A 142,122-nucleotide genomic window follows, 5' to 3' on the forward strand; every position below is an offset into this window, starting at 1 on the left:
CATACGCATGATTTTCGATCTGAATCGACCGACGAACGGCGAGTCTGATTGTGACTCCAACGATTCCCAAGGGTCTACTACAACCAAGCCAGCTGCGGGAGTTTCGTCCCTCAATGAAATCGAGATTCTCCCTTATTCTTGACATTTCTCGATCAAAGCAAAAAACCTAGTTGGATTAAGGGTTTTCTGCAATGGAAAATCAGCAGCAGATTGCAATGAAATTGAGATTCAACCATATCTGCGTTTTCTGTGGCAGCAGTGCTGAAGACAATCTCTTAGCCACGACCCAGCACGGAGCGCACCACTGCCTATTTTTTCTCTACATCTTCGACATCTGCACCCCACCCCACACTACAGAAGAAGCTCCAACCACCGCCCATGGCTACCAGTGCGATTAGGGAAATGGATGCTTCTGACACTGTGGAAGAAAGCAATGATCTCAAGATTGTTGGCGAAGATGTCCAAGATTTTGGAGATAGAAGTTTTAACCTAGCTCCCGGAGTTGATACAATATGTGTCTTCCCCAAAAACATCACTAAAACGGTGGCGGCAGGGAAAGAGACTGAAATACTGGTTGGTCTGAAAAATGATGGAAAGTCAAGCTTGAATATGATTGCAATCAAAGCCAGCGTTCACCTTCATTTCGATAACAATCTGCTGGTTCAGAATCTTACTGCCCAAGGAAGAAGTTGAGAGGTTCAAGAGAACCCCTTTTGCACAGAAGGCGGAGATGGACCAAAATGCCAGAAGCTTGCCATCAATGTCACCTCCAGCAGTACCACCATCATGGCCTCTGAGAATAATAGAGAAACAACTTTTTTGGAAAATGCCAAGTGGAAAAGCAACGAAGAAGATAAGTTTTCTTCAAATTCATATCATGTTACTGGAAACCACATCATCACATTATCACATGCATCCTATGATATTTTATTCCTATCTTTAATAATTCTAACCCAAAACTATATTGTATATAAATAAAAGGGGGACAGGGTATCGTGGTTCTGGTACAAAGTAAGAGATCTTAAAGTTTGTTACAGCAAGAAAAACCTGTGCTTTCTCAAAGCAGGGATACTGCCTTGCAGAATGCCCATCCTCTTCACCGACAGACAAAAAAGTTTATACTTTGGGTCTCTGCTCACAGTTTCACTACTAGAGCAATGATAGACGAACAAAATAATAAAAGCAGAAAGCATGTCTACCCACTACTCGATCAATCTCGGAGATAATTGCAGAAAGCGAAGAAAACAAGAAAAGAAAAAGATCTTCCTATTATTATGATTCCTTCTATCTGCCAGATGAAGAGACAGAGAGAGTGTAGCAGAAAAACACAAGCAAAAGCAAGGAATAAACACCCACCCCACCAGAGTGATGTGGTTTACTTTCCTTATTCTTGAATGATGTAATTTATCTTTCTTATCTCTCGGAGACATCTGTATAAACCCCATCAGAGGGTAATAATACCAAAAAAAAAAAACAAAAGGCAAAGCCCAAAGCAAATGGGCTGGAATGTTGTGTGGAATGCGAAGGCCCATAAACCCAAAATAGCACCAACCAGATGATCAAAAGTACGCCCAGCACTACAAAAAAATTATTCGGCACCCCGCCGCTATTACCACCAACCAGGTGACCAAAAGTACGCCCAGTACTCCAAAATTATTCGGCAACCTGCCTCAGGTGACCAAAAGTACGCCCAATACTCCAAAATTATTCAGCAACATGCTGCTATTACCACCGACCAGGTGATGAAATGTACAACCCGTACTCTAATATCATTTAGAAACTAGCCATTCATGCCACCAACCAAGTGATGAAATGTACAACCCGTACTCTAATATCATTTGGCAACTAGCCATTCATGCCACCAACCAGGTGATGAAATGTACAACCCGTACTCTCCTTCATGCCACCAACCAGGTGATCAAAAGTACGCCTAGTACTCCAAATTATACATGAGCATTACTCATGTCATTCATACATAAACATTCATGAGCATCACTCATGACAATCATACATAAACATTCATGACCATCATTCATGTCAACATTCATGACCATCATTCATGTCAACATTCATGAGCATCACTCATGACAACATCCATGAGCATCACTCATGTCAATCAACATAAACATTCATGAGCATCACTCATGTCAATCAGCTTCAAAAGCTTCATTTACAAAGTTCTAGCTTCAAAAGCTTCATTTATAAAAGCTCCAGCTTCGACAGCTTCATTTACATTGTACCAAAGTCCTCACTGATTTGTGCATCAACATTCCCACAAAACCGGAGGTCTTGGAACAACGTAAATTCGACAATGAATTTGCAAGAAATGTAAATAACACAAGATGTATCGTGGTTCACCCCAAGGTTTAGGCTACGTCCACAATTATTATGTATTTCTCTGTTTGTGAGAGAGAGAGATTCAGAGCCTCTGAGGGAGAGAGTGAGGTCTCTGATGGCCTAGGAATTGGCCTCTGCTAATTATGAGGGTGATGAGTCCTTTTATAGAATAAGGGATCCTCACTTATTACGTATTTACCCCTTTCTTTATTACATAATTACATTTGAGGCCCCCGAGTATTTATACGAGGTCTAAATATGGAGGCCCTAAGTATGGTATAAACAATATCAATCGCCCGGACGATTCTTCGTGCCATCTTTTTCCGCTGAAAGATTCAGATTGGACATCTTGCTTAGAGAGCTTCGATCTGGGTTTCTCGACTCGGATTGGGTTTCTTAGGTTACATTCTTGAAACTTTATGCACAGTTGGTGTTTGATAAATTGCCACTGTGAGAATTTTGTTCTGTTTGTAGTCATTGTGTTGAAATTCGAAGATGTTTGATGAAGTTTGTGATTGACTGTGATTAATGTTATACGTAATAAGCATGTTCATGAAGAGAGAATTGTTAAAAGTATGAAAGATTGTGAATCCAAGATTGTGAAGTGAGAAGATAGTAAATGAAAGATTGTGAATTGAAGAATATGAATTGAAGATAGTGAATTAAAGACTGTGAATTAAAGATTGTGGATTCAAAGGCTATTTGATACAAAGATTGTTACTGTTGAAGTTTATATTGAAGATTGTTGCTGAGGTTCTTGAGTTGATATGGCGTCTAATACTGTCAAGATCAAAAGTTTGCTAGCAATGATAACTATTAAACTTCAAGATGACAATTTTGTTAAGTGGAATTATCAATTCCTCTCGGTTCTCAGAGGGTATGATTTGTTTGAGTTTTTTAGTGGAGAATCTCAGTGTCCACTGAAGTTTTGCATCACTCCTAAATGTGGTGTTACTAAGAAACTTACCACTGCCTATAAATAGTAGGTTAAAACGGATTTTGCTTTGTTAAGCCTACTAATTGCAACACTCTTTGATGATACTATGGATCATGTAATTGGTTGTAAAACATAACATGAAGCATGGGAGTGCCTTCAAGAAAGGTTTGTTTCTGTCTCGATGGTGTGAGTGAATCAATTAAAGACAGAGTTTCATGCTGCACAGAAAGGGACTGACTCTGTGGATAAGTTCTTATTGCGATTGAAAAGGATCAGAAACCAGTTAGTGTTAGCCGGAGAAAAGATCACAAATAATGATTTTATGATTGCTGTGCTATCTGGTTTACCACCAGAGTTTGAGGTTATTAAAACCGTGTTGCTAGCACGTGATACATCAATTTCTCTCAAAGATTTTCGAGCACAACTTCTTGGTACTGAAGCTTATATTGACTCCAAGATTACAAGTTTGTCAACCACAATGTCAGCTATGTGTGTTCAAGGTGAGTCAAGCAATTCACAAAGATACCACGGAGATCATCAAGGGTATGAGAAAGGGGAAAGTTCCAATACTAATAGATCTTAGGGAGATAAACTTTTTGATAAAGGATCTAGTTATGTTGGAAATGGGCGAAGGTCTTTTCAGCCACAACAGAGGAATAATTACAACAATTATAATAATAGGAGATATACTGGACAAAATAAGCAATAATTTCAAGAACTTTAATTTTGACAGAAGTGATGGCTTGAATACTAAGGGCAATCAAAACAGTTTTGGTGGAAATGGTTCAAATGGATTCTTTTATGGAAATGGTTCAAGACAAGGAAGTGGTTGGCAGGGTAATACAAGCTATATATTATCAGTGTCACCAGAATGTCAAATATGCTTTAGGAGAGTGCACACTGCGTCCAATTGTTACTACATGAGTACTCAGCATCAGAATCAATCTTTTGGGAATAATAATGTGTGTCAAATTTGTGGAAAATGGGGCATATAGCACTGAACTGTTACCACAAGAACAATTATTCATATCAAGGCAATCTTTCTCCACCTCCATCACTTGCTGGTATGACTACTCAATGGGCAAATGGTATTGGTTCCAATCCAAATGTGCATGAATTCTATGCACCTGATACATGAGTAGTGGACACAGGTGCCACTCATCACATGACAGCTAATCTTGATATCATCAATCAGGCCACTCCTTACAATGGTAATGTTAAGATCACTATTGGTAATGGTGAAGGTTTGCAAATTCAACATATTGGATCTTCAATTATCCAAACATCATCTAATAATCTTATTCTGCATAATGTTTTACATGTTCCCAAAATAACTATGAATCTGTTGTCAGTAAAAAAGTTATGCAGAGATAATGCTTGCTGGTTTGTGTGTGATGATTTGGTTTTCTTTATACAGGACAAGCCAACAAGAATGATTTTGTACTAGGGAAAAAGTGACGATGGTGAGCTGTTCGAGATACCAGTTAGTGTATTTTCTCATTCATTTGTTGCAAAGTTGGGAAAATGTGTTGCATTCCTAGGGAAGAAAGTGAAGGTATCAGTATGGCATAAGAGATTGGGACACCCTTCAGAAGAAGTCATAAGTTCAAGTTGCAGAGTGCACAGTTACCAGTTAGTAGTGATTCATCTCTTTCCATATGTTCTGCTTGTATTCAAGGCAAGATGAGTAAATTGCCTTTTCATGTCAAATAAGAGAGATTAAAATTTGTATTTGAGAAAATCCATTTGGATGTCTGGGGTCCTTCACCTCATAAATCTGTAGAGGGTTATAGATATTACATCAGTTTTATAGATGATTTCTCTAGGTTTGTATGGATTTACCCTATGATGAATAAATCAGATACTTTTTCTGTATTTGTCAAGTTTCACAATTTTGTGCTTAATCAGTTCAATGTTAATATGAAATGTCTTCAATCTGATAGTGGAGGGGAATATATGAGTAAAAGGTTTCAAAATGTTTTGGCTGATAAAGGAATCATTCATCAAGTGTCTTGTCCTCATACCCCTCAGCAAAATGGAATTGCTGAGATGAAACATAGGCACTTGGTTAAAACAGCCTTGACTTTGATGACTGAAGCACATATTCCTACATCTTTCTGGTATCACTCATGTTCCTATGTACCTTTCTTGATTAACAGAATGCCCTCAAGAACTTTGGAGATGAAATCTCCTTATTAGATTTAGTTTGGTCAAAACTCAGAAGTGCATAATCTTAAGATCATTGGAATTACTGTCTATCCATTACTTAGGCCCTTTAATGCAAACAAACTGCAACCTAGAGCTGTTCAATGTGTGTTTATGGGATTTGCTATAAGATATAAGGGTGTTATATGTTATGAGATTAAATCCAGGAAGTTTATTGTGTCTAGACATGTGATACATGATGAGGATGTATATCCATTTCAACTCATATGTTAGTCTGGTTCCACAAGCATTTCAAACTCTAAACCAGAAACACAGTTTCCTGTTATAATTCACTTAACTGATACACTTCAAAGTTCAACGGGTATTGGACATAATCTACAAAAAGTTTATACAATGGTCAATAGTAATTCAACCAATACGTTAGTGCACAATGATCATATCTCTGTTTTAAATGATACTGAGGGGACATAAGACTCATAACAAGGTAATTCCAGTGTTCTTGCAGAATCTTCAGGACTACAACAACATCATCACTCACCCTATCATTACTTTGGTACATCATCAATGTTGCATGTCCATTCATCCACACAACTAGAGGTAATTCTTCATGTTTCTCCTAAATATGACTCATCTGCACATGATGACTTAACTACATACTCAATGATTACTAGATTGAAGAGTGGAACTATACCTAGAAAGAATTATGCAACATTACTGGCATTATGTCCTGAATTGCATTCTCTTCAAATAACTGAGGATGAACCATTTGTTGGAGGTTATTCCTTCTTGTCTGAGATTGTTGATGCTTCAGAACCTTCATCATTTAGAAAAGCTATTATATTGCCTCAATGGCAGGCAGCAATGCAAGAGGAATATGATTCCCTTATAGCACAAGGCACTTGGATCTTAGTACCACCTCCAGAAAATAGAGCTGTTGTTCGGAGTAAATGGGTATACAAGGTTAAAAGGAATCCATATGAGAGTGTAGCCAGGTATAAAGCAGGACTTGTAGCTTATGGGTTTTCACAGGAGCATGGTATTGACTATTTAGATACTTTTAGCCATGTGGTGAGGCATACTACAGTTCGAATGATTCTAGCTTTGGCTGAAATAAAGCATTGGGATCTTCGACAACTTGATATCAAAAATGCATTTCTACATGATGATCTATAAGAAGAGGTGTTTATGAAACAACCTCAGTGTTTTGTGGATACATCTCATCCCACATATGTGTGCAAATTAATCAAATCTTTATATGGCTTAAAGCAAGCACCACATGCATGGAATTCCAAGTTCACTAGCTATTTGGAAACTTTACAATTTATTGCTCACCATCTGATACAAGCTTATTTGTCAAAATAGATGGCTCAGATATGATAATCCTCTTGCTTTATGTAGATGACATCATTCTTACATGATCAAATTTGTCAAAAGTTCAAGAAGTTATTCAAGAGTTGTCTTATGTGTTTAAGCTCAAAGATACGGATAAACTGACCTATTTCTTAGGACTGCAAGTTCATTACAAAAACAATGGAGACTTATTTGTGAACCAGTCTAAAAATATGAAAGACTTGATTCACAAAGCAGGTATAGATTCCTGTAAACCTGCTACAACTCCATGTAAGCCACATCAGCAATTACTTGATAAAGAAGGCACTGTTTTGACAGATCCCACACTATATAGAAGTCTTGTTGATTCATTGAAGTATTTGACATTTACAAGGCCAGATATTGCATATGCAGTTAATTCAGCATGCCAATTTATATCTTCACCTAGAGAACTACACTTTGCATTTGTCAAGAGAATAATCAGATATCTTCAGGGCACAATTCAACATGGGATTCTGTATTCTTCAGACACTGTGCTTGATCTTAATGCCTTCTCAGATTCCGATTGGGCTGCTGATCTTAATACTAAAAGATCAGTCACTGGTTATGTTGTGTTTTTAGGTAACAATCACATATCTTGGCAATCAAAACGGCAGAATTCAGTTTCCAGAAGCTCTACTGAAGTTGAGTACAAAGCATTAGCACATATTGCAAATGATGTTGCTTGGGTGAGAAATATTTTGAAAGATATAGGTGTTGGTTTGTTCACACATCCAGTGATTCACTGTGATAACATGACAGCTATAGCTTTAAGTGCCAATCCTGTCTTTCATTCCAGAATTAAACATTTAGATATGGATTATCACTTGGTTCGAGAAAGGGTTCAAAAAGGTGATTTGGAAGTGAGATATATACCTATAGATGAGCAAACTCCTGATATTTTAACAAAAGGCCTTCACAGTCCTGCATTTGTTCAACATTGTTACAATCTCAAGCTTGGAAATCCCAGTTGAGATTGAAGGGGATGTTAGAATGACATGTCAGAACTGCCACATCAGTGTAGCCATATCAGCAGAGTCTGTTAGGGTTGTTAAAATCTGTTGGTTGTTAGATGTTGAGAGTTAGTTAGCACTGTAGCTGACTAACTTGAGATATAAAAAGGACAAATTGTAATTCATTTGTGTGTGAAATACAAGATCAGATTCTTCTCTCTCTCTCTCTCTCTCTCTCTCTCTCTCTCTCTCTCTCTCTCTCTCTCTCTCTCTCTCTCTCTCTCTCTAAGTTTTCATCTCTCTTTCTCTTCTCTTTTACATTTCTGTAGTCTTAGTTTTTCATTTCGATTCTCTGGTTTTGTTATCATGCTCAACACCTTTCACCACTGTGGTAAAGGGCCACTTGCAAAAAATGAGTTTAATTGCATAATTTTTCTTTTATTAATGGTCAAAGTGCTATTATAAAGGGTCAACTGCTTTTTTATAATTTGGATAAATAATCTGTAGTTAAAATTGGAGCATTGTTCTCTATATTCTGACTCAATTAGAATTTTGGTTTTTAAACTAAAATCTGTGGGCATTGGTCATTAATTGTCGAAATGTGTAATTAGCATTGGTTTTTAAACAAAATACAGAATTTAAAGGGTAAATAAGAGACGAAAAGCTAATAGAGTTATGCAAAAGATTTAGTTATCCGCATTGTTACAAGTTTAATCAAGATCAAAGCTTCAATTTGACTGAAATGTAAAGGCCAATGCTCGAATTTTATTTAATCTATAACACCAATATATAATAGCACTTGACAGTTCATGCTTTTCATATTCATTAAACTTTCGGTGACTCTGTTAACTAGCTAGCAATATTGAAATTTTGTTTAACCCACCCTCGGACTATATTGTGCTAAGTGGAACCTGCTGAGCACACATATATTAGGAGAGGATTTGTGCTTATCTGAATCCTAAATCTACATTACCTTAGTCCCGATAATAATGTTGATATTTAATATTGACTTTGGGAAAGTATAGTATTATATTCAAGTAAAACTTATCTATATATATGCTATACAAAGTGAAAGTGGCCAACATAGTTTAGTGCATCACTTACAAAACAGGTGTGGATTATGTGCATTATTTAACACATTTAGGTTGACTCCATTACCCACCGGAAATGCATATGTGGATATGTAATATGCATTGATGCTTGGTAGCTATCACTTGTGAATCCGGATATCTTTCCACCCAATGGAATTTCAGATTTTACATTAGGTATTTTCAAATTGGTTACAATATTTTAAAAGATTCTAAATAATTAGTTAATGTTTTAAAAAAAACAGTGTCACGTAAACTGATGATTCTTTTGTATTTATTTTATATATATATTGTTTATATTATAATTTATCTTATATATATTAATATACATTCTTTTTATTACATATTAATTGTTGCAGTTATATTTAGAATAGGAATGTGATTGTGTAAATCCTAGGGAATCTGGGAATGTATCTTATATTCCTATTAGGAGTTGATTACCTATTAAATGTTGTAATCTTAAAGGGAAAGGTTTTTACCTATCCTACTACTATAAATAAAGGCACATTGGGGTGAATCAAACACACCTCACAATTAAATCAATCTCTCTTCTCTCTAAGTGTAGCCGAGCCTCTCTCTCTAAACCCTAGATCATTCAATCAAATAGGCCTACAACACGTTATCAGCACGCTCTTGCCAGAAGCTGCGGAATTGACGCATCATAGGAGGAGGCTATCATCCACCAAATTCAAAGGCTTATTCGTTTTCTCCTAATCATGTATGCTTAAAATAAAAGAAGATATTTGAAACGTCCACGAAGCATGAAAACATTCCCCATGATGCATGAACCCCTATATCTTTATATTTTCCTTCGATATATATATATATATATATATATATTTGTTTCATGCATCACACAATTAAATTGTTATGTGGAATATGTGAGTCAAAGTATCAAATCAAATTAGAAGCAATTCTAGGGTTTCCTAAACCCTACATATGTCGAAAAAAAAATTGGGAATGGTATGGCACCACCCCTTGCGGCACAAACTGGGCAGCAGCCCTCTGGGCTTTGCTGCACCCTCATGGACCTTGACTGCAGCTTTGCTGCATATGCACACCCCAGGTCTTTTGGCCTGGTTGGGTTGTCTAAGGCTCATAGTCCCCAATCATCAAGAAAGCCTACAACTTTCCTTTTTAGACCTCCATCTGCTCTCGGCCCATGCCAGCAAGCTGTCATGCTTGCTGGGCTACTGTCTCGCGTGCACCAAGGCTTATAGCCTACTCCGGTATCAACCTATATACATGGGTTTGGTCCCTGCATAACGCCAACTCACTGTGGTTGGGCTCCCGTGCATTAATAGGCCAGCAAATCTGCTGGGCTTTGTCCCGTGCCATCCCCTCGGCCCAACCCAGCTAGGGTTTCTCCCTCACCCAGTGACCTGAAGTTCACACCCGAGGCACTTTTTAGGCCTTGCCTTTTACTCAAGGCACCCAACCCAAGCCCAATTATTTTTGGGGCTATATTTTCAACCCTATAATATTATTTTCATATTATTTAGCTTCTACAATCGACCCCGTATGGCTCGATTTATTGAATTAATTAAAAGTGATATGCAATCCATTAATCTGATAATGAATCAAAATTATTGACCTGAAGATCACTTTTGGACATTAACGATTCAATAATTTATTTTTATACTTTGAACTGTCACATATTTTCGTAGTAACGAAGCTCTCACACTTGAGTTCCTGAAGAACCTCAAATCCACTATATTCAAATTAGTATATTGCATTCTGTGTTTCTTGCATAAACCTCTCATTATGAACTAATTGTTCATAAAACTAAATTGAACATGTAGTTTCAAATTTAGTGACTTTGAAACCTGAAGTTTTCATTCAAAACATACCACATGAAACCTGTAGTTTTCATGCATAAATTAAACCAATACATGTCTATAGAACCTGTATGTTCTACGATATATGTCTATGGCTTACCATATGACTACTAACGTTTTTCCCTCTATTTTAAGGACATATCAAACTTAAACAAGCTCGATTTCTCCGCTCTAGAAGTCTCTGGAAGAAACTATCTAAAGTGGGTTCAAGACATGAAGCTTCATCTGACCGCAAAGGGCATTAGAGCCACCATCAAGACACATATTGCCGACACCTGTTGACGAAGCTCAGAAGGCTATTGCAATGATCTTCATACGAAGACACATCCATGATGCACTGCAGACTGAGTATCTCGCTAAGGAAGACCCACACACCTTCTAGCTTGCTCTGGCTAACCGTTTCGCTCACCAGAAAGACATATTTGCCTAAAACAAAACACGACTAACAACATCTTCGCTTCCAGGACTTTAAGTCTGTGAATGAATATAACTCTAAAGTTTGCAGAATCCGTTCACTGTTGAAATTCTGCAAAGTGGAATTAACCGAATCAGATCTCCTGGAGAAGACCTATTCGACCTTCCATGCCACCAATATTGTCATACAACAACAATATAGGGCACATAAATTCACCAAGTTTTCGGATTTGATCTCTATTTTACTTTTCACTAATAAGCAGAACCAGCTTTTAATGAAGAATCATCAAGCTCGACCCACTGGCTCGGACGCCGTGCCTGAAGTGTATGCGACCTATTCTAGCTGCCATAAACGATGAAAGCATCGTCGTGGCTTTGGCAATGGGCGGCAAGCCCAACCACAGTCCCCAGGTCAACAGAATGCTGCACCTAAAGGAAGAAATGTGACCCAACAGCATCCACCACTCGCCCCTAAGGCCCCAAACTTTAAGAACAAGGGCAAAGCTCCCGTTCAACCCGCTTCTACTGAACTAGACATGTGTTATCATTGTGGATCAAGGGATCATTGGTCACGCGTATGTCGAGCTTCCCCTGAGGCTATTGCTAAGTATCATTCCCGTCGTGAGTCTAACTTTGCACATATGGATCATTCGGAAAATCCAACTACATCAATGGAGATATCGGATTTTCAGGAGGCGTCAGCGCCTATAGATGAATAATTAGACATGTTTTTAGGGTGTTTACCCCTAGTGGCTGAACCCACTATGAGTGGTCGGCCTTACCCCCCCTATTTTTCTTGGTTTATGGTTTAATTTTGAACAATTTTTCTAAGTATTTGGAATAATTTGTTTGGTTTTGGTTTGTTTTGAATTATGAATTGTTATTTGAATGGATATTATTTTCTCGAATTGCTTACTTGAATGAATGGACTTATATTTATACATGTGACCAATTCAATCAATTTATTTCTAGGTATGTCTAGTGGGGAAGTTAGTTGTCTGGCAGATAGTGCAACCACGCACACCATCTTGCGTGAATAACACTATTTGACTAACTTAATACCTAAGAAAGCTCATTTGACAACCCTCTCAGGCTCATCCAACCTGATTGAAGGATACGGAAAGACACGTATCATGTTGTCTAATGGTACAATTTTGAGCATTAAAGAGGCACTATATTCTCCACGTTCCGGAAAAACGTTGCTAAGTTTTATAGATATTCGAGATAATCAATATCATATTGAAATTACTGAAGATAATGATTCTGAATTTCTTTGTATCACTTTATACGAATATAGCAAGAAGCGTATTCACGAGAAGTTAGAACGTCTACCGAGTGGGTTATACATCACAACCATTCGCGACATAGAAGCCCATAATGTGGCCGGCCCTATGCCTGAGTTCCAGGACACTTTGTTGCTTTGGCATGACCGTTTGGGACATCCTGGATGTGACATGATGCGTCGTATCCTCAACTTTTCATACGGGCATAAGTTACATCCCTATGTTGGACTCCCGCCATGCAAAGTGTGTTCTTTTGGGAAGTTGAATACCCAACCCTCATATATAAAGATTATTCATAACCCCCTTAAGTTTCTTCAGATGATTCAAGGGGACATTTGTGAACCTATCCAACCAACATGCGGACCATTTAGATACTTTCTGGTGTTGGTTGATGCATCGACAAGATGGTCACATGTTTTCTTGTTGTCCACACGCAACACCGCGTTTGCTAAACTCCTGCTCAAATATTAAGCTAAAGGCTCACCACCCTGATTATCTGATTAAGTCGATTCGACTGGATAACGCTGGAAAGTTTACGTCACAGACTTTTGACGATTATTACATGTCAGTAAGGATTGATGTGGAACATCATGTACCCCATGTTCACACCCAAAATGGCCTGGCATAAGCTTTCATAAAGTGCCTCCAATTGATAGCTCGGACTTTGGTTATCAAAACCAAACTGCCGGTATCTGCCTAGCGCTATGCAATATTGCACGCAGCTATGTTGGTCCGCCTGAGGTCCACCGCTACTCAACCACATTCACCGTTGCAGTTAGTCACTGGATTTGAGCCTGACGTCTCACATTTACGAGTGTTTAGAACCCTTGACAGTAGATCTATTTACCGCACGTTTTGCAGATTGTCACTTTGATGAGACAGTCTTCCCGTCATTAGGGGAGATAAGCATGCTAACGCTTCTGTAGAACACCGTGAATTGTCGTAGTATGCTCCCACTATGTCTCATTTAGATCCATGCACTACCCAATTTGAAACTAAGGTGCGACGAATTATAGATCTTCAGAGCATTGCTCAAAGCATGCAGGATGCTTTTAATGATCTAGCAAAGGTGACAATATCACATATACCCGTTGCAAACATACCTACAAGGATAAATGTACCCTGTGTACGTTAACAACCCACCTGGGAAGGCCGGACAGTCCCTAAAGATGGGGAAGCCACACCTTCCACGTGGCAAGGTACATTGGCGGCTAGCCAATCATCTGCTCTGACCCTGAAGCGTGGCAGACCCCTTGGTTCAAATGATTCATAACCCCGGAAGAGGAAAATGGCACCAACTAATGACCCTACTTTGAATCCAACCATCGCTCACTCATCCGTTCCAACGCATGAGGTTATTCTAGATTACGGTGATGCCTCAGACGAAACATGTCGGCCTCCCTAGAATCGCAAGATTTTGGTCCACTACACAATATTGGATGAGGTTTGGAATAAGAATGAGATGATCGTCAACGATACATTTGCGTGCTCAGTAGCTACTGACATCATGCTTAGCAATGACATTAAACCATATTTCGTCGATGAATACCGACGTAGACCCGATTGGTCAAACTGGAAACAAGTAATCCAGGTCAAACTCGATTCGCTCATGAAACGTAAAGTGTTTGGACCTATCGTTCCTACACCACCACGCGTAAAGCTTGTTGGCTACAAGTGGGTTTTCGTGAGGAAGCGTAATGAGAAGAATGAAATAGTGTGATACAAAGCACGCCTCGTAACGCAAGGCTTCTCTCAGCGCCCTGGGATTGATTACGAGGAGATGTATTCCCCCTAAATGGACGTTATAATGCTTCGCTACCTAATCAGTTTGGTAGTTTCCGAAAAACTGAATATGCAGCTTATGGACATGGTAACCGCGTATCTCTATGGGGATCTAGATACGGAAATTCACATGAAAGTTCCAGAAGGACTTCCATTGACTAGTTCAAGTAGTTTTAAACCACGGAACACTCTCTCAATTAGGCTGAGAATGTTACTTTACGGATTGAAACAATCCGGGCGGATGTGGTATAACCGTCATTTTCGTCCAAATGAGGATGAGGAAGAGATTTTGGAACCCGAAGTTCCTTATCTAAGTGCAATTGGGGCTTTATTGTACTTGGCTCAGTGCACTAGACCTGACATCTCATTTGCTGTGAATCTTTTGGCAAGATACAGTAATGCGCCCACATGCAGGCACTGAAATGGTGTTAAAGACATTTTCCGCTACCTCAAAGGTACTACGGATTTGGGCTTGTTTTATACCCATGAATCTTTGAGTGTTACGGCCCCCTATGGTCCTCAGATTGATTCTCGCCTTATTGGTTACGCAGATGCTGGATATATATCTAACCCACATAGGGCACGTTTTTAAACGAGTTATGTCTTTACCGTTAGAGACACCGCTATATCTTGGAGGTTGACCAAGCAAACGCTAGTGGCGACTTCGTCGAACCATGCTGAAATTCTCGCCCTACATGAAGCATCGCGTGAGTGCTTTTCCCCTTGTTGGCTACGCAGATGCTAGATATTTGTCTGACCCACATAGGGCACATTCTCAAATGGGTTATGTCTTTACCATTGGAGACACTGTTATATCTTGGAGGTCGACCAAGCAAACGCTAGTGGTGACTTCGTCGAACCATGCTCGTCCAACATGAAGCATAGCATAAGTGCTTTTAGTTGAGAGAAGTTATGGGACACATTCGAAGCACTAATGGTCTTACATTAGTCGTTGACCTTCCTACGACGATCTTTGAAGACAATGCAACATGTATTGAGCAGTTGAAGAAGGGATACATCAAGGGAGACAACACCAAGCACATAGTGCTGAAGTTCTTTTACTCACACTAGTAGTAACAGCATCAGAACATTGAAGTCAAGCAAATTCGTTCCCAGGACAACCTGGCCAATCTCTTCACCAAGTCATTACCCAAGTCTACATTTCAGAAGCTCATCCAAGGAATCAGTATGCGTAAATTATCTGAGCTGAATCGCTTGTAGTTATCTTATTTAGAAGTTATGTTTAACTTAAGGGAAGTATCTAGAAGCATGCTCACATGATCTCTATGTACTATTTTTCCTATGATAGGAGCATTTTCCCACTGGGTTTTTGCTACCTAACAAGGTTTTAATGAGGCACCCATCCTAGGATGATCATACTCCGTTGAGTTCACTACCTTCGTCCTGTTTGACGTTTGTTTAAAGTCATTATGCATACTTCTCACTTTTCTCCTTAGTCTATGGGTTTTCCCCATGCCTTGGGTTTTACCATAGCGAGGTTTTTGTGAGTTTTACTACAAATGCATACTTTACTTAAATTTGAGACTCGCGATCACCCATTGTGCCGATGACTTCATCAACTACTCTACCTTATCTGCTGAAGATCTGATGCAATGGTTTGTTGAGTATTTACACACTCAATGGGGAGTGTTGCAGTCATATTTAGAATATGAATGTGATTGTGTAAATCGTAAGGAATCTGGGAATGTATCTTATATTCCTATTAGGAGTTGATTACCTATTAAATGTTGTAATCCTAAAAGGAAAGGTTTTTACCTATCCTACTACTATAAATAAAGGCACAATGGGGTGAATCAAACACATTTCACAATTAAATCAATCTCTCTTCTTTCTAAATGTAGTCAGCCCCCTCTCTCTCTCTCTAAACCCTAGATCGTTCAATCAAATAGGCCTACAACATTAATATATATATTGTTTGTTATATATTAACATTTATTCTTTTTCTATTATAATGTTAATCTAATTTGGGAAACGGATAATCAATTTAAAATGAGTAAACAGAATTCAATACTCGATCTTGGAGATACATATAGAATTATATGAAAAGAAGTATTCGATCAAAGTCGTATGTATGGCTTGTAGGAGATCTTTCATATCTTTTGAGATCCACCCAACAATATGGGGTCAAAAAGCCAAAATAATTTAGTTTATACCTTAAAGCAACTCCACCGTTGTTTATTGCCTTAGGGATAGGCAACCCAATCCAGTCCCCCCGCCTCTTCAAAACACTCAAGCCCACTCGGGCAATTGGGCTCAAGGCGAGCATGATGGAGAAGTCAGGCAACAATCTCCTTGCACAGCGCCCTACCTATTTGACTCAAGGCTGACATCAGCCATAATTTAAATTATTCAAAATTCATAAAAAAAATTATAAAAATTGCAAAAAAATTATATAAAAAAATATTTAAAATGTAAAAAATTATATTTTTTTCTATAAATACTTAATCATGTTCTTCCACTTTACACTACATTTCAATATTTTCAAATACCTTTACCAAGCCTTTATTATTGTTCGAAATTAAAAATAAAGTTATCTTTTATTATTTATAAAATAAATAATATTTTAATACGAATTGTTTGGGTTATTCAGTTTAGGGGTGAATATGCACTTGGGTAGTTACTGTTCATTACAGGCAGTTGTTGTTCATTTAAGGGATTGAGTTGCCTATTGCCCAGAGGGCCTTACTACACTGGAAATGCTCTTACAAAAAGAAAATTGATTCTTGAACCCCTTCACGTGCATGTCACGTCAAGGTACTGCAGAAGAAAAAACTGCAAAATCTGATCGAACTTATCGTAATTGATTAGTTAACATGTTGGTTAACCGTATCCTGAAACACGAAAAAAAAAATCATTGGCTCATCAAATTAGGTCGATACCATTAATTGATGATGTCATTAATGTTAAGTATTGTGTGAACAAACACTAAAGTTGTTTTCTACTAACACATCATTTATAGAGTTCTAAATCACCAAATTGACCCCTCTTAGCCAAGTTAACGCTAACTTTGTCTAGTAAAAAGGGATCAACTTAAAGATTTAGAGCTCCATAAATGATGTGGCAGTGAAAGCTCACTTCAATACTTGTCTAAGTCATTACTTAACACTGGTGATCTAACGAGTGTCTATTTTTCATAATGTTATATAGTTATTAGAAATGTTTTAAAAGAATGAGACAACTTGGAATCACCTCTAAAGATTGGTGCTATGATTAAATTATACAGAGGGCTCTAATTTACGAGTTCTAAACAAACGAACGATACGGCTACTGAAATTCCATTGTGAAATGAGTCGCAGATCTTTATATTAGGTACTCGTGTGCGTTTGATACTTCCTCACAAAATTTCTTATTATGATTTGTACTCTTTCCCAAACTAGCTAAGACTCACTAACTCCAAAAGTAATATAGACCAAGTAAAAAACACAAATTTATATAAAATTAAATGGAAACTTAAACCTACTTCAAGAGTATTCTACACATGCACTCATACACATCAATAGTCAACTCTTAAACGGACTAGAAATTTTGGGGTGACTAGAAAAGTGATTTCCACACGTCTATTTGTTCTTGAGTCACATGTTATTTAGTTTCTGTCATTAAATTAAATAAATCAATCAATCAAGAAAAATAAATAAACAAAAATGCACAACAAAATCAAAAGGGTATGAATAAATCAATTTAAATATTTAAAGTATTCTTCAAATGGACAAGTTAAAATTGTGCACGGATTCCTGCACAATTCCGAGCCTGAGCGCCCCCGCCCACAAAAAAAAGTATCATTAAACTAGGGAATTACTCAATTGTAGCCCAACACTTTTTGCAAAGGTTAACTGGGATTCTAAATCTCTATAGCTCAATCGAATTGAAGCACACACCCGGCGACAGGACAACAATAAGAGTTAAGAAGCAGAAAGAAAAGGCGAAGTGAAAAAGTATTTCAACTTTCCTAGCTAGCTACCAAAGAAACAAAATATATATTTCAACTTGGATTATTGAAAGAGATAGTGAAAGGTGAAGCATATTTTCTTATACTACGAAGTTTGACGTCTTTCAAGGCTTTCCCATGAAAGTCATGCATGCTGCGTAAGGCCAAGCTCAAATGACTTGGCACCAACTTTCAAAGTTAAAATTTAGACAAGGAATTCAGGAATGAAGAGAGAGAGAGAGAGAGAGAGAGAGCCCAATCCTAGCAAGCTAGTTGAAACATTGCAATATTATCTACTTAAATTTGAAAGAAACTGGCAGCAAAGTCCGCGTACGTGCTGCGAAGCTTTAAATGAATTGATGAATGAATATTTAATTGTGATGAAAAATTAGAAGAAAAAAAAACCAAAATTTGCATCTCATATAAAATTATGGCCACCTTTTAAATGCATGATAGTTGTAGTCAAAAGTTGATATGAAAGTGGCAAGCAAGATGTTGTTTGTTGGGGAAAGAACAGCTCTTCATCGACGCTGGCGTCTTTATCGTCCTCAGCCTCTTTCAGCAATATTCCGGTGCCGTCTCCGGCAGTGAAGATTTTCTTTGTGACATTTTAGCGACCCAGGTACTAATCTTGTTCCTCCCGTATTCAAGTCCACTGCTTACTCCCATATTGCTTCTGGGAAGAGCCATATATGTGCTATTAGAGGGTTGTATGATTCTGATCACGAATTTGGAACAATAGATTGTTAGGAAATTTTTGAAACTTTGAATAAAAGTTTGAGTTCAAAATAGAGCAATCTGTTTTATGACCAGGCAATTGCCAATCTTTTGTCCAAAAGGGTTGTTTATGGTGAAGGTTTAGCTGTGGGGGTGTTAGAGATGTAACTATAATTCTATACGGAGTACAAATTTTGGTTATTTTTCTAAATTTCTTAATTGTAACGTGTTAAGAGGATGAATCACACATTGTGAAGTTAAATAAGCTTATAAATAGGCTTATAAATAGAAATTGTACTTATGCTCCAAATTTCTTATTATGCACTTCAAACTTTTTATATTTGTGGACCCTAAAAATTACACAGACTAGGTCGAAGTAATCTAAGAGCTAACTACATTCTTCTATAAATGATTGCTGATGCAGGCGTGCCAATTTGCTACCGACCTTGGTCGGGCAAATAAGATGGATGTGATAGTGTGATGATGAAACACGTTGCCGACTTCTACACTGAGTGACTTCGGTCGAGGAAGGAACACTCTCATCCTTGAGTTCTAAAACATGAAGACAAGGTTATACCTTTTGTTATAAAGTTTAATCTTCTACACCAGGTTCGGCCGCCTCAACTATATTTGTGAGAATATAGGTGCACCAAATCGGTATTAGGTTGTAGGGGCAAATATATTCAAAAGAAATGAGCGTCTTTATGATTAAAGTTGTTCGACCGTCAAAATGCTAAACTTTGAACAATACTTTTGAATAACTTATCATAGAACACCTCATTTCGCCAAGGGAGCTAATGAAGTGACCTCTTTCGACGGGAGAATTAAAGACTCTTCGCCGACTGAAACTTGGTGTAGATAGTCAATCAAACGAGGAGTAAGTGATGTTTAACCAAACTAAAGAAACACCTAGACCAAGCTGATAATACGAGTCTGCTGATGTTTAACCAAACTAAAATTGGTGCCAGTTTGTCAACCCAGTGATACTTAACTAAACTGAATATGTGATGATGCGTTAGTGGATCAGTTAGTCTTTCTCAAGGTATGAGAAGGTATCACTAAGCCAAAGATTTCGCGTATAACATTTGATTTGTATGTTGAGTAAAATGTCCTCTACATTACAAAACACTTATAGTAGTTATATATTTGCTTGGCATGGCCTGATACTTGTGCAGTATCTAATTCAATTTTTAACTGGAGAACAACATGCTGATGACTCACCCTCTGCTAGAGTGACTTGAATGTGATCCATCACTTTGTGTGCCATATCCTTTAGCCACCTACCTAGGAATTTTTTCAAGATAGGACAAAGCCTATCACTCCGCATATTCTTTGGGTTGAAGCCTATATATTACTTTCTGTAGCTAATGTCAGGACAAAGCCTATCATATCGCCGCCATCTGCCGACTCCAAAATCAATTTGAACTATACTGCTTACTGCCAGTCAACATCTCATTTAATTTTCGTAAGAGAATGTCAATATAATTTCAATAAATTCTCACTGATACTATCTGTTAACAATAATTGAAAGTTATCATAATACTTAATAACTATCCACCGGTCTAGAACACAAAAATTGATAGTGCAAAAACAGGTCCAAACAATATTTAAAAGAAAATAAAATTATGAAGAGTGCACAATGAGATTTTTAAAGAGCCAATGACACTTTTCTTATAAATAATTAGTTCACTCTCTCATGGTATCAGAGCATTCATTCAGCTTAACAGTTCACGTGCTTCCATTGTCAACATGTTAGTCTTCAGAAACCTTACACTTGAGATGACGTGTTGAGAAAAATAAATCACATAGAGAAAATAAAAAAAATCATGCATAGACTTATAAGAAGTTGAGTTGCTCTCTTGTTGTCATTTAATTTTAGAGTGCGACTTCAAATTCCTTAGCAATGCACCTTGAAACTTCATTTGTAGGGTATCCTATCCAAATTTAACAACTTTGATTTTTAATTTTTAAGAAGTATGATGCCCCAAGCTTTCGTAGAAAACAACATGCAGAATCATGTAAACCTCACAAAAACTCCAGGACATGGTTTACTCCTAGCAACCCATATGTATTCAACTGAAAATGGATGTGATTGATAGTTGTTGATCTATGAATCGGATTGATGATGATTTGCTTCATGTTAAATCATGAGCATCGCAATACAATTCAGCCAATTCATCAAAAACCAAGCCTTATATTTATATAAGTGAATGGAAACCGTGAATAAATAGATGAGAAAATTAAGACATAATACAAAGATGGATTGTTATTGATTCTAAAAATTCATCTTACATTCTTTCAAGTGAATCCTCATACTTGTACATAAAATGAGTTAAAAGTAATTATTTAGAGTGTCAAGACACTACAAAAAAATATGGCCTAAGAACACAATTGATTTGTGCCCTTTTAAATTTCATTGAGCACAAATATATATTGGTGCTCTTAGATGTCAATGAACACAAAACTATCACAAATGTGCTTTCTGAACAAAAAGGCACATTAGTTAGTGTCTAAACAAAAGTGTATTTGTGCCTATTAAAATTTGAACACAAAGTTTGTGTCACTATTTATGGATATCTGTATACTAATTTTTTTTTTATTAATTTACAAAAAACACAAAAAACATTTTTATGTGCCCTCTAATTTTATATATTTAAACCATTTGATTTTATAGGCACAATGTTCATGTCTTCCTTCACCAGTCTGGACACAAATCATATTTTAGTATTAGTTTTTATTGATCAAGGTGCCCCACACACACGTTTCATCATCATCACCTGGCAAATCCATTGTTGACACACCCCGACCTAAATCAGGGCGTGCTGGCCGTCACGTGAGAGTGACGTAACCATATGCACAGTGCGGAAGCAATAATGATATGGAGAAATACGAGCGAATAAAAAACCAAACTTCTAAAAGTACTAGCTAAAATAAGATGCTAGTGCGAGATTAAGTGTGAAATACACAATCAGAGCATAAATAGCCTAAGTGCAGTCCGACTGGACAAGTACTAATTATACAACACCCAAAGGTGATCCTACATTTGTGATGTTCTGTCAGAACCACTGTCGAAATCCCCGTGAGCCACCAAAGCACTTCTACCTAAAACCTAAAGAGGCGCAAAACAGAAAGTGTGAGTTGGCAAAAACAAAGCTTTTCAAATACATTTCATTTATCAAAAGCGCTAACCCCCCCCCCCCGCCGTAAAACCCGTATAATTTCCCATAAAAATAATATATGTTATATCAGAAATCATGATCAGGATGAAAATCCATAGAAATATACCATGCCAAAGTATCTCAATGAAATGCTATAAGTAATCCAGTTAAAATATATCAATGTCAGATATCATATCAGCCGGATCCACCTAACGTGACCTGCACGGCTGAGTCTATAGCTCATAACCAATCTCAATTATATCAAATCCTGCACACGAGTCGGAACCACTAAAGTGGTCTGTACAACAAGACTAGGTGTAAAATAAATATGCTCTAGTGCCACGATCACGTAAAGACTGTGCGAATGATCACGGATCACCTACGAGTCGGAACCACTTATAATGGTCTATACAACAAGCATGTGCACCTAACTTGGATCCAAGGTGAGCATATGGTGCAGGAGGTGAACATCACGTGAAGGACCGTGCCCTAACTCTGGGCGGGAGCACTAACACTGGATGCATGTTTATGAGCTCTCAATGCATCACATCATATCTCGCATAACTAAAGCAATCTCATATCTTTAATTTATGAACTTACCTAGCACTTACCTGTGCGTCCGCAACACTAATCATAAATATATGCAACTACTAATGCATAAATAAAATAGGCAGATACTTTGCATGGCATTTCAAAACGTATAATCATTCAAATTCATTTTCTGGGAAAAAAATCTCAAGTATATAGGTATATACGGAAAACCAAAAGCCCACTCACTGGTATGTCGAAGGGTCGTAGTCCCCGAGCCTCGATTGATGGCACTCGTCCTCTGGATAGGTCTCATATATACGCGAAATAACTAAATAAACGTTAATTAAAGCACACAACAAAAATTAACTAATAATTTCTCATACATTGCTCAAATGGGGTATTTGAATATACCACCAAGACCTACTCAACCTCAGGAATATCCCCATATTTTTAGAAAAAATTTCCGAGCACCTATGCGCCCTCATGCGCCAGCCAATGCACGGCCAGACGTGCGGTTCACGCGCAGGCACGTGTTTGGCACACCAAACGGATTCCCTAATGGCGTTAGGGAATATTCTGTTAAAAATCAGCATATACCGTTATAATTACTTGACGGCATTAGCATATTCCGTCAACTTTGACGGAATATTCTCCTCATTCTTCCTTGGTTCGCCAAAGTCCAGCGTCGGTGCCGCTGTTATCGCCGAAAACTGGAAAAATCTTTAAAACTTCATATCTTCTTCGATTCTTAACCAAAATTCATGAATTATATACCAAAATGAAGCTTAGGGCTAGAAGAACAAGACCTTACCACTTTTAGGACCTAAAACCTGCAAAATCTCGCTGGGAAAACCTCGATACTTCGGCCACCTCTGCAATTCCGCGAACTGGGACTTCCCGATGTCCAAATCACTTCAAAATTCTTCCCCAAGCTTCGTGAAGATGTTCTAAAGCTTCCTAAGGTCTTAAAACTCACTGAAAAGTCCACGATCGAATGAACAGTGCTCCAAAACTGGGTTATCTGGTTCTCGAGAAAACAAGGTATTCACGTCCAACCAACGCTAAAGATCAACTCCTAAGGTTGCAAGGAGCATGAAAACAACTTCCAAACCCCGATCAATGAATGGATAGCTAAGGTGGGAGTTGTTTGTACGATCGTACAGAAAATGGAGAAAAATCGAGAGGGAATGAGAAAGAGAAAGTCAGCGAGAGAGCATGTGGGAGAGTGTGTGTGTGGTCCAGCTTTAGGTTACTAACAACAACAAAACCATTAACTTTAAGTTCCAAAAACTTAGGAACTAACTAGATTAGTCTAAAACCCAAACTCAAACCACACCACTACATAATGTGCTCAACGTCCAAGGGTGTAAAAGGAATTAGCACGCTATCGAGGATAAAATAATATATACATTCGGGACGGGTTGTCACAACTGTTTAGATCAAGCGGATGTTTTCTAAATTTATTTTCTTATTCGATACTTTCTGCTGTCAAATTACAGGGCTTTACCCACTGGATCAGTTCTTGAAAAAATTACGGAGTCAAAATTTATTCAAATAAGAGTCTACAAACCAACAAAAATTTGTTTGTCAGCACCACTTTATGTGTTTTTTTTTCCTTTACATTTAGCACACACAAAACATTAGATTATAAAATCAATTATAAAATTGTGGTAAATAATGGTATGGGTCTTCACATAGACAAATGACACAATTTGAAAATAAATGCCCATTGAATATTATAATTATAAATTTCCTTTTTGTGACACAAATTTTAAAAATTGTGTCCAGTAAATAGTAATAAAAAATAAATCATTCCACTTCCCATACAACAAAAGAATATATTGGCATAATTATGGATTTTTGCATTTGAATTATTTTAATATTGTTTATGTTTGAGTGGTGTGCCGTGGGACCTACCCACGTGTGAGTCTCTCTTCCCCGTGCAAACCCCTCATTTTCCCCTCACTTCTTTCTACCATCCCTACACCTATCTCTCTTCCTCCCGCGGTTCATCTTCTTTCTTCTCCCTCTGTCCCTCATCCTTCTCTTCTCTCTCTTGGCTCGCTTCTCCCCAAGCAACATAGCCACCACGTTCTCCGGCAACTTCAAACACCAAATCACCACCATCCTCTTCCCAACCTCACACCAACACAGAACTAGAACCCAGAGTCCCAGAACTTAGACTCAAACCTCAAATCAAATAACCATAGCTCCGTCTCGAATCCGAGAGAGTTCCGGCGAGCTCATTGCTTTCCCTACCAAGGTAAGGTCTGTAACTACCTCCGTTTAATTCCTTTCGATGTTCTAAGTTGGTTTCTATCCTTGCATGTGAAATTTCCTTAGCTAAAATCTCCACTGTTCCGGCGAGTTGCAGGTTTCCTGAGATTTTTTGACCAAATCTCATCGTCTTGGACGAGATTGACACCACAAATGAACTCCCTATAATCCCATGGAACATATTCGAGCTTTACATGCTCAAAATTGTCAGGGATTCGTAGAGACCTAAGCTAGGCTTTTAGGCCAATTTTCGACCACCTCTAGCCATCCTTTGGCCTCGATTTTGGTAAAATCAAACTCCTCTTAATCCCAACTTCATTTTGACATACTGTGTATTACAAATGGTTGAGATTTATTGCAGATCTGCTTCTATTTCGAATCCAAATAGGTATTGATTTTAATTTTTTTATTTGTTTGTGTGTAATTTGAGATGGAATGTGGAAGTGGTTTGAATTTACGGTGTATTTATTCTGGTGTCTAACAACTATACTTAAATCACGTGACTCTAGATTTAACATTCTACCTACTGATATCATGAATACAATTGTTAAGAATGAGTTTTCAAAATTGCTGGTGATATTGTGAACTTATTCAAATCATTTTAGAGAAAATACATCTATTTTGATATTCATGTATTTTCCCTTCATTTTCGTTCTTCTTGTAAGTTGTGTGGTTTCTTTATCTTTGAGGTTTTTATTCATAACCTTCGCAGGAAGAGGCCTAGATTCTGTATAGACCGGATGATTAATTTATTTGTGGAACAAGAAGATGGGATGAAGTAAAAGCTTTCTGGGAAAGATTCAAGTGTTCATAAATGCTTGTTTTCATTATTCGTATGAATTGATTGTTTGTAGAACTAAATTGTAAAAACTTGTTTGTAATATTTGAATTTGTATTGTTTTTAAATATTTTACCGATTGGGCACAAAAACAAAATTGTGCTAACATGGCTTGGAAAGAGTCAGAACTGTCAGAACTGAGAAACAAAAGAAACCCTATTTGTGCTGAGCTTTTTGGGCATCAAAGACCATATTGTGCCCAATGATCAAAGGTGACGCCCATAGAGGGCACATATATAAATATAGTTGCTGCATTGTTGCTATTGGTTTATGGGCACAATTGTTGGTGCTTTTTGGCCTCAAATGGCACAAATAATTTATTGTGTGCAGTGCTTGTAGTGAGAACATATCTCTAGAAAATCATTTTTATAACCTAATGACATAAAGCATACTAGAAAATCAATTTGTAGACAACGCAAAATCGTGTACGGTGGCACTATAGGATTCATACAACCAACCCGACCTAATGGAATAAGGAGTGATTGTTGTTGTTATACTAATCCTCCACATCCAATCACATTTGTTTAGATTATTAAAGACGTAATTGAGACAATTAGCACATCGAACAAAATTTCACGTGTGCAACGGTCCATGGATGCCAGCAAACAAAATTGTGAATGATTTTGTTTTACCTTGGTAGCTAGTGGAATGCATGGACTAGACTACAAGGTTTTGTCTCATTTATCAGTGCTTGCACACATCATTATAATGTGAAGGTAATAGGGGTGTGCTATTCACACATCCTTTTTTACTTCTCATACATCCCTTGTTAATTTCTGTCCGTTGATCTTCTTCAATTCATCCGATCCGACGGCCGAAAATAAAAAAAGTGTGGGAGAAGTAAAAATAGATGTGTGGATATCACACCCCAAGGTAATATTGAGGCCTATATATATAGAAATCTATACGTTCAATCATTCCCGGCTCATAGGATCTCAACTCTCTACAGATTGAGCAATTTTGAAGACACATTGCCTCCACAATGGTTGCTAGTGCTAGCCTCAAATACTCCTTCTGCCTTTTCCTGGTGTTGCTTACATTTTCCAACTCTGAGTCTCGTTCTCCTCCTCTTCCATTATTAAACAAGATTACCACAGAGCGGCCATTGATGCAGGATGCCAAACAGGTCTTGAAGGCTAGTATTGCAAGACAAGCTGCAGCTGCTGGAAGTCGATTACCAAAGTCCAAGCGAGTCAGCCCGGGTGGACCTGACGGCCAGCATCATTAACGTGTCATTGGGCAATATTCCTGCAACAGTAATGCTAGAGAGACTAAATTTAGAGACAAAATTTGCAAATTAAATGATGTGTCACCAATAAAAATGAGCACGTTTATCAACACTGTAATAAATCAATCATCAACTTCTATGTTTTTAGTTTCTAAAATTTTGTCTACAAAGTTAATATTTCTAGCGTCTTTTTTGCAAGAAGGGTGGCTTGAATAGAGGTTTTTTCCTTGATTTTGTTTCGTATTATGATTCAACAAGTCTCGTACGTCTGTCAGACAGAGTGGATGTTGACCGAATAGTGATTGCCTACTTTCAAACCTTTTGTGACCACTAAATTTCGTACCTAAAACTTTTATCCAGTTGAGTTATTTCTTGTTCGCATGAGAAGCACAAACTTTTAACTTTAGTCACTTATTGAATTCTTTCTCCGAATTAAAATATTGAAACTTGTAATCCTAACATGAATATTCATTCATGGAGTAGATAAAAGTTAATAAAAGTAGGAGGAAAATTAATATAAAATGGCTGTTATATGAAATTGTACGGCTGATGTACTTATATATAACCAACTATTATATAGATATATAGTTTATCCATCAATCATAAGCAAGCCCCTAGACCATTCAGAATTTTAATTAGTTGTGCGGCTAGTGCTACGGATAGGATTAATCTATTGTTTACAAAAGGGGATCATTATTGGACTCCAATTAATCAATCTTTAAAAGTGATTAATTAATTAAACTACCATAAATCCTGACAGGTAATTAACACTAGTGCCTTGTCAACATATCAAGGTGATTATATATCCTATTATGTGGGTTTTTAATCACAAATCACTCCTGAAATTTACATAAATCATTATTTTTGTTTTCAAGTTGAAGGCCGATTAATGTAATCCTTGAACTTACTGTCGCACATCAATGTCATCGATACCATCCAATTTTGTTAATTTTTCTTGTTTGTTTGATGAAGTAACACACGATTGGACTCACATCCAAATACCGTACCGTCCAATTTCATTAATTTTTTTTGTTAGTTTGACGACATGACCCACAATTGGGCTTATACATATAAGGTGCGACATGAGTCAGACCTTTTTTAATCATAATAAGTGGTGGATTGGTTTGGTTGATAGAGTCTTCTCATCCAACTCATTATGTATAGTGTTCAAACCATCTCTTTTCCCTTAGTATAATTTAAATTCGTAATATTGGTTGTAATGAAAAAAACATGGTCGCACGTAATAAATTTATATGTAGATTGGCAGGTATAGACTATGTCAGCTAACCAAGAAAGTGTGTCCATAATAGTTTAGATTATATATATCCTCTTTCAAAATTGCCTAAAACTTGGTAAAAATCATTTCAAGGATGAAAAAACGAAATATAGATTGGCATTGATGGAAATCATTAATTTAATGGGTAACTGAACTTAAAACCTTAAAGTTAAGACATGAATAGATAACCTCCTTGACTGAGATGGATGGAATCATATTAACTTATATTTAAGCTTTTTTTTTTAAAAAATCGAAATTATTATTATTAAGAGATGGGAGAATTTAAAACTATTACAATAATTTAGAAGATAAGAAATTTTTAAATCTATAAAAACTCAACACTTTATCCACTAAAATATTAGACAACATGCATTAAACAATAAATCATTGATGTTTCAATGTATTATTCATGCATGGTGCTCTAGCACTTATCCAATACCCATATCCAAATTGGACGGGAACTTAATTTGGTGAATGCATGAGTCCCTTGATTGTCATATCAAAGTTGGTAACTTAGCTGTATTATCCATTTTCTAGACAAAAGTGTGTGATATCCACACACCCTTTTTACTTTTCATACATCCTTCTAATTTTTGGCCGTCGGATCGGATGAAATGAAGAAGATCAACGGACAAAATTAACAAAGGGTGTGTAAGAAATAAAAATGGGTGTGTAAATAGCACACCTCCTAGACAAAATGTGATTATCTCAACTCCTGAAATGACGTGACCTTTCTGCCTTCTTGTGTCATCCTTTTATATCTTGTTTGCCAACCATTTAAAGAACGTTTTTTTTTTAAACGAAGTTGGCTCTTTGTATTTTTAGTTTGTTTACTTTTTGTTAAAGATAACTTCATTAAAAAGATAGCAATTAGAGAGAAAAGATTCATCTAGGAACAAAAATATTAATGCAATTGGATTATAGAATATAGGTTCACATGACACATTGGATATGTGCGTAAAACTCTAATTAACATACATAAGCAAGACCTAAGAATCTATATGTACACTAAGATAAGCAATATGCGAGGCAGCCTTGGCATAATTAGAGTTGTAATTAAGCGATATCTGAACATCCAAAACCATAGACTATATAACTACAAGTAGGTGAAATTTATCATATTCTCTTTGAATAAAAAAAGATAGATAATTATGACTTATCATCAGTTATTTTCTTTCTTCTATAAGGGGAAAAACAAAAGTCATAGACTACGTGGCCCTCAAACGATATTCCTCAAAATGCAGTGTCAGCAAGATCCACTTGCTTGTGGCTATCCGGATGTGCGAAAAGCCGAAGGGGTTGTCTTTGTGAATTTTCTAGGGTCATTCTTGTGATGACTTGGGAGATAAGGGAAAAGAGTAGATGTGACGAAAAAACGAAGTGCTGACTGCAGTCGGTGAGAGGAGAGAGACTGATCTGTGGGATTTATAAAATTTTATATCAGACAAGACATCCATTTCTTGCAGTATTCAATTACACATGAGTGCTTTAAATAAACTAATCAAACAACTATAAGAAAGATTCTCCGACTTTTTCTAATTGCTTCAATCTATATCTTTTATATATAAAGCCAATAGAAAAGGTAAATAGTGATTTTGATATCATCACATTTTAATAAAAATATTTGGATAAAAATACTTCAAAGATAAAAAAAAACTTTAAAGATATCTCAAAATAATGCATCAAATAAGGCAAAAGTATTTTCATCATTGTAATAGTATTTTTTTAATAATTAATTTTTTTATACTTTTTTAATTAGTACCTCACAATATGCTAGTAATAATGTGATTTAATTTCTCTATTTTTAAACAAGTTCAAAATATCTTAAGAGGTGTGCAATGCTAATTATAAAAAAGATCATTCATACACGGATAATAATGTGGTTAAATTAGTTGTCAAATGATTGTTTTTTTTTAACAAACGATATTATTTACACTAAGAGAGAAAGGGTGGGCTTAACATCATAATGGGCTAGCAATAATGTGATTCAATCAGTTGTTTATTAAATATTATTTTCTCTATTGTAAACACTTTCAAAACATCTTAAGAGGCGTATAATGCCGGTTATAAAAAGTTTTTCGCACGCGGATAATAATATGATTAAATTAGTTGTCAAATGATTTTTTATTTTTAACAAACGATATTATTTATACTAAGGGGGAGGGATGCGCTTAGCCTCACAATGGGATATCAATAATGTGATTCAATCAATTGTTTATTAAATATTATTTTATTTATTCTTAATGTAAATTCTATAGAAACCGATTTTATTATGTGAATTCAACTGCTTTAATTGATTTATAAAGGGTTTCTTCTAGCATGATCTAAGATTATTCATTTACTTCAAATATTTGACTTCCCTTTTGTCAATTTAAACATATAACTATATTTAAAACGTGCAATTCACGCGTAGCATGCCGTGATTCAAAAAATGTCTTCATCATTTTAATTAGTTTTTTTGTGCTGTTTTTTATGTATTGTTTTTTTAAATTAATACCTTACAATATGCTAGCAATAATGTGATTGAATTTCTCTATTTTAAAACACGTTCAAAATATCTTAAGAGGCGTGTAATGCCGGTTATAAAAAAAGTCTTTCGCACGCGGATAATAATGTAATTAAATTAGTTGTCAAATGGTTTTTTTTTTTAACAAACCACATTATTTACACTAAAGGGATGGGGGGCTTAGCCTCACAATGGGCAAACAATAATGTGATTCAATCAGTTATTTATTAAATATTATTTTCTCTATTTTTAAACACGTTCAAAACATCTTAAGAGGCATGTAATGCTGGTTATAAAAAAAAGTATTTCGCACGTGGATAATAATGTGATTAAATCAGTTGTTAAATGATTGTTTTTTTAATAAACGATATTATCTACACTAAGGGGGAGATGATGAGTTTAGCCTCACAACGGGCTAACAATAATGTGATTCAATCAATTGTTTATTAAATATTATTTTCTCTATTCTTAATGTAAATTTTGTAGAGACCGATTTTATTATTTGAATTCAATTGCTTTAATTGGTTTATGAGGGGTTTCTTCTATGATGATCTAAGATTATTCATTTACTTCAAATATTTGACTTTCCTTTTGTCAACTTACACATTACATTTAAAACGTGTAAGTTGCTTGTAACACGCCATGATTCAAAAAATATCTTCTACACGCTCGTAAGCACGTGTAAGGCTAGTCTATTTATAAGGGGAAACTTGTTATGCTCAAAGCTACTTACCCTTCTTTGCTTTAATAGCAGTTGTCATACAATTTTAAACCTTTCACTGATCAGCATGCCTAGTGTTCTAAGGGCAAGCTGCTTGTTGCTACCATTCTTGGTCATTCTTTCGATGCTTGTAGTGAGCTCAGAGGCGCGTCTTTCTCTCGTTTTCTCAACTCTTCCAAATATTACTGATGGCCATCTCTTTTTTCGTAAACTTGGGTTTCTTGTACCGAAAAATGAGTTTTATCGGAGAAGGTTTCTTATTGACGTGAACAGAACTGCACCCGGAGGACCAGATCCCCAACATCATTAGCAACTTAGGATTTTTTATTGCCAGAAATAACACTTGAGTTGCCAAAAATTTTCTCAAAGTTTAGTCGCCAAATTATGTAGCAGATGACATGGTTGTGTAGTTACGACTTGGGATGCAAAGTTTTGGGATTTGTTTTGCGAAGTTCTGGCAAAACTCTTTGTTCGTTTGAGCATTCAAAGATATGATCATCCCTAGTACTATTCTTGTTTCAAAAATCTGAATTCGCCGTGCCACGACCTTGCTGCCAGTGATCTGATCTCACTCCAAGCATCCAATTGTCTTTTTGTTTTGTTTTGATTTTGATTTTGATTTTTAACCCAGGAAGGATTTACTTAATGAATTCTGTTCATCGGCTAGGAAATGTTGTATTTGTTATAAGTAACTAATGCAATCACTTCTTTCTTAAGCTTCTGCTTTACCAGAAACCCAACCTGATAAACTCTTTGAGCGCAACACGACACACCGCTAACATTACCAATATTATTCTTTAACTTACCACTTGTTAAGTGTGAAATTTTATCATGAAAGACCTCCGTGATATTATTAGTGAACTTCATATTTTGTTACATCTCTGATGTGGGACATTACTCTCCATATTCTTTACCAGTTTGTAAGTGTTTTATCATTAACCATCAGTACGAAGGTAAGAGCATGATGGGTACTTCAAACATCCTGAAATATGACATTTAACAGCGTGTAAGACATCAACTGGAAATGGTTTTTCAATTCGTTATTTTCGTTAAAAATTAGACCTGGCAAATTAACCAATTGAATTCTTAAAACCCAATGGGTTGATTTGCAAGATCTGATGCAAATATAATCTGCCTAAGCAGCATGCTGAAAATAACATTATGTACCTAGCCTAGGTTGCACTCTCTATCGGAGATATTAATCAAGTAATAATCAGAAACCGAAAAATTAGTATTCTAGTTGCGATTTATATGAAGTAAAGACAGTATGATTTAAAGACCATTGAAACAAGAAAAATGTTAGAAAGACCACAATCTCTCTGCCATTACTTTTGCAAAAGGGCTAAAAAAACTTCATTTGGTCAGATATGTACATCGGATTACTGAGTTTTTTTTTTTTTTTTTTTTTTGACTTGGTTTTATAGTGAAATCTTAATTTTTTATGGTATCAAAGTATGTTGGCTCACGTGTGAAGTCAAACAACCACACATGCTCCACATCATCCGTTTGTGTCGTCCACTTGTTATGCTTGAAAATTTACCACACCTGAGAGGACGTGTGAGAATGTGAGGACGAAGTCCTACATCGGTGAGGGACATAAAATGGCTTTGTAATTGGGCATTACATATAAAATGGCTTTGTAATTGGGCATTTCATGCGTTCTTCCATATAAAATGGTTTTCTAATTGGGCACTTTATACATTCTTCCTTACAAAATGGCCAAATGGTGCAGATCGAACATGAGGTTGCTTCGGCTGAGGTGATGAATAAGTACTTCATGGGTAAGCATCACTATTCTTTTTATCTTCTATGTGAAGAAAATATATATACATGAAAATGTAGAAAAGATGGAATGTGTCATATCTGTATCTGTGCGGAGATAAGTTGGAATTAAGGGAAGAAGGCTTTTTTTTATGGACAGGGAGTATATTTAGCGGGGGTGGGCGGTCTCCAGCACGATCGAAAGGCTTCTGCAGAAACTTGGATTAGCATGGTGACTGATTTTCAGAAGGGTTCTTTATCGACCCGGGTCGGAACTCCATTAATTTAGGGTAGTGATGATGTTCATGGCCAGTCTTCAATGCAACAATATTTCCTCACAGTGTCGGTCTTGGAGCTACCAGGCAAGTAGATCAATAGGCCTTCAACACTAACATTTCGATTAAATCGTCATCATCCTAGTCTCAGTGTCTTGATTATTGATTGAATTCAGATTAAAAAAATGCTTTGCACACGCTGCAACCTGTTTACCACGTACCAACAGAAATCACTAACAGTATGAACACAGCATCGTGGTAAAAGGATCGCAATATTATTTGTTAATTTGGAATCCGACAATGATTAATGATCTTTCAGTAAACTAATATGCTGTCCATTTAACTAGTATCTGTTCGAAAGCTAAAAGCATTTCGTTAAACCTTTGTCATCTCAGATTGGCAGCGCATAGACAAGCTCACCTCTCCACCTCATGCCAACTGATCGTATTCGATTCTCGTCAAAGGCAAGTTTGAACCATATTATTGCTAGCTTATTGTGAAGCTAAACTCATCTTCTCCTCCTTAATGTAGATAATATCGCTTGTTTCCAAAAACAAACAAAAAAACATAAACTACTCGATAACGTTTTTCATCCTCTGACCCCTATTTAACTGCATGTTATTTACAGGTCATGGTTCCATTCGACTATAGCATCACATTAGGTTTTTAGCTTGTTTTAGTTGGTTTAGAATTCAAGCATGGAGACCACATTTTCTATTCCGCATGTAAACCATCTCCCTATAATCGAAGCAAGGTCCAAAGTACAAGTGGGTCCCACCTCTATTAGAGCTATGGTTTAGATGCGATCTACAAAATGTGGTCTCTCTAACATTTTTCATAAAAGGAATAAATCAGTCAAGGATGTTAGGACCGTTTAGTGATATCAGATTGGAGTACACCAATAATAAAGTAAATAATGGAGACAATTTACATGGTTCGGCAATGTGTGTGTATGTTCATGGGGGTAACGAGACAAGTAAGAGCCTAACGAATAGATCAAATAGCCTGAGATATGAAATTCAAGAAAACTAAAGCAAAAGATTATTTTCTGGACAAATACATCATATATGTAAGTAAATATCAGATTCAAAAGGGTGCAAGTATTCATACACCAAAAATTTTCTTCAACTATTGGACTCCGATGAACTTCTAACAATCTGTGGGAAGAGGGTACTGGCAATACCTTTCGTTCTTCATGCAGAGAAAGAAGCGTTCGTAAGCTGATGCCATTTTCGTTGCAGTGAACATCGAAACCACGTATTTCTTGCAAGCCAGGCCTTTCCTCTTTAGCACACTAGATCCGTCTCTAATCGCCAACTCCAATGCCTCTATGAAAGACCTGACATTGGGCGAAAATGTGTATCCGAATTCTTCATCCACAACCACTGTCCCAACAATGCTTGGATAATTCGGTGTCAAAACTGGCTTCCCAGTATGCATTGCTTCGATCAATGTAAGATCAAGCCCTTGAGGCCTCAATGTCGGATTCACAAACACATCAAGCGCATTGTAAAACTGAGACAGCTCCAACGGCTCCAATGCTCCTAAAACCTTCACATTTGGGCCTAATTCGGTGTACCTTCTTCCCCAAGGACCTGCCCCTGCTACAAGTAAATAAACATTGGGGTGGCGCCTCACAATCGAAGAAAAGGCCTCATAGAGAAGCGGATGCCCTTTGTCCCTCACCAACCGCCCTGCAACTCCCATCACAACGCTCGCATTGGAAGGCACTCCATGTCTTTCGCGAAACTTTGCACCGGCTTCTTGGTCCGGGGTAAATTCTGTTTCGTCAACCCCGTTGAGTATGACATGTACATTTCTTTTGGGGAGTTGATAGATGTTCACTAGAACCTCACCGGCACTAGTGCTTATGCAGATGTGTTGCGTGTAGCTTCTAAAGAATCGAATTTCCTCTACGAGCCTCGGCATTGCTTCGTGAAGCTCTGCCAGCTGCCCCCCTTTCAGATTCGAAAGAAGTTCTTGCAGCAACTTGGAGTGCATAATTTCGTACCATATCCCATGCCAAGTGACAGCCACATTCGTCACCGTTTTCGCACGCCAATGCGGCAGCGAAACGCTCTCGGTGTGCACATAATCAAACTCTGTATTTGCATTGGCTTTATTGAAAATTTCAAATGCTAAAGATACGTTGACAGAGCCATGATCGTTGGCAGCAAAATACACATGAAGGTTACCTTCATGTATGTCCCACCGTGCCCTCCTATCAGAAGGCACGGTGAAGACATGAATTTCGTGGCCCCGGGCAGCAAGCTCATGGTACAAAGTCGAAGCATGGCGCTCCATGCCGCCTGGGGCAGCGCCAACTGGCCACGTCTTGGAGAAGACGGCAAGCTTGAGCTTTTCGGATGTTGGTCCAAAACAAAGCTTGTTCCATGGGAACTTAGCATCTCTAAGATCACCATTGAACTGGGGAAAATCGGCCCGAAAAAACGGTTCTTGAACATTCCGAAGGGATGCAAGGAAGAGGAAGAAGGATGTAAAAAGTAGGATTAATGTGAAAATTGTTGAATATCTGAAGGAGAAGAATTTGGAGGAAGAGGTTTTGGGAGTCTGGTGCTTCAATCCCATTGCTACGAATCTCTCAAAGAAAGTTTGGTTTGTTTTTTTTGTTGATCAAGATTTGAGAATATGGTTTAATTATTGATTAATATTATATTAAGTAGGTATTGCAAGTTGTACGAAGACTTTTTGATAATATGGGATTTAATACAAAGTTTCAGCCATTGATGCCGTCCACGAACTAGTTCCATTTGTATATAGTAACTGCTGCACATGATCCTTGCTGCGGAGATCTTGTCAACTCTTCACTCTCTAAGTTTTTGGACCGTTTGGAAGTGCTTTTAAAATAACTGAAAATGCTTTTAGAGAAAAATACTTTTGAGTTTCAAAAGCACTTGAAGTATTTCGTGCAAAAAACATCAGTTACTTGTTTCTTGTAAGAAGCACTTTCATTGCTTTTTCAAGATTCACTTGCATTTTTACTAAGAATTTGTTCCAAAAACACTTTTAGTCATTTAAGAAGCACTTTCAACCAAGCCATTTTTTCTTATACAAAGATATATATTTACACTGAGAGGTGGAGAGGAATAAATTAGTTTTGAACTCATTATTTACAATATTCGAATCTAAGATCTCTCACTTACAAAAGATTCGAATCTAAGATCTCTCATTTACAAATAAAGAAAAATTCTACCCCAACTATTGTACTAAGTTGCATTTCACTTACAACTTACAAGTTTCAAGTTGGCAAGTAATTGGCCCCCAGTTGTCCCCTCGATTCTGTTTGACTACCGAGAAAAAAAAATGCATCAAGAAGAAAGGGGAGTGATTTCTACTCCCATATATTTTAGGGGCATTTAGGTTCTAAAGTCCAAAGAGACAGGTTTTTATGTTTTCCATATTTGTTAGTGTCCGTTTTACCCCTTGATGTACATAAAGATTTTAATTAAAATCCCCTAATTTCATGCATGAATAACTTTCCTCTTATTTCATGCATGAATAACTTTCTCCTGATTCAAAATTTGAACATTCAAATATCTCAAATCTACCTAATATTTAATTTGGAAAATGATCATAAACAATTGGGTTTTTATATTAACACCCCACAAAATGTTGAATGCACCCTACATTAAAATTTAATATTAAATGACTTATTTACTCCACTATGCAATGACAATTTTGACCTTATTAGGTTTTAAAAAAAAGTAAAGATTTATAAATACACCCCAAATCACTTTTAGCGTATTATTTATCTTCTCAACTATCAAACATGTTGATTAAGAAAAATTGTTTTTGACAAATGGAACATGAAATCGATGTTTCAGGAGCTTCACATGAGGTAAGACTTCATAGTTTTCATTGTTTTAGTGATTTCGATGACATCGATAATTATTTAATCTTGTGTTTGCTGCATTATTTAAACTTCTATATTCATATTCATCTTTTAGTGTTCATATGGTTAGATTCAATCCCTGAAAATTAAAAATGAGTGTTATAAGATTTGAAAAATGTGGGGTGTAAAGAAAATGTGGGGTGTATGTACAAAATATAAGATGTATATTGAGAGTGTGAGGTGTGGGGGTATTATGGGAAAGTAAGTGGGGTGTATTAAGATAAAACATTAAGTGAAAAAGCAAATGTGGGATGTATTAAGTTTGTGGGGTTTATTCAACAATATGTGAGGTGTTGTATATTACAAACTAGAGAATACAATTCTAACTACGTGGTAATTTATCAAAAAGAAAATCAATCTACGTAACAGGTAGTCTAAAAAAACATATGTTATCTAATGGTATAAAATTAAAATTTAGGAATTAATTACGTTGATTAATTTATTTGTTACTTTAGGGGTAATTTTGAGTATCAATAAGCTGATGTAGAATCCCAATCATTGAATATATTTCAATAAGTGGACTATTCCTGATAGTGGTTAACAAAATTAGATTTGAATCAAGTTTTCTCAATATTTTGCGTACCAAATTTTTTGTTCTTTCACTTGAGGATATACATGATTGCGACAAAGTGACATGATGAAAACAATTCTATTTTATTTTATTTTTGAGAAACCTCAATGGTAGTCAAACAAGTCAACATAGTTTGAAAACACAATAGCATGAACCGTCTTCAGAGGAGAATCATGTTATATTAAAGATGGAGAAGACAAGCCCATATTAGCAAAATTGTCCGTAAAAAGATTTCATTTGCGATATATGCGAAATGCATAGAAAGTTATTTTCCGAATGCGATCCAAACAAATAGAAGAGCAGAAATCAGACAATTGAAGAGCATGAATAATTCTAGAACTCTCACTTTCTAACCAAAAATAATGACAACCAAGCTGATATGCAAACTCTACACCAATAATAATTGCAGATAACTCTGCAAAAAAAAAAAAAAAAAAAAAAAGTTGTGATGGCCAATCTATTGATAGAAACCTCCAAGAAAATGACCATGGCAATTCCTAAAAGCTCCTCCACAAGCAGTAGGACCGAAATTTCTTTTAGACAAACCATTTGTATTAAGCTTAACCAAAGAAAACCAATGAGGAGACCAAAAGAGACATGATGAAAACAATGATTGAGTTAAAGCCCATAACTTCTTTTGTTGCTAATATCCCTTAAGCTACCCTCCATGTAGCGTATTAAAATGAATTAAAACATCCCTTGGCTAGTATTTTAAAAGATAAATATTTTGTTACGATAAAACTCTATGAATTTTTTGTTCCATAAGTATTGTAATTATACATAAATGAGATTTCATATTCTCCCAAGAAAATCTTAATTCTTAAATCCCAAAACTTGTGATGTATATATAAAGCGGTTTACCCTACGAATGAAATCAACCAATTCAATTCAATATTTCTACCTGCTATAAGTTTATTTTAAGTTTCTTCTCGCGTCTCACAATGAATGTTCTCCAATTTTACTTAATCTCTCCTTATGGCTTCCGCTTCTTCCTCTTCCCTTTCGCCCCTAGTGTTGCCCACTTTCTCAAAATTTCTAAGACGAATTATCTTTTTTGGGAGAGCCAAATGCATCTTTTTCTTGTTGAACACAACATTCAGAATTATGTTCGTGACACCTCCGAGTCCCCCATCAAGATTATTGCAGCTTCTGACCATCAACCCGAAAAAGCTAATCATGAGTAAGCTAACTTGTTAACCTAGTTTATACATTTTTCATTTTTAGTTGAGCGATAGCATTAGCATGTTAGAATTTAATTATTAGGGGAAAGGGAGTCGGTGAAGATTAAACTCCCACTAAAATGCATAAGCCTAAATACTTTCCATCATTACGGTAAAACCTCATCTACAGATTATACATTCTGATTAGCCATTTATTCAATTCATTTTTTTAGTGCACATTTTAGTGATGACTAATTAATAATCTTCTGCCGCTACCACTACCACTAGTAGTTTTTAACTAGTTCAGTAGGAACAAATAATAATCTCAAAACGACAACGATTACGAAATACGACACACATTGGGAACGCACTAGCTCGCACTAGCATCGGTACTACTGCAGAGAGCCACTGTCTAGTTCCAACGTCCGATAACCTGCCCTGCCTATGATCCCCAATTTCACCAAACCCAAATAGGAAACCCTAAAAGTAGGAATCTTTGTCCCAAATTCCCAGCACAAATCGAGTTCTATTTCTGGGTTTTTCAGCAAATTTAGAAATTCTGGGTTTTTCAGTAAAAAAAATTTGGAAACTTAGGGTTTTTTTCATGTATTAACTTTTAGGGTTTTCGGGCAAATTTAGAAATTCTGGGTTTTTCAGCAAAAAAAATTTGGAAACTTAGGGTTTTTTTCATGTATTAACTTTTAGGGTTTTCTCCCGAAAACCCTAGCTTTTATTCAATTCCCATTAGTGCAGGCCAATCTTGAAGAAATCAAATTTAGGGCTTTTGGGAGCATTTCCTATTATTATGGTTTCAGGACCATTGGTGGGCGACGAAGCGAGCAACAAGGCCTATTCCAGAACGACCCAGAACAAGTCCAAGAATCCCAACCATGTCCTCCACCACTCATCGCCGCCGCCTCAGGACCTGACGCAACTCCGCGGCGCGCTGGCATCCAACGATTCGACGAGCCACAATGGCCTGCTACCGGGCTTTGCCGAACCGGTCGACGGTCCACGTGGGTACGCCAAGTTCGGGAACATGGTTCGGATTCGGTTGGGTTCTCAGTCCAAGGACGATAGGAGACAGATCAAGGGGAAGCTGACGGGCGAGCTCGAGCAAGTTAGGTGCTTGATGAAGAATCTTGAAGCTAAGGAGATTGAGCTTGGTGAAAGGTATGGTCAATCACTTTCGTCTAATCATGCAGTAGATAATGTTAAACCTACAATGAGAGCCAATTTGGAGGCGGGTTCTGTAGGACTCCGTGATTCTGGGAAGTATCGGGGTTTGAGTGTTTCGGTTGCGGAGAATAAGAATGGGGTTGGTCAGTTTGTGGAGAAGGAGAATGTGAAGAAGAGGCCAAAGACAAACCAACGTTCGGAGTTTCTGATTGGGAAGGAAAAGTTACCGCCTTCAGAGAGTAGCAAGAAGTTGAAACCCACTCAAGGGGGGAGAGATGGGGGTGGGGGAGAGCCCTGGTTCAGGTCAGGTAAGAACCGGAGCAAAATGTTTCAGAATTGTAGTGCTTTGCTTGAAAAGTTGATGAAGCATAAGTTTGGCTGGGTGTTTAATAAGCCTGTGGATGTGAAGATGCTTGGTCTTCATGATTACAATACGATTGTTAAGAAACCAATGGATTTGGGCACGGTGAGGACGAGGCTGAACGAGAATTGGTATAAGACGCCAGCGGAATTTGCAGAGGATGTGAGACTTACATTTAACAATGCAATGTTGTATAACCCGAAAGAGCAGGATGCTCATCTTATGGCGGACCAGTTGTTGAAGTTGTTTGAAGTGAAATGGACGGATGTAGAGGCTGAGTATAATCTCAATCTGAGAAATGAATTGGGTAATAATTCAAATTTCACAACACCTGTTTCAAGAAAAGATGAAGCTCCCGCTCCACCCCCTCCTCTGGCATCGAATATGAGGACTCTGGATAGAGCAGAATCTATTACAAAGCCTGTTGACCGCAAGTTGAAACCTGTGAGTTCTGGTCATCCAGGTAGGGTATCAGTTCCAAAGAAACCAAAAGCCAGGGACCCCGACAAAAGGGATATGAGTTATGAGGAGAAGCAGAGGCTCAGTGCAGACCTCATGACTTTGCCTTCTGAGAAACTGGATAACGTTGTGAAGATTATTAGGAAAAGGAACCCAGGGCCTTTTCAGCAAGAGGATGAGATTGAAGTGGACATTGGTAGTGTTGATCCTGAAACGCTTTGGGAACTGGATAGGTTTGTGACTAATTACAAAAAAAGTTTGAGCAAAGTTAACAGAAACGTGGAGCTTGGTTCTCAATCAATAGCAGAGCCCTGCGATACCATCCAGGAGATGGTAAGACAATAAATTTGTTCCCTACCCTGCTTCTCACTTTTAAGTTTTTCTGGCTAATACATGATTAACTTATCATCTTTGCAGACTGTAGCACCAGCCACTACAATGGCGGCAAAAGAAGCCAACGCAGGTAATAAATTTTAACTCTTAAGCATCAGTGGCACTTTGGTTAAGGTCACTCTTGAATCCTATGGCGTTCTACTTGTTTAACACTTCCTGTTTCATTTGTAGAAGTGGAAAACAACAGTAATGCATTTTCCCCAGTTCGAATAGAAGAGCAAGGTGATAATGTGAGTGGATCAAGTAGTTCTAGCAGTGAATCTGAATCCTCTTCAAGTGGTAATTATCGGTGTTTTTCCATTACTATTTATGTAACATCCTAGTTCTGTTTGATGTTGTTATGAGTTTTTTTTATTGTGTTATATTCTATGCAGATTCTGACAATGAAAGTTCCTGCGGTGTTGAATCAGATTCAAATCATTGACCTAGGACTTGAATTGATTTAGTTGAGGTAGGTGGCATTATCTTTCTCTTGGTTAACGATTTATTGTTATTTTTATTCAAAGCCAGCTTGTCGACTACTGTATTAATTTTGAATCATACATAGATAATAACAAGGCAATTGTAATATTCAATCTTTGGGGTTCCATGATTGTTTATAATCGAGTTTCTTTAATCTTGGCAACCCTAAAAAAGAAAATAGAATGGTAAACCATAATTGTTGAAATGACAATGTATTATGCCAGTTGTCATTTCAACAATTATGGTTGTTTTTATTCTCCCCGTCCAAATGGCTATTTGTCAATAAATAAATGCTGAGATATCTGTCAGAAGTGTTAGACCGTTGTATTGTTTTCCATTATAAGTTTTTCATTTTATTTGGATCATAGTAATTACCAGGAGACCAGTTTATAAAAATTTGGGGTGCCCTGACAGTAGTTTACTCTAACTTTCGGTTAGACTTAGACCTGTAGGAAACTGTTTGTTTCTTCAAATTTTACAATTCCAAATTGTTCCATAATATGTTGAATATCTTTGTTCTGTGTTTCATACCATTTCCTGTTTGAGAAAACTTTCATCACTCTAGCACCAGTGAGGCTTTCGCCTTGAATTTTTGTTTTGCAGTGGCTGTCCACTGGATTCATGAATTTTCTCCAAATACCATGAAATTTTTCGAACCGTGAATGTCTGATGGGTTTTTAAATCTTACTTGCCTTCCTTTGTAAACCATGAAAAGATATCGTGGTCATTTTTTTATTTACAATGCTTTTGCATATGGACATGCATGTGTGAATCCAGTGTTTGTGTGTGCACGTGGGTGGTGAAGTGTGTATGTGTGTGCGTGTGTGCACTGATGTGTCAAGAAAACTCTTGCTGGTTTGAGAGCAAGACTTACGAGTTGCCTCTATAATATTCATTTTAAAAGATGGCCACAACCTCTAAATGTTAGTGCATGTGCATGTACTAGGATTCTGAGTTTGTATTACATGAATCCCTCGTAAGCTTGTCTCGCACTATACGTAGATAGCTTGCGTGCTAGGTACATCTTTAAATGCATATCCAGTTGAGGTATTCGATTTTAGTGGACAGAGACGCATTTGCATTCTCCTTATCTGTTGTGTTATCAATAAATTTGGATGATGTTAAATCCCGATTCACAAGCGTACTGAGTTTGCAGCAGTTTTCTAAAACTCAGGTTAAGTGATTCTGTACATGCATGAGATATTCAGTCATTCGCTACTTACTTTGCTTCATTTATGATGAAGACGTCTCACACAAGTTTTCTCCTATTTCTTGACATCTCAGATCTTTTGAGAAGTTTTTGTTCGGCCCGGGATATAGTTGGTGTAGATCAAAGCGTCCAAAGCGGGTCATCTTAACTGCTGCTCCTGATCAGAGTTCGTCAGAGGTGTATATCAACGTAGGAAAGTTAATTAATTAGTAGTTGTCGCATATGGAAGAATATGAAAATAGTAGAACGAACTATTCTGAAGGCAGGAAAAAGTTTGTATAAAAAATATTTACAAATGCAAACTGCAAGCTACTTGCTTATCATTTCCTCTTAAAAAGTGATATGTTAGAAGTTGTTTTTATGGTTGGGCTTCCGACTTTGTCTTCCACCTCAGAACCTTCCTGCACTAGTTTTCGGCATCTTCGTGCACACCCTTCTGGTTTCTCTGGTTTTGGGGTTACTCTAGTTTTGTGTTCCCCAAGAACCAATTTTCTAGTAGCGGAGCATAGTAAAATTTTCGTCGATTTTGGGTTACAATTGTGAAAGCTTTTCGTCGATTTTGGGTTACAATTGTGAAAGCTTGTGCGCCAACGAAACTGATATGAGATTTTTTGAATGATCGAAAGCATGGAGAGATTCTAAAACTTAACATTCAACCTTGTGCGCATGGAGTTTCTCTCTTGAGATCAAAATATAGACGGGTGGTGTCACTTGTTCAATAAACGCCTGTCAGGTGTGTTGTAAAGTGGATTACTCGTTCAATAGACGCTTACCACATGGTGAATTACAAACAAGATGTCTACATTTAGGTGAAGTTGTGTTTTGTAGCTTGGAGGTCACGCCGGCCTGGATGGAATCCACATTGAAATGAGCAAATGGCGAGTCCAAGTGGGATCCTTATTCCTTAGCACACAGCTTTGTCCATTTGCACCCAAAACTGAAAACTACGAAAGCTTACCACACGATTTTTAATCCTCCAGGTTACCATGAACAATCAGTTTCGAGAACGGAGGTTATCGAGAAGAGATTCTCTCTTGCAACCAATTCATAGCCCCAGACAACACTTTGGCACGTTCAAATAGCAAACCACTCGTCCAATAGGGACTTGCAACGTGGTGATCACTGATCACAACGTGGGAATAAGAAATGTTCAAACAACATTACGATGATTCAAAGTTCAAACAACATAACCCCTCCCATAACATGTCATTGGGAATTATTTATAGAAACCTTTGTCTATTAGAGCTGCTTACTCCAATGAAAAAAGCAAAGCCGGTGCCCGTGCCGGTGCCGCTGGCAGCACTAAAAATACATCACTACTTGGATAAATGCAAAATTTGGATGGGTTACTATCGGGACGGGTAGATAACCCCCATTCCCCAACTCATTGATACTACATTACACTAACTCTGGTTGGCAAACTTGATACCCTTCTCGATGGATGATTTGAGCTCAGGGATCAAGCTTTGCAGTCCTTCCTGTTCAAAGTCCGAGAGATTACCCAACCCCAAAACTTCCTCGACTCCATTCTTTCCAAGCCTCACCTGAAAAGCAATGCAGAGGATGCTTAATTGCTTATGACAAGAAGGTAAAGAAAAAAATAGCAGCATCAACAATTTCAACCAACTAGACAAACAAGAGATGCAAGATTAGAACTGGCAAGCATATGGATGAACCATTACGGAGATATACAATGCAGCGACCAACATATGCTATATCTATTGAGTGCTACCCTCCAATAGCATGTGTTACAGTTCGAGCTTCTAACTCATGTAACATGCAAACAAGTACGCAACCGCAATGGTTGAGACACATCGAAGGCCACTATTAACTAATATATTTCAACCACCATATAGTGAAATCAGAACAGCCATCAATAGCCAAAACGGGAAGTGCACCGTCTAGCAAAAAGATACACACAAAACTGTTTCTCGGCGGTAGACACTAGGAATCACAATCAAGGCATAGACTAGTAGGCATGACCACAAACATAATCACATTGGGAGACATGTTAAGTAGCAGGCTGCAATACTCAAGCTGAATAGCACCCATCCGTATAGGCAATTACCAGTATATTAAAAAACAAAAAATAGCTTGAGGAAAAATAGAAAGTTGTGAACTAAATGTTTCCCAAAAAAAATAAAAAATTCAAAGGTGAGGATATGAATCCCTAATTTGTTGATCTCACTAACCTTAGAAGCAAAGAAAGGAAGTTCAGTGATGCTTGATTGCACAAACGAACATTCCACAACATCGGGCACTCCATTAAGTCCCTTAAGACAAGCATCAGCGAAAATAGCGCCAGCATAGCTGCAAGATAAACAGTAAGTTAGTCCAGGAAAAAACATAAATTCCTTCTTTGTTTCCTGATGAAAATAGAAAATTCAAACAAAGAAATCAATGGAGGAATAAGAAAAGGGAAACAACATTACGGAAGAAGCATGTAACACCTTGGAATAGCTATGGATCCATAATGTTTTAACACAGATAAGAGGGTATTACGAAACATTCGCCACATACATTTTTACATTTAACTTTGTACATTACATGAAATATAAATTTCAATTTGAAAACAGGCACATATAATGATGATATATAAAGTCGAAGCATCTGTGCAAACAAAGTGTGCACGCAATGGTTTTATCCTAACACTTACGCCATTGACAATGTTGCAGATCCCTTTCCAGCCTTTGCTTCCACAACTTCCGTTCCTCCATCTTGTGTTCTCTTTGTCAAAGCCTTGATAACATCATGAGGCAAATTGGCTGTCGGGGTAGCCTAGAACATTACAAGACAAAACAGTATAAAATAGCCAACTCTGAGTCAAGACCAACCAAAGCAAATACCACACAAAGAACAATACATTAATCTCATACAATCAAACCGAAGGGATTAAACAATTTGAGTGATACCTGAGAAAAAAGCGGCAGAATGGTGATGCCAGCATGGCCACCAACAACTGGTATATTAACCTCTGCAAACACAAACCCATTTTCTTTATTTGGTACTGAAGAAAACACACCTTACAAAAAAAATCAGCTACTAAAACCCCTCAAATAGTACAATATATATGCTTTAATTACATCTAGCTAAGTTGGGATTCGAGAACATCAATCTTTTGCTAAAATCCGGAACAGAAGCACAAAAATAGCAGACAAACATAGCTTAAAGGAAAGAGCTTTTAGAAGGCGGGTCAATAATGTATATACCAGCAACATTAGCATTGGCCTTTCCAGCATAGAAAGTCTTAGCCCTGACCACATCAAGAGTAGTGACACCAAACAACCTCTTCTCGTCGTACTTCCCGGCCTTCTTCAACACCTCGGCCGCAATCGGGACCGTAGAGTTGACTGGGTTGCTAATCATGTTGATCAGTGCCTGCCCAAAACAATCACCCAACAACCCAATTCGATCCAAAATTCAAGATTTGGGAAAAAAAATCACAGAAATGAAGGGCACGGAAGGGATACTCACATTGGGGCAGTACTTAGCGATGGCGGTAGTGAGACCCTTGACGATACCGGCATTAATGTTAAAGAGATCGTCTCGGGTCATCCCGGGCTTTCGGGGCACACCGGCGGGGATAATTACGACGTCGGCTCCCTCCAAGGCTTGTGCAAGCTGCTCTTCGCCGGCATAACCCTTGACCTAATCATCGCAATCAATCAAATCCCCAAAATGAGTATAAAAAAAAAAGTTCAAAACTTAAGACCAAATCGGAGGCAATCCGATCGACGAAGAAAAAGCATTAGAGAGGGTTCGGAGAGTACCTCAGATCTGGTGTTGATGTGGCTGACGTCAGCGGCGACGCCGGGGGTTCCGGCGATATCGTAGAGGGAGAGGTGGGAGACGAGAGGGTTGAGCTTCATGAGGAGGGCGAGGGGCTGGCCGATGCCGCCGGCGGCGCCGAGGACGGCGACCTTCCGCTCGGGGACGGAGGCGGAGGAGTAGCTCCGGCGAGCGACTCGGTGTACGGATCTGGCGATGGAGATTGAAGGCCTCATTTTTGCTTCGGGAGTGTCGAAAGCTCGCTGCTTTGAATTGCTAACACTGATACAACAACAACAACTAATCTACAGAGTGAGAGATGCGTACTGTATATATTTATGGTTGGCTCATAAGGAAGCGTGCTATTGAATATTACTTTTTATTTAATTTTTAAGGGCTTTTTAGAAAGTAAATGCATTTTTTTCAGGCATGAAAAGCAAAAGTTTGTAGCATATTCTATTAATATTCCCTTTTTTTTTTATTTGCCTTTTGATCTGCAAAATAAAATAACATTTTTATGACAGTATTTTCATTTTTCAATTTTACTTTGGTTGGAAAATATTCAGGGAAGTGTTATTAGCACTCACAAAATTTCATTTAACACTTCTCACATGTGTATTTTTATTTCCTAATATAGAAAGTTTGGAGTATAGAATGAAATTTTTGGAGTGCTAATAACAGTTCCCAATATTCATAGCTTCACATGATCTTTTACCAATTTTAATCTTTAAATTTTGAATTTATTACATTTTTGCTTACCAACCGTAACTATATTGTACGCTTTACACTTAATCATCTGTCCAGAGCCGTTTCTGAGATTTCAGAAGCCCGGTGTGAAATTTATATAATGGACCCTCCTTAAGATAGTATTAAAAAAAGTAAAACAATGTATTGATGTAGAAAACAATCACTTAAATCAAAATAAACTTTAGCACTCGTTGATTGCAAATTTACAAATGTCATTAATTATAAGCAAGGAAGAAAATATCGGTAATATCGGAAATATCGGTAGTCCGAAAACACAGAAATATCGATGGAAATATCGGGATAATATCGATATCGATAAAAATTACATGGAAACCACGGAAATTGTAAGAAAAACTTGGAAATTTTTATTGAAACTTTGTAGGATGTTTATTTAGTCAATTATCTATTAGTTTATCACCAAAAATTGGAAAGAAATGCATTGCATGATGGATTTAACATTATCAAGTTGATTATATAGCGAGCTGACAAACATTGTGAGTGTAGAAAATATGTAGTAATTAATGAAAGTAATCTAAACACACCATAATCATTTATATATAATGAATTAGTACAATATTTTACACTTTATATTTTAGTACAATATTTGGATCATTGGATCAGAGAGCTAAAGACAGGTTTTGAATTATTTGGATCATTGGATCAGTGAGCTAGAGACAGGTTTTGAATTATTTGGATCATTGGATTCTTTTTTTCTCACACGCCACCACACCACACACGCACACAGAGACTGAGCTCAGTCTCTCGATCATTCCTTCTCTTTTCTGAGTCTTCTCCCTTCCCTTCTCCCTTCTCCAGTTCTCCCACACACACACAGAGACATCATCTCTCGATCCATCGGCGCGATCCTCCTCGTCCGCATCTCCCTCTGCTCATCCCGCGACCTCTACCTCTCCCGCGACCTCTACGTCCTGGTGTTTCGCGACCCAAAAGCTTAGGCAAACGCGTACAGAGCCTGCGAGTCCAAGATCGTCGAGCAGTGCGAGGCCGGTGCCAGGATCGCGTGAACCATTAGCGCATCGGAAAAGTGTAAGCCCCCGTGGTGGCGAGCTCTGATTGGCCAGAAAGTCACAGACTTGAATGACTTGAAACAGAGGGAACAGTGCGAGGAGAGAGAAATTGAGGGGTGTTTGACGGCGGCGAAAGAGAAGTGCGGCGGGTTCGCGAAGGAGAAGTGCTTGAAACCCTTCAGAGAAGCGAGGATTGCAGGGGTGAATGTGAAGCAGGCTGAGAGATTGGTCTGCTGGGGAACTCTGGCGGATCCAACTTCGTGGCTCAACTTGATTGGATTGGAAAAGTTGGGGGTTTTGGGTTCAGTGATGAATTATAGGGCTGGTGAATTGTTTGGTTCGGATAGTGAGTCCTGCGACCTCTACCTCTCCTCCGTCGGCGTCGCCGTCTACTCCATCGGCATCGGTGTCGGTGTCGACTTTCAAGCAATGTCGCGATAAAATCTCTAATATCGCGATATTAGCGATAATATCGATATTATCTCGATTTTTTGACGAAAACCTATTGGATGTGTGTAAATATCGGATTCCGAAAAAAACGATAATATCAGCGAAATATCGCCGATATTATTGATTTTTTATACCCTAATTATAAGTAAAAAAAGCTACAAATATAATTTTCACTAGATATTCAAAAGCAGTTCAATCTTAAACTACCAAACATGAAAAAAACAAACGTCAAAACTCTAAACAAACTTCAAAACTGTAACTTTAAAGTTCACTTGAATATATAACTTTATTATATAATAAAATTGGAAAACTATCGTTTTTTAGAGTGTTATTATATTGACAATCAGAATATCTCATTGGACTAAAAAAATTTATATTGAGTGATGCTAGGACTTTGCAGAGAGGGGAGAAGAATTTTAGGTGGTTGCCAAAGTTCCATGAAGCTGTGTGCAAACGAATAATCTCATTAACCATCACTTCATTTGAACGGTTGGTAAACGAAATTACAATCCACAAACTCAAATCACTTCATTTGAAGTATGAATTCTCACAATATGATTTCCGATACGGTCTTCGGGCAGCTGCAGTGATTCATCGGTGAACGCCTTCTTGGCACAAACAACAGGTTTAAGCCACCTTTCCGGCGTTGTTTGGTGAGATTTCTGATCACGTATACACAAACTGAACACCACTCCGGTGGAATAGCGGATGACCATGTAACATTGATTGGTTTGGCAAACATCAAGCTTCAATGAAGCGAATGATCAAGTTCCGATTTGCTGTTGGAGCATTGTGTTTCCCTTATCCAGTCTAGAATGTCTGAACAATCTTCGCGTCTGATAAAATGCCTTCGTGCATAAACAAAACCATTTAGTATTTAGTTCTCTGTGTCAACAATTCACTTAACCGCAAAACTTCAGTGTTCGTAAATCATACCTATTTTTAGGTCGATAAGCCTTCAATTCGGCAACTTCTCGATGGCTTGTTAGCTCTTTCTTCATTCTCAGCGATTCAGGCACGACCAGAAGTTCACTGTTTTCATGGTATGCATCATAAATGAAGTCGAGCACCGTTTCCTGCAGGAATTATCCGTTATGCTAATAAGCACAAGGTTAAGCATCACATTTATAAAATTAAGCATTCACTAATTCATTGGGTTCGGGTAAATAAAAAGCCTTGCACAAAGCCAAATCTTTAATTGACAAATTAGGCGAAAAATAATATACGAATAAGACCCAGGAGGGCGGAAAGCTACATCTTTCTCTTTCTGACAAAGAATGAAAACAAGATTGGAAGACATACCAAGGGTTGGGAAGCATCAAGCCAGTGATAGATATGCTCGTTGCGAAACCATGTTAACTGCCGTTTTGCAAAATTTCTGCACAAGAATTTTTTAAAATTCTGTGACTGAATGTAATGTGTGAGAATCTTGTAAACTCTACAAAGCCACAAGGAGTATTAAGCTCTCAATGTAACACCAGGTATTCCACACAAACACGCACGGAAAGTTGGAAGTTCATTTTGGAAATGAATAGACCGTAAAATAATTCAATAATCATAACACAAAATTAGAATCTAATCCGAAACTTCCTACTGAGATATAAAGAAAGATCAAGCAATGAATACCAGTACTGAGGATAGTTGTGCCGGTGATTTTCCTCCTTGTATCACCTAACCTTTTATTACGCAATTCCCATTTTACCACTCCTCTCTCTGAAAGTATTTACTAACTGAAATTTAGTTTCAATATATCCCGCCAACACGATTTGTTACAATGTACACTGAAAATGTCTCTGAGTTGGAAAAGAATATTATGCAGGCAGTTATGCCTTTTGAATCTCTTTGATACATAAATTTGAAGAAAAATTGCATTACCTAGACGCTTTCTGAAATTCAGATAAAAAGTTGTAGAACTCTCTTGCAGAACTTCCTCCTTGCTGCCTACACATCAACAGATACTCCATAGCCTAAAATCAAACATTTCTTGCTGTTACAACTATCACACATAATAATAACATGACGGAAAAAAAGTGCCACGCGATTTTAATGAAACAAAATCAGACAACCATTGCTTAAATAATTAAAGAACAATTTAACAATAGCAGAATCATACTTGTCTGTAACCAATTGCTCTGGTTGCTGAATTTGAATTTGGAAGAAGGCCCGAATCAAGAAGCCAATTAGCTTCAGACAAGATACCATCGCTTCCTGCAGGAATTGTAAAAAATATTAAAAGTAAAAGAGAGAAAAAAGAAGTACTTCGTCCACATTGAAATTGTAATCCTAACTGATCAAGTTGTGCAATACAAATGAATTGCCTCATTTTGAAAACTCAAAGACGAATGATCAATTTGTACTGATGTGTTAAATATCATTTACCTGACAGCATATCTTCACATCGGTAGTCAATTGACTTATAAAGATCAACTCTCTTGCTTGAGAGGAAAAAGCAAATAAAATCATAGTCCAGTTCCTTTGATTTTACTTCCTCCACTACATCAGTAGAAGGACTAATGTCATTTGCGTCAACTACACTAGAATCACACTGTTTCCGGAAAGAATCATACGGTACTTGAAATGCAGATGGAGGTGATCCGGTAGACTGTCATTGCAGGACATGCATATGTTATATGCATATAACATCAGTAAAGTGGAGGGGCATAAGCTTCTAAATGCAAAACAACTCAGCTTAAGAGCGAATATTGAGGCAAAGATATGAACAATATATTGATGCATGTCTGTGTCAAAGGAATGCATAATATTAGAAGCAGAAAACAAAAACCAACCTTAATAATCTCAAGGCTGCGTCTTAAGCGATACCAGTCATTGGCAGCCAAAAGTTGAGCCTTTGGGTCACCTGCTTTGACCACTAACTCCACAGCTGCATCCCAGTCATTATTTTTCTGTAGGACCTCTAACTCGGAATACACTTCTGATGCAATCTCTAAAGAGGCTTTGGGAACATCTGGTTTTCCGTATACGAGCCTTAAATGTACAGCAAAAAACTAATGCTATCAGTACAACCACAAAGAAGAGAGAAAAATAATTAAGCTTATTACACTTAATTACAGAGATTTTGTTTTTCTTATTCGGCTTCAAGCAACCAATTTAAATGTTGCCAACATCATCAATCAACATGCAGATGCCATTGCAAAATATATTAGTTCACAACGCAGGCCAGTTATGTTAATGTGTACTCGACATTCTAACTTTAAACATGCCAAAAACTTCCTAACATTAAAATGATAAGAAAAATAAAGATAAAAAGGGAAAACACGAACACGCACACGCGCGCGCACACACACACACACAGCGAAAACACGCACGCACGCACACGCGCGCGCACACACACACGTGTGTGTGTGTGTATATATATATACAGATGCACATATTTACGCAAGAAAATGCTGGCACATACCATCGCAAGTACAATCCAGTACCACCAGTAACTATGGGAACCCTGCCATTATCAAGAATACTTCTTGTAGCCTGCCTGGCATCCTCAAAAAACCGTCCAACAGAATAGTCTGAAGAATAAAACACGTATTGAATTGGCAGAACAGAAATACCCAAAGTTCCAAACCTAGCAAGAGAAAACTCGACATCATCCAAGCATCCCACAGGACCCAAATTTTCATTATAGCTTCCAAATACTAGATCAAAAAAACATAATGTATGCTATGATACAGTTCTATCTGCCCTATAGCCTACAGCCTCCAAAATTAGTAGGCAACACACCTTCAGATGGGTGCAATATATCAACAAGATGATGCGGCACCTCCTGCATCAAATGAAAGAAAACACACAAAGTTAATGTGATCAAATGAATCCACCAAATAAACCAAATTTGTTGGTCAAGTTGGAGTTACTAATAACAGACCAGTTGCGAATAGAAAACAAAGGGAGATGTTGTCCAATCAATCATTCACAGTAAATTTGATATCAAGTTAAATTTACATTCTTAGTAATTAAGTTGTTATACTAGTTCTTTTTTTCTTTCTTTCTGTTATATTTTGGATTAGAAAGGAACTCGCTGTTCTAGCGAACTACTTCGTTTTGCTAGCATGAAAAAAATTCATAAGGACCGAAGGGTTTCTATATATCTATGAAATTCTTCATTAAAGATCAGATAAGTAAATCTATAATACAATTCCTGAAATGCTGAGAAAGAGATAATATATACTGTGGACATTATGCGATTTCTTGGAAATGATGGTATGGATTTCTATGGTTTGAAAGGATCAAATTCAAATCAGATATACGGAATCCACAACTATCATATTACGAATAATAAAACGTAAAATATCAGCACGAAATAGCACCACAGTTACAAATATTAGAAAGTTAAGTAGGACATAACCTAATTTATTTTTCTTATTACACTAAACCATTAGCAATATAGTGCATCTGAAACCAAGATACTCCAGAATTCAAGATTTTCATAAATTCAATTTCAAAAGCGGAATCATGCCTGCACTAAATGTACAAGTTTCTCAATCAGGCAAGCACCTGTCTATCACTTAGTGAAGGCTTGGCAGATCCAATATCAAGACCTCGATATACCTGCAGCACAAAAGTTATAACAAACAAAATCACTTTCAGCAATATAGCACTAGCTGCACTACCTGTTAACTGTTATAATCATCAACATAAGTCGATTCAATCGAGGCAATGTTACACAGAAAGAAGATTCGATATTTTGAGTTATCTCCCATTTCAATGCTTATTGTTACTTTAATCCATATTTTTATATAGATGTATATTTTGTTAGGATGTGTAGTGTTGTTTCGGTTCCTTAACTTTCGTTCTGTTCTTTTCCTGCATTTTCTCATCAACCAAACAAAATGGTTTATCACTAAATACCCAATAACCTAAATTACTTGCAAGTTAGTATCTTTAGAAAACCCAATTAACCACTTTGCTGCTTAGTTCGAAAGAAGCTACATTTTCCCATTTTCTTCCCCCTTTTCCCAGCATCCAAACAGAGAACACCAAAAACCAACAACTGGGTATTGAATTTTTGCTCAAACCTGGACGGAGTCGGCGCTGATAATCTCGCCATTGAGCCGCTTAGCGAGCTCCAGAGCGAGGCGAGTCTTCCCGGAACCGGTGGGCCCAGATACCACTATTACCTTCTCCTTCTCTTTATTCTTGGTGGCCGAAACAGAGCAGGCGGTGGTCAGACGCCGGCGGCGGAGAGTGAAAGTCAGCAACCCAGCCGTCCGGAGAACGTGCTTCTTCGACGAGGACGGGAGGCGCGGGCAAAATGTACGGACGCAACTGCTACTGATTATCATTTTTTGGGTTAGGAAGGAAGAGACAGGATTGGATTGGGATTGGATTGGGATTGGATTATTTTTGTGTCTGGCCGTTTGGGTTTAGAGAGGGTTTTGGGTCTCGAGCTCTAAGCTTTGCTTGTGAACACAACTGGGGATGGATAAAGTGAGGGTGTTGGGATTTATTGGACATTTCCAGTGTTTTTTTGTTTATTTTATTTATTTATTTTTAATATCAAAGTTAAACTTGTTCATAAGTATGAGATTTTTTTTTTTTATTACAGGTGATATTTTACACTGATCTATAATGAAAAAGAGAAAGTGAATTCGGAACACCAAGGAGGAAGAGGTTGAAGAGGAAAGTCATATCATCAGGGCAAATCCATCACTTGTAAGTACGAGATTTGTATTTACGTGTAAAGAGTTATGTTTCCATATTGACAAATTATATTTTGAAATTAAAATGGGCTTAAACGTCTCTATTTAAAGTAGTGACGGAGTCAAATTTTCATGTGGGGAGGGGGTGAAATACTTAAAATTTGATCCTACCAACTGGTGGTTGCATGTAGGCCTGACATTTTGGACCCAACCCGTTAAACCGACCCGACCCAACCCGTTAATATTTGTATTTGGGTGGATGCTTAACGGGTCGGGTCGCTAACGGGTGAACCCGTTAACAACCCGTTAAATAACGGGTCACTTTGGGTCAACCCGTTAGACCCGTTAGGACCCGTTAACACCCGTTAGCACCCGTTAGTTGAGGATATTTTAGTAATTTTAGTAAAGTCTTAATAACAAAAAATAAACTTTATGCAAAAAAAAATAAATAATAATTGTTAACGGGTGTTAACGGGTGAAACGGGTGACCCGTTAGCTTAACGGGTTGGATTCGGGTCACCCGTTAACTTAACGGGTCGGGTTCAACCCGACCCAAACCCAATAAACCCGACCCGTTTACAGGTCTAGTTGCATCATGAAAATTTGATCCTACCAACTTGCATGTTGTTACCTGACCTAAAAGACTTGAAGCTCAAGGTACCATTTTCAAATACTTCACCAGCAAAATGCCTTTTAACAATCAAACACTTCCCACGCCCACCATATCTTCATCTCCTTCCCCAAATGACAAGGCAGCAGCCCTCCCTCGAGCGGGCAATCCAGTCCCTCTTCCCGGTTGCATTGGCCTCGCTAGGAACTGCACTGCTAGTCCTCGACACGTTGAAGAGCAATGGCAGCTTTGTCTTTCAGATGTATGGTAGGCCAAGAGGCCAAAAATCGAGACCGGCAGTTGTTGTCTCACCGGACGATCGGATTGACGAGAGCTGCAATGAGTTTGAAGGGAAGTGGGTGTGGGATAATTTGTCACATCCTCACTACACAGAAGAGAGCTGCCCCTACTTGGTAAAGCAAGCTACTTGCCAGAGGAAAGGGAGGCCGGATTCTTACTATAAGAATTGGAGGTGGCAACCAAATGACTACAACCTCCCAAGGTAAAAGCTCTATAATTTGCATGCATGTGCATTCTAAGTTTTTAGCCTACGTCGTACAATCCAGACCACCACATTGTTATCTGGTGTAACTAATTCATACATGTTGTTACAGGTACATCTATTTATTAATGTTATAGCCATATAAGTGAATTAGTAATATCACGTGACAGTATGACGGTCACACTAAATAAGTGTGTTAAGGCATTTCATGTCTTTTTATTTTCTTAGTGAGTGGTTTTGGCTTTGAAAATTCAGGTTTGATGCGTTGAAGCTAATGCAGATTTTGAGGGGCGAAAGGCTGATGTTTGTTGGAGCTCTGTACAAAGAATGCAGTTTGAATCCCTCCAAAGAATCCCTCCCAGAAAGATCTTCAAAGTAGAGGGACCCGTACTCGCGCCCAGAGTTCGACTTTCCCCTTATCCTTTTCAGGTCTTGCAACTTCTCATCGAATTAGTTCTCCCACCACTGGGCTCCGTTACCGTGGAGTCTATTTCGGACCGTGCAACGAAACATACTGCGCTGAAACGTCTGGTGAAGCTCGACTCCATAGCTAACCATGGCAAGCACTGGGAAGGAGTAGATATTTTGGTGTTTGAGAGCTATGTATGGTTGATATGCATAGCCCTACAATCAATGCTACGTGAGTGACATAAATCTGTAGGGCACCCCTATGTTATAAACCTCTTTGTTCTTTCGATTTTACCCCATGTTTCTCTATCTGTAAACGTTACCACACGAGCCCTTATGTTTTGTTTGTATGAGCCAGATATGGATCTCCATATGTACAAGAATATAATGTCACTACAGCATACAAACTGGCCTTACAAACTTGGGCAGAATGGTTAGAAAAACACAGTATGAACCCTGAAAGGCAAAAGGTCGTCTTCATGAGTTTGTCTCCAACACACTAATGGCAAGGGTTTTACACTTCCCACTCGAACATTTTTGAAAGCTTAAAAGGAAGGAAAATTACAAATCATTTTTTTTCCTTGTTATACAAGCGGTATACAAGCGGTATTGGAGGAGAGAGTCAAACACAGGATCCGAGTGTAGGGGTGGACCCACAAACCCCCTTGCTACATATTATAACACGTGTACCATATAGAGTTCACAATTCAGAGTTTTATCCGTAATGGTTTATGGGGAACGCCGGTGAAAAGCTCTTGGCAAAGGAACAAAAATCGGATCCTAAAAATTTGCCAATTGCATTCACTGGTGCCTACCTGGGGTTCCTGATACATGGAATGAAATTTTGTATGCACATCTGTTGAAGAGCCATCAAAATCTTCTGTAACACGAAATTAACAATCGAGGCTTCGATAAAATGTATGAAAGGTACACTCTTAGGTTAATATTGAGGATTAGTAGTGCAGCATTTTGCAAGGAAGGAAAAGATGTGACACCTGCTATTTGTATTTAACTCTTCTGTTGATCTTCTTCAACCAACAAACTACAAACGACATGAATTTGGTGACGGTAGACACAATATTTATAATCCGTTTGTTCATCCTCTTCAACCAGCCAAAAACCGGTGAAGATAATATCCAGAAACAATACTGACCAGCTAGAACTCAATACCGTGATGCTTAACTAGTTTATTTTATGTAGGGGAATCATCCTCAATTATATATATTCAGTTTGGTATGCAACGTTCCACCATATTTAACTGCAAAGGCAAGCAGCCCTTTGACCGATCCAATTATTTACAGGGAGGAGTTGGTTTACTTACAGGAGCTCCCATTCAAAATCACAGGCATCATCAATTTCCGACTTTTTCATGTTCGAGAGTGCTCCTTGGCTACGGCTGGAATCTATATCACTGTCTCCGAACCAAATTGCTAGCTGTTCGTACTCCTTTGCCAACCTCTTGTTTGATGTAAAAGCATCCTGGATTCTTTTCTGTATTTAAGAAAGAAAAAAGAAACCTGATCAGTTAGGTTCGTGTTGCTAATCGGGCACCTAATGTTCTAACAGAGTTTCATATTTTCAAGAAACATTTCGGGTTCTTTTCTTTAAATAATTCTTTTGGGGGATAAGTCATTGATTCTCAAGAAATGGGTGACTGCAATCTAAATCCGTGTTAAAAGTTCACTGTAAAGATGCCTTTTAAATATGAGAACGAATGGAGAATTATATTAAGTATGTTAAACGCCAGTCTGAAATGATGGATGAAGTCTTCTTTATCTTCTAATTCAATTCAACAGAAATTTTGGAAAACCGTATAACATTTATTCAGAAAATTGAGGCGATTTGGAATAATCTTCAGCTTTTACATTTGTTACTTAAACTTAACATTACAAAAACAGAAATGGAGGATTGGAGTAAAGGAACGTACCTTGTATGATCTTAGTTTTCTTGCTCGGCTAGAGACAGCATGCAGGACGCTATCGTCTACGATGACACAGCTCTCCTCCAGCTTTACCTTATCGTGGAAATCGACACTCCTCTCCTCCAGCATTACCTTATCATGCAAATCAATGGTTTCCATAGGAGAGTGAGAAGAATCACTACTTGATTCATCTGAACATCCTGTGAAACAATTTACAACATTAGAGAAAAGGTGACATCATAAACACATCATAAAAGCATCCAATCTAGATCAGTTAAAAAGCTATAGATAGCGTTAAGGCTCCGCATGATTGCAACATCAATCGTAAGTCACAACACCATTGCTTTTACTACGAACAAAACTTCATATGAATGTATGTCAGCATTCTCACTTCTGATATCTTCAGGAAGGCAATACACTATGAGCCTAGGAGTTTTAAACGTGAACAACAGGAAAGAAAATAAAAAGAAGTATCAAATGCACATTCTACGACATACCAATATCTAAGGACAACCTAAAAGCACCAAACTGCACAGGGTCGCAGATTTGAACTTGCTGCTTTGTAGATGGTACTGTCAGAGGCTTGATCTCTGCCGTTCTGGAAGTGCCTTCTGCTGTAATACAGAAGTTAAACAATACTGGTTTTATTAAAGAAAGCAATAGTACATCTATAGCAAGCCAACCAAAAATACTAACCTACTGATTCGGGTGATATGACACTGCTGAAAGAAGAAAGTCCCATACCGAGCTCCTTATTCTCACCGGACACGATTAGAGGTGAAGCAGATGATGGGAGCCCATTAGAATCATTAGATACAAACCCAGCCACCTCAACAGCTTCCAGGGATGAGTTTTCAGGTGAATACCCAGCGAGCCAAAGTGATTCCTTTGCATTGGAGCTGCTGAAGGATGCAAGTTGCATATTCTCTATAGCGTTCTCCCCAGATACAACTGAAGAGGCAACTTCAGAAGTAGTACTTGAAGCACCAGATACATACTCAGTTTCATCTGAAGACTTATCACAAACAGTCGACTTTTGCTTGGACTCAAACTCCAATCCATATGCGGGGGTTGCAGGTGCAACCTCAGGCAAATCAGCACATCTATTTTCATGATTGCTATGAGAAAATACCCCGTGTGGGGACGATGTAGAGTGTTCTGCCACAAAAGGAGAAGTTAACTCCTCTAATATAGGTGCAGACACTTTTACGGCAGTTTCTTCATTGTTTGCAGCTGAGTCTTCATTGGTAAAAATGTCATCAATCTCTGGAACCGACAAGGCAGACTCCACTACCTCAAGAGTATTCCTGGAAGCAGGAGAACTAAGTTGACCTGCAAGGTTATCTTTACTGGAGACAAGACTCGGCTGGCATGGATCGATTACATTGGGGTCTGTATGTGTTAGATTTTCAGTTGCATCTAAAGAATTTTCCTTTGCCAAAACGTCATCAATATTTTCCACAGATAACTCGGACTCTAACACTTCGAGAGTATCCACAGCAGAAGAACTAGGTTGATCTGCAAGGTAATATTTACTGCCAACAAGACTCAGCTGTTTGGTCACATGATCCATTAAATTGGGCTCCATAGGTGATTGCTTTTCAGGTGAATCTAAAGAATTTTCAATATCCAAATCACCATCAATGTTTCCCACAGAAAAGTTGGACTCTGACACCTTAAGAGTGTCCACTGAAATTGGAGAACTAGGTTGATCTGGAAGGTGACATTTACCAGAGACAACACTCAGCTGGTTTGTTACAGGATCCATTGCATTTAGCTTTGTAGGCCATTGATTTTCCATCACATCTACAGAACCTTCACTTGTCAAAACTTCATCAACCTTCCCCACAGATGAGTCAGACTCTGGCACCTTGACAGTATCTATTAAAGTTGGAGAACTCGGTTGATCGGCAAGGTGATATTCACTAGAGACAAGACTGGGATAGTTTGTCACTGGATTCATTACATTGGGCTCTGTAGGAGATTGCTTTTCAATTGCAACTAAAGACTCCTCAGTTGCCAAAACTTTGTTGATCTTTCCCACAGATAAATCTGACTCGGCCACTTCAAGAGTATTCATCGTTGGAAGACTAGGTTGGTCTGTAAGGTCATATTCCGTAAAGACCGGACTCAGCTGGTTTCTCACAGGATCCTTTACATTGGGCTCTGTAGGTGATTGCTTTGAAGTTACATCCAAAGAATTTTGCTTTACGTTTTTCCTTGACTTAGCACTAATGGCAGACTTCTGGGTCTCCGCCACACCGTTAGCATCATGTTTAACCGGAGGAAGTAAATCTTGGACGGCATTAGAAATTTTCTTCACACTTTTACCCACGGTCTGCACCTGATTTTCAACATATTTAATTGTGTCCTGTGAAAGAAATATAATTTAGCATTGTGAGAGGAATTGACAACTGGAGTTACTGCTTAGCAGTTAGCAGCAACAAAACTAATCAAAGACAAGAGGCAAACGAAATAGTTTTCATCTGGGCTTTTTCTTCCCTTATTACCTGATTCACTATACCATCCACCTCCTGGCAGATTGTTTCAAATTTCTGGTAAATGTTTCCAACCCAATTTATACTTTTGAGTTTTGTAAAATCCATCACGAACACTGAGCTGTATTTTAATGGTTTACGTTAGTCAAATATACAGTAGCATATCTTACTATATGAACTATAATGAGCATCATAAGATCACGTTAAGTCACAGATTACAAATTTTTCCAAGTGACAAAGAAAACAGTGCACAAAAGTTAACAAAAGGCAGAAAACAACAAAGTTAAGGTATTATACATTATGACTCATGGAAAACATCGAATGCAGTAAAATCGAATACAAAACTAGAGGAGATACAACTGCCACATGATAAATTCAGAAACCAAACTGTATACGGAATAGAAAATAGAAACGAAACAAGAAACTGATCTAAATTTGACAGTGAATGAAGAAAGTGCATAAAGATCAATCTATAAACCAAAATGTTTCTGTAATTTAGAAAAAAAAAAGAAAGTAATATTGGATGTACAGAAGTAGGAAACCAAGGTCTACACGAACCACACAAGGGAATTGAGAGGTTACTGGTCTGAAAACACAGAGAACAGAAAAAAAAAATCCAAGATAACCTTTGCCACAACGATTGATGACTGTATATTTATATGAGCATCACTATTTTGCATATACAATGTATAAAACATACTTGTTCATAACTTCATATACATGTACAGGCTTTAAATACTCTCATGCATTCCCTAATCCCTATATACTAACCTACATCGACGTTCCTCAAATTCAAGACTTTTGCCTATTCTTTAGCTCTTAAAAACCAACAAGTATTGAGCAACACGTATATTTAACGTCTACACCTCCTTACCAGTGCTTCTTTCATTCACACTGCCTTAGCTGCTCTTATGCAAGTCTCAAGCAACACTGATATCGACCGCAATCAAGCACATTTTTAACCGGGGTTCTAATCTTTAAACTCATAAGAGAACTAAAACCAACTGAATTTAGGGTTTAACATGATTTATTTTAAATAACTTCATATATGTATGAGCCTTCCATCATCTCACCCAAGAACAAAAACAGAGCTTTTTGAACAGTGATCGCGATTAAGCTATTAATTTAAACTTGATCAAACTCAATCACCAATCACCATCATCAAATTCAATTTCAGAACCCAAAATTCACACTGAAAATAAATCATTCTCCACAATTCACAAGTCTGGCAAACAAAAACAACAACACAGCAGCTCCCTGAATACATAAAAACATAAACATATATAATTGTACACAAAAAAATTCAAAAACTGGATCCCAAATTACAAATATACCTACAAGCATATATAATCGTTACAATTCGGGAAGGGGGATTTTTTTTGTTTTTTTGGGTACAAAAAGAAGAAAAGAAACCAGCAAAAATAAATTAAAGAGTGCTAATTGAGTGGAAAAGCAACGAAATTTAAATGAACAAGGCAGAGAGAAAAGAGGAAGAGATGAATTACCGGCAGCTGGCGGCGCCGGTAAGCTCAGTTGGCACTTGGACCTTTCTGTGATGGCAGAGATAGAGAGGGAGAGGAGGGAGGAGAGAGAGAGAGAGGGAGAAGAAGGGGGAGGGTTTAAACTTTAAAGAGCGTTTATGTTTTGTTTGTTTATCTTAATCACATATATAAAATAATAACAATAAAATATTAAACTCCAAATATTTAACCACCACGAGATGGTTTGTTAGTACAATGTATGCTCACCACCTTATTTATCATCATTAGATAAGTTTAAATTTCGAAATTCGTGTAGTGGATAAGTACAAATCTCGAAATTTAAACTCATCTGACGATGATAAATAGAGTGGTGGTGAGCAAAAATGCACTCAAGAATTTCACTCGTATTTTACATGGTCTAAGTTCGGTTTCTACACTAATAAATAGGGATTTGGATCCTCTCCTGAGCTAATGGAGAGGATCCTCCTGACCAGTTATCATGAGCCGTTGGATTTTTATCCAACGGTTATAACTATTATAACTTTAAAGGGACCTCCTGTTTGTAGCCGTTGGATAAAAATCCAACGGTCCATAATAACTGGTCAAGAGGATCATCTCCATTAGCTCGGGAGATGATCCAAATCCAATAAATAGCATGAAGATAATCAAAAGACGTTAAAATACCTCTGTGAATTTTTTTGATATTAAAAAAGATGGAATACCATGAAAGTCACCAGTCCCCTTGATTGGAATCAGTAATAATATATAGCAAAAGGTCGCCCGGCTCTCCTCCTCTCTTTTCCCCACTTCGCTTTTTCTGGTGCAATTGACTGACCAGCCAAATTTTTTTTTTTTACTTTTTTCCTTTCTTCCTTTTCTTTGTGATAATGCGTGTCGTTTATTAATATATTAATTAATATTTTTTTGGTTTTATTTATATTTCTAACCTCGCATTTTTTCCTATCATTTACCTTGTATTTTCAGAACTTTATGCTTATACTCCGTATAGTTCATATTAAAACTAGCTTTATGAAAATTATATATGCAAAAAATCAATTGAAATTAAAGTCATTTAGTTGATTAATTGTAGCAAATCGATAGACAGATTGTAATCCTTGGACCAAATTTGTCCATTCATTTTTGTACAGTTAGATAACTAAACAATTTCGTATTTAATTGATTTTTTCAAGAGATGAATTTAACGATTTCGATCAGAAACACTTTACTTTGTAAATCGATCATGAAGTATTTTAAGGAGAAACTTCTCCTCATCATTTGAATAGCCAAGTTTGTTGATGCACAAAATCAGCGAGGACTTTGGTACAACAGAAAGTGTCAAGTTTGTGACCTTCGATTGGTTGCTTCGATCACTAGTGAAGATAAGTACGTAAATGAATAGGGACAGGGAAGCAAACACAAGATGTACGTGGTTCACCCAGATCGGCTACGTCCACAGAATAGAGGAGTTCTCATTAATTGTGAAGGGTTTACACAAATACATAGGTTCAAGCTCTCATTTTGTGAGTTCTAGTGAATAGTTTAGTACAAAATGACATTAGAGATTATTGTGGGAGAATGATCCCTATTTATAGAATAGAGTTTCTAGTTTTGTTCTAACATTGACACGTGTCGTGTTGTGATTGGCTTCTGATGTTGACACGTGTCGCGCTGTGATTGGCTTCTGATGTCGACACGTGTCGCATTGTGATTGGCCTCCTGGTTGAAGGGAAGCTCTTCTGGGTCCTTGACGGTATAACGTTGACCGGTGCTCAGTAGTTTCGGGATTGGTCAAGTATGGTACAAACAAAGTTAATTTCAAATAGTAATTTAATTTACAATATCTTGACAAATCGCAAGCATATGAAATTTTCAACGTATGCGTATGCATTCTTTTTGCTTTTTCTCTTCTGCAGATTTTTGTTCTTAATCAACAATGTAAAAAAAAACGTCCGACAGACTAATTGTGGAGAAAATCACAAAACCCAACGTACGTTGAAGAAAGAAACAAACACCAACTTCACCATTTTGTTCAAGTTAGTCGCTCAGTATTATGGTCTGGTAGTATTTATCTTCACTTGAAAATGAGAGGTTTAGGTTTGAATCTCAATGATGACAAATTCGATATTAAATTAGGTTGCCCATTGTGTGGTTTAGCTGAACTCTTCTTTCTTGTAGTGTAAAAATATTGATATACTAAAAAAAATGACGGAATTAGAAGAGATAAACTTGAATGGATTTTTCGAAGTTACCATCCATTTTCTCCATTACAATGTAGACACCAATGGGGAGGCAGATTCTCTACCCTCCCACTTTCCGTGTCCTTCTGTTTGTGTGATCACGGTTAAGCCACGTCAACATTTTATATTATTATTCATTTTTATCTTATTATCTTTATAAAAAAATATATATATAAAATATTGACGTGACTTAACCATGACCACACAAAATAAAAAAGCACAAGAGAGTACGGGAAGTGGGAGGGCAGAGAATCTGCCTCCCACCAATGGTGACCTTCGAGTAAAGGTGTCGCAAGCTGCGTTACATTCTCCCCTGTCGTCTGTCTTCCGTCAATTTAATCATGACTTGTATGAAAAGTTGCAACGTATGTAGATGTGACTAGTTTGGTCAGACATCGGGTACACTTGTTTGGCTAAGCATCATCAGACAATTGCTTGTTTTACATTATCTTTCCTTGCCGATAAATTTACATTTTCGACCCTTACAATGAACTAAGGCCGAGTTTTCTCGACTGCAACTTTCAAATTTTGTTCAAGTTGATAGTAAAGCAATCGTACCATCTTGTGGAGATTAAAGGAACTAATACATCTAATTCCTTCAACTTGAACAAAATTCAAAAGTCGGATTACATTTCTTACACCAACATATTACAACCCTGTGTTCGCTTGAAAGAAAATTACTTGGACTAAATTTTGAGTAGTGCTATTAACACTTTTCCTCTTCTGCCTCTCACTCTTCCTTGTTGATTTTTGTTCACTGATTTTTTTCAATTCATTTGATCCGACAGTTCATTCCAACAGTTGAAAATTGAGAAAGGTGTGTGAAATGTAAAACGAGTGTGTAGATAACACCATCCTAAATTTTTTACACCAATAAGTTAAAAGGGCACAAAACACGAGACCGTAACCATACCTCATTAGAAGAAAGAAAAAGTTCAAGAATTGTTTCACTTGTATAATTACATACAGCATATGCGCCTGTGTTCCGACACAATTGACTAATTAGATGCCAACTTTATGCAGGAGGATTGACTAATACATCTTCAAATTTCTACATTTTTCGAGTCGCGGACTGATAACACGGTCGATATCAGGAAACAAACGTAACAAAGAATAAAGCTGAAACTTGATACCCCAATTGCTCTCCACTTTCACTTTAACATAAAAGAACGTAGACTTTATATACAACTTTCACGATCAAGCACAAACTACCACCGCGGATGGAATATCTCTCTGCATCCCGTGGCAAACATCAATCATAAGCCTTCGGCTACCACGACACAATTCATCTCACCGAGATTTGGCATCAAAGTATTCCTCTACATCTTCTACACTTCTCGGCCTCTGCCACCAAAATTTCACTCACCCTGCCCGACAACGAGAGAACACTTGCCGCCACAACCACCATAACACAATTCATCTCACCAAGCTTAAGCATCAAAATATTCCCCTTACATCTTCACTTCTGGCCCCCAAATTCCACTCCCCGCCCATCAAAGAGAAAACCCTCGCAACGAAAAGAATGGGGCGAGAAGACAGTAAGACAACTCAAAATCATGTCGCGCAAAACTAAACACAATGTACAAGGAAATGGGGAAGACAATAGAAAAACCACAGTAAATGAAACAAAACCAATAAATTAAACAGAGGAAGTTGCCTGAATTACAAATTTCTCAAACGCAGGTGTTAAAAAACAACTATTTTTCAGACCAGAAAAAAAAAAGACCCGAGTAGTTTGTCAATCAAATAACACCAAAACATCTAAAAACGGGAAAAAGAAACGTAACATAGAAGTACTGGGTTGGACGGATGGAACGAAACACGATGTTGAAATTACGCCACTAGAGTTTACTGTCACAAAAATTGAAATTCAGCATAAATGTCCTACTAAGAAAGCAAAGAACCACTTTCACAACCCAAACAGCTACATCATATTATATGGTAAAGAGCGATACCATGGGGTTTTTAAATGAAAGAACCATAACTTAAAAGCAGAGACGACATGAATCGCAAAGATAAGGCACTATTTTATCCCCATATAAAATGAAGTCTTCCTGTCCATCGAACTAATAACACACACCTCGCAAAAGCCTCCTTTCAAATAGAGCACCATAATGACTAAAACAGAATCAACCATCCGTCAAAACTGAAATTCAGTCAATCTCCAATCACTTCCATACAATCCAACAAAAAAAACAGCTAAATCGTAGAGGTATGAATTATGTACTACAAACACCGTTTTTACATAAACATTTTCTATGGTCACCAACACAATTGGGCTCCTCAATAAACCACCAAAAGCTTGACGAGTTCCTCTACAAAAAAGAATGACTACATACACACTGACCATCAATAAATGCCTACAATACAAAATTATAAAATTTGACTTCGATGAATATCAAACCCCCATATATTTACTGAAGATGGGAATTAGGAAGGAAAAAAAAAGTAATCTGAATACATATCACAATATTCAACGGAATAAAGAAACTCATGGATGAACAAATCACAGTCAAAAGAGACAATATGGCCAATACAGCTTATCCACAGGGAAACCAAAATTGTTGGAAGATAGGATTAAAAACCAGTGAAAACTAAACAATCTTTTTCAGCAAAAAGAAAGCTTGAGACAACGGCACCAGCAGAATTTTACAGCAAACGTAAGTCCTACGTACATTTGTAAGACGCATATCATAGCAGCAAGCCACCATCATGAAGAGCTCCATACAAACAAAGTCATATCAATTATCAACTAAAGTAAGAGCAACAACCGCCATACATACATTCTCAAAGTAAAAGAAACATAAATCAGTTATTATAAAAAAACAAACTATACTTTATGGCCAAAAAACCTACAGATCACATCAGTTCCTGACAGAATACAGAAAACTAGTCTAATTTAGTCACTTTGGCTACCATAACTCAGAAATGACCAACATCTTAAAGGTGCAGATGAAGTGATGAAGAGGCGATAAAATCACAGCTAATACAATCATCAAACCACAGCATATAGTCTGCAATCACGCAATCACCAGAACCATATAAAGCATCTGCGCCAACAAGCGATCATACACCTGATTCAAACATCAACCAATAACTCAATCCATCTTTCAATTGAACCATAAAGCACACAAACATGTCAATTCAATAAACACGCAAACAGATCAAATCAATGACCACGCAAAACGTATTTCACACCTTGAAAATAAATATCAAAACAAACAAGGGGCATAGTGATAGCCCATGTACCTGTAACACTAACATAAGAAATCAAGACATCCTTGCCACCTTACCAAAATATTTGAAAATAGTCACACTACTAGAGAACAATAAAATGATAAGATAATCCAAAATTGACCAAAAAAAATAGTACAGCCGTATCAAAGTTTAGAAGATGAATTCATCATCTTACAGCACACTATACTTTATTGAGCATAAACCATATAAATAAAACTAACAATCAATAGTTGACTTACATCAATAGAATACTGGAATGTGGAAATGTTTAGACGGTTTCATTGGTAACTTGAGCAAAACTTTGCACCAACCAAGTAAGCAGAAAATCTTTCCTCAAATAAATGTATGAATGATGAGGTAAGCACATGCATGATTTTTCGTTTTTAGAAGAAATAGCAATCACTTGCACGATCACACTACTTTATTAACCCTCCAAATCAATTGTCTCACAAAATCTCTACCCACACATTATTAACCACAATTTCTAAAGCCAAAAATTATGTCACCCCTTCAAATATAACAACTACAATGATATGAATGCTTTGTACCTATCACATAGTCTTTTAATTTTTTATTTAAAATGAATACACCATCCAAGACACTCAAAGAATGAAAAGCAGCCGGTGTTCAAAAATACAACCATGGGTACCACTAACCAGTAACCGCCCCTTACAAAGAAACAGTTGTCCAAAGAAAACAACAATTTAGCTCAAGTATTTGATACTACATTTCTATTCCACATGTATATATACAAAATTCTGTATCATATGTATATTTAAATATTTTTAGTAATAATATTCATGTCTCAAAAGCTTACACCTCGCCTTGCAAGAGAGAGAAAGCCCTACACATTAAAATCTGACTATAAGCAAATAAAATCAGCCCTGTTCACTATCCCACCTATGGCAAGTTTACTTGATTGGAATTGGGTTAGTGCAGAATAGGAATGAATATGGTTGTTTAGGTATGGGATAAACTACCCCCATGTTATATCTGGTTGTTCAGGTTTTACTGTAGGACCGACTAATTTTTTTATTCCCTCTCTCTTAGTAAACACAGAATATGTTAAGCATTGGAATGATACACATTACATACCCATTTCTACTAATGTCGTTAGTGTTGCACTCTTTCACTAAAATTTATTTTGATAAGTTGCTCAATCAATCCCATCAATTCCCAACAAAAACTATACATAAATAAAAAATATATAAGAAAAGTCACAAAAGAGATATTTGAATTCCTCCTCAAGTATCAAGTTTCCACCCACACTGATCAAAGGGAAAAAAACATGCATACAACTCCATCCGCACTCACCAAACAAAAAAAGGTTTCACTATGTGAACTGGAGAAGCATCTTGTAAAGATAAAAGCTTCTAACATCCATATTCCTCTAGAATTAAGGACTAAAAAGTAACACTTAACACAAAATTCAAATTTCAAGTAACAGAAAACACTAAAATTCATTTGGAAACTCCATCATTTAAGTTCTTGACTAAATATGACCGAACATCATAAATTATAATGCAATATCCACATCTAATATTTCTGCTAAAAACAAAGCTTTGGATGCAACACAAAAAGTACTATTAAAGCATTTCATATAAAATAGAAAAACAAGAGAAATACTACAGCAAAGGAACCCATATTCGTCTAATCCAATACAGAAAAACTTGATCGCCTCTCAAGCAACAAAAGCAAATTGATTCACGCAGAAGCACGAACAGAGACGTGAGGTATCCTATGCACACATAAACAAAAGCAAAAAAAAATAAGCAATACAATTAGTCAAAGGCACAAATTTTGTAAAGAAACAACCAAAACAACAAGAAGCAACCATACACAAGTAATTTAACAAAGCACCAATAAATCCAATCAATACCACCAAACTAGACACATAATAGCAAAAGATACAAGCAATGAAAATACCTCAGAAATAAGGTGGCACATTTGGGTACATGCCACCTTGAGGAACCCTTGGAAGGGGTGACGTTCCAGCTTGCTGGTGGTGCTGATTCTGATAGGCCGACAGGCCGTAGTGCCCACCCTCCGGATACCTACCAGATGGTAACCCACCTGAACTCGGAGGCAATCCATATAAAGACGACCCAGTACCCACACCACCAACTGGACCACCCGACCCAGCACCACCAAGTCCACCACCCAACCCACCGGCACCACCTAAACCATAACCCCCAGGCCCGCCATAGTTACCATAAGGCCCACCCAACCCTCCATATCCACCACCACCACCCAAACCCGAATTCACCTGGTTTCCAATACCAGACAACCCAGGCCCACCCAATGGATGGTGACCCAATGGAGGCTGGCCCTGAAGCCCACTGTTATACCCACCATAAGAACCAATTCCACCTGGGATGCCGTACTGCCCAGGAATCGAAGACGGCGGTGCCATCCCCATCCCATCTCCATGCGCATTGGAACCACTCCCGGGTCCTTGACCCTGCCCCGGCCCGTCCGACTTGCTCTTTTTCCCATCAATCGCCAATTTACAAAGCAACTGCCTCCCCTCGATGTTCTTCGCCGGATCAACAAGCGCCGCCTGAGCCCCCTCCGGAGTCTTATACACAAACAGCGCATACCCTTTGCACTTCCCAGTCTGCTTATCAAACCCTAGCGGGCCCTCCTCTATCTCCCCGTACAGAGCAAAATGCGCCAAGAGCTTATCCGATGGCATGTCATAGGGAACATTGGCCACATAAATCTTCCGCAACGATACGTCAGCGACGTTGTTGGAGGCGGTGTTGGAGTTCGAATTCCCCGCGGAGGCGAGCTGCGTGACGGTCATGCGGCCGTCGATCTTCTTGCTCGGTTCTTTCAGGGCCATGAGAGCACTGTCAACGTGGCGGAACGTGACGAACCCGTAACCCTTGGATTTTCCGGTGGTTTTGTCGAGGATAACGATAGCCTCCTCCAGCTCGCCGTAGGCGGAGAAGAGGGATCGGAGGCCCTCGGTGGTGGTGTCCCAGCCGAGGCCGCGGATGAAGAGCTTGCGCTGGGAGGCGTCGGGATCGGCGATGGAGCGGACGGCGTCGAGAACGTCGACGTGGCGGGAGAGGGCGTCTTGGAGAATGTCGAGGAGTTGATCGGGGGTGAATCGCTCGATGAGCCTGCGAGCGTCTTCGGGGGAGAGCTTGGGGGCGGAGGAGGGATCCGTGTCCAGAACGACGCCGTTCTCGTCCAGCTTTCGCTTCTTGGTTGAGTCCATTGGCAGAAGAGCGAGGATAAACCCTAACCCTTGGGAACAGAAACAGAGAGTCTAGAGAGAGAGCGAGTTGGGAGTTTTCTGACTGCGTGATTCTTCTGTGTGTGATTATATCTTGGATACGTTGGGCCTCGTATGAGTGAATATTCGAGTTAAATGGGCTTTGACAGACATCCAATTGTTTATTTAGATCTTATTTTTAATTACGTCATTTAAAACTCGATTTTAATCTTATTTTATTCTTTAAAACTCGAGTAATGTTATTTGTTTGTACCATACTTAGAGTCTCCGTATTTAGATCTCGTATAAATACTCGGAGGACTTAAATGTAATTATGTAATCAAGGAAGGGGAAAATATGTAATAAGTGAGGAGCCCTTATTCTATAAAATGATTCATCACCCTCACAATTAGGGGGAGCCACCCTCACTTCCAGAGGCCAAGGCTTAGGCCAATTCCTAGAGGCCAATTCTTAGGCTCACCCTCATCCTCTCAAGGTCTCTCATATTCAGAGAAGATCCTCACACTCTCTCCCTCACAATTCTCTCGGAAATACAATATCAGTGTGGACGTAACCCAAACCTTGGGATGAACCACGATACATCTTGTGTTATTTACATTTCTTGCAGATTCACGGCCGAATTTACGTTGTTCCAAGACCTCCGGTTTTGTGCATCAACATTTGGCGCCGTCTGTGGGAATCGACACGAAAAGCTATGTCGGTTCTCTCTTAATTTTTCACATCCGCCGTGAATCTGCAAAACCCAAGAGGAAACCAAATACTCTATCTCTCACTCTGCTATCCTCTTACAAAAAAAATCACAAAAACCAAGAACACCACTCTGTCTCTCTAAAACTTCCAATTTATAGAGCTATTTCGTCTTCCACTGTTTCCATCTCCTAAAATCTCTCTTCCGTCCACACCTCCATCAATTTCACCCCAATCTCCGCCACCGCCACCATCATCACCGTCCATGTCGTCGATGGCCAAAATCACTCACCCCCGCCAACAGATCAACGTCCAGATTCTGCCTCAGCCATGTCCTCACCTTGCCGAGTTCCTCTCCAACAATGGCTCCAAGCCCTTTTGGGCCTTGCAAGACTGTCTACGGGTTAAGCCGCCGGGTGGCCACGCATCTATCCGCCACGATCCCAAGGAGGTCCCGCGATGTGGCACATACAGAGAGTCCGCGCGTCCCAGACTCTATGCATGCATCACGTGCGCAGTCTAGTCGGGTCAATGGCGGTGTCGACCAGTTTCATAGAAGCAAAGTTGGAGGCTCTGCTGTCGAGATCTTCATCGTCGGCTGCAACCCATGTTGCTCTTAAGCAGGAGTTGAAAGCTGCTCAATTTGAGTTGAAGCGAATGGCTTACCATGTTGATTCACTGTGGGTAGACAAGGATGTCAAAATGAGAGATTTGTAGGACAAATCTGTTCGTTTGGAAGTGGACCTTCGTAGAGTGGAGGCCATGCAGAATGAGCTCATTCAGCTTCATGCTGATATCAAGGAGCACGCTGCTGCGAGGCAGAAGCTTTCGACCCAGGTGATGCGAAAATTATCTTAACACACAAATTTAACCCTCTTTTGACAATTGTAGTATAAGTATAAGTAGGGATCGTTCTGGACCGGAGATTAGGAGGGCTTGCTAATAATCTCTAAACTGACTCAAAAGCATAAAACTAAACTTAAAAACACTTAACAAGACTCACAAGACTCAAAGCAAACTTAAAATATTCAAAACAGCTTAAAACAACTAAATAAACTTAAACTAGACACTAGGAATGACTTTGGACGAAAATTGACTTTTACTTGAATCAAAACATTTACAAACACAAATTAAAATAAATTCTAACTAATTAAACACACTAAAGTAAAGGGGGATTGAGTTTTGGACGAAGTTGAAACAAACAAACAAGTATGAAAAACTAGACAGATTGTAAAACAAATTTGAGAAATAAGATGATGGATGGGATAGCTAGAGGCTTTTTCTCCACACATGACATGTATGCAAATAACTCGATTTCCAGTTACTACTTCATTGAATTATGAACGACAATGCTCCAAATTAACCGTGACATCACTAGTTAACTCTCAGATTTTCCTTGTTTTATTGGATTGGATGACATCATTCGACAACCCAAAACATTCTTCTAAAGTTCCCTACATGACATCATAATAGAGATACAATCAAAGATCATTACGTTTAATAAAAATCATAAGCATTGACAAAGCACTTGCAACTATGACATCATGTCACTCATGCTAGGAATTGAACTTAACGCGATCGTTTATAAGCGACCTTCACTACATGTGAATATAAGTTTGTAACGATTATGTGAAACTTCCTTATATTTTTTTTTTTTCCGAAAAAAAAAATATAAGGAAGTTTCACATAATCGTTACAAACTTATATTCACATGTAGTGAAGGTCGCTTCCTTATATTCTAGCAACAGATTTATGCATGCCAATTAAGTGTTGACCCTTAATTAACAAATACAAATAAGTTATCAATCAAATAGTTAAGCCAATTGCATTCACGATTCAAGAGTTCATAATCATGGCTTTGAAATCACCCTTAGCCAAGAGGGGTTTAGCCACTCATATTTACAACAAAACGAAAGGAAATGAATTTAAACATTAGAAACAAAATAAAGAAAACACCTAAACGCTCCAACGATCCAAGTTGGACAGCAAGCACGTCCAAGCACTTTTTTTCCCTTCCTTTGCTACGGCACAAGATGTTGGTGAGTGTTTGAAGGTTTGTTTGTATGGAGGAATGGATGTGTTTGGATGAAGGTTGTGTTGAAATGGGAGTGAATGATCTCACAAAGTATGAACTCTATTTATGTTACACACACTTCCTTTTATAAAGGAAGTGCAAGGCAAAGCATGGGTAAAATGGAGTGGTGTTGAAATGATTCATAGGTGAAAGTGAAGTAATGAAGCAAAGCATGGGTAAAATGGAGTGGTGTTGAAATGATTGAAAGGTGAAAGTGAAGTAATGATGCAAAACATGGGTAAAATGGAGTGGTGTTGAAATGATTCAAAGGTGAAAGTGAAGTAATGATGCAAATCATGGGTAAAATGGAGTGCATGGCAAAGGTTTGTTATGGTACAAGGAACCCTTAATTTGTGTCCTAAAATGCATGTGAAACCTTCAATGTTGCTGGAACTTAGGGACATTTAGGATTTAGGAAAGATCAAACCAAAATAGGAAACCTTGGCTTAACTTTCCTACTTCAAGTAGGAAGCCTCATCTTTAGGTCTTCAATTTCATCCATTCCTTTAGTTCCAAGCATGTGATATTTATTCCAAGCCCAAAATTGCTCCAAAAGGCTCCAAAATGCACATTTTTGCATACTTTGTCCTTAGAACCTAAAATTGCACAAAAATGACTTTAAACACTAAAACAACTAAGGAATAACAACATAAATACATGAGAACAAGCTAACTCAGTCGTATAAATATGCTCCTATCACCAGGCATAAGTGATGACACAAGATCTGGCTAGAATGACTGTTGATTTGCAACAAGCACCAGTTTTGAGAGCATAAATTGTAGCAGACGGAGATGATCAATAAACACAAGCCAAAATCCAGGAACTAGATTACAGCAATGGCAAAAAGGGGAATCGGCTCTTGTAATGTCTAATATGGTTTCAAAAAGGTTATCTCATTAGATGAGTATGCATCGCACTTCAAGAATATGGATCCCGTATCCCAATATAAGATGTGGAGAACTAAGCAGACATCGGATTGCAGTAGCCAACACAAGGAGTTTGTGCCGAGATATGATGTTTATTTTGACAGGGTTAATGCAGCTTTTGTTGTCAGCGATCCTGTGGATTGGGGTAGGGATATTCAGGTTCTCTGTGACATTCCAAGATCTGGAGGGCTTCATGGACAAGAGAATGGACATCAACCACCTCTATATTTTACCGCATATGATCTTGAGTATTAGGTTGGTCGCTATGATTTTCCCTTTCTAAAGATGCTGGACCATGAATATGGAGATATAGAAACAACCTGAGATTTGTTTGGTTTACCATTGACCCATTTATCGTTAAAATAAACCGGAAGTGATGCACAAAACCAAGCTTTTCGCAACCCTCTCCGACCACCTCGATTCCCTCCACAAATTTATTTATGAGAAATCCCATTCCCTCGAATCCAAAATCCAATCCCTGGAATCCCGTTCCCGAGAAACCTTACAATCCCTCGACCACCGCGAAACCTCCATCCCAGAGCGCGGGTCCTCCGCCGTCGCTCGAATCAAGGAGCAGAAAGCTGCGGCCTTGCCGAGATGGAAAAGAATGTTTTCGGGGATTTGGATTTGCAGATCCATTTCCAACGGACAGCAAGTTCATTGCAGCAGGAAGGTAGAGGTGAGCTCATAGCTTTAACAATGGCGGAGAAAGGTCGTGGCAAGGGGAGAAAGAAGTAGGTTATTACCAGGGAGTACACCATCAACCTTACTAAACGCGTTGCAGAGGACTACCATCAACCTCACTTAACATTTTCTGTTGATGCTAGTAGTCGACGGCTATCCCCACCATTTTTCGGCCGCACCCAATCATCACGACATGGGCATCACTAGTAGCCGACTGGTCTCACACGTCACCGTCACCCGCAAACTCCTCGAACCATTTCTGTCGATGATGCCATCAGAAATGATGAGTCTGGATGGCTTTAGTGGACCACCCACAGGGATTGCTTTTGTCGACCATATGGAAAAAGTCATACTTATGCTGCCAAGGTGCAGGCTTGTGGTGCTGCAATCAGGATGGGTTATCTTCAACAACCTACTTGGACAAAGGGAATAACTTTTCGCATGTGCTAGCATGCTTTGTCGCACTTATCCAACAAAAAGAAAAGAAAGGCCCTCAGACAGCTCAACCACTCCCATAAAAATAAAAAGAAAGAGCAAAAGCAAAAAGCAAAAATAAAAAGAAGTAGACATAATTGCGATGGTGATGGCATACAGAAAAGGGAATTATGGGCGTAACCCATTGAGTAGAGGGTCGGATTTATTTTTTGCATGATGTAATTTATTTTTCTTATCTTCGGAGACATCTGTATAAACCCCATCAGAGGGTAATCATAAAAAATAAAAAAAGGGAAGCCCAAAATAATGGGCTGTAATGTTATGTGGAGGGCAAAGACCCATAAGCCCAAAATAGCACCAACCAGGTGACCAAAAGTACACCCAGTACTACAAAAAATTATTCGGCACCCCGCCGTTATTATCGCCAACCAGGTGATCAAAAGTACGCCCAGTACTTCAAATTATACATCAGCATTACTCATGTCAATCATACATAAACATTCATGAGCATTACTCATATTAATCATACATAAACATTCATGAGCATCATTCATGTCAACATTCATGAGCATCACTCATGTCAACATCCATGAGCATCACTCATATCAATCAACGTAAACATTCATGAGCATTACTCATGTCAATCAGCTTCAAAAGCTTTATGTACAGAGCTCTAGCTTCAAAAGCTTCATTTACAAAGCTTCAGCTTCAAAAGCTTCATTTACAAAAGCTCTAACTTCAAAAGCTTCATTTACAGAGCTCTAGCTTCAAAAGCTTCATTTACAAAAGCTCTAGCTTCAAAAGCTTCATTTACAGAGCTTCAGTTTCAAAGCTTCACTTGCAAAGCTTCACCTACAAAGCTTCAGTGCAGGGTATACAAATACCGCCTCCAAACAACTGCCACTTCGGCCCATACATGGATTCCATTTGAAGTCTCCAGCCAACAAACTCTATTGACCGAAGACTTGGGGGACTACATTATGTACCATATATTGGGCCTCAACTGGGCCTCATGAAAAATACTTGGGGGACTTAGCCCATTATTTATGTATTAAGGAGCGGGCCCTTATTCTATAAAAGGGACTTCCTCACTTTCATTAGAGAGCATCCATTAGTCATGTACTGAGGAGCGAGCCCTTATTCTATAAAAAAAAAACTCTCTCACCATCATTAGAGAGCATCGCCGCCTACTGAGCAACCGCCTCGCCGCGAGCATCAACTCTAGCCCATATTTATGTATTGAGGAGCAAGCCCTTATTCTATAAAAATGACTCCCTCACCTTCAAACGCCACAAGACGAGCCAACCAAGGCAACATAAGCCACAAAACAGAGCAGCCTCACAACATGTGCTACTTCTAGTTGAGCATCACTTCAGATTGAGCACCGCCTCATATCAAGTATCAGTTCAAGACAATATGTAGTTACTTCGGCCCACACATGGATTGAATTTCAAGTCTCCAGCCAAAAGACTCTCTTGACTGAAGACTTGGGGGACTACTGTTTGTACCATACTTAAGGCTTCCGTATTTAGATCTCGTATAAATACTCGGGGGACTTAAATGTAATTATGTAATAAAGGAAGGGGAAAATATGTAATAAGTGAGGAACCCTTATTCTATAAAAGGACTCATCACCCTCACAATTAGGGAGAGCCTCCTTCACTTCCAGAGGCCAAGGCTTAGGCCAATTCCTAGAGGCCAATTCTTAGGCTCACCCTCATCCTCTCAAGGTCTCTCATATTCAAAAAAGATCCTCACACTCTCTCCCTCACAATTCTCTCAGAAATACAATATCAGTGTAGATGTAGCCTAAATCTTGGGGTGAACCATGATACATCTTGTGTTATTTACATTTCTTGCAGATTCACGGCCGGATTTACGTTGTTCCAAAACCTCCGGTTTTGTGCATCAACATTATTCATACCATGTTTTTATACCATATTTCTATACCATTTTACGTGGTATTTGATGTGGACAGCCACATTATTTGAAAAATTTACAAAACCCAAGGAAAGGAAAGAGAAAGACTCCTCGTATACCACAATCATCATTTTAATTAACTAGTTTTTCTTAATTATTAGTTTATTAAATAATGAACTAAATTTAAAAATCTGATTAATTCAAATGATGTGGCTATTCATATCAAATGCTACCTAAGGTGGTATGAAAATATAGTACAAAAACATGATATGAATAGCATTACTCTTAAAACTCAATATTCGCTCCGCTTTAACTCATCTCTATGTATTCCGTTAAATAACTGTTAAATTTAAGCTTATTTTTAACTACCTTCTTAAAATTCAAAATTCATCCTACGTTGCCTTATTTTTATTATTTTCGATTTTGTCGATGCCCAGTCATCATCTCTTCCTATTCTTTTGTCTCTCCTCATTGGAGGTGGATTGTCTACTCTCCCATTTCCATACTCTCCCCATCCCCTCCTGTTTGTGTGGTCATGGTTAAGCCACGTCAACATTTTATATTCCTATTACATTTTGTTTTATTATTTCTATAAAAAAATTAATATAAAATGTTGACGTGGCTTAACCGTGACCACACATCACATGAGGGCATGAGGAGAGTATGGAAATGAGAGGGCAGACAATCCACCTCCCTCCTCATCTCCTTTTCCCATAAACGAAATTCAAATTCCTCATCTGCTAAGACCCGTTTGGCTCCTCTACTCTATATCAGAGAATTATTAAAATAAAATAAAAATAAAAAAACACTCAAGGATTTTTTATGCTACTTTTCTGATTAAGAACACAAGAAATAACGAAATAAATGGAATTAATGACAAAGTAGCTAGAGATGGAGGGATAAGGGATGAATGTATGGAAAATGATTAGAGATAGGGGTGGAGAGCTATTTAACAGAATACACATAAACAAATTAAAGTGGAGCAAATATTGAGTTTCAAGAGGTAAATTAGGATTTAAATCGAGTTTCAGGAAATGTAACTAAAAAAAATTATTCTAAAAATGTATTTTTTAATCCACATTAAGCGTATTTGGATGAAAATAACACAAACAAAGCAATATGGAGCGAATTTGAGTTTTTAAGAGTTGTTGATGCACAAAACCGGAGGTCTTGGAACAACGTAAATCCGACCGTGAATCTGCAAGAAATGTAAATAACACAAGATGTATTGTGGTTCACCCCAAGGTTTGGGCTACGACCACACTGATATTGTATTTCTGAGGGAGAGAGAGCTCTGAGAGTGAGAGCTTTGAGAGGGGGTGAGAAGGCCTAGGAAATGGTTACCCCTAATTATGAGGGTGAGGGGTTCTTTTATAGAATAAGGACTCTTCACTTATTACATATTTGCATCTTCCTTTATTACATAATTACATTTAAGTCCCCAAATATTTGTACGAGATCTAAATACGGAGGCCCTAAATATGGTATAAACAGTAGTCCCCCAAGTCTTCAGTCAAGAAAGTCTTTTGGCTATAGACTTGAAATTCAGTCCATGTGTGGGCCGAAGTAACTAGATGGCGTCTGGCACTGATACTCGACATGAGGTAGTGCTCAATCTGAAATGATGTTCAACTAGAAATAGCACATACTGCAAGGCTGCTCGGCTCGTGGTTTATGTTACCTTGGTTGACTCGGCTTGTGGCGTTGAAGGTGAGGGAGTCCCTTTTATAGAATAAGGGCTTGCTCCTCAATACATGAATGATGGGCTAGAGTTGATGCTCGCGGCGAGGCGGTTGCTCAGTAGGCGGCGATGCTCTCTAATGGTGGTGATGGAGTCATTTTTATAGAATAAGGGCTCGCTCCTCAATACATAAGTGATGCGTTAGGAATGATGCTCACGGCAATGCGGTTGCTCAGCTGGCGATGTTACTCTCTAATGAAGGTGAGGGAGTCCCTTTTATAGAATAAGGGTTCGTTCCTTAGTACATGAATAATGGGTGCTCTCTAATGAAAGTGAGGGAGTCCCTTTTATAGAATAAGGGTTCGCTCCTTAATACATAAATAATGGGCTAAGTCCTCCAAGTATTTTTCATGAGGCCTAGTTGAGGCCTAATATATGGTACATAATGTAGTCCCCCAAGTCTTCAGTCAATAGAGTCTGTTGGCTGGAGACTTCAAATTGAATCCATGTATGGGTCGAAGTGGCGGTTGTTCGGAAGCGGTATTTGTATACCCTGCACTGAAGCTTTGTAAGTGAAGCTTTGCAAGTGAAGCTTTGAAGCTAGAGCTCTGTAAATGAAGCTTTCGAAGCTGGAGCTTTTGTAAATGAAGCTTTTGAAGCTAGAGCTCTGTAAATGAAGTTTTTGAAGCTAGAGCTCTGTAAATGAAGCTTTTGAAGCTGATTAACATGAGTGATGCTCATGGATGTTGTCATGAGTGATGCTCATGAATGTTAACATGAATGATACTCATGAATGTTGACATGAATGATGGTCATGAATGTTTATGTATGATTGTCATGAGTAATGCTCATGAATGTTTATGTATGAATGACATGAGTAATGCTCATGTATAATTTGGAGTACTGGGCGTACTTTTGATCACCTGGTTGGTGGCATGAAGGAGAGTACAGGTTGTACATTTCATCACCTGGTTGGTGGCATGAGTGGCTAGTTGCCAAATGATATTAGAGTACGGGTTGTACATTTCATCACCTGGTTGGTGGTAATAGAGGCAGGTTGCCGAATAATTTTGGAGTACTAGGCGTACTTTTGATTACCTGGTTGGTGGTAATAGCGGCAGGTTGCCGAATAATTGGGAAGTACTGGGCGTACTTTTGATCGCCTGGGTGGAGCTATTTTGGGCTTATGGGCCTTCGCCCTCTACACAACATTCCAGACCATTTATTTTGGGTTTTGCGGTTTTTTTTTAATTTTTTATTACCCTCTGATGAGGTTTATACAGATATATTCGAAAGATACAAAAAAATAAATTACATCATTCAAAAATAAGAAAAGTAAATTACATCTTTCTGGTGGGGTGTTTATTCCTTGCTTTTGCAGTGTCCCCATGTGCCTCTCTTTTGCTTTCTCTTTAATAAAAAAAATGATGGCTTTCTCATTTTGCTTTCTCAGAAATCAAAAAATGATGGCTTTCTCCTTTTTGCTTTTCTTGATCTCCCCGCTTCTTCTCTGTCCACCCATGTTGCTTTGCAAGGTCATCTTTTTCTTTTCTTGAAAAATGATTTCACATGGCTGTGACTGCTTTGGATATGTCGCTTGATGACATGATTAAGGGCAATATTCCTTTCTAAAGTGACAGCTGCTTGGACAACCTTTATTGACGGAGAGACTTTTGGACGATCCTGTCGGTGCTCTCTCATTCCCTTTCCATACGGACCACCATCTCTTCAAGCACAGCAGCAACATCTCCCTTGATGACATCATATAGATCGCCAAGGTTATGAGGAACTGATCCATGGCCGAAGGAGCTCGTAAACGATAAAGTAGATTCTCGGGATCTATGTCTCGGTGGGCTTCACGGTCACCGGCAAGGACCCCCAGGATTTGTAAAAGAAGATCGTCGTGGTCCTAGAATAACAGCCCCAGAGCTCCTCAACTTCGCCACAACCCTGGCATCCTTCGGAACTTTTGAACCCAACGGTGCAAACGACCTGGTTGTGGTGTTTAAGTTTGTCCCTGGTTCTAATATTGTCCTTGAGCAGGATTGGAATCCCGTGCAGCTTCGGCAACGGTCTGCTTCTGGCTGGTGGGTTGGATTCCCATTCCCGGCGTTGTTCGTCGGTGGAATCTACCTGGGAGAGCTGTCAAATCTACACTCCACAAATAAATGCATACCGGTCTGCTTCTAGCTGATGGGTTAGATTCCCATTCTCGGTGTTGTTCGTCGGCAGAATCGACCTGGGAAAGCTGTCAAATCTGCACTCTACATTCTAATAAATGCTTGCCCGTGGGGGAGAAAACGAATTAAAATAGTTGAATCCGGTGCAGTCTTCCAGATCATTGAGCTTGAGTTTGTAAAACACGAAAAGCGTGTAACAGAGCTGATATTCAATCTTTTGGCCAATTTATGTGGATGTACTGATGGGAGAGATCAGCTGTTGAAACATGGTAGAGGTATGCATGAGCTTTCCATTTTGTTGTCGTCGTCGTCGACGTTGAGAAGCATGAAGCTGAACCCGCAGTGGATATGGTTTGGGCAGAGAAAGAATAGCCGAAGCCATGCTTGCTTGCTTGGCCATCGGGTCCTGCAGATCCCTCGTCGTCATAACTCTGTCTCCCTGGAATAAGCCCTTCGTTTTGGAGAAGAATAATAACCACGGCTGTGAGATCAAGATCTTGCACTGCATGGAGGTGGAGAACGGGAATATCATGGAGAGTGTGAATAGCTATGAGGAGACGAAGCCATTGCTTTTGATCAGCGGTTACGATGATTGAATGCGCTGATCGAACGGTGGAGAATAAATGATAGGGTGAGCAGTTTGGTGTGAAAGATGAGTGTTTGGTGTGCCGGGGTCTCACCCCTGTCGCCAGTGGCCTCCTTACGTACATCACCAACATGCTTCAATATGATCTTGGGTTGTGCAAATTCACGGTGGAGGTGAAATATTGAAAGAGAACCGACGTAATTTTTTATGTCGATTCCCACAAACGGCGCCAAATGTTGATGCATAAAATCAGTGAGGACTTTAGTACAACAGAAAGTGTTAAGTTTGTGACCTTCGCTAGATTGCTCTGGTCATTAGTGTGGATAAGTATGTAAATGGATAGAGACAGGGAAGCAAACACAAGATGTACGTGGTTCACCCAGATTGGTTACGTCCACGGAGTAGAGGAGTTCTCATTAATTGTGAAGGGTTTACACAAGTACATAGGTTCAAGCTCTCCTTTTGTGAGTACTAGTGAATGATTTAGTACAAATGACATTAGGAAATATTGTGAGAGAATGATCTCTATTTATAGAATAGAGTTTCTAGTTTCATTTTGACATTGACACGTGTCGTGTTGTGATTGGCTTCTAATGTTGACACGTGTCGCGCTGTGATTGACTTCTGATGTCGACACGTGTTGCGCTGTGATTGGCCTCCTGGTCGGAAGGAAACTCTTTTGGGTCCTTAACAGTATAACGTTGACCAGTGCTCAGTAGTTTCAGGATTGGTCAAGTATGGTACAAACAGTGCTCCCCTAAGTTCTCAAGTGAGGGAAGCTACTCGGTTGGGGACTTGCAAGATCCAAGCCATTGAGTAATCACGAAACTTCTAAGTATCGAAGTGTGGTATCATTTTCACTTGCCTTATCTGTCTCATACGTAGATGTGTCATTTTCTCTAGAAGGACTCTTCCTCTATCCAGGGGTGGTATCTTTAACCGATGAAGATGTACAAGGTAATGTATCAATTTCACTTAAAGCTTACTTGTAGTTTCGGGCTTGGTCAAGTGCGATACAAAACCCTATAGTAGGAGTCCCCAAGTTGCCGAGTTAGGAGATTTGCCAAAAGAGGTAACAGATAAGGTAAGCAATCAGACTTCCAAGCAAGCAACATGGATCAGAGGTTCGACTTCGGCTTCCGGTTGATTGTTCTCCTTCTCCTTGTGTCGTAAACAGCAACAAGGATAAGGAGAAGCAAATGGAGAAAAGATGATATGAGATACTTTTGTTTTTTAAGAAGTAACTTTCCAAAGGCTTATTCTTGAACTGGGCTTGAGGGTTTTCTGGTTTCCTCTAGAGTATAAGGCCGACTTAAGAATTTGAGGGTCAAAACAAGTCCATCAAATCAAGAGTGCGTTCGACCTTGATGATATGAGATACTTTTGCTGTTGACGAAGTAATAGATGAATCGGCGCGTGTTCTGTTGCACTTGTCTCCACATGTTTCCTTGTATCCTTTTCACTTGCCCTATCTGTTCCTCAGGCAGATGTGGTATCTTTTCTGAAAGCATAAGATGTTGAAAATGAGTACTCGAGAGCAATGTTAGGTAAGTAATCGTGCAAGGGGTTCCAGGCAGTCAGTTCTTGACTGGAAGCTTGATTCCAAGTGCTGACTAATTGCTCTCTTTCTCCTTATCTTGCAGGTAAGAACAATGGCAAAGGAAAAGACAGGGAAAAAGCATGATATGTGATACTCTTGCTTTTAACCCTGATGATATGAGATACTTTTGCTCTGGTGTGGCTGGTTTGCATATGTATTATTGGGGGGGGGAGAAAGCTGAGTATTTCGAGAGGCTTCGTTGGGAGTGCCCTCTCAGATATGAGGAAGGGTTGAGCATTTTTGCAGGTCTGCCTGTCCGTGGAGAATGGAGGTTGACCTATATAGGAGTCTTCCTAACAACAAGTAGTAATGTTATTCCTTTACCCTTCTTGGCCGTAGCAATGTAGTAGGAGCTGCAAGCTTCACGTGTTTTAACTTTATCAGAGCACTTTGAAAAAGTGGTATGTGGTATTTGGAAAGCTGATGTTGCGTGTGAAAATTGCAGACAAGCTTTATCCAAGGAAATATGGCTCTCGAAGTTCGAAGAGCGATGCCTCTTCAGTTTTCGAACAAGCAATCCTGTCAGGGATCTGGCTCTCGAGATTCAAAGAACAGTGTCTCTTCGATTTTTGAGAAAGCAATCATGTTAGGAGTCCGGCTCTTGAGATTCGGAGAGCGGTGCCTCTTCGATTTTTTAGAAAGTAATCTTGTTGGGAGTCTGGCTGTCGAGATTCGGAGGGCGGTGCCTCTTCGATTTTTTAGAAAGTAATCTTGTTGGGAGTCTGGCTCTCGAGATTCGGAGGGCGGTGCCTCTTCGATTTTTGAGCAAATAATAATGTTATTCCTTTACTCTTCTTGGTCATAGCAATGTAGTGGGAGCTGCAAGCTTCACATGTTTTAACTTTGTCAAAGTGCTTTGAAAAAATGGTATGTGGTATCTGGAAAACTGATGTTGCGCGTGAAGATTGCAGACAACCTTTATCCAAGGAAATCTGGCTCTCGAAGTTCGGAGAGCAGTGCTTCTTCAGTTTTCGAACAAGCAATCCTATCGGGGATTTGGCTCTCGAGATTCAGAGAACGATGCATTTTTTATTTTTGAGAAAGCAATCATGTTGGAAGTGTTTTCTTGAATGTGAGTAAAGGTTGGGCATTTTTGCCAGTCTGTCTTGCCACGGAGCACGGAGGTTGACACACATTGGGACTTTCTAGTTATCAAGCAGTGGTGCTATTCCTCTACCCTTATGGGTAATAGTAGGGTAGTTGGATCTTCAAAATTTATGTGTCTAAACTTTGTCAGAGATCTTTGACAAAGTTATCTGTGATACCCGAGGAGCTGATGTTGTGTGTGGAAAATGGTGCCTCTTCGAAATTCGAAGGGTAGTGCATCTTCGATTTTTAAACCAACCGCCCTGTTACCCTTTCTTTTATAAGGACACCAATTGTGTGCAAGAAGTACATTCAGAGAGTTATTGCTTGTATGAATTTTCTCATTATTTTTGTACTTAAGAGATTTATTGCACCTCATTTCTCCTTCATCATTTCTGAGAATGTTTGGCCCATCCGATCGTCGTTTTGACTTGAACTTTGATGAAGAGGCAGCCATGCCTTCTCAAGACAACATATGGCACCCATCATTTTTATCCATTACTGGTCCTCTTACAGTTGGGGACTCTATGATGAAGAATGATATGACCGCAGCGGTGATGGCTAGGAACATTCTCACCCCTAAAGATAACAGACTACTTTCCAAACGGTCTGATGAGTTGGCTGTTAAGGATTCTCTGGCTCTCAGTGTTCAATGTGCAGATTCTGTGTCTAATATGGCCCAACGCCTATTTGCTCGAACCCGCCAAGTTGAATCATTAGCGGCTGAAGTGATAAGTCTCAAACAGGAGATCAGAGAGCTCAAGCATGAGAATAAACAGTTGCACAGGCTCGCACATGACTATGCTACAAACATAAAGAGGAAGATTGACCAGTTGCAGGAATCTGATGGTCAGATTTTGCTTGATCATCAAAGGTTTGTGGGTTTGTTCCAAAAGCATTTATTATCTTCGTCTTCTGGGGTTGTACTGCGTAATGAAAGTTGTTAGGCCTAAAGAAGATGAGGCCTAGGCAATTTTTTTTTCTTTCAAATTTTCAAATTTTTGAATTTTTGGATTTCCGAAAAAATATATATATTTTTTTTAAGCTTTGTAGGTGAAACTTTGGTGTTGAAGCTTTGTAGGTGAAGTTTTAAGGTTGAAGCTTTGTTGGGCATCATGAATTGATTTTGCTTCACACTATATTGATCAAGATAGTGTGAAGCTTTTATGTTGAAACTTTGTAGGTAAAGCTTTTGTGGGTTAATCTTTTGTAGGTGAAGCTTTTGTGGGTCAAGCGTTTGTAGGTCAAGCTTTTGTGGGTCAAACTTTTGTAGGTGAAGCTTTTGTGGGTCAAGCTTTTGTGGGTCAAGCTTTTATAGGTTAAGTTTTTGTGAGTCAAGATTTTGTGGGTCAAGCTTTTATAGGTCAAGTTTTTATGGGTCAAGCTTTTGTAGGTGAAGCTTTTGTGTTGAATCTTTTGTGGGTGAAGCTTTTGTGTTGAAGTTTTTGTAGGTGAAGTTTTGGAGTTGAAGCTTTGTAGGTGAAGCTTTAGAGTTGAAGCTTTTGTTGGGTACCATAAATTGATTTTGCTTCACACTATCTTAATCAAGATAGTGTGAAACTTTTGAGAATTTGTAGTTGTCCTCCATTGATGAAGCTTTTGTTGGTGAAGCTTTTGTGTTGAAGCTTTGTAGGTGAAGCTTTGGAGTTGAAGCTTTTGTTGGGTATCATGAATTGATTTTGCTTCGCACTATCTTGATTAAGATAGTGTGAAGCTTTTGAGAATTTGTAGTTGTCCTCCATTGATGAAGCTTTTGTTAGCACTATAAATTGGTTTTGCTTCACACTGTCTTGATCAAGAGTGTGTGAAGCTTTTGAGAGTTGTGGTTGAACTCCTTTGATGAAGCTCTTGTTGGCACCATAAATTGGTTTTGCTTCACACTGTCTTGATCAAGAGTGTGTGAAGCTTTTGAGAATTGTGGTTGCCCTCCATTTGTGTGAAGCTTTTGAGAATTGTGGTTGCCTTCCATTGATGAAGCTCTTGTTGGCACCATAAATTGGTTTTACTTCACACTGTCTTGATCAAGAGTGTGTGAAACTATTGAGAATTGTGGTTGAACTCCTTTGATGAAGCTCTTGTTGACACCATAAATTGATGAAGCTAATGTGTTCACCTCCTCCCTTTTTTTTTAGGGGGAGAGGGGGTGCTGCAAGTTTGAAATTTGAAAACTGTGGAAGTTTGAAGACTTTCAATGTGGGTTTTCTCATGGTTTGAATTTTGAATTTTGAATTTCTTTGGCCATGTTGAACCCTATAAGAATGAGAAGTTTCCTCTTTTTTCATTGTCTTCATTTGCTCATTTTGTAGTGATTTTTGGAGATAAAGTGTTCTTATAGTTGAGAGGGATTTCGGCATTGCTTTGCACCATCTTCAGGTTGGTAATCTTTTCCACTAGATCACATGCTTTTTAAGAGTAAAAGTGACGACTTTTGAGTTTTAAGAGAACAAAGTGGAATCAAATTGAGTTCCAAGGACTGTAACTAAAAATAAAATTCCCTTTATTTAATTGGTTCATGTTAAAGCGGAATTATTCTATAATATTTAGAGGGTTCTCTAAACTTTCAATTCATGTCAATGGTTTGTTTATGATATTAGTTGTGTCAATTATATCGTTACGTTGATGATTATTTTCTTCCATTTTGTACAATACAAATTTCTGAATTTTCTGAAGATGTGTTAAGTTTCCCTTGCTCTTAATTGTTGTCATTACTTGATTATCAATGTTCCAAGTCAATACAATTTTTCTTTTGCAACATTTTGTTGACGTATATTCACTTTAAAATTAATAATATTTAGGCATGTAATGGATTCAACAAAAAAACATAATTGTGATGAAATTAATCACTAAGAAAATGTCGCAAGTGACCATTTACCACAGTAGTGAAAGTGTGTTGTGCCCTTATATAACGACGTAAGTTCAAACTTCATCAGTGATTAATCAAATATCTAACTTATTAATACTATCGCTCGACTAAAACTAAAAACATAAAAATTTAGGATGTTGAACTGAAATGAAAAGATCATCGGACAAAATCAAACGATGTTAAAAAATAGGATTGTGGGATGTAGGACATTGCTAACGCTTTCTACCTTTTTATTTGATGGGCCGAGGCCCAATATATTTCTAGCCGAAGGGGCGGGCACCAATCCGCTTTCGCTCTCAAATCCGCGTTTTGCTTCAAAGCGGGTCTCTCTGGTGCGCCTCCACCCTCCGCCTTATCTTTCCACCTCGAAATGCCGGTCTTCCACCTGTAAGTTCCTTCTTCTTCTTCCTTTCTCTCTCTCTCTTTCCTGGAAAATTTACCCATTTCCTGAAATGGGTTTCTTCTATAACGCGTTTATCTCCTTACCAAAATGTCTACTGTTTGAATTATCTCCATAAAGTTTGAGCATTTCAATGAAATTTGAGGAAAAGCAAAAAATGTGAATGCTTCAATCTTGTTTTGTTATTGTTCTTGTGTTAGTGGAAAGTGAAAGTAGTGAGTGGAAGTTTTTTTTAACCAAAATTTGTATCTCTCATGGCCTCAGTGTGGATTTGGTAGGTGATATTTGATTGGGATTTATACAAATGTGGTTAATGTCCAGCAGACATGAGTTTTTATGGTGATTTTAGTGGTGGCATTGCATATTTGATACTGACTGGTTAAAGAGGGATTGTAGTTCAGTTCGTTAAGAGCATTCACCTTGCACCTGGGTACGGAGTTTGATTCCTCCGTTCCCCAATGTTGCTTGTAGCTCAGTTCGTTAAGAGAATTGATGAGGAAGTCAATTCTCTCTTGCCTGTATGGGAAATTCTTGACAGTGTTTTGTATACACTTACGTATACGTTCATTGTTTTGTGGTTGATTAGTTTTATAAAATGAAATCAGCTCCAGATTGATGTGTTTGAGTTTCTGTCAGGAGATTGGCTGCTCCACCATACTTGACTCTCAAGCATGTTCCACTGTTTGGTTATGTTGGGGAAGCCATTCACTTTGCACAGAACCCAGAAAATTGGAACTATTATTTGCCTGTTTTGAGGAATCGTTCTCCCTCGGTTGTTCTTGTAAGTTCCTTCCCTAGACTTCATTGTCTGGGAGCCGCGCACAGCAGTGCTGACATGGCTGAAAATTGTGATATTAATATTATGGACATCTGTCATTCTTTACTCGACATAAATACACATGAGAAACAAAGTTTAAGCAAGGAGGTTCCATCAGATAATGACGGCGACTCTCTTAGCAAGGAAGAAAAGGAGAGACAGAGACGAAAAAAAATAGGACAGGCCAACAAAGGGAGGATACCATGGAATAAGGGCAGGAAACATAGTTCAGGTAAATAGAAAGTAGAAACCGAGTGTAAATTTTTGGTTGGATTTTAAACTTTCATACATTTGGTTGAATCTGAAGTTGTGATCTTTCATATAATGCAGAGACTTGTGAGCGAATCAAGCAAAGAACAATAGAAGCATTAAAGGACCCCAAGGTGAAGTAATGTAAGATTCATTAAGTTTTATGATATTTTTCTTCAAATATTTGTGCTTTTGAACTAGCATATAAGAGTTCACATTATTTAAAAGGCACAATACAGTGTTATTCCTAAAAATGTTAGAAGGTTTGGTATTCTTGTTTGTGGATTTCCCTTTTTAGTTAAAAGTACTGCACAACTTATGCACAGAGAAAAGAATGTTTTTAATTCAATCAACTATTTTTCTTTCGAAAATTGCTATTTCGTTGACACTCACTATTTTCAGGTTAGAAAGAAGATGTCTGAGCATCCCCGTCCTCATAGGTACTCAAGTCTTTGTCACATATACACATATGAAACATACGAACTTCATAATTCCATGGGTTGTCTGTTATAATATCAAACCAAAATGAGGTTTAGGCTTTGAATGAGTGGAGAGTTATTTTTAGCTTGCTGCTCAATGTCAAGTGTGGCTGTTACACTTTAAAAGATATCTATTCATAGAGATGGGGAGCTAGACAAATGCTGTGATTGATGACTATATGGAAGGAAGTTAGGAACTTTGTGCCGTAAATTTTTCTGGAGACACCATGAACTTTAAATGCCTTCTAACTTTTGATCCTCGTTCAAATAGTTATTACGCCTTTATGGGCCACTGGATTTCATTTGATTAATGTTTGTAAAATGTTACAAGAATTACAACGGTATAATGTAAAGGACAACATGCACCCTAAAATTTATGTTTATTTCTATCTCAAATGCTCCTCTGAGTAGTTAGACAAGTTAATAATCATTCGTAGATAACGTTCGATATGTCCTTGCAAGTATTTTCTTACTTTTGCATTTGGGTGGAGAGAGAGAGAGAGAGAGAGAGAGAGAGAGAGAGAGAGAGAGAGAGAGAGAGAGAGAGAGAGCTTAGTATGAGGTTCTTTTAGGCCTGCTAGCCAAGTAAACATGATCACTTTTGTTTCATATACAGTATAGAAGTCAATAGTTGTAGGTTGCATGCAGCGCACAACTGCTGAAAGATCCATTTGCTATTGTAGACCCCTTATTTATCCTTTATGTCTTGCTCTGTGGGTGGCTGAGTCCCCAAGGCACATACTAACGTGGTACATAATTTGACAAAAATTTGACTTTTATGTAGTGCCGAGTCCAAGGCAAAGATGCGTTCTTCACTTAGACGTGTTTGGGGACAGCGTTTGAAGTGGAAACAGTTAAGGGAGAAGATTTTTCTTTCATGGGTAGAAAGCATAGCAGAGGAAGCAAAGAAAGGTGGGAGTGGACAGAAAGAGCTCCACTGGGATAGCTATGAGAAAATAAAACTAGAATTACATCTCCAACAGCTTCAGCATGATGCAGAAAAGAAAAAAGCAAAGGCAAAGGAGATGGCAAACAAAAGAGCAAAAAAAGCAGAACAAGCTAAAGCAAAAACGGTGGCAAGGCTTGATCACGAGAGGAAAGAAGATGGAGTAATTAATGAAGATGATGAAGAGTTGACAGTTCCTCAAGGGCTGAAACGTAACAAGAGATTAACGAAGGTAATTGCTCGTTAGCAGAAATTATGTAGTTCACTGTTCACCCTCAGTTTTGATTTCTTGGTTTTAAACTTTTAAGGGACCTTGCTTGATCGGTGTATTTATTCCTTTTCTGTAATGTTTTATAAAGTTTTCAATGTTGTTTGTTCGCATCTTACTGTATTCTACTCTTTATTCTTAATAGCTTGACAGAAAGACTTTAATAGATGGTCAAGTTGCTGCTCAACGGGATATAACCATGTCACATATCTCATCTTTGGAGAAACTGGACCTAGAGCTTGTAAAGAGAGAGAAAATTCGAAAAGGTGTTTCGTTTGCAGACCAGATCAGAGCTGCCAAAAACAAAAAAATGGAACTAGCTATGGTAGCCACATCCTCTATTCGTGCAGTGGACGAGAAACCAGGGTAGTATTCTTAAATTTCTGCATTTCTAGCGGCAGATTGAATAGCGTATGAGGCCAACCTTTTTTCTTTTGTAATCGCTTTTAAACAGATACAATTTCCTTGTTTTATTGTAGATTAATGTTCATTTTCTGATGGCTTGTAGGAAGAGAAAATATTCGGATTCTTGTACACATTTTTCCAACTAGTGCAAGAGTCCCCTCATTTCTTTACAAGCTTCATGCCAAATTTCCAATATTACAACGAAGAGTTCTTCGAGCTGCAATGCAATCTTTTCATGGGAAAAAATGTGTGTTCGGTGAACAGTCCTTACCGGAAACTTTTTCTCCGGCTCTCAGCTTTCTTAGGCATGAAATGTCCGGCTTGCCTTGCCAAAATCCATGCAGGTTGCATTATGGTGTTTAGACAGTTCAATTAAGCTGCAGATATCTCACAACTTATAGGATGTCGCATGATTTTTCTCTTTTAGTTTTAACATTGATCAAAAGCTCGCGGGTGTGGTCGATGGATTGTAATTTTCAGATTTGGTTTTTCTTTTACGGTTTGGTCACAAATTTATTGATCTGCATGGTTGTGTTGTTGATGCAAAATCAACGATAGAAGTAGAACCGTAGTCTGTTTTCAACTTGGACACGATAAGGAATTTGTCGTTCGTTTCTTCTTTAAAGTATCTTTAATATAGTGAATAGTCCATATCCATGTCAATTATCTCTGTCAAACAAGACCTATAGGTCGTAGATTTCTTTCTGCAGCTGAACTGGGTTATAGTGGTGGTGGGGTGGGGTGGTCGTAGTGGTGGTGTGCGGTCGTACGGATGGTTAAGGGCCATGGAACCACTTGCTCATCCCCACTGCAATCTTAATTACGGTCAACGACTATTGCAGCGTAAATACAGCAAGTCATCATCCTACTTATTATTATTGAATGAGTTTAAATTTGAGATTTGTATATGTCCACTAGATCTTGAAATTTAAACTCATTCAACAGTAATAGACAGGGTGCTGAGCATCATCATCACTTGAGGATGATGAGCAAAAAATATTTGCCATCTTAATGACTACTACGACAACAATAGGTCAGATATATAACTCAATAGTGGAATAAAAAAAAAAGAAAACAGAGTAACGTCCAATCTTCCAAGAAAAATCTTTTCACCAGGAAAATAACTTAGAATGTGAATTTTTAATTCATATGAAAAATCTTGATGTAGAACAGTTAATTAGCGGACCAAATTATGGAATACCTCTACAAGAGCCCCGGTGTCCGATTTGTGCCCCCAATACCGGCTAGATGAACACACTCACTGCTTCTCTATTCTTAGTTTGGATCCGAAGTTTGGTTAGGCGTGTTTAACAATGCTTTTAAAATAACTAAAAACGCTTCAAGATCACCGAAGGAGCTTTCAACAACATTTGGCAGAAAATCACTTGAATATTTTAAAAGAACTTTCCATGTGCTTGGGGCCTAAATAAGCTTATTATCTTTGTTGAAGGTCGGGTCACGACCCACCTCAACTCAATTTGTCAAGCAATCACTTCATGGTGCAATTCCGTCTTCATTGGAACTTGACAAGTTTCAAGGTACAACCCCTTCCTCTATTTGTCTCCAATCTAACCCCTTGAATAGGGTGTTGGATTTTTCCTCAAACCAATTCAGTGGCAACATTTTACGCAGTTTTGGGAGGTGGTACGTACGTGCGGCAGATTTTTCGGATGGTCAAGATAATCTCTTAGGGCTACTTCCAAAAGATATCAAATAATGCTACCAAACTCGAAGAACTTGCATTACCTCTGAATTCATTTATGGAGGCATTACATTAGTGATAGAATTGTCAACCTCACAATCCTTAACCTCTCTGCTCCCTCTTCATCAATGTATAAAATATCGATGATATCGGAAATATCGGAAGTTCAAAAACACGGAAATTTTGATGGAAATATCAGGATATTATCGATGTCGATAAAAATTGAATAAAAACCATGGAAATTGTAAGAAAAACTTGGAAATTTGTATTGAAACTTTGCAGGATATTTATTTAGTCAATTATCTATTAGTTTATCACAAAAAATTTGAAGGAAATGCATTGCATGATAGATATAACTGATTTAAGTTGATTATATAGCGAGCTGGCAAACATTGTGAGTGTAGAAAATATGTAGTAATTAATGAAAGAAGTTTAAACACACCATAATCATTTATATATAATGAATTAGTACAATATTTTACACTTTATACATTGCATGGTAAGATACATAAGTGACTTAGCAAGGTCTAAAATATCGATGATATCGGAAATATCGGTAATCCAAAAAAATATCGGTAGCTCAAAAACACTAAAATTTCTATGGAAATATCGGGATATTATGGATATTTTAGACCATGCTCTCCATCTGGGGAGGCTCTCCAGGTCAAAAATCATAACCCTCGATTTCAACAACCTACAAGGTTTGTTGCCGTAATCTTTGATGAATTGCACCAACCTTGTAGAACTACGTTTGGGACGAAATAACTTGGAAGGAGACATTACCAAGCTTAATTTCTCCGAACTTGTTCAACTTACTAAACCTGACCTATGTAAGCACAAGTTCATTGGTAAACTCTTTGTCCTTCCTCTCTCTTAGCAACAACCGATTGAAAAACGTCACGGGGGCAATGAAGATATTGATGCGTTGCAAAAGTCTTCGCACGCTCCTCCTTTCGTAGTCCTTTAATGGTGAAGGAATGCCATCTCACGATGACATGGTTGGTTTCAATTTTTAAACTTGGCGCGTTGTGAGCTCACTGGTCGAATACCTACCTGTATGGTTAGCAAAGCTAAAGAATCTCTTGGAGGTACCGTAACAAAACCACAGAGACAATTCGCAGCTGGTTGGGGATTGATCGACCAAGACTTTCTCATATAAGCTTGTCAATGAACCTTGTTTCAAGTGAATTTCTGAAAGAACTTTGTAGAGTACCGGCGTTGGTACGTACATGAGCCTATTGCAGCTCAAACAGATCGTTATGATCTCGAATCGCCTCTTTACACAGTCGCGGTGATAAATCCCGATAGCTTACCCCATAGATTGTCCTACTTTCCTCCATTGATGGATCTCTCTATCAACAACATTACAGGTAATATACCGACTGAGATCGGCCAACTACGGCTTTGCCAAGAGTTGTATCTAGACGACAACTTCTCTTGCAACATTCCAGACCAAATATCTAACCTTAAGAACTTAAAGGGTTTGGATCTCTCCAAAAATCATTTGTCTCCAAAAATCCATCGTCTCTCGCAAGCCTTCAACAATCAAGCCGTAACCCATTAAGTGAGTCTGCTGTATGAATCCTATAATGTCACTATACTCGGTTTTGAGCCAAATCTTTTGCTAGTTTCAATTACTCTATATCTTTTATTACTAAGTCAACAAGCACTCAGTTCCAATGCTTCAACGCTTACCGCAGTTGAGGGGATTCCAAAACTTTGCGGTGCTCCACTTCCAAACAAGTGTCGTATTGATGGGCATGTAAAGAACCGAGAAGAGGTCAATGAGCACCAACCTCTATATTTCCGCTGCGTTCATGTTAGCTGCGCGCATGAAAAGGTTGAAAAGATGGGTTTGCTAAATAACATCATCGCAGAAGCAACACAGGCAATCATCACAGTAGACTGCAAATTAACATGTTCCATCTAAACAGGATCACCAGACAGTCTGCCTTCTGTCATTATGTTCACTAACTCATACCGTGTACCAAAGTAAGACACGACTAATCGCATAAGATATGACCTCGAAAATGTAATAATATTCAGATGAAAGGCAACCAGGTTCCGACCACAGTTATATTGCCAAACAAAATATCATTCAAGACCACACCAATATGCCAACCTACGGCCCATCTCGAGCAACCTCGTTTATCTACACCATGCCTACAAGACTCATCATACCATATAGCTAGCCTCAAACTTAGTAACGGTTTGGGCCAGGATTGGCTCCACCGTCCCTCTCTGGCGTGTAGTTATTCTGGTATTGTCCAGCACCATTCCATCCTGCATTAGATGGCGGACCCATGTTGTTTGGTGGCACCCCTCCCAGGTTATTGGGAGGCATCTGATTGTAGTTGTTGGGAGGCACCTGATTGTAGTTGTTGGGAGGTGCCTGATTGTAGTTGTTGGGAGGCCCAGAGTTCCAGTTGCTGCTTGGCGGGGGATTATTGTAGTTGTTTGGTGGACCCATGTTGTGAGGCGGCATTGGAGCCCTGTTGGGGGGTGGAGGACCCATGTTGGGAGGCATCGGGCCTGGACCCATGTTGGGAGGTGGAGGACCCCTGTTGGGGGGTGGAGGACCCATGTTGGCAGGTCCAGGTCCCGAATTTGGGCCAGCTTGATTAGGCATAGGAGATGGACCGGTATTTTCCCTCCTCCTTTCAAAGTTCCTGGATCTGTCAAAGTTACGAGGTCTGTCATTACGTCTATTTCTCTCATTTGCTCGACTATTGTTTCTTATCCATTCTTCATGGTACTTGGGATCATATGGCACAGCTTGGCCATTAATAAAAGGTTCACCTGCCAAAACAAACAAGAAAGCAAACAGATCATGTATAAAAGAAATTTTCTGGTTAACTCAGTTGAAAACAATAGAAACAGGTATACAATGGAGAAAAAACACATGCTGCAGTTTAATATTACTATCACACTCGGTGACCAAACCACAATTCTTGGAGTCCAGAAATTATGAATTGAAAATTTAACATGGATCAATTTTTTTCGGATGCAATCAACACAAGAAACTGGTTAGTTCATCAGCACTAAAGGTGATGTTATATATGAAAAACTCTGTACACAATATTGACTAGGGTTGCAGAAACTAGAAAGCCTTCAACAGGGGTTTTTGTATTTCCCGGGTTCCATATAGCACTAGCACTGCTACAGCATTAACTGCCCTTTAGGATAACTTTCATCGGTAACATTCTAACGCCTCAAACTATCCTTTGTCAGAAAAAAAGAAAGAAATAGATCAAAAATCCAAATTTCAGACTGCCAGAGATATTCCAGAATGGGATTTACGACTTAAAATAATCAATTGCTATAAATAATTTGTTTTTCATTGAAATGCAACTTGAAGAAACAAGCATATCCGTACCTCCGTAATCTTTGTTCTTAACATCCAAGTAAGAATCAGGAAGTACCCAACGGACTCCAGGCAACTCTGCAAGAATTTTAGAAAAATACATATATGAAAACCCAGACAAAGCACAAGGAAATAATAAAAATCCCAACTGAGAAGCAGAATCACCTTTGATTTTGAGTGAAACCTCTTCAGATACAAGTGCCCCAAATGCATAATAGCACCTAGTTGAAACTGAGTAGATCTTCATTCTAGCTTCTTCCTCACTGCAGTTCAGCCGCCAACATACAAGCAACGTAAACTTGGTTATATGAATTGTCATTGCAAAACATAAATCACAGAGAACACAAACAATAGGAATACAATACAATCCTATTTGCTTTTGGTCTGTAAAAAAAAAAGTGATCCAGACCATGCTATACCAGATGTGATTAAGACCATACTATTTACGAGAACATTAAGATCATGCCACAAAGTGGTTATAGTTTAAATTTTGAGTATCAAAAATGAAGCTAATGAGTTTTGCTTTTGTTAGAACGTCAAACCATATTGTTCAACATTAAGAACAATTGTACCCCCAAATTCGGCCGAAATATAACAGTCCGAGATTGCAATTACAAAATGATTTCACATCCTACAACAGCCGTAGCGATCCCAATTCAGACAATAATAAAATAGTTGCATGCAACAATAAGCCATTATCTTTTACAGCACAGGATATAACATATAATGTTCAATAATCGGGCAGGTGCGTAACACAAAACAGAACTAGTTTCATACAACCAGATAATGCCAGAATGTAGCATGTGCATACAACCCTCCCCACAACAGAGAAACAACCTCTTGTATTTTCTCAAACAAAAGTTTACTGATGCAATACGAATCAAATTAACCCAAAACATTACCGTAATCGAAAAGGAGAAAATTAAAAAGCTACACCTTCGTAAAAATAAATACAGATATAAACTGAAACTGTATTAAAGAAACAAATACACTAGAAAAGCCATATAATTTATTAAACTCTCATTTCCAATTTCTAACTTCTCATAATCCAAACACATACAAATAAATAAATAAATGGTTACTTTAGACAGAAAACAATGGAGGTGTTACCTTCCGACGACGGTAGCTAGGGTTTTGATGTAGCTATTGATGATCTCATCCCTAGTGATGTCACCCTGAGGGGGCTCCATGACAACCAACCAGTGCTCGAAGTCACACCCATCGAGGAGGATCGTCTCCTTGGGAGGCCGGTTCGACCAGTTAGGGTTTGGGTCTCTGAGCGACGACGTGGTCGATCTGGTGGACAAGCACCGGACGATGGCAGGAGAGAGCCTGCCGGCGGAGGCCATGACTCCGGCGAGGGGGCGGAGGCGGTGGAGGAGAGAGAGCGAAGAAGAGCGAGATCGGGCGGCGGTGGATAGGGAAGCGGCGGAGGTGGCGGTGGTGAGGGAACGAGAGAGAAATGAAGCCATGGCTTGGGTCTTGGGAAGCGAGCGGTAGAAGAAATGGGTCGCCATGGTCGATCGCGATGAGGGTTTGGGGCTCTGATAAACCCTAGAGTGAGAGTGGGAGATAAGGGCGTATCTGGGTTTTCCGGAGGTTTTATAGCAGTGACTGAGTGATGGTAAGTTTCTTAAATACCCCTCGATTTTCAGTTTATCATTAGTATAAATAAAAAAAACTTTAACGAAAAACTTTCAGTGCTGTTCATTTTAATGGAAAATTACATTTTTACATTAAAAAGTCAATCATTGTACTATTTACTTTACCCTTTATTTTGTTTTTATCGTTAAAACTTAAAGTTTTCGAACCATTTTTATTAGTTTTCAAAATAGCATTCCAAGTATCTTCTAATGGTCGTTTGAGTCATTTCAACTTTTTTTTCGATTTGACAGCGGGACATCAAGTCCAAAATAAAAAGATTACATAAGGAGGAGCTTGTTAGAAAAAGATTGACCTCAAATTGCATGATAAATCTAAATGAGCCATATCATTATAAACAAACAAAATATTTCACGGTAAATATGTCACATTTCACAAGACTAACTTTGTTGCATAATAGCACAACAACCCATTACTAAACTTTTTAGAAGGTGTTTATCCATTTGTGCATTTAGAATCAAGTGTACTGCAAGTGCAGAATCCAATTCCACTAAAATCTTCTTAATTTCATTATTTTATGCAATTTGCTGCCCAATAAAAACTCCCTCAGTTTCAGCACATAAAATCTCACATTGACCAAGATTAGCAAAAAAATCAAAGATCCATGCTCCGATGAGTTTCTGAGGACACCTCTAGCACCAATGAAACTGGCCACCCTCTTGCGACACCCCATCAATATTAAGCTTTACCCAACTCTCAAAAGGAGGTTCCCAATAAAGAAAAGCATGCGTTTGAAAGGGTTTCATAGAGGAAACCACATTCATGTGAAGTCAATCTTTTAAGTAAGCAATAATAACTTATCTTGGATCATTAGGGTGAGCAAAATCCTGTTGCAAAATACGTCTATTTTGCCGGTCTCACAAGAACCAATAAGCTATACAAAAATAAGTCTTCATTCCAAATTGTCTAGGACAAATATTTTGGAAGAGAGATTATTTTGGAACCAACTATTAGTACATGTATCAGTCAAAATTGATCCGAAATAGGAAAACTTCTCCAAATTTTATAAACGAACGGACGCCTTGATATTTAGGCACTATTCAGCTCCATAAATGTACAACTCCCAATGAGCATGGTCTCACTTTTTGTGAGCTGGTTAGATTATCTTTCCGAAACTTTTGTCCAAGCTAGGGTTGTCCATGTTAATCTTCAGAATTCTTTGAAATTTCTATTGAAGTGAGTTAGTATTCTGAAAGTTTCATTAAGCGTTCTAAGTAGTTATCTTCTTTTTAGAAAATCTCTTTTGTGAATAAGCACATTTTATGTACTTTTATAAGAAATCACTTAAAACTAAAGTGATTCTAATTCTCATTTAAATCATTTTTTTTTAATTTTGCTAACAGAAGTGATATTGGTCTTCACATAACTCTCAATCGGCCATGTATTTCAATTCCCCAATCTACCACTATGTGAAACAAAAAACACAAGAAAAACAATTTTCTTACTTTGGCAAAAGCCCAAATCGCCCGAAATGCCTAATGAAATTAAAGAATACAATTAAACGGACAAGTAAAAACTAATTGAGGCCTTTTATCGAAAATGATCATTGTGATTGGCATAACTCTTCATTTTGGTATCTGAGATTTGAAATTGTCTATCATTAATTATTTTGATCATTCTTTGAAAAAATTTCCGTTAAATTAAGGATATTTTGTCAAATCAACCACTCCCTTTGAATTGGTTATTTTTTCAATTTAACAGAAATTTTTCATATAAAAACCAAAATAATTGGCAATAAAGAATCTTAAAAGACCATTTTTATCGATTTTAGAGTTCGATTTTCGTTGCAAGAGGAACTACCCGAGCACAAAACCTGCAAGCCTTTCCTTTCTTACTTAGGCAAAAGCCCATAGAACCAAGATGGGCTTGGCTGCACATTTATCTGAGGATGACCTTTTTTTATTTCAAAGTTTGGCACACTCAATTTGTTGTAATTGGCTAATCGGCCAAATATAGAAAAATTCCTACCGAACTGGTATTGATATGGGTGTGTGGAAGATAGTGAAGCAACCAACACCAACCCTACACAGTCAATATTCTGCTCACCTGAACAGCTCACCTGAACAAACTTCCCAAAATGATTCATGTTTTCTTCTTTTGGGTTTTCTCCAACCCCCCCATCAGAAGTTATGAGAATTTTATACGCATATTTGAAACACAAGTCACGTGGTGTATCATTTTACGTGTTATAATAAGAGTGGACGATAGAACAGATATGTCTAATTTTTTAAGTATATTAATAAAAAACCAAATCCATGAGTTTGATTTGAGTGAAATAGTAACGTCACGTGATTGTGTTTCGACTATATCGAAAAGTTACTCCAGAATTTATGTTTGCCAACAAGAAAACAGAAGGAAAGCAAAAGTATCAAAGCTTTGGCTTCTCTTCTACCCTAACTTGTATAGAAAACACACAGTTTGGTGCGTTAGCTCATCTCCTCCATTTCATCTACACTACCCCACAAATATCACATTCTCTCTCTCTCACTTCTACTCTTCCCCCCACAACATGGAGTTGCCTGTGAAAATGCCGGTTTCCCGCAGCCTGATAACACCATACAGACTTGAAACCAGAAACTTGTGCTACAAACTATCAACCCGATTCGATGAGATGAAATTCGTGTGTTGTAGGGAGAGCCCGAGGAGAGTTCCGAAGTTCGTTCTGAAGGATGTGAATTGTGAAGCAAGGCCTGCAGAGATCACTGCAATCGCTGGCCCTAGTGGAGCTGGAAAAACCACACTGCTAGAGATTCTTGCTGGAAAGATATCCCCAAAGAAAGTGTGTGGTGAGGTGCTGGTGAATGGTCAGCCTATGGACACAAAAAGTTTTCGCAGAATGTCGGGCTATGTCACACAGGACGATGCCCTATTTCCGTTACTTACAGTTGAAGAAACCCTCATATACAGTGCTCTGCTGAGGCTTCCTGGTGGGAGGAAAAATGCTGCAGATGAAGTGTGGAAGCTGATGAAGGAGCTCGGGCTGGTACATGTCGCGGGTTCAAGAGTCGGCTGGGGATCAAACAATGGGATTTCGGGTGGTGAAAGGCGCAGGGTTTCGATTGGAGTTGATTTAGTTCATAATCCAGCTGTGGTTTTGATTGATGAACCAACTTCAGGGTTGGATTCTGCCTCAGCTTTCCATGTAGTCTCATTGCTCAGAACAATGGTTTTCAATCAGGGTAAAACTATTGTCCTGACAATTCACCAACCAGGTTTCCGAATCCTAGAGATGTTCGATCGCGTTGTTCTGCTTTCAAATGGAACTGTGATCCACAATGGATCATTGTGTCTTCTACAAGAAAGGCTCAATTTAGCTGGCCATCGCATCCCCAACCATGTTAACTTGCTCGAATTCGCCATTGATGTTATCAAGAGCTTGGAGGGTGCACAAACTTCAGAAACCTTGCACAACCAATGTTTCCGGCCTCTAGAACAAAGGTTTGTATGCTCTGGTATCTTAGCAAAGAAGCTTCCAGTCTACCCAAATGCGCGTCCCCGGGAAGTTGTAATACTAGGGCGAAGATTTTGTAGCAACATATTTAGAACCAAGCAATTGTTTGTCACTAGAGTTATACAAGCCTTGGTAGCTGGATTCGTACTCGGAAGCATTTTCTTTAATGTTGGAGCGGAAAAAGGGAGCTTTGCCTTGCAAACACAAACTGGATTTTTCGCCTTCAGCCTCACATTCTTGCTGTCTTCCAGCACAGAAGGCCTACCGATTTTCTTACAAGAGCGGAGAATACTAATGAATGAGACTTCCAAGGGAGCCTATCGAGTTTCCTCCTATGTCATAGCAAACACCCTCATTTTCCTCCCTTTCCTTTTGATGGTTTGTTTTCTGTTCACCGCACCGGTTTACTGGCTAGTCGGATTGAGGAGGGACTTTGATGCATTCCTCTACTTCTCTCTGGTGGTCTGGATGGTTCTTCTCATGTCCAATTCTGTTGTGGCCTGCTTCAGTGCTCTTGTGCCCAACTTCATCATGGGGAGTTCCCTGATTTCCGGGCTCATGGGATCTTTCTTTCTCTTTTCGGGATACTTCATTTCAAAGGACCGGCTTCCAAGCTACTGGATATTCATGCACTACTTGAGTCTTTTCAAGTACCCGTTCGATTGCTTTATAATAAATGAATACGGAGGAGAGCAGGGAAGGAGATGCATTCAACAGATTGGCAATGAAGGATGCAATCTTTTCGGGGATGTATTCTTGAGACAGCAGGGTTTAAAAGAAGCACAGAAATGGAGCAATTTGGGTGTGATGCTGGTATTCATAATTGGTTATAGAGTGTTTTGTTTTCTCATTCTGTGGTGCAGATGCTGCAGAAATAGAAACTAGCTAGCTAGATATATATATATATATATACCTATATATCTGCACAACAGATATACATTCACTAATGCTATTTCTCTTTCAAATTCTTTTAGGATGATCAAACATTCAAACTATTGAAGTTTCGGATGACAAGAAACATTTACACCTGAAAAATGATTTGGCTAGTTCTTAGGAAGACAATCGTATCCACGTAAAAATATATGTACTTGTTTCCCTATATAACCTAGAAGAATTAAATTGCCTACAGCCTGACCAAACCAGAGACAATTTCGTAAAAATGGATGGATCCTGACTGCCCTAATTGCTTCGGTCATATATAGAATTGAAGGTCATAGTAGCAAATGAAGTGGGGGCGGGTTCTGATGAAGAAGATGAATTGATAAACTTCCCTGAGGCGAATATCGTGTGAGATGGATGTCTTTTGTTGGCCTTATCTCTCCCACCTTCTCTATGCTCCATAAATTCAGAAAGCAGCCCTGGTTTGGATATCTTCCCCTCCTTCACATCTAATGCACCTGTCAGCATTTGAACAACGGTAGACATGGATGGTCGGAGCTTAGGCATGTCTTGAGTGCAGAGAAGGCCAACCTTTAGGAATCTGCAAGCCTCCTCAACGTCGAAATTTCCATTCAAAGATGTGTCTACTAATCCCACCAGCTGCCCCTTCTCATGGTGTTCCCATGCCTGCAACAGGAACTTGGATGTGATATGTCTGCTCAAGATTCTAGTAGTAATTGAAAACTTGTTAATCATTATCCATGTTTCCGACAAGAGATGATGAGGTAACAAGTTACTTTTAAGAGATTGCGGATCAAAGACTACACAAGGAAATGAAAATAAAGAGATTAATCTTAAAATACGTGGTGGGTTTCCTCTAAACTAAGCACCTAAAGAAGCTCGATGGAGTCATCAAGAGACTCTGGCGCAGTCATGAACGCAAAACACGTCTCATAAGTTTTAACATATTCCGTTAATCTGAAAACCATCTTCTAGTACTAATATTGACACCCTCACAAATTCAAGGAATTTTCCGTGTGCAGTAGTGTAATCAATGGGGGTAAGGCTAGCCGACATTCACCTCTCCCAGACCCTGCGTAAAGCGGGAGCCTTGTGCACTGGGTACGACATTTTAGTAGTGTAATCAATCGCACCATTGCTGCAGGCCAAGAAATTGGCAAGCTTTTCTTTCAAGGCTAGTGAACGTTAACTACAGTTTAAATGCCTAGAGGCTTTCGTATACTATTCTTTTTTCAAGGATTATTACCTGCATGTAAAAGCTATATACCAGTCAAAAGGCTTCAATTTAGTCATTAATACAATATCACGGAAATGTCCATACCCGTGCAAGAAGATATTGTTCTTGGGGTGGTAAATGTCTGTTAGTGTTAGACCTCCCACAAACAATTTCCAACAGTAAAACACCAAAACTGTAGATGTCTGCTTTCCTTGTTACTTGACCTCGTATGGCATACTCAGGCGCCAAGTAACCTCTGCAGGAATCAAACAGGGAACCAAATGTGTCAATAAAATCACAAGTAACTTGATAAATGTGAAATAAAATAAAAAGTACAGAGAGAGAGAGAGAGAACAGGGAACAAAACATGTCAATATAATCACGAGTATTTTGATAAATGTGAAAGAAAAAAAAAGTAGAAAGAGACAGAGAGAGAAGTTTGGTGGAAACTTATGGGCAGGACTTCAATTTGTTACATTCTCGGATAAACTGATAGAAAGAGAATAGCACTGGAAATGGCAAACTTACGTTGTTCCAGCAACACGAGTGCTAACATGGGTCAAGTGGTGGGCGATAAACTTTGCAAGACCAAAATCTGAAATTTTTGGTGAGAGGTCTTTATCAAGGAGAATATTGCTTGCTTTAATGTCTCTGTGAATAATATGAGGGCTAACCTCCTCGTGGAGATAAGCGAGCCCCCTTGCAACACCAATGCAAATTTTACACCTTGTAAGCCAAGTAAATTGGATACCGCTGTAGCCTTTCCCTATAAAGTACAGAAGGATGAAGTCCTTATCCATACAAATCATTCATTCATTCAAATAAGGAACAAGTAACATTGCTTACCAAGCAGTGTTTGTGCTAGGCTATTATTCTCAAGATAGCCATAAACCAATATTCTGTGATCTCCTTCTGCACAGCAACCATATAGCTTAACTAAGTTATCATGTTCAACGGTCGCAATCACCTCGATTTCTGTTAAAAATTCCCGCAACCCTTGATTAGACTCTGCTGACAAGACTTTTATAGCCACCAAAGTCCCATCCTTGAGTGTTCCCTGATCAAACACATTTTGAAATTATTTCTTAGCCTGTAGAGGTAACAGTCAACGAAGTCTTTAGCACAATTAAGTGCTCAAGACCGAGTATTCCTCAAAACTCATAAGCAAAATAACTTTAGGCGCAATTACCTTGTACACGGAGCCAAAGCCTCCCTGACCAATTTTATTTTCTTTACTGAAGTTCTCAGTGGCAATTTGCAGTTCCCTATAACCGTACTGCTTCACATTCAAAACGCCTGAAACCACTGTACCCATAGGAATCTATTAGAAGTGTTTAGGTAGCTGAAGATAGAATGGTAAACCTCCTAAATTCAAGTTAAAGCTAAAACTTACTAACAGCGTTTAGTTCAACAGCATGCAAGTTGAACAAAGTAAACAAAAGGCCGGGTTGTCCAGGTTCTGAAAAGAAGCCCGGTCATCCATAAAAAGAATAATTGAAAGGGAACAATTATATGAATGGAGGGAACTTGGTAATTTGGGCTTTGAGTAGTCGCAGACTTCAACTGGTTCATAAATCAGTAACGCTAATAAAATGAAAGCGCTTGACATAGAAAATGCTCCTCCCATTTGGAAGATCCATGTAGGACCTAGAAAAGTCCTCCATCCATTTCACAATTGCACTGAGCAGCTAATTTGACAGATGGCATTGTGCCAATGTAACTAATATTGACACTGAAAGTATGTGCATAATCTCTATAAAAGGAACGACAGAATAAACATGTCCACAGTGTACCTTCGTCGATTTCAACAGGCCGGTTAACAAAAGAAGCTTCCTTCTTTCGAAAGAAGAAAGAGCAACAAGACATCACCAGCTTTTATGTTGGACAATATCACCAATCAATCAAAATCCTTGCCCTGTCAAAGTACACAAGTAAACATAAACTTTCTGTGATGTAACTACAGCTGCAGGATCTGTTTGCAAATCAAGGTGGCCTCTTTAATCTACATGTACTATCTAGCAACTGGAAAAGATGAATACCCGCAGCATTGTAAATCCTTGCCTAACTTATTAAAGATGCTTGCATATGCAATAGCACGTGCTTACTGAAACTCTCTCTTCCAGAAATCTCTGTAATTTCAGTAGCAAAGTTTTGTCTTGAAATTTGAGTTGCTGCTTATAGTTTGTTACAACCTATATATCAGAAGAATCAAAAAGGGAATTTTCGAAAAAGGAAATCTCTTAAAAACATAAACGGTAAAAGGAAGTTTGCACATCCTCGGTACCACATGATAAGTTTTAACTAAAGCCTAAACCTGTTTTCTTTTAAACATTGAGGGCTCCTTACTTAAGGTATCAAAAGACAACAAAAAAAATCCTACGCATCTGAACTGCCAAACGTTAAGGGGAAACACTAGAGAGATACCCCAACACAGTAAGGTCTGGGAATGCACCCTGTAACGCCATAGACTCTTACACCCTACAAGATCAATCAGAAGTTCAGTTCTCTAGTAGAGTCCTTCAGTCAATCTACTATCAACACTTAGACCAACTACCAAAGTAATTCAGGGAAAATATACCGGTCTTCATATCTGCCTCCATAAAGACCAAACGCAGAATTAACACGAAACTTCCAGCATCCCACAACATTTTAAGCCGAAAAACTGAATTCGTTAATCAAATACTACAATTCAGCACAGGGCAGCTTAGCAACTAGTAGAGAGTAGAATTAGAAACATGGTTTCATCTTTCATGATGAAAGGAAGTTTTTGGCAGGCAATCAAATGTGATTTTGTAGTCAACTATCCTTCTAATTCTCAATGCATCAATTATAATACAAACAAAACAGAAGACATCTATTGTTTTGAGTGACCAACTTTCAAATAAAAAAGTCGATCTGAGAGCCACCAAAATTGAAATTGCAGGTGAAGAAGAAGAAAAAGAAGAGAAGAATTTGCTTCAAAATTAATTACCTTATAAATTTTCAATCCAATTGCACTTGGGGTTTGCTTATATTTCAACCTTGAAGTATCCATCTGCAGAACAGAAACTAAAACCAGCATAATATAAGTTTTTGGATTGATCAAAATATGATCTTTCCATATTTTTTAGAAGCATAGCAATTGTAAAGAGAAACCCACCATTCTTTTGGGTTTAAGAACCCAGCTGAGGCCACAAACAGATCCAAAAGTCTATCTCTCTTCTTCTTCTTTCCAATGGGTAAGTCAAAAGGTTAAAAAGCCTTGGCTTTTCTTACATTTTCTCAGCTACCAAACAGAAAAGTACATGTAAAACCCAGATACAGTACAAGGTTTTCATAAAGAACCTCATTGTGGTGACTGCAACAGAAATAGAGAGAGAGAGATGAAACGAAATAAAAGTAAAACTGGGTTTCGTGATGTTTATATCTTTGGAACTTCCAAGATATGAAAAAATATCGTCCCTGGAATTTTGGAATTGACTTTTCTCTCTTATCTGCTGGTATTGACTTCCAGTCTTGCACTCTTCCAGAAACGAAATAAAAGTAAAACTGGGTTTCGTGAGGTTTATATCTTTGGAACTTTCGAGCAAGGAAGAAAATATCGATAATATCGGAAATATCGGTAATTTGAAAACACGGAAATATCGATTGAAATATCGGGATAATATCGATATCGATAAAAATTACATGGAAACCACGGAAATTGTAAGAAAAACTTGGAAATTTTTATTGAAACTTTGTAGATGTTTATTTAGTCAATTATCTATTAGTTTATCACAAAAAATTGGAAGGAAATGCATTGCATGATGGATTTAACATTATCAAGTTGATTATATAGTGAGCTGACAAACATTGTGAGTATAAAATATGTAGTAATTAATGAAAGAAGTCTAAACACACCATAATCATTTATATATAATGAATTAGTACAATATTTTACACTTTATACATTGCATGGTAAGATACATGAGTGACTTAGTACCACATAGAGTTCCTATGAGGTTCAAAATTTTCACCTTGGTGTTTTTTAAAATATAGAAATTTATCCTAGATAATAAATATTAGCTTGCAAGCCTTGCAGACATCTTAACGACCATATAAATATTACAGGCTGAATATGTAATCACAAACACATCTGTAGCGAGTTGGATAAAGCCCAGGTGCGTGGTTGACAAAGGGAGGGTTCGAATATAATCTGCTTGCTTAGTAAAAAAAAACAAAATATTATCTAAATAATTTATAATTTATAATTTATATAACATTTATTAAAAGTTAAAACCATCAGAGGTGCACCTCACCTTTTTCACATCACCTGTCCACCTCATAATTACAAGTTACAACCATCAAAGCCAATGGTTTTGTTTGTTTAAGTCTCCCGTCCACCTTGGGTGGTATGTTAAAGTCTCTCTCTCTTTCTCTCTCTCTCTCTCTCTCTCTCTCTCTCTCTCTCGCCCAGTCCAACCACACACACACTCACACAGAGATCCTTCTCGATCTCTCTTCTCCCTTCGCCCAGTCCAACCACACACACACTCACACAAAGATCCTTCTCGATCTCACTCACACAAAGATCCTTCTCGATCTCTCTTCTCCCTTCGCCCAGTCCAACCACACACACACTCACACAAAGATCCTTCTCGATCTCACTCACACAAAGATCCTTCTCGATCTCTCTTCTCCCTTCGCCCAGTCCAACCACACACACACACTCACACAAAGATCCTTCTCGATCTCTCTTCTCCCTTCTCCCAGTCCAATCACACACACACTCACACAGAGATCTCTCGATCTCTCTTCTCCCTTCTCCCAGTCCAACCACACACACTCACACAGAGATCTCTCTTCTCTCTGCACCGAGACCCACACGCACACCATCGCACCTGCTCCGGCGAGTTCCTTCAATTTCTCAGGTAGGTAAGCTTCGGGTTTTTCTTTTTATATTCTAGATCGAAGCTTAGATGTGAAATTGAAGTTATATGTCGTGTTTTTACAAGGTTTTTGGGATGAAATCGACTCGGGAATAAGTACACCCATCTCCGGCGAGGCTAGGGGGCAGTTTTACAGTCGCCCGAAGCTGTAGAAGCTCCGGCGTTCGTCTCCGACGTGCACAGTTCTGAAATTTCGCGATAATATCGCGATATTATGACGAAAACACCTTGGATACCATTTAAAATATCGGTTCGGGAAAAAACCGATAATATCGGCGATATATCGCCGATATTATCGATATTTTCTTCCATGCTTCCGAGATATGAAAAAATATCGTCTCTGGAATTTTGGAATTGACTATTCTCTCTTATCTGCTGGCATTGATTTCCAGTCTTGCACTCTTCCAGTCTGACAAGCCTGCACGGTTTGGAAGAATTGAGATCCGATCCTGATGGAGTACGGGATTGGAGATTCGTACCATTTTAATATTAGCTTTTTGTTGCAGTCATATTTAGAATAGGTATGTTATTTTAATATTAGTTTTTTGTTGCAATCATATTTAGAATATGTATGTGATTGTATAAGGATTCGTTTAGATGTGTTTTTAAAATGAATGAAATCGTTTTTAGAAAAAATATTTTTGGGTTTCTACAAGAAGCACCAGTTATGTGCTTCTTCTATGAAGCACTTTAAGTGTTTTTTCAGGATTTACTTGCATCTTTACTAATGATTGGTTCTAAAAATATTTTCATTAAAAGCGCTTTTAGTCATTTCAAAAGCACATCCAAACGAGCTCTAAATCTTAGGAGATATGAAAAAGTATCTTATATTCCTATTAGAAGTAAATTACCTGTTGTAATCCTAAGGGAAATGTTTTTACCTATCATACTACTATAAATAAAGACACAATAGGATGAATCAAACACACCTCACAATTAAATCAATCTCTCTTCTCTCTAATTGTGGCCGGCCCCCTATCTCTCTAAATCCTAGATCGTTCAATCAAATAGGCATATAAAACTTTTCTGATTTTAAATTAAGAATCTCTCTCTTTCTCCCTCTCTCTCCAACAGTTCAAATTTCTAGATTTTTGAACTCCGACCACAAAAATATCGATTTGGTTTGGAAATTATGTGGGGTTATGGAAAATTTGTTTTCTTAATTTTGGGTTTATTTTGTAAACAACGCTTAGCCCATTCCCCGCTCATAAATAATATCATTTGTCCAAAAGAAGGCTTAAAATAGTTCCCAACTTTTTAAATATAATAAACAAGTTGTATTTAAAAAATAAAATCTTGTTCGACTCTTCGACGCATTATTTTCCTAATTAGACTATTTTATGCAACGATATTGAATTTAAGCTGTACAAATACAATGAGTAACATAATTAAATATTAATATTTGTCATTTGTAACATTTAAATTTAAAATCTTTAACGTACAAAATAAGTGTTGATGAATACGAGTAAAGTTGTAAACTGTAATTCTAATAACCTATTTACTATTGTTAGGAAAAATATCCTTAACAATGAGGGTATCTAAGTCATTATCTTTATCATCTTCTGAAAATTATTTCTAAATTTTTATTTGACTTGTAAACCATTTAAAGATTCATGTAAGTCAAATAGATCGATAAAATTGATATCCTTAAGAAAACGGCAATGGTGATAAAAGTCATAAGAAAATTTAACAAAAACCCATGTAAGTGCTTTAAATAATGGTAAACTGAGAAGACACCAAAGAGCAATTGGAAATCAAGCATAGGACCAGTGATTCCCCTCCCTCTAGTCCTGTCAAAAATGATGGAATTCGGTTTCCTGCTCTGGTTTCATTGTGTTGCACAGCAGAGCTGGGCAAAGGATTATAATTTTTTATTTTAAATTCTTTGCTGGGCAAAGGATTATAATTTTTTATTTTAAATTCAAGCCAAAACGCCGTCGTTTTAGTCTTGGTAAGAAAAATTTAAAATTCTGACAACAACGTTTTGCTTTATTGAGTTTTTTTTAAAAAAAATTAATAATTATAATAGGGGGAACCACTGATCCCCCATTACCTCTTCACACTCACACACCCTTCCCCTTTCCCATTTCAAAACTAATGGAGCAGCAAAATGTGCCCCCAAACTCATAATTCACAATTGAGGAAATTGTATTAATGGTCCATCAACTTTAATTCAATTGGAGTAACGTCCTTCAATTTTATTTCCATGACCATTAATACCTCAACTCGTCAAAATGTATAGCTATAGTCATTTTCGTTAACACCGTCAATAGTTCCGTTCAATTCAGTCAACACGTGAGACTGATTGTAAAGGCAAATAAGGAAACATATTATTTTCCAAGGGTTGAAATCGATTGTGAACGCAAAACCCATCCCCAATTGAAACTTCCTCCATGCCCAATCTCATATTCCTCAAATTCCCACCATGTTGACCAATCCTATAGGAGATATGAAAAAGTATTTTATATTCCTATTAGAAGTAGATTACCTGTTGTAATCCTAAGGAGAAAGGTTTTTACCTATCATACTACTATAAATAAAGGCACAATAGGGTGAATCAAACACACGTCACAATTAAATCAATCTCTCTCCTCTCTAATTGTGGCCTGCCCCCTCTCTCTAAACCCTAGATCGTTAAATCAAATAGGCCTATAAAACTTTTCTGATTTTAAATTAAGAATCTCTCTCTTTCTCCCTCTCTCTCCAACAGTTCAAATTTCTAGATTTTTTAACTCCGACCACAAAAATATCGATTTGGTTTGGAAATTATGTGGGGTTATGGAATTTTTTTTCTTCTTAATTTTGGGTTTATTTTGTAAACAACGCTTAGCCCATTTCCCTTTTTCCAAACCCAGAAAACAGACGGAATTCTAGGATTCCTCCTTGAGGCAAATACTTTTATGCATACCTCTTCCGATTGGTCTATACCATACTCTATTCTCGTAATATGATAGACACTAGCTAACAGTCCGCCTGGTGCTACATCATAAGCACATTGGGAACGTAGATAAGTGTAACCATATACATATAAAATGACAGCAATCGAATGCCAATCCTCGGGTTTTATTTGTAAAGTTTATATTCCTTGGTAATTGAAGCCCAAAGATCTATGAACTTTGTCCAAAAGAAGGCTTAAAATAGTTCCCAACTTTTTAAATATAATAAACAAGTTGTATTTAAAAAATAAAATCTTGTTCGACTCTTCAGCGCATTATTTTCCTAATTAGACTATTTTATGCAACGCTATTGAATTTAAGCCGTACAAAGACAATGAGTAACATAATTAAATATTAATATTTGTTATTTGTAACATTTAAATTTAAAATCTTTAACGTACAAAACCAGTGTAGATGAATACGAGTAAGTTAACTGTAATTCTAATAACCTATTTACTATTGTTAGGAAAAATATCCTTAACAATGAGGGTATCTAAATCATTATCTTTATCATCATCTAAAAGTTATTTCTAAATTTTTATTTGATTTGTAAACTATTTAAAGATTCATGTAAGTCAAATAAATCGATAAAATTGATATCCTTAAGAAAAGGGCAATGGTGATAAAAGTCATAAGAAAATTTGACAAAAACCCATGTAAGTGCTTTAAATAATGGTAAATTGAGAAGACACCAAAAAGCAATTGGAAATCAAGCCTAGGACCAGTGATTCCCCTCCCTCTAGTCCTGTCAAAAATGATGGAATTCGATTTGCTGCTCTGGTTTCATTGTGTTGCACAGCAAAGCTGGGCAAAGGATTATAATTTTTTATTTTAAATTCAAGCCAAAACGCCGACGTTTTAGTCCTGGTAAGAAAAATTTAAAATTCCGACAACAACGTTTTGCTTTATTGAGTTTTAAAAAATTAAATAATTATAATAGGGGGAACCACTGATCCCCCATTACCTCTTCACACTCACACACCCTTCCCCTTTCCCATTTCAAAACTAATGGAGCAGCAAAATGTGCCCCCAAACTCATAATTCACAATTGAGGAAATTGTATTAATGGTCCATCAACTTTAATTCAATTGGAGTAACGTCCTTCAATTTTATTTCCATGACCATTAATACCTCAACTCGTCAAAATGTATAGCTATAGTCATTTTCGTTACCACCGTCAATAGTTCCGTTCAATTCAGTCAACACGTGAGACTGATTTTAAAGGCAAATAAGGAAACATATTATTTTCCAAGGGTTGAAATCGATTGAACGCAAAACCCATCCCCAATTGAAACTTCCTCCATGCCCAATCTCATAGTCTTCAAATTCTCACCATGTTGACCAATCCTATAGGAGATATGAAAAAGTATTTTATATTCCTATTGGAAGTAGATTACCTGTTGTAATCCTAAGGGAAAGATTTCTACCTATCATACTACTATAAATAAAGGCACAATAGGGTGAATCAAACACACGTCACAATTAAATCAATCTCTCTTCTCTCTAATTGTGGTCGGCCCTCTCTCTCTCTAAACCCTAGATCGTTAAATCAAATAGGCCTATAAAACTTTTCTGATTTTAAATTAAGAATCTCTCTCTTTCTCCCTCTCTCTCCAACAGTTCAAATTTCTAGATTTTTTAACTCCGACCACAAAAATATCGATTTGGTTTGGAAATTATGTGGGGTTATGGAAATTTTTTTTTCTTAATTTTGGGTTTATTTTGTAAACAACGCTTAGCCCATTTCCCTTTTCCAAACCCAGAAAACAAACGGAATTCTAGGATTCCTCCTTGAGGCAAATACTTTTATGCATACCTCTTCCGGTTGATCTATACCATACTCTATTCTCGTAAGATGATAGACACTAGCTAACAGTCCGCCTGGTGCTACATCATAAGCACATTGGGAGCGTAGATAACTGTAACCATATACATATAACATGACAGCAATCGAATGCCAATCCTCGGGTTTTATTTGTAAAGCTTATATTCCTTGGTAATCGAAGCCCAAAGATCTATGAACTTTGTCCACAAGAAGGCTTAAAATAGTTCCCAACTTTTTAAATATAATAAACAAGTTGTATTTAAAAAATAAAATCTTGTTCGACTCTTCAACGCATTATTTTCCTAATTAGACTATTTTATGCAACGATATTGAATTTAGGCCGTACAAAGACAATGAGTAACATAATTAAATATTAATATTTGTTATTTGTAACATTTAAATTTAAAATATTTAACGTACAAAGCCAGTGTAGATGAATACAAGTAAGTAAACTGTAATTCTAATAACCTATTTACTATTGTTAGGAAAATATCCTTAACAATGAGGGTATCTAAATCATTATCTTTATCATCATCTAAAAGTTATTTCTAAATTTTTATTTGATTTGTAAACTATTTAAAGATTCATGTAAGTCAAATAAATCGATAAAATTGATATCCTTAAGAAAAGGGCAATGGTGATAAAAGTCATAAGAAGATTTGACAAAAACCCATGTAAGTGCTTTAAATAATGGTAAACTGAGAAGACACCAAAAAGCAATTGGAAATCAAGCCCAGGACCAATGATTCCACTCCCTCTAGTCCTGTCGAAAATGATGGAATTTGGTTTGCTGCTATGGTTTTATTATGTTGCACAGCAGAGCTGGACAAAGGATTATAATTTTTTATTTTGAAATTCAAGCCAAAACGTCGTCGTTTTAGTCCTGGTAAGAAAAATTTTAAATTCCGACAACAACGTTTTGCTTTATTGAGTTTTAAAATAATTAAATAATTATAATAGGGGGAACCACTGATCCCCTATTACCTCTTCACACTCACACACCCTTCCCCTTTCCCATTTCAAAACTAATGGAGCAGCAAAGTGTGCCCCCAAACTCATAATTCACAATTGAGGAAATTGTATTAATGGTCCCTCAATTTTAATTCAATTGGAGTAACGTCCTTCAATTTTATTTCGATGACCATTAATACCTAAACTCGTCAAAATGTACAGCTATAGTCATTTTCGTTAACACCGTCAATAGTTCCGTTAAATTCAGTCAACACGTGAGACTGATTGTAAAGGCAAATAAGGAAACATATTATTTTCCAAGGGTTGAAATCGATTGAACGCAAAACCCATCCCCAATTGAAACTTCCTCCATGCCCAATCTCATATTCCTCAATTTCCCACCATGTTGACCAATCCTATCAGAGCAAATTGGATCAGTTTCTTCCGGAGAAACAGTGAGAGCTCAAAACCAAAAGGCTCAAGTGAAATCTCTATCTTCTCCGATGGCTTTAGGAGCTTCATCTTGCGGAACATGTGTACAGCAAATGTGGTCGCTCCTTTTAATGAAATTGGGTTCTTCTCTTTATTTAAGGGAACTTTAACGAAAAACTTCCGATACTGTTCATTTTAACGAAAAATCATATTTTTACACTAAAAAGTCAATCCTGGTACTATTCACTTTACCCCTTATTTTGTCCTTATCTTTAAAACTCAAATTTTTCAAGTTATTTTCATTATTTTTCCTTTTATTTTATTTAATTCCAAGTCTTTTGGATAAAATAGGTCACATACATTGATTAGTCGGGGGAGATTTTGTTGCACTTGGATTTGGAGCAGTTGATCAACTTTAACCATCCGAAGATAATATGTTTCTTTATTGCCCTTACAATTAGTCTCATGTGCCGCATACATGATGAATTTAACATAACTATATATAGTGTTAACGAAAATGACTAGAGTTATACATTTTGATAAATTAAGGGACCAATGGTCATGAAAATAAAGTTGAGGGACTATTACTCCAATTGGGCTAAAGTTGAGAGACCATTGCTATAATTTTCTCTTTACAATTATACCCTCTGATTCTGACTCGTTAAATATATATAGGCAATTGTTTGGACCCGATTTTACATCATCGGCCCAAGCAATCGAGGCCGTTGAGAGAGCTAGCTCCTAACCGTTGGATGAAAAATGAAGATAGTTTTGTTATTATGCTCGTTATCGTAATAATTATCTTTCAATATGATTCATTTTCTTTATATGACGGGATAAGTGAGATTCTCATTACCTCCAATGAAGGCAACAACAACAGGGTTCGAATCAATTAAGGTTATGTGATTCTATCTTGCATATAGAACGCATGGAGCAATTCTACAAGGATGTAATGGGATGATCAGTATGATGAGATGCCGTGCGTGTGAAAGTCTCTCAAATATCTACTATATTATTATTATATATATATATATATATATAGTAGGCCTGCATGCTTATGCGGCTATGCCGTGCGTACGAAAGTCTCCCAAATATATATTTATATATATTGTTGATGCACAAAATCAGTGAGGACTTTGGTACAACAGAAAGTGTTAAGTTTGTGACCTTCGCTAGATTGCTCCGGTCACTAGTATGGATAAGTATGTAAATGGATATGGATAGAGAAGCAAACACAAGATGTACGTGGTTCACCCAGATTGGCTACGTCCACGGAGTAGAGGAGTTCTCATTAATTGTGAAGGGTTTACACAAGTACATAGGTTCAAGCTCTCCTTTAGTGAGTACTAGGGAATGATTTAGTACAAATGACATTCGAAAATATTGTGAGAGAATGATCTCTATTTATAGAAGAGAGTTTCTAGTTTCATTCTGACATTGACACGTGTCGTGTTGTGATTGGCTTCTGATGTTGACACGTGTCGCGCTATGATTGGCTTCTGATGTCGACACGTGTCGCGCTGTGATTGGCCTTCTGGTTGGAGGGAAACTCTTCTAGGTCCTTGACGGTATAACGTTGACCGGTGCTCAGTAGTTTTGGGATTGGTCAAGTATGGTATAAACATATATATATATATATATATAATAGTGGTTATCACTATTTGGTCAGATGATGTGATAAGTCTTGATAGGCTTTTGATTTGTTTGAGAAGGCACGGCAGTCTGAAGGATTGCCCTCTGATATAGATCAAATTTCTTTTCACAAGTTTGAGTTGCAGTTGGACTTTACAAATATTGTCAGACCTTGCCGAGCAGAAAATATGAATACTATAAATACAAGGCTCAGTGTAACGTTGAAAAACCTTTTCCAATTCAACACACAACTGCCCTGCGCAAATTCTCTCAACAACCTTGAGATTTTTTTCTTTTCTCTTTTCGCCGACATATTTTCAATTTGGATAAACAACACTGTGAAGGCAACCGGTGATATCTTCAGTTGGTATAAACAGCATTGTCGCTGTAGAATCAACCGATCTAGCAGCATCTTAAGTTGGCATAAACAACACTGCGTCGAGGGCGACTGGTTATCTATCCAAGTCTCGGTTGAGAAAGGTTTCTGAATCCTTATTGGTCGAGGTCATCTCATCAGCCTTTTCGACAAGGTGAGGTGTTACAGTTTATTGGGCTCGGCACATTGCACGCCGAGTTATTTTATGATTGGATACTCTCAAGTGGGATTTAGAGTTCGGCATTTAGACGGTCGAACCACATTTACTGTTAAGACTTATATTCGCTTTGAGTATTTATGCCCTTACACTTTGGTGTCGATTCGGCATGAGTTTACTCTGACGAATACCATCACTATGACCGAATCCGACGACAACTATTTGTGAACTTCGTAAGAATAGTAGCCTTTTCTTCAGGTTCGAGAACCCAAGAGGCCGAGACGTGTTCCTTCCTCGGTCGTAATCGCAAGACGGAGTTAGTCGCGCATCCAACGCAACATCAACATATTTACTCATCGGCCAAGCTCGGCTGTCAAGTTGGCACGCCCCGCATTCAGTCGAAGAACGTAGTTAGCTCATAGATTACTCGGCTTGCGTGCCACGTAGACTTGGTAGTTTTTAGGGTCAACAACAATATAAGTAAAGATGGCAAAATGGTAATTATGTAATATTAAGAAAAATATGCCCTTATTAAGGGATCTCATCATCTTTGTCTCATACTCTTTTTTTTTTAATTTTAAAAACTAATCACACTCCTTAATCAAAAACAAAAAAGAAAATGAAATTGTTCACACATAAAGTGTGTGCTCATCTTCTAGTGAGTAATAAAATGAAGAATGTATGTCTTTGGAGTTTACCTTCAAAAAATAGGTTAACTACAATTTTCGCTCTTCAAATATGGAGTGATTTTAAAATGGGCCACGAAGTTTTAAATATCTCATAAGGCATTAAAAGATATATTTTAAGTGTAGTAATTTTAGTCTTCGGCCTAACTAACTGTACAATAATTTATTAAATTGATGATATTGTGAGCTTGAGATCCTTATATGTGCTAACTTGTAAACTACACATGCACCGAATTGACAAAAAAAAATCTTTAATTTAATGGATTATTAAACTTTTTTAAGATTCGATTCCTACGAGGATTTAACCGAAACCAAAGGGTGATTGGCATAAAAAATGTGTATTTTTTGACTATTAAGAAAAAAAAGGATATTTTCAGTGAAAGAATTTTCAACAACCTACAACGACGGCCTTTCCCCAAGTAATTTATGACTCCTTAACTGCTACCTACCAATGGTAGCCTACCGTGAGTAAGATAATTTAGACATTTGATTGTTAAACTAATTGAATAATTAAATGTGTAAGTAATATGATTGAAGATATCGTAACAAAATATGTCAAATTTGTAAATCACATTATATTTTATATTGGGGGCGGATTCGTGTTTTATCACACAATTTTTTTAGGCTAATTATATTAACACCCCACAAATTGTTGAATAAACCTCACATATTTAATACACCTTACATTTGCTTTTTCACTTAAAAATTATTTTAATACACCCCGCATACTTTCTCATAATACCCCACACCCCACATTCTCAATATACATCTTATATTTTGTACATACATCCCACATTTTCTTTACACCCCACATTTCTCAAATCTTATAACACTCATATTTTATTTTCAGGGATTGAATCTAACCATTTGAACGTTTAGTTTGCCGAAAGATTTCAAACAATCTCCCAAAATAGTTTAGAGCTTTGCAAATCCTTGTCAGGTAATAAATTTAGGGGGCGTTTGTTGCGCCGGACTGTCTCGGACTGGACTAGCTGCAGGGACTAAGCTGGACTGGCTTAGACTAGACTAAGCTGGACTAACTTAGTGAAGCGTTTGGTGCAGTGTCGGACTAAGAAGCAGGATAATAAAAACAGTAATGTTCATCAGATTTGTGTTTGTTTACACTAGGACTACAAATTTTTGCCATTGTGTAATAAAGTAATGCTACAAATGTCATGAGAAGATACTTGTGTAATAGAGTAATCCTAAACTTTATGCAATAAAATCGAACATTAACTAATGATAGTTTTCTTGGATTATAGAGTTTAAGAAAACGGAACTCATATTAGATATTTGTCTGAAGCAAGTAAAATTGCCATGGAAAATGTCACTTAAGTTCTTCACGTGCATGATATATGGTGTTCTGGTTCTCTGTTGGGTGAAGATGACTAGGATCCAATGGTGGTAGGGTTTTGAAGGAAGGGGAAACGTGAGTACTAATACTTTGGTTTCAAGAATCCTCCAAGTGTACCCAACAAACCTTGCTCAAAAGAAAAGAAAATAGAAAAGCATGGTAATTAAACAGGCTATAAGGGGCCGTCTCTTTTTCCATGTGGCATAATTCATAGCTGACTAGATTAACAAGCAAGAGCAAGTACATAAGAAGATCTCCATAATTTACAAAATACCAGTGAACTATAGTATACCATTCAAAAGTAGATCTCCATAATTTACAAACTCCTAGTTAACATTAGCCAAAATACTTCATAGTGGAAAGCTAAGTTATAAGTCATAACCTAAGATTGTACGATTAATAAAATACATCCATATCAAAAGACACCACATAATATACTCATCCGTGCTTTGTCGCTTAAAAGCCTTTGGACAAACACTTTCTTGAGTTCCGGTTTGATTGCCCTGAACACTCCCACATTTTTTGGTTTATCCAAAATAAGAGACAATGCATCAATTTGATCCATAGGAGAAAGACCCATTTCTTCAAGTTCGTTAGCTATGTCACTATGATCTGCAGTACCTTGAACTAAAGCTTCAGTTACCATTTGCATCCTCTTCCCACTTTCAACATAAATTTTTTTCAGTCCACTGATAATTGTCTCGGTTCCATCACTTGAACTTCCCACACCTCTTTTCCTCTTTCGTTGGCTATTTTCAGATGAGATGCTTTGTTGGCTTTGTTCGTTCATTGAAGAAACAAAATTTTCACCTCCAATATCACTTGCACCAACTTGATCATGACTTTGTTCCTCCACCATTTCAGCAGGGGTTTCGGCTACATTACCCGTAGCCCGATCTTTTCCAAATATATATGCGAATCGATCATACAGTGGAAAAGGTTTGCTTCTCCATCCATCGGCTTCTTTATTTTTCTAAGATTATATCAACATAGCAAAACTAAAATTGAGCATGTGTAACAAATAAAGCAGCAAGAACAAAACTAATGTATAAATAAAATAGGATATGAACCTGCACATAAGTTTGCCATGCGTCATCACTATCAACTTCAACGCACTTTTTGACATCATTCCATGCAAATCCACTTGTGTTTATCATGTCAACGACCATACTATATGTTTTTTTCCATTTCTTCAACTTTGACTCAATATGTGGAGTTGCCTTTATATTGGAATGAGGACATAAAATATTGACAGCTTTCACTATTTCAATCAAAGTACCTTGTTTGAAAGCACCGGTGTCACACTGTTGCTTCCGAGCAACAAAATCCTCAAGAACGGATAGTAATACTTCTTCCTCAAATGCTTCCCATTTACGCCTTCTTCCTTTTGGCTCTTGAGTAGCATTCAAAATATTGTCTTTATCCATACCTAAACAAAAAATATTTGAATGTACTAAAATACAATACAAATAATCAATTTGCATAATATCCAATTAATTTGCATAATATCCAAATAATTTGCATACCATCCAATCAATAAAAAAGTTTTAACATTCACTGATGAGCAATCTAATAATTATGCTAATATCCAACAAATGCATGATAAAAAGGAATACTAAAATAAAATGTTATCATTAACACATATAGCTAGTTCGGTTGCTGGTTCCTAATTGCTCTCCACTCATTATACATTTCCTGAGCCATGACATTCCTCTTTGCAGTCCGCTGGTCAGATGTTTCAACACTACCAACATATTCAACTTCTTCTATATTTTGTCCATCTTGTATTATTGGCAAATTTTCCAGTGGATCTACAGACATCTCTTGCCTAATAAGATTGTGTAGTAGGCAACAAGCGGTAATTATTCGACCTTGTGTCCTTATCGGATAGAAAGATGGACTTCTTAGTATCGACCACCTTCCTTTTAACAAGCCAAAACAACGTTCAATTACATTCCTTGCCTTAGAATGCTTCATGTTAAAATACTCTTCCTTATTAGAAGGCGTTCGTCCCTCCCATTCAGATAAATGATAAGGTATTCCTCTATAGGGTGCAAGGAATCCTTCACCATTTGTATAACCACCATCTACAAGGTAATAATAACCTAATAAAAAAAAACGTTATTAGTGTTTTGTAGTTGACAAACAAAACTAGACCTAACTTACAAAGTTGAGACTAACTAATACTCTTACCCGTTGGTACCTTAAAACCATTAGGCCTATTAATTGCATCATGTAGCACTCTAGAGTCTGATGCGGAACCCTCCCAACCCGGAAACACATATATGAACTGCATATCGCCTGAACACACACCTAACACATTAGTTGCGACTCGACCCTTTCTTGTTCGGTATCTTGGTTTGTCAATTTCATGTACATGCACATCAATGTGTGTTCCATCTATTGCTCCCAAGCAATTCTAAAAAAAAATAAAAATTAAGCTTTTGTTAATTTATACAAAGGGAATGAAGAGTTAAAGCTTAGGGAAAATGAAAAAAAATTATCATACCTTAAAACATCGCCACCTAGGATCTGTAGAATCAATAGGCACAGGCTGAGGGACTTTTAGTAGGATACCTTGTAATCGCAAAATTCCTTGCAATACGCTATTGAAATACCTACTTATAGTCTCTCCCGACCTATAAAATCTACCGCCAATACTACGATTCTTAGTATGATGTGCTAGTATGTGTAAAGTCATGCACACCTGCTCCTCTACAGACACCAAACCATCAGTTTTTACCCTCCCATCTTGACGAAGTAAGTCACATAATATGGCAAAAGTCCTTCTATCCATTCTCAATTCGTTGACACATTCAATATCAATATTCCCTATTATACCATTCAGATAACACAAACTAATCTCTCGTCTAACAAGTAAACGATTAGTCAAAGTGGGTCGTTCAACATGTCTATGTTTGGCCCTTAGCATCATCACCACAAGAATCGTACAAATGCAAATTGTCTCTAAATGAGACATCTCTAACAATAAGATCAATAAAAGCTTCATTCGATCCATATCTATCCAAACAAAAAAAAAAGGAAAATTAAATAAGGACATTATATATGTAATATTTGCTGTTATTAAGGGTGATGGAAATGAAGTGATTATGATACGAAATGAACTAGATCAAAATAAACGGTATACAAAGAATTCTGAAACAAGTAACTGCATTAACATCCCAAAAAATAAACAGCCAAGTCACAATTAATGTTGGATCAACAAAAAAAAAACCAGTCAAGTCACAATTGCTAGGCATTGCATGTTAAAAGGGAAATTAAATGACACCTGTGAAGCGGTAGTCTTAGCCTTATCCTTCCATTTATGCTCCTCTTCTCTGCAACCAACAACCACAGAATATTGCAGTTTAGCATACAAAACATTCACATTGTAATATCATGATTATAAACTAAATACACACACACACTTACAGAGCACACACACACACACTTCCAGTGTAGAATACACACACACACACACACAGAGACACCAACTAAAGATACACACACACACACACACACACTCACAGACCAACTAAAGATACACACACACAGAAACACACCAACTAAACACACCAACTAAACTCACAGACCACAAAAAAAACATTCGTTCTAGTTCAAGATCAAAAGATGAGCAATTAAGTAAGGACAAACAAAATAGTTCAAACCGGACACTAATCTTTTGAGTGAAATTTAACCGCAACATTAGAATATAAGCAGAGAGATTGTTGCAGGGAGAACTTCCAGTTGGAACAAAAATTCTAGACCAACCCTACCCCCTTCCCTGCCTCACCCTCTCTCGCTCCCCCCCCCCCCACGTTAATGAATACACACATACACACACACACATACAATACACAAACACACACACACACGCAGTACAAACACACACACCCCACGTTAATGAGTGATGAGTAGATTTTATATTATATATTTTACCCTAATCTTAGTATATTTTGGTTAATATTTTGGAATAATTTTGATACTTTGAATTGTATTTTCAATATAGGACTTTCGACTTCCTCTGGAGCAAAACAGGACCAAATGGACGAATTTTGGAGTAATTCCAGTTGGAGGACGTTCGTGAGTCACTTAGCTTGATCCTATCAAAATTTGGGATTTTTCCACCAAGCGGTGATTTTCTGGCGATGAAATAAAGAAGCAGTGTGCAGTGCTGGAAAATGACGTTTTTGGGCTTAAATTGCGTTTTTGGAGCCCAAGATGACCTCGGATGGGTTCGTGGCCTTCTGGACAAGTGTTCAGAATATTCCAAACATTAAATCCAGCTATATTGGGCCAGTTTTGGAGCAGCTTATGGGCCAAAACGTGGCTGTTCAAATTTTAAACGAATTTTATCATTGAATTTAGGGTTATGTTTCCTAGGGTTTTTGTGTGGTGGCTTGGCAAATATATTGCTTAGCCGTCTACAGTTTTAGGGGACGCTTTATTTTATGCAATATTGGAGACAGAGAGAAGTGCTAGGGTTTTGAAGATTTTCTACTTGAAGGTGTTTTCAATCCTTTTCTTAATAGATATTTCTATGATTTCAATTATGAATATGCGGAACTAATTTCTATTGCTAGGGCGAAGCCTTGAGCCTTAGCATGAATATGTGATTTTTATTTAATTGCTTATGATTGATTGCATGCGTACTTTGAATTGTTGATCACCGGGATAAAAACTATCTAATTGTCGTAATGCCTGATCACCATTAGGATCTTTAGAAAAGTAATTTGATGCAATTTTGGTCGGAAGGTTCCCTGAAATTGACGCTGGCTTCTTGTGATTAATAATTGTAATTTCTCTTATGATGAATATCACGTCTTAAGGATTGCATGGTTTTTCAAAGGATTTTCATAAAGCATAATTAGTTTTTCATGTTTAGATTTGATCCGAACGTCCGGACGGGTTGCATGTTAGATATACGTTCTATGTTGGAGGTTCCAAGTAGAATATGAATTAGGAAAATCTAACCTTCAAAGTGGCATGTGTAGATTATAAGTAATTGGTAAAAATTCATAGGATTGCTAGGTGATGGTGGAATCCTAGTGCTTTCTTAATTTGATTCTTCCAAAACTGTTTTCTTTTCCCTCCGTTTTAATATTGCAGTTTATCTTATCTTTAATAGTTAAATTCGTTTTCAATTTAAGTAGGTTATAAAATCAATCATCTAAATTTCTACATTACAATAATTAAATGGAATCTGATTAGTTTCGAATTATTTAATAATCCCTGTGGAGACGACCTTGCGAAATCCGTTTATACTACAATAACCTTGTGATTCTTGCAAGTAAAAAAAAAAAGGAAATTTAAGCTCGTTCACATGAGTAGTAAAAATCCCTATCAATGAGTACACACAAACACACACACACACACGGTACACACACACACACTTCCAGTGCAGTACACAAACACACACACACAGTACACACACACACATACACAGAAATTAGATACACACACAGTACACACACACACACAGGCAGTACACAAACACACACACACAGAAATTACACACACACACAGTACACACACACACATACACAGAAATTAGACACACACACACAGGCAGTACACAAACACACACACACACACCCCACGTTAATGAGTACACACAAACACACACACATACACAATACACGCACACACACACTTCCAGTGCAGTACACAAACACACACACACAGTACACACACACACACACACATACACAGAAATTAGACACACACACACAGGCAGTACACAAACACACACACACAGTACACACACACACATACACAGAAATTAGACACACACACACAGTACACACACACACAGGCAGTACACAAACACACACACACAGTACACACACACATACACAGAAATTACACACACACACAGAGTACACACACACACAGGCAGTACACAAACACACACACACACCCCCCCCCACATTAATGAGTACACACAAACACACACACACACACACACACACACAGTACACACACACACATACACAGAAATTACACACACACACAGAGTACACACACACACAGGCAGTACACAAACACACAAACACACACACACACACACACACCCCATGTTAATGAGTACACACAAACACACACACACACACACACTTCCAGTGCAGAATACACACACACACACACACACACACTCACAGAAATTACACACAGATACACACACACACAGAAACACACCAACTAAACACACCAACTAAACTCACAGACCACAAAAAAAACATCCATTCTAGTTCAAGATCAAAAGATGAGCAATTAAGTAAGGACAAAAATAGTTCAAATCGGACACTAATCTTTTGAATGAAACTTAACCGCAACATTAGAATATAAGCAGAGAGATTGTTGCAGGGAGGACTTCCAGTTGGAACAAAAATTCTAGACCAACCCTACCTCCTTCCCTGCCTCACCCTCTCTCGCTCCCCCCCCCCCCACATTAATGAGTACACACATACACACACACACAGAGTACACAAACACACACACACAGTAATGAGTACACACAAACACACACACACCCCCCCCCCCACGTTAATGAGTACACAACCACACACACACACACAGAGAAATTACACAAACACAGAGTACACACACACAGAGAGTACACAAACACACACACAAAGTACACAAACACACACACACCCCCTACGTTAATGAGTACACACAAACACACACACACACACACAGTAATGAGTACAGACACACACACACACACTTCTGCACTAACTCATCAATTCATCCTAATTTGGCAGATAAAAACATACAGTGAAAGAGGTGTTTGGAGAGAGTATGCTTGGAGACGAGGATTTTTGGTAATGACATACACATAAATTACACACACACACACACACACACACAGAGTACACTAACACACACACACACACACGCAGACACACACACGCACAGAGTACTCCCATTGTTGAAACCCCAATTTTTAAAAATCGAAAACAACATGTGGGTAGGACTTCCAAGTTTTACAACTTTGACATCCTAAATTCCCAAGTTCCATCTCATCTTATGAAAAGCCCAAATTCTAATTTCAATTTCACCTAAATATCAAAACCCTAATTTATTCAAGTGCAGATCTCTATGATTCAAAAATTATCAAACCCAAAACAACAAAATCAAATAAAGCTCAGTAAAATTACCATCTGCAACACAAATACATGAAATTAATAGAAGAATCGAAGTTTACCATACAAATGAGGGCGAGCAGATGCAGAGATCGGAAGACGTAGAGATGACGGTGAGGAGGACGAAGATGAGGGAGCACGGCAAGGACGACGTTGAGGGAACGTAGAGATGAGGACGAAGAGCTTGGACTGGACGAAGGGACGACGCAGAAAATCTCTCGGTTTTCTCTGGCTTACGAATCCGCCCGATTTTGGGGTTGCTCGTTAAGAACGGCTAAGGAGGCAGTTAGTCCAAGCGAGTCCGGGTTAAGCTCATTAAAGCTAATCCGGATGCACACCAAACGTCGGACTATAGTCTAGTCCAGTCCAAGCCCTCTTAATCCTGTCAAACAAACGTGCCCTTAGAGGCTTTGGTGGGGATTTCAATTTTGTTGATGGGCAATTACAAACATCCGTCTTCAAAATGGTAAATAGGTTCGGTGATGCAACAAGAAGAACTAGGTTTTGGACACCACAAAGTCGACTTGTGAGAAAATTGAACTCGAAAAACACAAGTGATCCTTATTCAACTTCTAAAAAGCCTAAAAAAAATGACATGTGGTGCTGAGTCTTTCCGATAAAAAAAAAAAAAGATTCTTGTTAGTGCTAACAAATAATACTTCTATATATATTTCACAAGTCTTTGGACTTAGTCTTGAACAAAATAAATAAAGACCCTCTCTCTGCTAGTAGAAGTTAATTAATAAATGAAAACTGAATCGGTCCCAGATTTCTTTAAATACAGGCCATGTCTCTCCTCATTTTCCATTGATCATCTCCCAGTGACAAGAAAAGAAGAAGAAAAAAGAAAGAAAAACTCGTGATGAGAAACGTACGTCAATCAAACGGCAAAAGATTGAGAGTAGGAGTTCATGTGGAGAATGGCTATCCTCAATTTGTAAAAGTAGTATATGACACTAGCACTAATATGACTCATGTTACTGGGTACGCAAGATTAATACGAACACTAAAAGATGAATATGAATATAGAAGTTTAAATAATGCAGCAAACACAAGATTAAATAATTCTCGATGTCGTTGAAATCACTAAAACAATGAAAACTATGAAGTCTAACCTCTTGTGAAGCTTCCGAAACATCGATTTCGTATTCCATTCGTCAAAAACAATTTTTCTCAACCAACATGTTTGATAGTTGAGAAGATAAATAATACGCTAAAAGTGATTTGAGGTGTATTTATAAATTTTTATTTTTTTAAAACTTAATAAGGTCAAAATTGTCATTACATAGTAGAGTAAATAAGTCATTTAATATTAAATTTTAATGTGATGTGCATTCAACATTTTGTGGAGTGTTAATATAAAAACCTTTTTTTTACACACATTTTTGTGGAGCCAACATTTTAACAACTCAAACCGTTTATCTTTTAATATCATTCATAAATCATTCTTGAAAAAAGTTAGACAAATCCAAAATCATTAAGACATTCATTTTTAGTTAAGAAAATAGACAATACAGTTCTACAAAGAACTAAACTTTTAATCTAAGCAATCATATAATCTCAAGTTTGGGTGTTTTTTTTGAACATGATCTTCAACCTTAAAGATAGACTATTCAGATCACAGAAATACATTAAAGTATTACAGATCCCATAGTGCATACTTTTCAAGTTGTCAAACACATCAGGTACTTCTTATTTATTATGGGTTTATTAATTTGTTGTGTTATACTTTGTTGAGAAGACGACAGTTAAGACACTTTGATAATTCAACCCAACAAATCAAACATAAATGTTTCCGGATTGTTTAATCCTGTCCTTAGGTGGTTGGGAATGAGCATTTGTAATTTAGTTTCCACAATTTCCACACGGAGTGTTCAAGCATGTGCTTGGAAAAAATAAGAAGAGAAATGTGCGACTAATAATCACGTCGTTTTCAGTTTTTAATTCTATATAAATGATAAAGAGAAAAATAAGAAGAGAAATGTGCGACGTAGAAATGTAGAAGAGTGAAGGTGTACGAAAAAGAACATAAAAACAAAATAATTATCAAACGCATAGAAATGTATAGAAATGTAGAAGAGTGAAGGTGTACGAAAAAGAACATAAAAACAAAATGAGTGAAAGTGTACGAAAAAGAACATAAAAACAAAATGATTATCAAACGCATAGAAATGTAGAAGAGTGAAGGTGTACGAAAAAGAACATAAAAACAAAATGATTATCAAACGCATTTATGTAGGGTCCAAGAGCTTGTCAACCTAAAGGTACGAGAGACCACAAAATTACAGATGAAACTCTCTTTTGGTTGTAACACAAACTCTTCAGTACACGGTGAAACTCAAAAACCTAGCCAAAGAACTATAATATTTCAGTCCTCTACGCATTTATTTATATACGAACTCAGTTAAGCACAGAGGATTCATACTCAAATACGAAGCCAGCTTTCCGCTTTTGGTAGTCGTTGATCGAATGTATGGGCGCCCACATTATACACGAACATAAGCTCTACGGATGAACGAAAAGCATCACTTTTGCAAGCTCTATTGCTTTCTCGCGACCGAGAAACTTCTCAACAATTCCAAGAGCAAACTCCATTGAAGTTCCTGGTCCTCTGCTGGTGATGAGGTTGCCATCAACCACTACCCTGTTCTCGATTTCACTTTTATCTGACAGCTTGTCGCACATTGCGGGGAATGCTGTGGCCTTTTTACCCTGGATCAAAGTCAAACAAAGTTCATAAATGGATAATTAAAAAAAATTTAACATATAGAAACTTAATTATGTATGCCAAAATGGACAAATATCCAATTTGAATGGAAATAAGTTCTTCTGATGAGTTTGCAACAATGCAAGAAGCAGATCGTTTCCGTGAATTGATCATGAATAGATCGAGTTAGTACACCATTGAATAATACGAGGTGCAGTCAGAATTTTCAGGTTGTTCAACGTTAATGGTGGTACCAAAGTTAGTGGAGTTGCCCTTTTAAGCATAAAAAGGAAGTTCTCTAAACACCGTATAAGGGATACCTTGAGTAGGCCATGGGGTTCCAAAACTAGAGCTGGGGAGGCACATATTGCTCCATAAGGTCTCTGGGATTGCCTCTGCTTTTTTAACAAATTCACTAGCTTTTCCGATTTTGCAAATGCTTGGGCACCACCAAGTCCACCCTGAAAAAAACATAAGAATGTTGTGGGACTAATGAATAGATAGAGTAATGGTTAAACAGTAGCAAGCTAGAGCCCGACTTACAGGCAAGACAATTAGGTCATATGAAAGTTGGGCAGCTTCATCAAGGGACATATCCGCCTCCAGTTTAACTTTGCGGGAAGCAAGAATTTCTAGTTTATCCTCTACAGAGGCCACCACAACATCCGCTTTGGCTCGTCGTAGAATATCGACAATCATAACAGCTTCCATTTCCTCTGTGCCATTCGCAATAGGTACAAGAATCTAAAGGATAACAAAGACAAAAGAGGTTAAAATGCACATTATATATCACCTTAAACCAAGTAAAAAAAATCTTACTCTGATATCACAACCTTTAGTTGCTAATTTGCGTAACACTTAGGGAAACTTGAAAGAATCCTAGAGATATTTCCATATGTAAATCACTGTCAAGTAAAGCACTCTAATATGGCTTCTCTTTTTCAGGTTGCTTACAACAAGATTTGAACTTGGATTTTACCCTTTCCTACCTTGTCTGAAATGCAACTTGAGATAAAAGCCTAAAATTATTCAAAAGCAGTCCAACGCAAGTAGACAAAGAAATCCACACACAATGTTGTTCTCAAATTTCATGCATATTTGAAGAGTGAACCAACAAAAGAACAACAAATTAAAGTAACAGCATCCAACACACAATAAACGATATACTGTACAATAAAAAATGTACCTTTGGGGTATCATGGGGAGTCCACTCAACTGGGTTTAACTCAGTTATTATATATTCATCACCATGGTTGGAACGCATCACCTGCGTACAAAATGCGGTTGCATACCCATCAGAAACAAAACCACATTCTAAACTGCAGAAGCTTAGCCTCCAGCCACTTGGGCTTTGAATCAAGGGTAGCTACCTAGAAGGTGAAGCCAGATCACAACAGATCATATTTGTTTTCATTTAACCAAACAATGAATGGCTTCAAAATCACTTGACAAGAATTAGCAGAATGACACCACAAGGCAGGAATCACCACCTCTACCCAATCAATTACACGGTGGGCCTTCAGTAAAATACAAGTTGTGTACAGGCAGCTCGAGATACATGTTAAAGAATCAAGCTTAATTTATAATTAAGTAACCTAAGCCAAAGCCCAACTCAAAGGCTTTCTGAACTAAGAAGCTAAGCTGAAAAGGGTCCTTACTAGACAGGCACTTCAACCCCACTAGTATAACTATATAGTCACCTCTTCAGCTCAATACTAACCATATCATGTGTCTGAATTCTCTATCCTAAGTTTTGTTATATATGAACCATGTGCGGATAGTTCTACTTTTCTTTTTGTCAAATATGTTTACAAAATATAAGTTTCATCTCTAGAATCTTTTCTCCATTTAATCAAAGCTATCAGTTTATCCAATTTTTCAGACTGCTTGCTTATGGTAAATTCCAATGAATTTGTTGTTCTCAGTCTTTCCCTTATTCATCTCCATCGTACTAACTCCACATCTTCTATGCATTCATTTTTTTCCCCTTAGATTGGGGGGGAGGGGATTGGAGAATAATACAACCAATCAATAAGTAGTACAATGAGAAAGTATATACCAGTGGCCCAGAAACTTCATCAGCTTTTTCTTTCCCATATAATTGCTCGACCAGTGCAACAGCAAACTCCATGGTAGTACCAGGTCCACGACTTGTCACAACTTTGTCATCCAGCTGCACTCTTGACTCAACAGCGGTTGCACCAGATACTAATTGCTCCATAAAAGATGGATAACAAGTTGCCTGTTAAAAGACAATAGAGCCCACAAGTCCAGATTTAGTCATTTCAAAAAAAAAAAAAAAAACACTAATTACAATTTTAATATGTATAATAAGTAATGAAATATTGGAGGTGCTCAAAGATCGTACTTTCAGTCCCTTCAGCACACCCCATGACGCAAGTGCCACTGCAGGTGAAGCACATATAGCAGAGTAGAGCTTCCCATTTGCGGCCTGCTGCTTCACCAAACTTTCCAGGACCTCACTATTCTTAAGATTAGTAGCACCTGGCATGCCTCCCTACAGCATAAAAACAGATATAATCAAATTCCACTGGAGAAAACAATGAAGTAGGACCGAATAAGCTGGTAGGAGAATGACAGAAGCAATAACAGATAAAAATCCATAGTCCACCCTAACATATTATGGATTATATCAACAGTTCGGGCGCATTTGGACGTTGCTTGGAAACTAAAATAGTGCAATTAAGTAACATATATAATGTTATGCATAACCCTATCTTAACTTGGACATGAGCAACCAAAACTCTACACTCAAAAAAGCTAAAGACGGCTGCTTAACCAGGTCCATCACAAGGTAACCGGAAACAAACATTCAATTTACCGGGCATCACAAGGCTAAAAATTTAAGGGCTTTTCACATGTAATCCCTTGATAACATTACACTTTAGAGAAAAAAAACTTCAAATTCAATAATTAGAAGAAATGCTAACTTCCTTTGTAATGATAGAAGGGCACCAAGGAATAATCAATTAGTGCATGGAGAGTGGACAGGTGACACGATCATCCCTATATAAGTACACACACACACACACACACACACACACACACACACACACACACACACTCATGTGTGTGTATATATATATATATATGTGCATGTGAAGAGAGGGAGAGAGTGTGTGTACGGGTAGAGTGATGAGATCGAAGACGCTTTGCCTGCAGTCCGAAATCAAAGCATCAGCGACGATCTTAACGCCGTGGCAAGCATCCACACGGAGCTGCTTCTCCACAGAAGCCACAGTAACATCGGCTCCAGCCCGCCGCAGAACATCGACTGTGATCACCGCCTCCATCGGCTCCGTGCCGTTGGCAATCGGAACCAAAACCTGCTCCCATTTTTCACAGTCAAAACCTCACCCACAAAAAAATCACCGAAATCATAAAGAGAGAGAGAGAGGTAGCTGATTAATGAGGTGATTAGTGGCTGATTAGTGGCGGTGATTACCTTCTTAGCAGGAGCATCGGAAGCCATGGCTGCAGAGACGGAGAAGGAGAAGAAGCGCTTTCTGAGAAGAGGGATGGCAGGTCTGAGCTTGGAGGGCAAGAGAAACGAGGGGGGAGGGGTTACGTGGCACACGAGTGCCATCTGGCCTTCCCGAGGGTTCTGCGTTGTTTCTAGAAGATTGGCTTCGGGGGATTTGTGTGTGCAGATTTTGGATATGGAGGAATTCCAAGTCTTTGCCTTGTCGGCTTTTTTTTGGGCCGACTGTAGAAGTCCAATCCTACCTCTTATGAGTGTTCATCTCCCAATTTGTAATTTTGTCTTCATGATCCCAAAACGCCCAATTAAAGAAGGAAAAAAAAACAATGAAACTGCATGAGGAGTACGATAATCATGTTGTAAATAATGGATGTCCACTCATCCACTTAACAGGAGGATGTCCAAGAAGCTTGCCCAACACTACTCATTTTTTCTATAAAAGCAAACCTCACACAACATCAAGTGCCTGATTCACGGGAGAGATAGGAAGGAAGAGAGGAAGAGAGGAAGAGAGGAAGAGAGATAGGAAGGAAGAGAGGAAGAGGAGAGGAGATAATAGAGAGAGTTATCTTTGTACTCCTATTATTTCAAATTATAATGAAAGCACCACTGCTACCCCTAGGACGTATTCCAGTCACACTGACTGTAGAGGAACCTCGTAAATTTTGTGTATTGTTTATTTATTCCACTGCACACACCGTCGATTTTACAACACGTTATCAGCACGAAAAACTCTCATATCATTGGAAAGCACAACGCTACAAATCATGTTCACCTCTGTCGCCTGGAATCTCACATATAAAAAAATCTTTTCATTTCATCTTAAAATCTTTGTACTACTGATTTTCCTAAAGCAAATATATATATGTTGTTGCATGACTGTATATCATCTTTTGCAGAAGCAAAATAGTATAGACTCAAAATTCGTAAAGAATTTGACAACCATGTAAACAGCCTTGGAACTCCAACTTGCAAACCTCGGATTGAAATACTTTCTTCTTGAAAGTTGTTAGTTCGCTCAGTATCTACAACATATCAAAATTTCAGAAAACTTTAATGGTGCGATCGTCGCAGATGTCTGAAATATCAAACCAGTTTCCAATTTCCGCAGAAAACTGGACAACCACCTTATGAACACTCTTGACTCCAAAACTTATGGGAACCGTTTTGACTTTTTCGAAACTCACCGGAGGAGGAACACCAATTGGAACTTATTGTTACTATTATTTCCTGAGTAACCAAAATGACTTCAGAACTGTGAAATAAAAATAAAAGGAATCAAACAAAAGAAGTGGCAGACCAAGAAAAAGAAAAAGTAAACGATGAGGACTTAATCATTGCATTTTCTGTTTTGGCATATTTATGTGCATGATGTTGATTTAAAGCCCATATCACAAGTCTATTTATTTAAAGCAATTTATTTACAGTGAGTATAATTATTACCTTTTACTTTAAAGTTTGATATTTATGTGCATGGTGTTGGTTTAAATCCCATGTCACAAGTTCTATTTATTTAAAGCAATTTATTTACAGTGGGTAGAATTATTACCCTTTGCTTTAAAGCTTTGATATTTATGTGAATAGTGCTGAATCAAAGCCCTTGTCACAAGCTTTATTTACTTTAAAGCAATTTATTTATCATGGACGGTTTTACCACCTATTGCTTTAAGTTTTGATGGTGCTGAATTAAAACCCTTGTCACAAGCTTTATTTACTTATATGCAATTTATTTATTATGGTTGGAATTACCGCCTATTGCTTTAATTTATTTATTGTACTTATCTTTTGTTACGACGAATCTATACAGGACCTGAACTTCCTTGATCAAATCAGAACCTGCAGTTTCTTGATCTTCATCATATAAAAATGATTGGACATGAAGTTCCATCACGCAAAAGAATCAGGTATGAAGTCCCTTGATCCTGAAGATCAGAACATGAAGTTTCTAGATGAGTACCGTAAGTTTGAAGTGTCGCAGTACCTCAACTTAATTGTAATAAAGAACATAAGAGTCTCAGTTCACAGACTATTAAATAAGGACCAAAAGTTCCTTATGTCAATATTCAAAATGGTTTAGCAGAAGCATTCATTACGTGGGTGAAATTGATTACTAACGTTCTGCTCATGAAAACCAAATTGCCAATTTTCTACATGGGGACATGTAAACTTTATATGATGCATTATTAATTCGGTTGAAACATGTTACCGACCATCAATACTTCTCAGTACAACTCGTGTTTGGGAACTAGCCAAACATTATACATTTACGAGTTTTTGGTTGTGTTATTTATGTGCCTATTGCACTGCCGCAACGTACTGAAATGAGGCATCATCGTGGATTAGGCATTGATGTTGAACACCATCTATCATTCAATATTTGGAATCCTTGACTGGGGATATGTTTACCGCGTGGTTTGCAGACTATGATTTTGATAAGACAATTTTCCCGACATTAGGGGAGAAAATAACATTGTTCCAGAAGAACGATGAGAAAATATCATTCCAGAAGAATGATAAGAAAAGACCGTTTCAGAAGAACGAAGAGAATTTGTCTTATTTTGATTCATGAAGCAAACAATGAGAAAATGAAATAGGAATAATTGAATGATGCAATGAAAGTGATGAAATCATATATACTTGCTGCAAATATGCCTACAAGAATTGATGTTCCTGTTGGACAAAATAATGAGACAGTAAATGATTTATCTGTTGCATGCCTAAAGCGTGGCAGACTTTCAGACTCAAAAGGTTTAGTCATTTGAAAGAAGAAGAATATAACACTACTGAACTATTGCATTCCCAAAGCATAATTGTTGCATGTCAGAAGCATGATAGTCGTCGCATGGATACACGTCCCAGATAGGACAATCCACGAACATGGGAATATTGATGTCTCATGCATGAAGCATGATAGACGTATAGGTTCCAATGACTCAACTCCCAGAAGTGGAGATTAAAATCCAAGCTCTATAACGCTTAAGAAGAGGTTATGATCCGAATTCTTTAAATTACGACTATCCTGGAAGAGATAGTGTAATGCCCTTGAAGAGGCAATGGATATCCAAAAGAAATGAAAAACTTTTATGCATGCGCATGCACATGAGAATATGGGATCACGGATTGATGATAATCAATGGTAATTTTGATTTTTACAAGTAGCTACTAAATTCATCAATGAGCTTGTTAATATTGAGTCATGTTCTTTTGTTCGTCGACAAAAGGAAAATTATTGGCCAAAAATGGAGAAAGGCAATTCCATTACAATTTTGTAAAAACGTGGAAAAATGGACCTATATATATTTGAATACAATACAAATAGCCAAAATATGTTGAATCAAAGAGGTTACATATGGGCATTTGTAATACAGTAAAATATACTCACATGATATGACACAAGGTTGTAAACGAGTTCATATGAATGAAGAATTATATACGAAGGGTTGTGAGTCGTCCACTCATATCTCCATAAGTAAATCCCTCAAGTATACATGGGAGCAAATTGCTCTGTATAAATTCCAAAGGAAAATGTGTCATGAAGTGTAGAAAATCCCTGAATGATTCAATTTGCTTGAAGTAAGCCCTCGAAGGGTAAAGTATAAAATATGTACTCAATACCAATGGATAGTATAAATTGCCTTAGTGAGTACTATCATTATGATATTATTGCAACATACTAAAATCTCTTGTAAGAGTCAATGACATTAAATTAGAACTTCTGAATAGTTGATGATATTAAATTGAGACTCCTGAAGAGTAAAGAAAGATTATAAAGTGTTGAGAGAAATATTGTCTCGAGCTGCAGATCGAACAATCTACTAACACGAATCTTATCCATGATGTCTATGATATTAAAAGAACCATATGGATTGAAGATTATGAGTTGAATACTCAAATGATGTAGACACTAAGAAAGATCATTTATCTTCGTGAGGGTAAAGATAAATGGATATTTGGTCCAGAAGCACCACATCTTAGTGAAGTATATGTTTTATTGTATTTGGCACAATATATTGAATGAAATAAAGCTTATCTATTAATATTTCCAAGAAATTATAGATATGTACATACACATGAGTTAAAACAAACAAACAGGATAGAGACCTTACAAAGGTTGCTCATGTGAAGCCTCAGTACTCGGAAGTACCCCAGAAGGGGGAGGCACTGGAGATTGATCATGTGGCACCCCAGTACTTTGCAAAACACCAGAAGGGGAATGCATCAGTTGCTTTCGAAATCTAGCAACGAACCTCTGGTGATCACTTTGAATCCGATTTTAAGATTTCTGCAGCTGGTCGAGCTTTTTTTTCATGCTCGTCGAGTAATTATTTGCAAGCACGTGTAACACTCTATTCTCGTGCTTGAGCCATCTGATCTCTTGTTTAAGACTTGCCACCTCAGCCATCAATGATTCAACTTGGCAAGTTTGAGCAAGTAGACGTTGGCCCATATTGGAAACAGAGCCAGCACACTAAACATTGAGAGCCAAGGAGTCTTGAACGGCCAACTCGTCAGACCGTTTTGAAAGGATTCTGTTATCCTTTGGAGTAAGAAGATTCCTAGCTACCACAGTAACGGTTATGTTATTCTTCATCACAGAGTCCCCAACCATAAGAGGACCATTAGAAGATAAGAAGGACGAGCGCCATATATTATCCTGACGCTGCTCGTCTGTATCACTCCTAAGACTCAAATCTAAGCAAATGTTAGATAGGCAAGTCATTTTTAGAAATGATGAAGAAAAAAGAGGTTAAATAAAATTTTAGAAGTGCAAGAATGGGGAAATTTCTCAAGCAGCAACTTTCTGAGTATACTCTTAAACACAATGTATGTCTCTATAAAAGAAGAGGCAACAGAGCCACCTATTCAAAGATCGAAGTGGCACGGTTCTCTGAATTTCAAAAGCCAGATTTTCCTGAATAAAGTTCGTTGGCATTTTTCAGACGCAATCAGCTTTTCGGATATCGCGTGCAACTTTGTCAAAAAGCTCTGACAAAGTTGAAAACGTGTAAATCTTACTGTTTTATTTACACCACAGTTGCTGACAAGAGTAAAAGCACAACACCACCACTTGCTATTGGGAAATCTCTATATATGTCGACCTCCGTTCTCCATAACAAGGTAAACCTGCAATAATGTCCAACTCTTCCTTATCTCCGAGAATGCATCTTCAACAAAGCATCTCGAAATGCTCAGTTTTCTTCCTCTCCGAGAATACCTCTTCACACAAGTCACACCAAAGCAAGATTATCTCATATATTCAGGGATGAGAGCAAGAGTATCTCATATCATGCAATCTCCCTGTCATTTCCTTTGTCCTTGTTCTTACCTGCAAAGACAAGGATAAAGAAAACAATATGTCGAAACCTCCACTCAAACTCCCAGTAAGGAACCTACTGCCTGGAACATTTCCTGATTGCTTACCTAGCTCTCGAGTAGTCATCTTCAACTGTTGTTGGAGCTGGGTCTCCAATCACCAAGAAGTGATGAACCATCCAAATGCAAGGGTTGCATTCCACTCCTGTATCAGAGGGCAAATACTGCAGGAGAAGATGTCACACATGCATGGGGGAAAAGTAAGGAAAATACTACTTAAGCAAGGGAAGTAAGTAAGGAAAGTGAAAATGATACATTGAAGCATGTGGAGACAAGCGCAACAAACACGTGCTGATTCATCCCCGACAAAGCCGAAGATCACTTGCCATGTGAAGCTTCTCATGGTCCAATTTCATTCAAGATCAAGCCTCGAAGTCCTTGAAGAAATGACAAGTCCGATTCAAGATCAAGTGTCCACCACCCTTGAACCAAATTCCGCTCCAGATACAATGAGTAAATTCAGATCTTCGATGCAAGTCTAGCAGAAAGTCCTACAACCTAGTTCAAGAAAAAGCCTGTAGAAAGTTAACAACAAGTAAAACACCTCTTTCGACAACTCTTTTCGCTAAGAGATTAAAGCAGAATGATCAACAATCATCTTAAATGATTTGAAATCAGGGGGAGCATCTAAGACAGATCAAGATTTTAACAAGACAATCGAAGACTTGTGGCCATCCAAGGGGGAGTGTTGTAAATAATGGATATCCACTCATCCACTCAACAAGTGGATGTCCAAGAAGCTTGCTCAACACTACTCATTTTTCCTATAAAAGCAAACCCCACACAACATCAAATGGGTGATTCACGGGAGAGATAGGAAGGAAGAGAGGAAGAGAGGAAGAGAGAAGAGAGGAAGAGGAGAGGAGATAATAGAGATAGTTATCTTTGTACTCCTATTATTCCAAATTATAATGAAAGCACCACTGCTGCCCCGAGGATGTACTCCAGTCACACTGACTGTAGAGGAACCTCGTAAATTTTGTGTCTTGTTTATTTATTCCACTGCACACACCGTCGATTTTACAACAAATCAAACTCTTGTTACGAAATTACAAGATATTTTATGCGAGTCATGGCGTTTGGACACGTGTCAACACAAAAAATATGAGGATACACGAACTAACTAAAAGTTGAGCGTATTTTCACTCATCACCATCCTTATTATCGTTGGATGAGTTCTAACTTTGAGTTTTTTGTTTGTCTATTACACATATTTCAAAATTTAAACTCTTATGTACAAATAGAGTGATGAGCATCATTATCGCTTGAGGATGGTGAGTAAAAATATTTTTCTAAAAGTGGGATGAGGATAATTTTTGTCATTAAATGGGTCACAAAATAATGTAATGACATTGATTTTTTGTAGCCTTTATTTTAATTTTTTTTATTTGAAAATTTCAGTTATTATGATCATTAAAACACTAAATACACTGAGTTGGTCCATGTAAAACCCTATATTGGGTTCGTTCCACAATTTTTATTAAGGGGTATGTTATTCACACGTCACATTTTACTTCTCACACATCTCTTGATAATTTATGTCTGTTGATCTTCTTCAATCCATCCAATCCGACGGTCGAAAATTAAAAATGTGTGTGAAAAGTAAAATGGGATGTGTGGATATCACATCCCTTTATTAAAACCACTTTACACGAACTGGAAGTGGGAAGTTATAAAAGAGTACGCGAGGAGTCATAAACTCATATTAGCAAGGCTATTGTCTTTTTCTAAATCCAAATATCTAGTAAGATATACTAAGACGAATAGAATTCTCTCCAAATCCCTTCAATCTGAATCCTCCGCATCCTCTTCATTCTATCCCTCAACCAAAAATCAAAGGGTCAGGATTTAATTTTCTTTTTCAGTGTTCATCTTCTTCCTCTTCTCACTCTCCTCTTTCTCTCTTCTCCATCTCTCTTACTCTCCTCTCTCTTTCTTCTCCATCTCTCCCTTTGACTCCCTTCTCTTTCTATCTTCTCCATCTCGCTCTCTCTCTTCAACTTAGAAGGAGCTAGAGGATCTGTATGGAAGGCATCCGGAGGGATCCCAGTCCCACAAAGACATTGTTTTCTCCTTAAGCAAATAGGTTAGGAAAGTTCGGAGCACTATAACGGTCCTTTACATCGGTAGAAAAGATATTCTTTGGATACTGAAAGTTTTGGTGGTCCCTAATTACTCACACCAAACATACCTAATTATATAATTTACAAATGATTGCACGTATTATAAATTTACCGTTGCATATAAAAGAGAACTAATCGTAACGGTCTTTCTCATTGCAAATAAAAGTAGCACTGAACCCAAATGAGCAGCCGAAGCTATAATTGCCAACAAAGCATAACAAGATGTACCATCTAAACACTCATCCGAGCAGATCGAGCATGCAAACACAAACACAATCTTTAAATGTCAACAACCAGGGCATCACGAGAGTCTAAAATACCGGCGCCACCGAAAGTACAATTTTTTATTTTTTTTTATCACCAAAAATGCAAAATCTGATGAAAGTAATCCGAAAAATAACATCATCCAATACCTTAAACAGGGTGACAAAATATTATAAACCCCAATTTTGGGGGTTTATGGGTTCAAGAAATGCAAAGAGACAAAGCATAGTGGCTTTAAAGGAGGGAGGGGAGAGGAGGGGAGAGGAGAGGAGGGAGAGGAGAGAGAGGAGAGTACATGCCATCTGGTGTACATGGAGCACTTTCCGGGTTATTTCTGCTGGAGATTTTTGCTCTGTTGTTACCGCTAGACTGTAACTGATAAAAAGCAGACCCCTTTTTCCTCTCTCCTCTCTCTCTCCTTATCTCCTCTCACTCTAACCCACTGCCTCTTTCTCCTCCAATTTCAAAACCTGATTTCCAATTTCGTGCTCTGATCTTCTTTGCATGTCGTTTGGGAAATGCATCGAAAGGTGAGTTTGTTTAAATTTCATTGTTTCTCCCCTAATTGGCTTGTTTTTCAGCTGATTTATCACTAATTGGAAAAACCCCTTTGAGTTTTTCACCAATTGTTCAGACCCTAACACCAATTTTGTGCATCTGTCTTCTCTGCATATTGATCAGGAAATGCATTGCATTGGTGAGTTGCCTTTCTGGATTTTTGTTGATTTGTTTGTTTGTTTGTCTGGTTTGTTCTTGTTGTGTGAATTTGTTCAACGGTGTTTCTGGGGGAGTGAATTGTGGTTTCTTCTACCAGGAAATGTGATTTTATCAGGATTTATCAGATGGGGTTTGATCTGCATAATCATGGGATTTTTTTAGGATTTTGCTTTTGATGTTTCATTCATTTCTGGTATTGGGTTTAAATCTGTTGATGATTTGTGTCTTTATGTTCCCCCACAGATTTTTGTCTTTACGGTACACAGATGGTTCAATTCCCCCACAGATGGTTTTCGTTTTCTGGGGGAATTGAACCATCTGTGTGCCTTTATGGGGTTTCCAGTTCTTGATTGAGGCATTAGACTGTTTTGTGTCATTGTGTGTATTTATTTCCTGACTGACTACGTTCATATTGGACAATTGACCGCTTTGTTATGAAAAAATGTTTTAGAACATGGACTGTTAAGGGTGTTGATGCACAAAATTGGGTCGATCTTGGATCAATGTAAATCCGACCATAAATCACACAAATGCACTAGAGCACAAAATTTATATCATGGGTCACCCCAAGTTGGGGCTACATCCACACTGGTGTCAATTCGGTTTCACTATCTCAATGAAGGTTACAATGTACGTGGAGAAGGCTAGGGTTTGCTCCTCTTAAAGTGAGGGTGAAGGATCTCTTTTATAGAATAAGGGTTTCCTTCACCCCTACATGCATCATGGGCTAGGCCGTGAGGCCCAAATACTAAGGCCCAATATATGGTACAACAAAGGGAACAAATCTTCTTTATTTATTTTCCTCGAACTCAGCTTTAGTTTGGTGTGAAATGCATGGCAACAGCAGGTTAGTAACTTATACCGTCTTATTTTTATCTATAAAAAGCAAAACATTCATTGTATTTATGATTTTGTTCTGGAGTGGAAGGTTAGTAGGCAATTGTGTTGATTTATCAATCATAACACCGTGCACTACCTAAATCTTGAATTTGATGTTTGTTTTAGGAACTGGTTCCTCTTCAACATGCACGTAAAACAGGATGATTGCTTGATAGAAAATAGACAATTATGTTTTCAAGTTTTTACGCAAAGAGAGCTGGTTATATACAAAACTATCTGCCTACATATAAACCAGCTCCCTATACGGCGTATATGCCAAAAGCATCTACCCTGTAACTACCAAATCTCATTGCTCTGAAAATAAATGCATGTCATTCTTTAATATGTATAGCGAGTTGAGTTACAAGTAAGCATTTTAGACGCTTTCAGACTTTATGCAAGTCCAGTAATGTCCTTGTTTGTTGTCAAGTTTATTTTATTTAAGCATGTCATTCTTTAATACAACTCTGCATGTGTAAGTTTATCTTACATTGCCGGTCCCAAGCCCGGATAAAGGAGGAAGGGGAGGGCATCAGGTAGTCGATAGCTAGCATTCCTAGGTTACGTCGAATCCTTATGATGTCATTCTTTAATACACATAATGAAGCTCACACTTTGGTTTGGAAGGTTAAGAAAGTGATGGTCACGTGGAGATGCACGATTCGCCGTGTTTTGGGTG

General features: G+C 37.9%; 15 protein-coding genes and 3 long non-coding RNA genes across 35 annotated transcripts in view; 10 read left to right on the forward strand and 8 right to left on the reverse strand.

Annotated features, from left to right (window-relative positions):
- The first annotated feature begins 378 nt into the window (after positions 1–378).
- On the forward strand, positions 379–693 carry LOC139189545 (translocon-associated protein subunit alpha-like). Its single transcript, XM_070808516.1, has one exon. It carries the CDS (start codon positions 379–381, stop codon positions 691–693), a length of 315 nt encoding a protein of 104 aa, XP_070664617.1.
- Positions 694–17,722: 17,029 nt separating this feature from the next.
- On the forward strand, positions 17,723–19,618 carry LOC139189652 (uncharacterized). The gene is made up of 2 exons (XR_011573479.1): positions 17,723–18,734; positions 19,254–19,618. It is a non-coding gene; the product is annotated as an uncharacterized lncRNA (long non-coding RNA).
- Positions 19,619–24,432: 4,814 nt separating this feature from the next.
- Positions 24,433–25,898, forward strand: LOC103448746 (uncharacterized). The gene is made up of 3 exons (XR_531276.4): positions 24,433–24,781; positions 24,893–25,081; positions 25,508–25,898. It is a non-coding gene; the product is annotated as an uncharacterized lncRNA (long non-coding RNA).
- Positions 25,899–31,376: 5,478 nt separating this feature from the next.
- On the forward strand, positions 31,377–32,080 carry LOC103448747 (CLAVATA3/ESR (CLE)-related protein 6-like). The gene has a single exon (XM_008388015.4). It carries the CDS (start codon positions 31,432–31,434, stop codon positions 31,672–31,674), a length of 243 nt encoding a protein of 80 aa, XP_008386237.2. The 5' UTR covers positions 31,377–31,431; the 3' UTR covers positions 31,675–32,080.
- Positions 32,081–34,418: 2,338 nt separating this feature from the next.
- On the reverse strand, positions 34,419–36,037 carry LOC103448748 (uncharacterized). The gene has a single exon (XM_008388016.4). The coding sequence runs from the start codon at positions 35,987–35,989 to the stop codon at positions 34,550–34,552; it is 1,440 nt and encodes a 479-aa protein (XP_008386238.2). The 5' UTR covers positions 35,990–36,037; the 3' UTR covers positions 34,419–34,549.
- A 3,327-nt stretch (positions 36,038–39,364) lies between these two features.
- LOC103448752 (transcription factor GTE4) lies at positions 39,365–43,469 on the forward strand. 2 transcript variants are annotated; one of them, XM_070808702.1, is made up of 6 exons: positions 39,394–39,615; positions 39,702–41,376; positions 41,461–41,506; positions 41,608–41,715; positions 41,811–41,887; positions 43,183–43,469. In XM_070808702.1, exons 2-5 carry the CDS (start codon positions 39,850–39,852, stop codon positions 41,858–41,860), a joined length of 1,731 nt encoding a protein of 576 aa, XP_070664803.1. In that variant the 5' UTR covers positions 39,394–39,615; positions 39,702–39,849; the 3' UTR covers positions 41,861–41,887; positions 43,183–43,469. The 2 variants fall into 2 exon arrangements, with proteins under 2 accessions (XP_008386243.2, XP_070664803.1); XM_008388021.4 differs by having other exon boundaries at positions 39,365–41,376; positions 41,611–41,715.
- Positions 43,470–44,248: 779 nt separating this feature from the next.
- On the reverse strand, positions 44,249–47,296 carry LOC103448751 (malate dehydrogenase, mitochondrial-like). The gene is made up of 7 exons (XM_029089056.2): positions 46,879–47,296; positions 46,583–46,756; positions 46,318–46,486; positions 46,021–46,082; positions 45,765–45,886; positions 45,301–45,418; positions 44,249–44,652 (listed from the first exon to the last, which is right to left on the reverse strand). The coding sequence occupies exons 1-7, from the start codon at positions 47,110–47,112 to the stop codon at positions 44,512–44,514; spliced, it is 1,020 nt and encodes a 339-aa protein (XP_028944889.2). The 5' UTR covers positions 47,113–47,296; the 3' UTR covers positions 44,249–44,511.
- Positions 47,297–49,545: 2,249 nt separating this feature from the next.
- Positions 49,546–54,545, reverse strand: LOC103448749 (tRNA dimethylallyltransferase 9). Its single transcript, XM_008388017.4, has 11 exons — positions 54,132–54,545; positions 53,611–53,664; positions 52,840–52,882; positions 52,520–52,628; positions 51,888–52,086; positions 51,481–51,703; positions 51,215–51,309; positions 50,977–51,068; positions 50,404–50,479; positions 50,038–50,177; positions 49,546–49,949 (listed from the first exon to the last, which is right to left on the reverse strand). Exons 1-11 carry the CDS (start codon positions 54,396–54,398, stop codon positions 49,850–49,852), a joined length of 1,398 nt encoding a protein of 465 aa, XP_008386239.2. The 5' UTR covers positions 54,399–54,545; the 3' UTR covers positions 49,546–49,849.
- Positions 54,546–55,486: 941 nt separating this feature from the next.
- LOC139189332 (protein trichome birefringence-like 31) lies at positions 55,487–56,328 on the forward strand. The gene is made up of 2 exons (XM_070808168.1): positions 55,487–55,867; positions 56,123–56,328. Exons 1-2 carry the CDS (start codon positions 55,500–55,502, stop codon positions 56,244–56,246), a joined length of 492 nt encoding a protein of 163 aa, XP_070664269.1. The 5' UTR covers positions 55,487–55,499; the 3' UTR covers positions 56,247–56,328.
- Positions 56,329–57,251: 923 nt separating this feature from the next.
- LOC103444896 (uncharacterized) lies at positions 57,252–62,327 on the reverse strand. Its single transcript, XM_029089058.2, has 6 exons — positions 62,200–62,327; positions 60,707–60,815; positions 58,893–60,567; positions 58,694–58,810; positions 58,203–58,396; positions 57,252–57,766 (listed from the first exon to the last, which is right to left on the reverse strand). The coding sequence occupies exons 2-6, from the start codon at positions 60,800–60,802 to the stop codon at positions 57,593–57,595; spliced, it is 2,256 nt and encodes a 751-aa protein (XP_028944891.1). The 5' UTR covers positions 60,803–60,815; positions 62,200–62,327; the 3' UTR covers positions 57,252–57,592.
- Positions 62,328–65,411: 3,084 nt separating this feature from the next.
- LOC103438874 (UBP1-associated protein 2C-like) lies at positions 65,412–70,988 on the reverse strand. Of its 4 annotated transcripts, none has more exons than XM_029089062.2 (2): positions 69,576–70,968; positions 65,412–65,919 (listed from the first exon to the last, which is right to left on the reverse strand). In XM_029089062.2, exon 1 carries the CDS (start codon positions 70,873–70,875, stop codon positions 69,577–69,579), a length of 1,299 nt encoding a protein of 432 aa, XP_028944895.1. In that variant the 5' UTR covers positions 70,876–70,968; the 3' UTR covers positions 65,412–65,919; position 69,576. The 4 variants fall into 4 exon arrangements, with proteins under 4 accessions (XP_028944895.1, XP_028944892.1, XP_028944894.1 ...); XM_029089059.2 differs by having other exon boundaries at positions 65,539–67,486; XM_029089061.2 differs by lacking the exon at positions 65,412–65,919 and adding an exon at positions 66,305–66,530.
- A 16,047-nt stretch (positions 70,989–87,035) lies between these two features.
- Positions 87,036–91,798, forward strand: LOC114819655 (uncharacterized). Of its 3 annotated transcripts, none has more exons than XM_029089064.2 (7): positions 87,036–88,002; positions 88,652–89,064; positions 89,163–89,215; positions 89,484–89,521; positions 90,345–90,738; positions 90,920–91,185; positions 91,283–91,798. In XM_029089064.2, exons 1-6 carry the CDS (start codon positions 87,986–87,988, stop codon positions 91,142–91,144), a joined length of 1,140 nt encoding a protein of 379 aa, XP_028944897.1. In that variant the 5' UTR covers positions 87,036–87,985; the 3' UTR covers positions 91,145–91,185; positions 91,283–91,798. The 3 variants fall into 3 exon arrangements, with proteins under 3 accessions (XP_028944897.1, XP_028944896.1, XP_070664805.1); XM_029089063.2 differs by having other exon boundaries at positions 90,920–91,140; XM_070808704.1 differs by having other exon boundaries at positions 87,777–88,002; positions 88,951–89,064; positions 90,920–91,140.
- A 3,102-nt stretch (positions 91,799–94,900) lies between these two features.
- Positions 94,901–97,878, reverse strand: LOC103444890 (multiple organellar RNA editing factor 8, chloroplastic/mitochondrial). 2 transcript variants are annotated; one of them, XM_070808705.1, is made up of 5 exons: positions 97,356–97,854; positions 96,411–96,508; positions 96,258–96,323; positions 95,474–95,680; positions 94,901–95,431 (listed from the first exon to the last, which is right to left on the reverse strand). In XM_070808705.1, exons 1-5 carry the CDS (start codon positions 97,760–97,762, stop codon positions 95,082–95,084), a joined length of 1,128 nt encoding a protein of 375 aa, XP_070664806.1. In that variant the 5' UTR covers positions 97,763–97,854; the 3' UTR covers positions 94,901–95,081. The 2 variants fall into 2 exon arrangements, with proteins under 2 accessions (XP_070664806.1, XP_028944899.1); XM_029089066.2 differs by having other exon boundaries at positions 94,901–95,680; positions 97,356–97,878.
- A 2,319-nt stretch (positions 97,879–100,197) lies between these two features.
- LOC103444892 (ABC transporter G family member 10) lies at positions 100,198–102,914 on the forward strand. The gene has a single exon (XM_029089067.2). It carries the CDS (start codon positions 100,417–100,419, stop codon positions 102,241–102,243), a length of 1,827 nt encoding a protein of 608 aa, XP_028944900.1. The 5' UTR covers positions 100,198–100,416; the 3' UTR covers positions 102,244–102,914.
- LOC114819656 (cold-responsive protein kinase 1-like) lies at positions 102,294–106,992 on the reverse strand. 10 transcript variants are annotated; one of them, XM_029089069.2, is made up of 10 exons: positions 106,614–106,987; positions 106,446–106,522; positions 105,899–105,952; positions 105,268–105,389; positions 104,868–104,933; positions 104,664–104,779; positions 104,321–104,531; positions 104,003–104,240; positions 103,580–103,730; positions 102,294–102,924 (listed from the first exon to the last, which is right to left on the reverse strand). In XM_029089069.2, the coding sequence occupies exons 4-10, from the start codon at positions 105,338–105,340 to the stop codon at positions 102,538–102,540; spliced, it is 1,242 nt and encodes a 413-aa protein (XP_028944902.1). In that variant the 5' UTR covers positions 105,341–105,389; positions 105,899–105,952; positions 106,446–106,522; positions 106,614–106,987; the 3' UTR covers positions 102,294–102,537. The 10 variants fall into 10 exon arrangements, with proteins under 10 accessions (XP_028944902.1, XP_028944905.1, XP_028944901.1 ...); XM_029089072.2 differs by having other exon boundaries at positions 106,446–106,508; positions 106,614–106,848; XM_029089068.2 differs by lacking the exon at positions 105,899–105,952.
- An 877-nt stretch (positions 106,993–107,869) lies between these two features.
- LOC139189604 (uncharacterized) lies at positions 107,870–109,291 on the forward strand. Its single transcript, XR_011573405.1, has 2 exons — positions 107,870–108,363; positions 108,448–109,291. It is a non-coding gene; the product is annotated as an uncharacterized lncRNA (long non-coding RNA).
- Positions 109,292–128,082: 18,791 nt separating this feature from the next.
- LOC103413311 (protein DJ-1 homolog B-like) lies at positions 128,083–132,642 on the reverse strand. Its single transcript, XM_008351789.4, has 8 exons — positions 132,052–132,642; positions 131,732–131,932; positions 130,954–131,103; positions 130,645–130,827; positions 129,772–129,852; positions 129,129–129,329; positions 128,906–129,046; positions 128,083–128,590 (listed from the first exon to the last, which is right to left on the reverse strand). Exons 1-8 carry the CDS (start codon positions 132,190–132,192, stop codon positions 128,384–128,386), a joined length of 1,305 nt encoding a protein of 434 aa, XP_008350011.2. The 5' UTR covers positions 132,193–132,642; the 3' UTR covers positions 128,083–128,383.
- A 7,361-nt stretch (positions 132,643–140,003) lies between these two features.
- The window catches only part of LOC103448755 (increased DNA methylation 1-like), an 11,025-nt gene continuing 8,906 nt past the window's right edge, over positions 140,004–142,122 (forward strand). Inside the window, exon 1 of one of the 2 annotated variants that reach the window (XM_029089076.2) lies at positions 140,004–140,377. The gene's annotated coding sequence lies outside the window, so the exon portion shown is untranslated. The remainder of the gene's footprint in view (positions 140,378–142,122) is intronic. The other variant, XR_011573481.1, reaches the window with a different exon arrangement.

Source organism: Malus domestica, chromosome 11 (assembly GCF_042453785.1).
Source record: "Malus domestica chromosome 11, GDT2T_hap1".
Taxonomy (NCBI): domain Eukaryota; kingdom Viridiplantae; phylum Streptophyta; class Magnoliopsida; order Rosales; family Rosaceae; genus Malus; species Malus domestica.

Excerpts from the sequence above, each read along its gene's own strand:
- LOC139189545 (XM_070808516.1), top strand. The coding sequence starts at position 379 with ATGGCTACCAGTGCGATTAGGGAAATGGATGCTTCTGACACTGTGGAA.
- LOC103448747 (XM_008388015.4), top strand. The coding sequence starts at position 31,432 with ATGCCTAGTGTTCTAAGGGCAAGCTGCTTGTTGCTACCATTCTTGGTC.
- LOC103448748 (XM_008388016.4), bottom strand. The coding sequence starts at position 35,989 with ATGGGATTGAAGCACCAGACTCCCAAAACCTCTTCCTCCAAATTCTTC.
- LOC103448752 (XM_070808702.1), top strand. The coding sequence starts at position 39,850 with ATGGTTTCAGGACCATTGGTGGGCGACGAAGCGAGCAACAAGGCCTAT. Across the intron at positions 41,377-41,460 it reads GCGATACCATCCAGGAGATG|ACTGTAGCACCAGCCACTAC; the intron begins GTAAGACAATAA and ends TCATCTTTGCAG. Across the intron at positions 41,507-41,607 it reads GGCAAAAGAAGCCAACGCAG|AAGTGGAAAACAACAGTAAT; the intron begins GTAATAAATTTT and ends TTTCATTTGTAG.
- LOC103448751 (XM_029089056.2), bottom strand. The coding sequence starts at position 47,112 with ATGAGGCCTTCAATCTCCATCGCCAGATCCGTACACCGAGTCGCTCGC. Across the intron at positions 46,757-46,878 it reads ACATCAACACCAGATCTGAG|GTCAAGGGTTATGCCGGCGA; the intron begins GTACTCTCCGAA and ends TGCGATGATTAG. Across the intron at positions 46,487-46,582 it reads TCGCTAAGTACTGCCCCAAT|GCACTGATCAACATGATTAG; the intron begins GTGAGTATCCCT and ends TGTTTTGGGCAG.
- LOC103448749 (XM_008388017.4), bottom strand. The coding sequence starts at position 54,398 with ATGATAATCAGTAGCAGTTGCGTCCGTACATTTTGCCCGCGCCTCCCG. Across the intron at positions 51,310-51,480 it reads ATGTGAAGATATGCTGTCAG|GAAGCGATGGTATCTTGTCT; the intron begins GTAAATGATATT and ends CAATTCCTGCAG. Across the intron at positions 51,069-51,214 it reads GAGCAATTGGTTACAGACAA|GCTATGGAGTATCTGTTGAT; the intron begins GTATGATTCTGC and ends GTTTGATTTTAG.
- LOC139189332 (XM_070808168.1), top strand. The coding sequence starts at position 55,500 with ATGACAAGGCAGCAGCCCTCCCTCGAGCGGGCAATCCAGTCCCTCTTC. Across the intron at positions 55,868-56,122 it reads AATGACTACAACCTCCCAAG|GTTTGATGCGTTGAAGCTAA; the intron begins GTAAAAGCTCTA and ends TTGAAAATTCAG.
- LOC103444896 (XM_029089058.2), bottom strand. The coding sequence starts at position 60,802 with ATGGATTTTACAAAACTCAAAAGTATAAATTGGGTTGGAAACATTTAC. Across the intron at positions 58,397-58,693 it reads TAGGTTGTCCTTAGATATTG|GATGTTCAGATGAATCAAGT; the intron begins GTATGTCGTAGA and ends ATTGTTTCACAG. Across the intron at positions 57,767-58,202 it reads GAAAACTAAGATCATACAAG|AAAAGAATCCAGGATGCTTT; the intron begins GTACGTTCCTTT and ends TCTTAAATACAG.
- LOC103438874 (XM_029089062.2), bottom strand. The coding sequence starts at position 70,875 with ATGGACTCAACCAAGAAGCGAAAGCTGGACGAGAACGGCGTCGTTCTG.
- LOC114819655 (XM_029089063.2), top strand. Across the intron at positions 89,065-89,162 it reads GGGCAGGAAACATAGTTCAG|AGACTTGTGAGCGAATCAAG; the intron begins GTAAATAGAAAG and ends CATATAATGCAG. Across the intron at positions 89,216-89,483 it reads AAGCATTAAAGGACCCCAAG|GTTAGAAAGAAGATGTCTGA; the intron begins GTGAAGTAATGT and ends CACTATTTTCAG.
- LOC103444890 (XM_029089066.2), bottom strand. The coding sequence starts at position 97,762 with ATGGCGACCCATTTCTTCTACCGCTCGCTTCCCAAGACCCAAGCCATG. Across the intron at positions 96,509-97,355 it reads CTAGCTACCGTCGTCGGAAG|TGAGGAAGAAGCTAGAATGA; the intron begins GTAACACCTCCA and ends GCTGAACTGCAG. Across the intron at positions 95,681-96,257 it reads TAAGAACAAAGATTACGGAG|GTGAACCTTTTATTAATGGC; the intron begins GTACGGATATGC and ends TTGTTTTGGCAG.
- LOC103444892 (XM_029089067.2), top strand. The coding sequence starts at position 100,417 with ATGGAGTTGCCTGTGAAAATGCCGGTTTCCCGCAGCCTGATAACACCA.
- LOC114819656 (XM_029089068.2), bottom strand. The coding sequence starts at position 105,340 with ATGTCTTGTTGCTCTTTCTTCTTTCGAAAGAAGGAAGCTTCTTTTGTT. Across the intron at positions 104,934-105,267 it reads GCCTGTTGAAATCGACGAAG|AACCTGGACAACCCGGCCTT; the intron begins GTACACTGTGGA and ends GCTTCTTTTCAG. Across the intron at positions 104,780-104,867 it reads TGTTGAACTAAACGCTGTTA|TGGTTTCAGGCGTTTTGAAT; the intron begins GTAAGTTTTAGC and ends CTATGGGTACAG.
- LOC103413311 (XM_008351789.4), bottom strand. The coding sequence starts at position 132,192 with ATGGCACTCGTGTGCCACGTAACCCCTCCCCCCTCGTTTCTCTTGCCC. Across the intron at positions 129,853-130,644 it reads ATGAAGTTTCTGGGCCACTG|GTGATGCGTTCCAACCATGG; the intron begins GTATATACTTTC and ends TTTTGTACGCAG. Across the intron at positions 129,330-129,771 it reads CTCCCCATGATACCCCAAAG|ATTCTTGTACCTATTGCGAA; the intron begins GTACATTTTTTA and ends GTTATCCTTTAG.